Raw genomic sequence first — 121,896 nt, forward strand, 5'->3', positions numbered from 1 at the left:
CATGAGAAATAAATACAGTACCTAATATTAGACTTCATCCTGTGTGGGGGTGGGAGTGTGTGGAGATTGCTATAAAGTTCATTATTGGGTCAGTGGATAAAATTGGAATGCAGGGGATAAACTTAAGTTATATAAGAGGATTCCCCTATTCTTAGAAAAATACAGAGAGAGAAGATGGGAGGAGAGAGGGAGAGAACAAATGATAAAGCATATGGAGCAAAATGTTAGCCATAGACGTATTTGAGTAAAGGAGATAATGTGTTCTTTGTATTATTCTTGCCACTTTTCCGAATAAGTTCGTGTGCGCGTGCGTGTCCCGGGGACACAGGCTCTAAGCCCAGAGAAATTGCTCAATTGGTGCATGAGCGTGAATGAATCCCTTCCCCTCTCTAGCCCTCTTTTTCTAGTCCAGATGGTTTCTAAGATTCTTTCTGGCTCTGGCAATCAATGTCCCAAGACTCAGGACTCCTATTTCCTGACAGGGCTTTGGAAAGATGGCCCTATCTGCTTCTCTCAAGGTTTCTCAGCCCACGAGTTATCTCCTCACAACTTTCTCCAGGGTGCCCACCTATCTCCCTTCATCAGCCGTAATCTTGGCCCGGCCTATCCCTGCCACCACCAGCCAAATCCCCAGCCACTCTTTTCGGAGGCCCTACGGCCCACCTCCTGACAGGTTCCTACACCCATTCAGGACTGGCACGTGTATTTAACCCCAAGGAACTACAGCCCCCAATAGGCTTTGCGACAACCCTTCGTCAGTTCCCACCAAAGAGGAAAGGCTTTTCAGCGCGGGCCAGACACTGAACGGCTTTTTGGGAATTGTAGTTCATTTGCGAAGATCCGACTGCGAGGATAAGGCCACAAGCCGCCCTTCCCAGAATGCACAGCGCTCCTTCTCACCAATCGGAGGCCCGAATCTTGGAAGGGGGCGGGGAAGAGAAGGAGCTGCCCAGCGCATGCGTGGTTTGTGTGGCTGGGGAATTCATGTGGAGGTCAGAGTGGAAGCCGGTGAGAACTGAGGTACAGTTTGGAGCGACGTCCGACGTCTCTGCAGCTCCCTTCTGTGTTCCCATTCGCAATTGGGGCGGGCGGGGTGTGTGCGTTGGTCTGCCTCGCGTCGGAGGGGGAGAGGCGGTGAGCCTGGGACGAGCCCGGGGTTGCTTCGAGTCAGGAAGATGTGTATGGGGGCGGGGTGAGGAATAATCCAGAAGCTATTGGAAATGGAAAGGCCGAGGGGTCCGGAGTGGGTGCCCTGGCCTCGGGTAAGGAACGCTGAAGTGCACCGGGAGAAATCACGGAAGCCTCGGGTCTGGGAGGGAAGAAGGAAAGATTTCAAGTGGAGACGACGCTGGGGCGGGGCATTAAAAAGTTCAGTGCGGGAGTTGGTTCTAGGTTCTAGTTAGGTCAGTGGTGCTCCCGCCCACCCCGCCTCAGCCCCGCCCTCCCACCTCTTCCAGGGTTCTCCCTTGCAGTGCAGCTATGGAGAGAGCCTGTTTGCCCCGTTGGCTTTGCTTGTATCTTAGTCCCAGGATGTCGCCCACCTCCTGCTTCCATAATAACTGGTTATTCTTAATAGCTGATGGTGGAGAAGTTCCTGCTAGACTTGGACCTTCAGGTTCTAATCCTGGTTCCACCATGGAATGGCTGTGTGGTCTTTGGCTCCTCTTGTAACCTTGCTGTGTGCCTCAGTCTCCTCCTCTGTAAGAACCTGCTTCATAGGGGTTGGTGTGAGGATTAAGTAATTGCCCTTAGAGGACTGCCTCCTGGAATAAAAGCTAGCTGTTAGTGTTACTTTTGCTGTTGGAATCACCATGTAGCGCATTCTTTGAGTTACTTTTCCAAACCAGAATTGTCCAGAACCAACCACACAGCCTTCATCTTGGGGGCCTGCTTGTCCAGCAAATGGAAGGGTGGTTTAGTGTGGTGCGGAGTTCTCTGTGTGTATCCAGCCCATGCCTCATTCCCGTTATTGAATCAGGTGCCCCAGACTCCTTTTCCTTAGTGGTAGAAAAAGAAGAGAGAAGTGGAAATTTTTTAAAAGCTGAAGAATTGACACTACACTTTACCAAGCTGTAAAGTTACTTATTAGGGGGTCCTTCATTGCATGATTTAGAGCTCTCATAAGTGGGTAAAGAAATAGCCAGAGTGAGAAGTGACTATGTTGTCTCAGAGAGGGCTTTCTCTTTGAATTTTGGGATCATGTTTTGTTTTGTTTTTATTCCCATAGGTGTGAGTGGGTCCAGCTGAAGGAGACATGGCTGCCAAAGTGTTTGAGTCCATCGGCAAGTTCGGCCTGGCCTTAGCCGTTGCAGGAGGAGTAGTGAACTCTGCCTTGTATAATGGTGAGGCACGGGGCGGGGGGGTCACTGCCCTTTGCTGGAGGAGTCCCATTGATCTGCACAACCCATGCGACACTCGTGGGGACAGCCACTGTCTGTGAATGTATTTGTTGGTTGGTTTTTTTAAAGATTTTTTATTTATTTGACAGAGATCACAAGTAGGCAGAGAGGCAGGCAGAGAGAGAGGAGGAAGCAGACTCCCTGCCGAGCAGAGAGCCCGATGCGGGGCTCGATCCCAGGACCCCAGGATCATGACCTGAGCTGAAGGCAGAGGCTTTAACCCACTGAGCCACCCAGATGCCCCTGTGCATGTGTTTGTAACCAAAAGGGTCACCTGCTGCCATCCCATACCATGTGGTTGCCTTGTCAGTCGAGCCTCCGTCCGTCCTTGTAGCCATAGGTTCTGTCAGAGCCTTCCTTGCCAAAGAGCCTCCCAGCCTGCTTGTTAATTAAACATTCCCCGTTGCTCTTGTTGGTTTGAGGTAATGCCGCAACTGTGTCGGGATCTCACTGGCTAGCTGCAAAGGAGAGCTCATCTGTTCCCTTCTGCCTCCATATGGAGTAACTCAGCAAGGGCTTTAGCTCTGGTGCTTTTACCCAAGCAGGAGCTTTTGCTCTGCTGCACATGGGTCATTCCAGACAAAATAACTTCAAGGTGCATTGCCCAGCTTTTAACAGCATGGCAGCGGCTTAAGCCGACTTTCCTTCCAACTTTCTTGTGTGATCTTGGGCAAGCTATTTCCCCTTCCAGAGGGCTCAGCTGCTTCTCTGATCGAGTGGTAGGACCGAACTGGTTTATCTTCCAGCTCTGGTAGTCTCTGGCTCTCATGGTTGGATAGCAGCAGTAAATGGACCTACCTCATGTGTGACTGGCAAGAGAAGGATTGCATTGAGAGTGAAGATATTTGGAGCAACTCTAAAGTCCAGTAAGGCAGAGACAGAGAGCCCCTGATGAGAAAAGCTTACTTGGTTTAAACGGCATAGCTCTGTGCTCTGATCTTTGTAGCCACTCCGCACAACTAGATCGTAATCACTGGCACTGATTTCCTTCTGAATCAAAAGAACAGCTCTGTTAACCCTTACAACCTGAGAGAAACCCAAGTTCTCAGAAAGAGCAGGACCTTCCAAATTTTAGGATTTCCACAGTTAGGGCGTTGCTTCTGGGAACACTGGCTTCAGTTGGAACCAGGATGGAATGTAGTAAGAGTGAAGACCTTGGTGAGTTTTAGGAAGAAGTTTTGGGAGTTGATTTCCTGAACATGTGTTGGGGGATGGGATAGTTAATCAGAAAATCAGCATTAAGTTGTTTCAAAGAGAAAGGATGTTGAAGAACAACTCCTCTTACCAGAGTCCTTGGGAAGACACTAGGATGGGAGGGGACTGCTGAGTTCTGTGGCTATTTAGAAGCTGCTATGGCCCAGAAGTGTGGGAAGACAGAGCAGGAGAGGGGAGACTTAATAATAGAAAGCACCAAGGTACTTTCACAGATAGCCTTTTGGTTAAAAGGTGAAGGAATTTTTCTTTTCTTTTCTTTTCTTTTCTTTTCTTTTCTTTTTTAAAGATGTTATTTATTTGAGAGAGAGAGATCACAAGCAGGGGGGGAAGGGTAGAGGGAGAAGCAGACTATCTGCTGAGCAGGGAGCCCGATCGAGACTTAATCCCAGGACCCTGGGATCATGACCTGAGCCAGGCAGATGCTTAACGACGGAGCGACCCAGGTGCCCCTGAAGGGATTTTGCCGACTTGTCATTATCCTTCATTCCTAGTGGATGCTGGGCACAGAGCTGTCATCTTTGACCGGTTCCGTGGAGTCCAGGACATTGTGGTAGGAGAAGGGACTCACTTTCTCATCCCCTGGGTACAGAAGCCTATTATCTTTGATTGCCGCTCTCGGCCACGTAATGTGCCAGTGATCACCGGTAGCAAAGGTGAGTCTTGCCTGTGGGCCACATAAAAGAGGGTGTGCGGGAAGGTTACCGTAGGATTCCGAAGAAGCTGAACCTCCCCTAATAAGAATTCCTTGCATATTTTTCCTGGAGAATTTTAACGTAGATTCATAGAAATATGTACCCAAGGTGGACACACAGACAGCTATACGGATTTAGAGAAATACACAAAGGTCTATTTCAAAAGTTGTGTAGTGCTCGTTTTATTTATTTATTTAAAAAAAAAAAGATTTTATTTATTTATTTGACAGACAGAGATCACAAGTAGGCAGAGAGGCAGGCAGAGAGAGAGGGCAAGCAGGCTCCCCGCTGAGCAGAGAGTCTGATGTGGGACTCGATCCCAGGACCCCGAGACCATGACCCGAGCCAAAGGCAGAGGCTTCACCCCACTGAGCCACCCAGGTACCCCAGTGCTCCAGTTTTAAATCTAAAAGTGCCTTTGCTTCCTCGGTCATCCCTTCCCATTTCTCGTTCCCCGCAGTGACTGTGTAACCGGGCTGCAGCCATTCTGTGCGCCTTCACAGCCCACTTACCCTTTGCCTTGTGCTCCGAGGCCTCTGTTGCCAGCAGTGCTGGCCTCACACTGGTACTTACCTCTTTTTTTTTTTTTTTTTTTAAAGAGAGGGAGAGAGAGAATCTTAAGCAGGCTCCATGCCCAGCATGGATCCCAAGCCAACCCTCCTTCCCAGGACCCTGAGATCATGACCTGAGCCGAAATAAGTTGCTCAAGCAACTGCACCATGCTAGGGCCCCTTGCACTGCTATCTCGTAGGCAGTGGCCTGAGTCCCTGAGAGCAGTCCCTTGGCTGACGTGCCCCTGGATTGCCAGGGAGCCCAGAACGAACTATCTCCGTTCTCCCGCCAGCGTGCAGAGAGAAATGCACATAGCAGGCGGTGGCCCAGCTGTGACTGCGCTGCAAGAGGCAAGGGTCGTGTGGATGTTGGTTTATTATCTCGGGAACATTTGATGCCTTCAGTGCTGTTCCCCGACAGATGTGTGCTTACTGGGACCGTCCAGGTTTTGTGTTGGGTCGCAGGGTGGGGAGGGTTCAAAGATAACTGAAGTGGGGGCCTCAGGGAGCTCAGTCCCCCTAGGGCTGTAGACGTGAATGGGGAATGGGCAGTTAGAGTGAGCAGAGGGAGTCTTAGAGTCAAGGGTGTGGGGCGGATGGGAGCAGAGAAGAGAATGACCAGCCCCACGGGTAGCTGCGCAGGCACCTGGGAGAAACTGGGTTTGGGCTGGGACTGCCCTGCGACTCAGGCAGAGGCGGGGAGGGATAAGCTGGCATTGAGCAACCGGCTGGTCAGGGGTCTGGCTGGCCTCCCACAGGAGCTCAAAGGTGGGGTGGGGTTAATCGAGAAAAATAAAATTTTAACTTAGGAGCGTAGTTCTAAGCTTCCCGCCTCTTTAGCGGTGCTTTCTCTGCCATTGTATAGCCGTTATGAGGACACGTTAGTTACTCATCTTCAGAACTGTTGGTAGGCAATTCTGGATCCGGAACTAGCAGGCGTACATTTCCTGCTTCTCTGCTGCCTGATTTGGGACTAGCCCATAGGCACTTGGTCTCCGTCATGGACGACCGCAAGCACACTGACCGCGCTTCAGCTTCAAGCAGGCCTGGCTCATGGGGGGAAGTTGTAACTCCTGTCATGTGCCCTCCGCTCCTTTGCCTGGGCCAAGTCGTGAGAGGCGGGCTCCAGATGAGTCTGATGGCCCCTTCTAGCTGTTGCGTGTTTGACACGGTGCTCCTTCACTTCCCTGCGGCATTCCAGGAAGGCAGATGGAATCACCCCCATTCTGACAGGCATGGAAATAAGCCGAGATCAGTTGAGGCTCGTTGAGGTCACATCATTAGTAAACAGCAAGGTAGGATGGCAGCCCAGACCTTCGGACAGCTGGTCCAACCAGAGTGGACTGTTTCTGCTGGACCCGTGATGACCTCCAAGGCATCCTTCTGACAGGGGCCTTGGAAAGGCTTCACCAGAAAATTCTTGCCATTGGCCTGTTTTCTTAGAACATTCGCTGTTTCAAACACCGCCTGGTACCTCTCAGACACGGAAGCTGGACTGCATCTATCAGGGCATTGGGGACTTAACGAAAAGCTGTTGTCACCACAAGCCTTTAGGAATTCCTAGCTCTGCTGCTTGGCTGGGTTCTGTACCGAGGAAGCTATGCCCAGGGCTCCTGCCCTCTAGGGTCCTAACAGCAGCAACTTTACTTACAAATCACAGCAGATTGAGGGTAGGAGAGGTCCTCTAGAAGGCCACTGTGGTTGTTATTTGTAACTCCAGCGTCTGCCCCCTGCCCTCAGATTTACAGAACGTCAACATCACCCTGCGCATCCTCTTCCGGCCCGTTGCCAGCCAGCTTCCCCGCATCTTTACCAGCATCGGGGAGGACTACGATGAGCGCGTGCTGCCATCCATCACCACAGAGATCCTCAAGTCCGTTGTGGTGAGTGACAGGGCTGCGGCCTGGAGCCCGGCCCCTAAGAGATGGCAAGGGGGCAGGAAGAGAGTGGCACTGGGTGTGTTGGGATGTGGCCAGTAGTTGTCCTGGCCTCTCTGCTTCCTCGTCATCCTGACCAGCTCCTCTACCCTCCTTTGGAACCAGGCTCGCTTTGATGCTGGCGAACTGATCACTCAGAGAGAGCTGGTGTCCAGGCAGGTGAGCGATGACCTTACGGAGCGAGCAGCGACCTTCGGGCTCATCCTGGACGACGTGTCCTTGGTAATCTCTGCGGGGAGCTGTTGGAAAGGGGCTGTGGTTCTTTTTCGGGGGCTTGGCTCCATTTCTGGGTGGACGCTGTTGATCCTGCCTTTCACTTCCATAGATGTGAGACTCGAAAATGCAGAACCTTCTTGACTATGAGGCAGTCTCCTTGGCTTTGTTTTCAGATGAGGCTTCTTTTGCTCCCCTCTGCCACACCCATTTTTCTTCTGACTTCCAGTCCTACCCGACCTAGGGTCCCTAAACACTAGATTTTCCACTTTCCCAATGCTGAGTGTTCCCTGGAGCTCACTAGGAATCAGTGTCTGGCTAGTCCTGTTTGACATAGGAAGAAACCACCTGATGAGGCTAGAGAGGGCTCAGAGAGTCTTTGTCCCAGTGCAGTCCTCCAGCCTGACCCTCGGGAATTTCCTGACACTTAGGGTCTGAAGCTCCGTGAAGTGAGTTCTGGGAACCCTCGGTGAAAGGTGATAGAGTGTGAATGAGTGGTTCTGCTCCCCAAAGCCTAGTTGGGGGGGGGGCAAGGGACATCTCTGAGGTGTGAGCTAGCCTCTGGAGACTGTATAGTGTGTATATTTATAGGACATTGAATGCCGTAACTCAGACAGAACACAGTACAGGCCGGATAGCGTTTCAGATCAAGGAGGGAGGGGAAGAGGTCGTGTTTCTAGATTCTCTGGGAAAAATCACTTGGAGTGATTTGTTCGTGTAGCAAGGTGGAGTGTTTCCTGTTCACTCTCCTGTGCATCGCAGGAGAAAGGCACCATTTCCCGCCCAACATCTGTGCAGCTGTTTAAACAGCCGCGCTCCATGAGGTGCAGAACAGACACCCAACACCCACCCAGGTCCACCTTGGCAGCAGTCACGGGTGGCAGAAGGGCCTGCGGGCTCCCTCTGCTGGCAGAAGGCTAGGCTGCAGCCGCTCTGCTCCTCCCGGGAGAGCAGTTCCTCCGACTGCTCTCCCCACTCGCTGTGAACCCGAACACCTCGGCTGTGAGAAAACGCTAAGTAAAAACCTAAGGAGAAGCTTGGCATTTCGCTAGGCTTTAACCACATACTCCATTCTGGGGAACTGTGGGCTGACCGCAAGAAACCGTATCTAAGAGGTGTGAGAAGAAAATTAGATTTCATGGGGAATTTGCTGCCCTCACCTGGCCTTTTCAGAAAGAAACTTTATTCCATAATTACACATCTCATTTTTCATTTCTCGGGACTGTATTTTCCTCCCCACTTTGAACCCGAGTCCAAAAATGGAAGAGGCGAGCTAGAACAGCTGCAGTTTAAGAGCGAGGCGTGTTGAAAGTTGTGGAAGACAGTGGGACTAGGATTGACTCCTGAGAAGTTTTGGGCTGCTTATGTTGTGTGGTTTTTTTGTTTTTTTTTTTTTTTTTTTAAAGCTGAGTTTGGGAGGTGGGGGAGGAGAGGAGGCAAATAGATTTTGATAGCAAAACCAGTGCCACTCTTCCCTGCATTCTTCCATTTTAATGTAAAGTTGGATAAAGGAGTAAGTTGCTCTAGAGCAGGCGTCAGGAGTTGAGCTCTGTCCCGTTTCCGCTGTCACTGCAGACCGTCGCCTCATCTAGGTCTTAGTGATAACGTGTCAGTGGGGAAGGTGTGCGGGTAGTCAGAGTTGTAAACCCTCACCCTAAGCAATAGCTTTCCCTGCCTTCTCTCTTAAACCCTTTACCAGAAGCACTCACATCAGGAATAATACCATGATTTTCGTTCCACTGTCCTATGTCCTCTTCCTGTTTCACGGTGGGGCTGCCGTGAGAAAGGAGTGGACTGGTTAAGCCATAAGCAGAGAGCATCACGCCCTCGAATCCCTGAGAACCAGCTGCATCCTTCCCTCTCAGGGGCTCAGTTTTCCATCTGGCCTCTCCGGGGGCTCAGAACGGGCCATCAAAGGACCTTGGATGAGCCCTAGTTGGAGGTGGGGGTCCGAGAACCCACAGTCTCCTCCCCTGGGGAGGTGGTCAGTTGAGCCGGTACCTTCCGGGGCCCACGGGCCATTTTCTGCCAGAGCGCTCCACGCTGCAGGCGACAGAGTGACGTGCGGGCACTGTGGAGGCAGCCCAGGCTTCTGGGCTGTGAGCTCAGTCTGGACGCGGATGTGGAGGTGGAAGGGTGTTCTGGCCTCCAGAGGCCTCCAGCTGCTAGAGCCATTCCTGGCCTCTTCCTTCCCGTGGCCGGGCGGTCGGGGGGCCTCACGGCGGCGCTGCCGGAGCAATTACACAGCCTCATCTCGCGCGCACTCTCTCCCCTTAGACGCATCTGACCTTCGGGAAGGAGTTCACAGAAGCAGTGGAAGCCAAACAGGTGGCTCAGCAGGAAGCAGAGAGGGCCAGGTTTGTGGTGGAAAAGGTGAGCGTTCAACCAGATGGCAGGAGCCTCTCTCCCCTCTCTCCTGTGCTCAGCCTCCCCGTTTGCTGGGTGGCCTGGAAATCCATCATCTGTCATCTCTCCTTCCGGGATCATCGGAAGGGGATTGAAAGAACCATCCTCCTGCAATTGGTTCCAGAGTCTTTGGGGGCTAGTCAGGGATATGTGGAGTTATGTTCCGAAATCACTGAAGGGTCATTTTTCTTCCACTTCCCTAAGATCAAAAACACTCTCCTGCAAATAAAAATGTTTTCTCCTGGAATATTTTCAGCTTCCCTGCAAAGTCATTTTTAACCATGGTCACGCAGTGAAAGCTGACAGCAAAAAGGATCAAACGTTGTGCCAGATGCACTATCGTCACTGGGTTTTTTCAAGCCCTAAATCCATCCAGATGTGGCGGAGCGTGCTGGGACACGCTGTATTTGCACAGCAGCCTGGTCTTCTGGTCTTTGCAAAAGTGTTATTTCTTGTTGTTCCCTCTTCCCACTGCTAGTTTTTCTCGGGTTAGTCCTCATCCAAGAACCCTTGGTCCTCTGAAGCAGAGAAAAGAGCGATATATGGGCGGCCAACATTTAATTTTAGGGAAGGTGAACTCTTTGTGGGCTGGGACTTCCTTGCTTCCCTCCCCCCGAGCCTACAACATGTCGAAGATCTTACTTGGGAATACTTAGTAGATGCTCACTTAATATTTGTTGGTACCTTCCTCCCATGACTGAGTCGTGCATCACACATAGAGATCATCCTGTTGATGTGGGCAGGGAGAGCCTAGAGATCTCATTCTGTCACCTGGGTTCCTGGTCAGGAACCAGCTTAGCCCAGGGGCAGCTCAGGGGTGGGGCATCCCATGTACTTGCAACTCCTGCTTAGCTGCTGTTTCCTTAGGTATGTTAGAGGAATGTCACCTGGACTTGGGACAGGAGGGATAGTCGAGCGAGCCTGCGGTTGGCTTCTACATTTTCTTTCTCTCCTGTTTTCCTTGGTTTGGATCCTCCTGACTCAGAGTAAGGCGGCTGGGCGGAATTGCTGTTAACATTAACAAGGACTTTGAAATAAGACAGTTATGCAGCCGACAGAGATGTGTCGCCAGGAAGACGAGAAGTGGGCAGTGTGCTGCAGGAGAGAGGAGGGTTGGGTGGATAGTGTTTGTTGAGCCTGTCTGGTGGAGATGGAGGTAGATTCCCAGAGTTCCCTCGGGAGCCAGTGAGGGTGTGTAGCCTGGTCCTTCAAGGCCACTGGATGGCAGGCAGCACCCTAAGGTGTGATCTTGGTCTCCCCCCACCTCCACTGTCTTAGGCTGAGCAGCAGAAGAAGGCGGCCATTATCTCCGCCGAGGGCGACTCCAAGGCCGCTGAGCTGATTGCCAACTCGCTCGCCACCGCAGGCGACGGCCTCATCGAGCTGCGCAAGCTGGAGGCCGCTGAGGACATCGCGTACCAGCTCTCGCGCTCCCGGAACATCACCTACCTGCCAGCTGGGCAGTCCGTGCTCCTGCAGCTGCCCCAGTGAGGCCCAGCCGCCCTGAGCACTCTCCGCACCGCCGTCCGTCTGCCCCCGCCCCAGAAATCACTGTGAAATTTCATGATTGGCTTAAAGTGAAGGAAATAAAAGTGAAATCACTTCAGATCTCTAATTATCAGATGGAGCTTTTTCATTCTTCCCATTTCCATCCACTTTTTGATCCACCTCCCTCCCCCAAGTTGCCAAGTGCCTACGCAGCCCGGGGCCCGCTGGTGCTTGGGCCTAGGCACCGGCGGTCGGCAGGAGATCAGCGGGGCTGCGGTGCTTCGGGCTGGGAGCACTTGGAGCCGCCAGTCTGTCCTTTAGGCGACATGGGGGGAAGTTGGCACACGCAGCTGTACGGAGAGCACGGGTCTCCATGTGTCCCAGCGGTTTCTCCACAGACCCAGCTGAAGAGCTGCCGCGCAGGGTCAGAGAGGAAGTCATCTGTCTCTTACCAGAAGGCTGATTCTCTTTAACTGCGGGGCCAGCGGAAGCAGGTGTGAACAGCAGGGCACAGACCAGAGACTCTGCCCTCGGGAAGGTGGGTGGCCCTGACGTGCTCCCTAACCAGGGGCCGGCCACTGGGATGGACTTGGAGAGCGAGCAAGCAGGCCTGGACGGAGACGTGAGTCCTGTTGAAGACTTCCTCTCCACCCCCCACCTCGGAGTCTCAGAACACCCGATGGAATTCCAGCTTGAAGGATCGCATCCTGCTGAGTCTGAACATGCCTGCCAAAGACGTGTGCGTCCCGCATTCCTGGCTCCGTTCAGAGACTGCGCTTCCAGGAGGCTCTGTGTGCTCGCAAGGAAATGGTCATGGGAAGAAAACAAATGTGTGTAAACTGCTGTCAATAAATGACACCCAGAACCTTCCAGCTCAGTCTTATGGGTTTGCTTTTTTGTTTGTGGGAGCTGTGGGCTCAGAACAGAGCATTCTAGCAGTTTCCATGTGCACATGTTTGCATCGCCAGCTAGGACAATCTCCAGCAAGGCAGAGAATGCTTTAGTTTTAGAAAATCTAGCTTTGTGCTGTGTTCTAGATCCTCCCCAGCCTGAAATGAATTTCCACTACGTGTGGCTTTGGGGACCACGCAGAAGGGGGCGAGCGGCACGGGGTACACGTGCAGTTCAGTGCCCGCGAGTTCAATGTTCCGTAAATGGCTTCAGGTGTCTGTGGTGGGTTTATATGGCTTACTCTGTTTTGCCTTGTTTTAGAAATGACTTGGCATTTGAAGGGGCGAACTTGGTGCATTTTGGATGATGGGGAGGGAAAGCAGACCCACCACTGAGAAATGGACCAGTCTCCCACCGAAAATCCTTCCAGGAGCAAGACAGAAACCACAGTACAGGGAGCACTTGGTGGATTGCTTTAACCCCACGTTCAGTTTAATCCCTGGGCTCCCCACCTGGCCAAGGACAGCGGTCTTTAAGAGGACTCTGCAGCCGGGTCTCTGACCTGAATTCACATTCCCTCTCCCCGAGGGGGGCCAGCGGTCAGTAGTCAGTGGTCATCCCTGCACCTGCTCCCCTCCCAGGGCTTTCGAATGGGGGTCTGTTCCCTTCCCATTCCCTCGGAGCACTCCGAAAGTGCAATGGGCCTAGCTAACCCTCCCACCAAAGCCTGGTCCTGCTTGACACCCATGACCCCTCATCTGGCCCAACTCCCTCACCTGCCCTGGCACCCTTTGTCTCCGGGTGTCTCTTCCTACTTGATTCTTGCTGCAAGAGTCGTGAGGCCTGCAAATGAGGTGCCTGCCCTCCAAGCAGGTCACAGCCCCGAGCAGAGAGCAGGATTTCTCAATAGCTTCCAGAAAGGCTTCCTCCTTTCCTGCTGTTTATTGCTGTGGACGCCCCTTTTGGGGGATGGGGGAGAGGGCAGCAAGGGGCAGGGCGGCAGACCCTCCCCACCACCGCCAGGCCCTTTATAAAAAGAGCAGTTGTGTTACTTGCATTTGGTGGGAGATTGGGTTTCTTCCTCCAGGTGTCTGCAGGGGAGCCCTCCACAGCTTGTGGGTCCCCTCTGCCTCCAGGCCAGCTCTCCTAGCTGCAGACAGGTTCCTGCTCGTTTGGCTTCTGGACAGAGGAGGCCGCTGGCAGCCCGAGGGCCTCATTCTGCCTTGACTTCCGCCAAGTCATTCTTTCCACAAATGCTCAAGTGATGTTAACTGGCTCCTTAGTCCGGGAACCCCCTGATGGCCTCTGGTTTTCTCCAGAAGCTGCCACAATGGGCCTTTATCAGCTCGGGATTCTGTGGGCCTTGGATCAAAAGCCATGTCCTGTCCTGGCCAGGGAAGGGCCAGAGTTAGGGAGTGCCGTCCTCCCTCTCTCTTTGGGTCAGGCTGAATTGCCTCCTTGTTCTGGCGCTGAGAGGTCCTTGCTTACTAAGGCGGCAGTGGACCCTGGATAGGCAGGGGAGAGAAGAATTCTCAAAGCATTGTCTTTTCCTTCCCTCTGCTAGTTTGACACAAACTCTGCCAGTGTGGACCAAGGGAGGAGGAGTTGCACGGTGGGCATGCCCAGGTGCGTTGATCGGAAAGACAGGAAGAGGCAATGGAATAGTAGTAGTCAAATCCTGATTTAGCAAGTGCTATTCTAATAGGCCATTCCAGCGATGGGCAGGGGGGATGTGCCATTAGGACCTCTCCTTGACCTTTTTTTCCCTTGACCTTTGACATCCACTAATAATTGTGAGCTAAGCAGCCCACCCTGATTAAAGATAACTTGGGTGAAAAGGTCCTAAGAGGTTGTAACTGATTTCCCTGCCTTTCTTAGGCCTTCCATTCATCCTGCACATTGTTCCAAACTTCATTTTTCTTTTTTAAAATTTTCTTTATGTGACAGAGAGAGAGAGAGAGACAGCCAGAGCAGGAACACAGCAGGGGGCTTGGGAGAGGGAAAGTAGGTTTCCCGCTGAGCAGGGAGTCCGACTCTGGGATCATGACCTGAGCCAAAGGCAGATGCTTAATGACTGAGCCACCCAGGCGCCCCTAAACGTCATTCTTCTAAAGCAGACCTTCTCTCCTCCCTACTGGAAAACCTTCAGCGGCCACTCCTCGCTCACTTCGTAAAGTGCAAGGTCTTGTCCTGGCATTCGAGGCCCTCCCTGGTTCCGCTAACCCGCTAACGGGCTTCCTTTCTAGTCCAAGTTCATAGTTTCCTACTTGCCTTCACAAACCAACTTAGTGGCTCCAGTGGAGTGGGGAGTGTTGAGAACGCCAGCACCTACTGGTCTGGGGGAAGGAGGGTGGCAGGAATGCTACACGACCTACTTTGTATGGGAAAGACTCCTACTAAAGAATTGCCCCCAAAGAAATGCCAATAACCGCCCCCCCCCAGTGAAAACACATGGCAGATTGAGTTCTTGTCTACACTCGCCCATGCTTTCCCTGCACCCTCTTTGCTCAGCGTCACCTCAACCTGGAGAGGCCTCCCCCCACATTTCATGGGTCCAGATATCCCCACCGTCCAGGACTTTCTCTTCCACAGAACATCTGCGAAGTGACCTCTGCCCCCTACTATTGACCTTGACTTGCCTGGGTTCCTGTCCACATCCCCATGAGGCATTTAACACTCTCTTCGTCGGGTTGTAGTATGTGGTGTGTGTTCTCTCTCCTGCTCTACAATTAAAAAGGGCAGGACCTTTTCATGATTGAGCATTCCCCTTTCCTCTTCTTTCCCCCCACCACTGCCCGATCTTTCCCCCCAGTCGAAGGTCCCTGCTCCCCGTGGGAGCTCCTGAGTGTTTGTTGAAGGAACGGATGAAGGGCTATAGACAGCACGGGACCAAGGTTGGGACGGAGGGTCAGAAGCCGGGCCCCTGAGCACTCCCCCCGCAGCATCACATTAAGTTACTTCAAGCTCCTCTGGATCCAAGGCTCGGGGTCTAGTAGCCCAACCACTCCAATGTGCCCCCTGCCCCGACGTCACAGTGTCCTTGCTCTCTTGCTTCAGATGGCCTCCGTGTGGGACGCTGCCCTTGCCGTCGCCTGCCCGCAGCTCAGTGCCTCCTGTTTCTGTCTGGAAATTCTTTCTCTCTCCCTCCTCAAGTCCCAGTCCTTTTCCCTGATTCGGGCCCAACTTAAAATCCCTCCTCTGAAGGAATTCGTCTCTGGCCGACTTGCCCCAGCTTTCCAAGCATATAAAGTCTCGCTTTATAAGAAGGACATGGGTTCTGGATGCTGGCAACACGGGGATTGAGAATTCAACAAGGAAAGAGCCATGAGGCCTGCCCCAGCTGGTAGAAGCTGGGATGCTTGGGCAAGGCTGGGTGCCCAGAGCTGGAGGCGAGAACATGGAAATGTACTGGCTCAGGGAAACCACTTATAGGTGAAAGAGAACACCAGCCATCCAGATTAGCCACAAAGGCCAGGATCGAGCAAAGCCTCGGACCACCTGATTTTGGCTGAACCACCTCCAAACACTTGGGTCAGGGGTCTGGTCCCCTGGCCCACGGGCCCACTGGCTGAGAACAGCCCAACTGTATAGCTTACAAGCTAAAAGTAGTATTTATGCTTCCGAGTGGTTGGGGGAAATCAAAAAAGAAAGAGAATTTGGTGACTCATGAATATTTGGTGAAATTCAAACTTCAGTGTCCACAAGTCAAGTGTTGTTGGAACGTAGCTATGCCCATGACCCTTCAGCAGCGGTGCTGGAGAGTTCCAGCAGAGCCCCCCATGACCTGCAGAGCCAAAAGTGTTCACTCTTCCCCCCCTTTGCAGGACAAGTTTGCACAGTCCTGACTCAGGGGATTGGATAGTCTTGGAGAAGAAAGGGAAGAAGCCCAGGATTTGGAAGTTTAAGGCACCAAGCAGGCTGAGGGCTTTAAGTCTGATACAGTGTAATTGTCACCAGAGTTCCTGCTTGCGACAAGGCTGAGGCTTTGGCGATCTGGAAAACAGAGGGACACCAGGGCCCTGGCATACAGATTTATGATGCCCGCTGGTCTCCGTGGCTTGCACATGTTTCTAAACCAGACGGGAGGTGGGAATGAATGGCGGTAGCAAACAGATGGGAATTAGGAAGGACCTGATGGTCCCCTAGAGTTTCAAGGATCTCCAGGTCCGGAGTAAAAGCACTTCCTTTCCACCCTTTTGCCCTCCAGGTGGGTTTTGCTGCTGGACTGTCCTTCCAAAGCAAGGAGAGGCCACAGCCAAGAAAGGGAGCCCAGTGCTCAATGACTCCCAGAAACAGGAGCCTCTGGGAGTTTTAGCCACTGGGTGGAGAAGTCTCTTGGTTAAGACCACATCTATCCTGGGGACACCGGGGTGGCTCCATTGGTTAAGCATCTGCTTTTGGCTCAGGTCATGATCCCAGGGTCCTGGGATGGAGCTCTGCATGGGCGGGCCGTGGGGGGGGGGGGGTCCCTGCTCAGCGGGGAGTCTTCTTCTCCCTCTGTCTCTGCCCCTCCCCCTGCCCATGCACCCACACATTGGTCTCTCAAATAAGTAAATAAAATCTTTTTTAAAAAAGGACCACATCGATCCTGGATAACCTGGATAAAAGAGCTACAGATGCTGCTCAGTGTGGACTGTGCCAGACTGAATCTCTCCCAAGCATTCAACGGCGAGCAGGAGCTCGCTGCCTCTCGGTAGCCACTGCCTCTTGTCCTTGCTTGCCTTTGTCAACCTCACAGTGTGAGCATTTCCCTCCTCCAACCCTCCCCTCTTCAAGATCCTGTCCAAAACTCACTTCCTTCAGGGCTCCTTCCTTGTCTAACTCCGCCCCCGCTGAAATCACACCAGGAGAGAACTGAGCAGGAGACTTTCACATCCTCAGGAACAAGCCCTTCCTCGAGGTGAGGAGGGTGAGGGGACTTGCCCTACGTCCCACAGGATGCGGGTGACAAAGCCAGGGGTGGAGTTCAGGCCTCCTGACCCTCTGTCCAGGGCTGCTTCCATCCCATCTCTAGTTTGCCAGTCTTACGTCTGAGGCTCCGTGTCGTATAAATCTTTCCTTGCACTCACAGGTGAGTGAGTGTGTGTGAAGTCTTCATCACTTCCCAAGCATACTTTCTTCCCTGTTAGACTCTGGCAGGTGGGGGACAGAGACAATGTCTTCCCTTTTGGGAGGCCCTGACCCAAGGCAAGTCTGGGCTGGGCTGGACTTCCCAGATTTCTTACTCCAGAAAGCAACTCCATTTATTGGAATGACACGGGTTCTAGAATTAGAAAGATTTGGGATTGGAGTCTGATTCTGCCATTTATTAGGTTGGGAGACCTTGGGTAAATTACTTAAATACTTCAAGCATCCTTTTTTTCTCTTAGCAAAAAACTGAGGAAATGGGAGTGCCTGGCTAGCCCAGTTAGTAGAGCACGCAACTTTTTTTTTTAGGTACATGGAGCCCAATGTGGGGCTTGAACTCATAACCCTGAGATCAAGACCAGAGCTAAGAGTTGGACCCTTAATCAACTGAGTCACTCAGGTGCCTGGAGCATCCAACTCTGGATCTCAGGGTCGTGAGTTTGAGCCCCACATTGGGGGTAGAGATTACTTTAAAAATAAATAAGTAAAATATTTTTTTTAAACCTGGAAATAAATACCCACATCACAGCATTGTTGAGGAGTCAACGAGCAAATGTGAAAATGCTTAGCACAGGGCTCAGCACACAGTAGATGCTCAAAATATTCTTGTTCCCTATTTGTGTTCTGTGGGACTGGCTGCGTCTTCCAATGTCAGAGACCAGGAAACTTCTTTGGCATCCTGAGATAGCAACAGGCATCTCTGTGCCCCTGATTGCATGCTGGCTATCGAGAAGGGAACATGGGGACCATCCTGGGCCTGACGCTGATTTGATTCAAACAAGAAGATGCAGGAGGAGGTGGGTTCGGAGCTTCTCCTCCCCAGGAACCCAGATGTCTTGGAATAGATGTTTTGGCTGAGCACCCAGCACAAGCTGTGTCCAGCCCATGTTTGTACCAGCCCGGTACAAGGTGACTGGGCCAATGCCCAAATGCATTTTGTACAGGGACTCTGTGTTCTAGCCTTTTCTTTTCTTTTTTTTTTTTAATGTTTTTTTAAAAAATATTTTATTTAGTTATTTGAGAGGTAGAGAGAGACAATGAAAGAGAGACAGCATGAGAGGAGAGAAGTCATCGGGAGAAGCAGACCTCCTGCTGAGCAGGGAGCCCGATGTGGGACTCGATCCCAGGACTCCAGGATCATGACCTGAGCCGAAGGCAGTTGCTTAACCAACTGAGCCACCCAGGCGCCCCTGTTCTAGCCTTTTCTATGCCACTGTTTGCACAGGTCGCTTCATATCCCCAAGGCCCCATTTCCCCATCCTTACAATGACAGAAGTCCATTAGCCATATACCAACTGAGCTCGAGGGGGAGTGTCCTGCAGGTCCAGTAGGGCTCTGAGTCCTTCCTTCCCCTGCTGCAGCCAGAGCAGTGAATTGATCAGTCCAACATGAAGATCCTAGCCATTGCCGTCATTTGAAGGAAGGACTCCATGGCTGCAAAAGTTTGAAAGCTGTAATCCCGGTTGTTAGAGGTTCCTTCCATTACCCTTGGGTTTCAGGCCCGCCTGGGAAGGCAGTGGCCTCTTTTCTCCACTAGATGGCAGCAGCCTGCCTGCTCCTGCAGGTGCTAGGCTACCCCGGTGAGTACAAGATGTTCAGGAAAAGATCTCAGGGAAGGACTAGCAGGCTGTCAGCGCCAGCCCTGAGGACAAGTAAGTAGGTCGAGGTAACCCTTTGTAGACAACTTCTGGATATAGAACCCCTGGGGCATCTATGGCTGTAAATATACCAAGTGTCCCGCCCCAACCACCAGCCAAACGGGTGCTACCGCTCTTTGCCAGGTGGGAGATAGCCACCCAGCCCAGCTTTACCTCTTTCTTAAACCCGGGAGGCTCCCAGGGAGCCGAGTACTCAGGCTTTGGCAGCTGGAGGTCCATCTGGGGAACTCCCGCAGTTGTTAATGAACTAATGAAACTCAAAGGAGACGTCAGATTCTCCTTCTGAGGCTCCAGGAGTTTCCTTTCAATTTCTCAAAGCACTCCTAAGGAGGAGCAAACAGACCTGCAGAGAACGAGTACCGTTTCCACAAGTTGTTCCGTTCATTCACCCACTGATTGTCGGGTACCCACTGTGCGCAGTCCTGGGATCAGAAGACGAATCAGACACAGGTCCTTTATACAGAAGAAGCTCATACGAGTTGGTCCAAATAACAGGTGATAGTGTATCCACGTACCTTCTATTGTTTGTCTTCTTCCCTTCGGATTTCTCTTCCTTTTGTTTGATTTGGGTCAAAATCTAAATGATGAGGCCATGGAATGGGGAACAAAAGTGGGAGTGGAGGTGTTTGGAGGGAGGCCACGGACAGCTCAAACGTTTGCCATAAGGAATCCATGGAGTGGAATGAAGAACCGGCCACGCTGTCCCTTACTGATGTGTACAGATCTTAAAGCAAAGCGTTTTCCAGTCCTCTCCCATAAATTTTCCTGGAGAGTCTCTGACCCACCAGCTTCATCTTATAAATGCACACTGCCTGATTCTTTAAATTGCCTTAAAAATCATCCTTAATGGCTCAATACTGTTTTTTTTTAAGTTTGTGGGTGTTTTTTTTAAGATTTTATTTATTTATTTGACACAGAGAGAGATCATAAGTAGGTAGAGAGGCTGACAGAGAGGGTTGGGGGCTCCCCGATGAGCAGAGAGCCTAATGTGGGGCTCGATCCCAGGACGCTGAGACCAGGACCTGAGCCAAAGGCAGAGGCATAACCCACTGAGCCACCCAGGTACCCCTGTTTTGTTTTGTTTTGTTTTAAGTAATTGCTCTATCCAACATGGGGCTCGAACTCACAACCCAGAGATGAAGATTTTTGCATGTTCTCGTGACAGAATCAGCCAGGTGCCCCGATGCTTTTTATTTTAAAGGATACAGAGACATGTAAGGAAGAAAACAGAATGGAGCAAAATTCCATTGCCCGCCCAGGTAATATTTTTGAAATATATAAACCTTACTAAAAAAGGCAAACAGGGGGCGCCTGGGTGGCTCAGTGGGTTAAAGCCTCTGCCTTCGGCTCGGGTCGTGATCCCAGGGTCCTGGGATCGAGCCCCACGTCGGCTCTCTGCTCGGCAGGGAGCCTGCTTCCTCCTCTCTCTCTCTCTCTCTCTCTCTCTCTCTCTGCGCTCCTCTCAGCCTACTTGTGATCTCTATCAAATAAATAAATAAAATTAAAAAAAAAAAAAGGCAAACAGTCCCCAAAGATAACTAATGCAGAGTGAAACCTTCCCACCACTTTTCTCCCAGTTCCTCTCCCTCAAAATAACCACTGTCAGGTTGCTTCCATTTCTTTCCAGACGAAAAATCATGCATTCAAGCAGTACACGTGTCCGTGAGCCTATACGAACATGTCCTCTGCTGTTTCAATTACTTACACAAAAGGGATCACACTGCTTTGCACCTTGCTGTTTTCATTTACGGAAATACCTTGGACATCTCGCCACAGCAGCATTAACTAATCCGCCCCGTTCTTCTGCTATGGCATTTTCCTCCGTACGCATCTATCATGTTTTGTTGTCACCAGTTGGTTTGCGGAGGACTTGGTGGTGGTTTGCAAGTATTTTGCTGTTGCAGACAAAACCACAGTGCATGCTGCCTGATTTCTTTTAAAGGACCCAGTGATCGGTGATCTCTGCACAGGATTTCTCTAGAGAGCAAAAGAGTCGTGCCTAGGGTCCTAGGAAATCATCTTTGGGGTCAGGGAAAGGCAACGCTTGAGCCCCCTCCCCCTCCCCCCTGTAAGCCGCACAGAGGCTTCGTGTTATGAATGTGTGACTCTGGCTTTTTTAAGGAAGTCATTACTCCACCTCCTGTCCCTGCCAAGCTGGCGTGACTGCTACGGGGCCAGCCAGCTGAGCATGGCCACCCCAGGACACATCTCCCGGCTGGTTGAGGGCTGGCTGAATGGATGGATGGGCTCCCTGGCCCCCTCGGCTCGGGCCAAGGTTGCTCAGCTCAGCTGGTGTTCGTGGCTGCACGGGGCTGCTCTGAGATTCACAAACAAACAGGAAGCCAGTCCACTTCCTCCTTGCTGGGGCTGGTCCCCCATCCTTATCGCCTGTTAGCCCGGAGGGGAAGGGGCAGCTCAGGATTCCCAAGGCAGCTTCCTGGCGGAGGTGGCCCGGGAATTCTGGGTCTTCCTGCCAAGATGGGCTCCCCATCTCTGTGCACCCATGTGCCCAGCTGGGACAGCTTTATTGACGACGGTCAAAGTTAAGCTCAGCTCTCTCCCCTTCGGGAAGCCTTTTCTGATAAATCCCACCAAGTTCGGCTCCCTCCCTCCCATTAATTCTGAGATGGATAGTACGGGGCTCTCTATGTGCTTGTGGTGGGAGGGTTTTCTCCCTGGAGGCAGCACTGACCTACTTCCTTTTGCCACCTCCTCCTACCCGCCCAGCGTGGCTCTCTCTGCCCAAGGGGGACACCCAAGAAAGGTGTGTAGACTGAATGACTGGCCAGGGACAAAGGAGACGGAACAATGTTGCAGCCGCAGCTCATGGTGGGGCCAGAAGGCATCGCTCCTTGGGACCCTGGGACGGTTGGTTGCTCCAGGGTGGGGACAATCACCAGAGCGTGAAACAGAGGTGTGGCCAGGACGGAGGCCAGAGATGAGAGGAGCCGATGTTCCGTCTCATCAGCGAGTCCTCAAGGCCCTCTGGTCCACGTGGAAAATCTGTTCCCTGCTTTTTAATCCGTAGTACATTATACAGGGGGCTCGTTTTTTTAAGGAATTTTAAAACACAGTCGCCAGAAGAACAAGGCTGAAGCTCTTTGCTCCTTGGTGGTGACTCAGAGCGGCGCAGTAGGCCACAGCAGTGCCCCGGGCCGTCATTAAGACTATCGCTTACTTTCTTTGGAGAACATTAGCCCTGGGCCCAGCAGGCCACAGTGAGTCACTGTCAGTTGCTTTAAAACAAATGAAAAAAAATCTCTGATACCAACTTGTTTAGTTGCCACTGTTCTCTTTTTTGAGAAAGCCGGGCACAGAAACCGAACTTCAAAACAAGCAACAATTACAACAAAACCCTGAAAGGCCAGTTATCTCCCTCTTTTGCAGTTGCTGAGGCTTTAAACAAAATTTCTCTGTTGAGCTCCTGGGGTGCAGAGAAGCATGAGACGTGAAGACAGGGGGGGGACTGGAGACCAGCAGGTGAGGACAGAGTGGAGAGTGGCTGGGGGGCCGGGTTGGGGGCTGAGGTCAGAGAGCTAGGAGCACAAAGGGCTTCCTGGCAGCAGAGACCTTCCAGAAGTTTTGAAAAGGGCAGTGAGCGGGGAGCAGCGGTGAGGGGAGCTCTCTGAGCTGCATCTCCCAGGATGAGAGAATTCCCCAGAAGTCCCCCTAGAGCCTCCAAAGGGCATCAGGAATGTGGGTCACACAGGTAGCCTCAGAGATGGCCCTGGTGGCCCTTCTGGGGATGTGTGGGGCTCTGGAGCTCTTGAACTTCACCTGGCTCCACAGATGGTCTTCACTGCTTCCCCCGGGGCTAAGCTCAGCTCCCTCGTGTGTCCTGTACAGTTCCCAAAGCTTCAACCCATGGCCAGTGTGTGGGGTATTTACTCCCCCAGCAGAGGAGGGAGAGCTTAACAGGAGGGGAGGGTGAGAGCTAAGACTGGAGCCAGCGGTGAGGGACACAGCGGTGGCCTCCGAGGCTGGCATGCCGCTCTCAGCCCTCCAGCATGCCCGCAGCCCTGCCCAGTCCCAGCTGGACAGTGAGAGGTGAGTGAAAACCTCAGGTTAAAAATACCCACTCTTGTTGTAAAGAGAAAGAAGAACAGGAAGGAAGCGTGGGGAGGCAAGGCAGAAGAGACAAAGAGCCCCAGAGAAGGAGCTGTTATTAATGGCCGGAAGCCGATCAGGTAGAAAGGTGCGGAACGCCCTCCAGGTGCCCGAGGAGGGGCCAGTGGGCAGGGGACAGGGCTGAGGGTGTGCTTCAGGCAGCCCCTCCCAGAGGAGTGATAGGGTCCCACTGATGCCAGTTTTCAGATCTCCCCGCAAAGAGCCTTGGCCCAGGAGTGGAGTGAGCAGGCAGAGAGCTACCCCCGACTCCCACCCTGCAAGAACAACGGGGAGACAGTTGTGCCTGTCATTTGTCCGGGAGAGAGAGCCATCTGGGTCACCGGTCCCTCAGCCTTGTGCAGGGTGGAAGTCTGTTCCGCTGGCCTTGGGAAGAGCAGCCACTCTTGTGGAGGGAAGGGACGAAGGGTGAGGGCCAGTGAGGTACGGAGCACTGATGGTGCCGTAGAGGTCTCGATCAGGGTTCCGGATCCGGGAGGCAGAGTGTGACATCTGGCTGTGCTCCCGACTAGCTGCATGACCTAGGCCTGTCAGGAGGCTTCCCCAGACATCAGTTTCCCCATCTATAAAATGGACACGCCGGAAGTGCCCACATTACCCAGCGCTATGGTCAGCATGGGGTAAGCTGATATACCCAAGGCGTCTAGAGCCATACCCGGTGCCTAGTAATCGATTTTTAAGTGTTAGGTGTGGGGGTGTGGAAGAGGGGGGCAGTGCAGGTGACAGCGGGGAAGAAAGGCCTGACACCTCAGGTCTGTGGGACAGCCCTTCCCAGAGAGTCTGCCACCACACCGGGCTAGGAGGGAACAGGAAGAGGAGAGTAGAGAGAGAAATAACATCCGTGCCCAGGTGTTCAGGAACCAGCATCGAGGGGAGGATACAAGCAACTCAACCATCACACGTCGGCTAACAGGAGCGTTTCCTTCCAAGCACTACAGTGCGGAGAGACGCGGTCATTTCCTCTGCCTTCGGTGTTTGGAAGGTGCCAGGGCTGCTGGTCTTGGAGGTTAAGTGACAGAATTCACAGAACGTGAATTGCTGAGTAAGAGTGAACATGGGCCTTGGCCACTCCTGGGTGGTTGGCTAGGGGTGACCAGTCTGGAAAGGTCTGTAGGGTTAAGCCAAGAGTTCATACTTTCTCCTCTTGGCATGAGGCAAATGGAGAGGCTAGGAAGAGGGGAGACCCCAATCGGACTTGTGTGTCTGGAAGATTTCTCCGGCAGAGATGTGGAGAAAGAAAGAAGGGAAGAGCGTGGTGGGAGGCTGAAATGGCCCTAGCAGGGGTCGGGGTGCTCAGTCATGGATCGGGCTTGTGGTTTCTCGTCTGTACAACGGAGCATTTCGTGGGACCCTTAATGGACATTGGGAATAAAGCGAGAGAAGTGGGCTTTACAAAGAAGGCTTTGGAAGTGACCTTGAGGTGGGCTGAGAGAGCCAGGAGGGCGCTGGAGATGGTTGAACTGGCGCGTGTGCTGATGGGAAGGAGGCAGGATGGCTGAAGAGCCCCTCCTCAGACCGCGTCCAGGCAGCTTCACTGTGATTCCAACACTGGGCTGGACGGGAGCCGAGGGCCATGGTGTGCCACCTGGGGGCTCCTGGGGGAAGCATGGGAGCGTGCTGGAGAGGGGGACAAGGCTCTCTCCGTGTTTATAGATCACGGCTGGAGAACTGAAGAGGATCACCGTTTACGTTACCTGGTTAAGTGACATTATGGATTCTGTTACTTAACTTGAATGGAATTAACTTCCCCAAAAGTGGATGCGGGGGCAGGTGGGGGTTAAAAAGATTCCTGTGGGTGCCTGGGTGGCTCAGTCCATTGAGCTGCTCTTGATTTCGGCTCAGGTCACACACGAGTCATGATCTTGGGGTGGGGTGGGGCTGTGAGATTGAACCTCACATCGTGTAGGACTCCCCACTCCGCGGCGTATCTGCTTCTCTCCCTCCCCCTGCTCGCTCTTTCTCCCAAATAAATGGATGAATCTTTAAAAAAAGAGAGAGAGAGAGAGAGAGAGAGAAATTCCTGCAAAGACACCCCAGGGTAAAAATCTTCCTAATTCCGTGCAGGAGAAAATGACATGGCTGCAGCTTCTCAGATGAGCTCTTTTTTTTTTTTAATTTTTATTTATTTATTTGACAGACAGAGATCACATGTAGCCAGAGAGGCAGGCAGAGAGAGAGGGGAAAGCAGGTTCCCCACTGAGCAGGAAGCCCGACGCGAGCCTCAATCCCAGGACCGACCTCAATCCCAGGACCCCGGGATCATGACCTGAGCCGAAGGCAGAGGCTTTAACCCACTGAGCCACCCAGGCGCCCCTGAGCTCTTTTTTAAGCCCCATCATGAGGTGAAAATGGCAACAATCCGATCAGGTCTAACGATCAGGTCTAACGTGAAGAGAGCCACAGAGAACTCTTTTGTCATTTGTAATTATCAATTATATTGAAATGTGAAGTAACCAGGACACCGGGCCAGCTCAGTCAGTAACACACGTGACTCTTGATCTTGGGGTTGTGAGTTCCAGCCCCAGAGGGGGCGTGGAGCCTACTTAAAAACAAAACAAACAAAAAAGAATAAAAGAAATGTGAACTTACCCTCCTACCATGGTTGAAAACGAACCTCACCCCAAGTTTACACTGTCTTGAGGTGCTAAGGATATTGGCCATGTCGTGGAATGCGTGTTCGGGGTGCACTGCTCAAATACCGTCGCTGATGAAGTCTAACTTCCTGGCACAGGAATTGTCACTCGCGCAGCATTTGATGTGGGCAAGCGTTCTGAAGGCAGAGCTTTCGGGTCCCAGGGCACGCACTAGTCTCCTACTCTATCAGCTTCATACATCTGTCATACTACAGATTGCATTTACCTCTTAGAACGAGGAATGCTTCTATTCGAAGCAGGGCCGCAATGGCTCACCTCTCTTTCGTTGCCGGGGTCCCTCTCTTCCTCCTGGAGGGGAAGATTAGTCAAGCTCCCTGGAGAAAAGCATTCAGTAGCTACAAGGCGTTACTGAAGTCACGTTACTATTATTAACAACATGAACAGGCAGGGGTTGAACGCAGCTCCGAGGGTTCTACTAAGGACCCAGGTGAGAGATTTCTAAACACATCCCACACCGTTCAATCTCTTTCACCTTATGACCCCAGGCGGTCTTCTGGTGTGTAAGTCCTTTGGGGCATGGACATCGCTGGGGCTTTGAAAAACGGAAGCCCCCAGAGGGTGGGACTGCCCTTCTCCAAGGAGGGAAGGGCTCACCTCCTACTAGGCAAGGTGCAAGGTCAGACTGGACCCACAACTGCTCCGGGAAAACAAGCCTGGAAGCCTGGCTTCCAGAAGCCAAAGCCAAGGAGACAATACCTTCACGGGAGACCCAGGGGCCTGCTCCCCACTAGCGAGGATGCTGGGAGGGCGGAAGTACAAGCATAAACTTTTGTATGAAAATAATTATTTTTATTTATTTATTTTTTATATTTTATTTATTTATTTGACAGACAGAGATCACAAGTAGGCAGAGAGACAGGCGGGGGGTGGGGCGGGCAGCAGGCTCCCTGCTGAGCAGAGAGCCCAATGCAGTGCTTGATGCCAGGACCCCGAGACCATGACCTGAGCTGAAGGCAAGGGCTTAACCCACTGAACCACCCAGGCGCCCCTTATTTTTATTTTTTCAAAGTACATTTGTGTGGGGATTTGTATAAGGTGGGGATGATTCTTGGCTATAATTTATGTCCTACACTTACTTACTGAGCACATGCCTCTTGTGGAATGAGACATCAACACGGAGGCACAGTCGGTTGGGCGGCTGACTCTTGGTTTCTGCTCAGGTTGTGTGATCTTGGGGTCATGGGATCGGGCCCTGCATCCAGTTCTTTACTTAGCTTGGAGTCTGCTGGGGTTTCCTCTCTCCTCCCTCTGCCCCTCCCCTGCTCTCTCTCTCACTCACTCTCTCTTTCAAATAAACAAATAAATCTTAAAAAAAAAAAAAAAAAGATATGCAAGGGGGCGCCTGGGTGGCTCAGTGGGTTAAAGCCTCTGCTTTCGGCTCAGGTCATAATCCCAGGTTCCTGGAATCAAGCCCCGCATTGGGCTCTCTGCTCGGTGGGGAGCCTGTTTCCCCCTCTCCCCACCCTCTGCCTGCCTCTGCCTACTTGTGATCTCTGTCTATCAAATAAATAAATAAAATCTTAAAAAAAAAAAAAAAGATATGCAAGCAAGCCCCATAGGAGTGGGTCCTGGAGCTCGAGAGCTTTACCCAAAGAGGAACCAATGTTCCATGGTGGGACGAGAGTCAGTCATACGCTGGCAATGAACTCTGGCTTGGGCTTTGAAGGCTAGGATGGGCTGGCCAGGTGTAGATGAAGGACATGATATTTCCCAAGCAGGACTGGACGGTTGCATGAAAAAGTATGGGCTACATATGACCAACAGTGAGTGCTTACTTCCGGCCAGCATCTAGGGGGTAAAGAAGAAGAGTGGAGCTGGAAAATTGGATAAGAACCAGATTTTAAACAGCCACACACTAGCCTGTGAGATCCAGAGTTTATCTTCAGTGAACAATGGGGAGTCTTGGAAAGTTTGGGGGCAGGTGAGGCAGCGAACCCAAAGAAGTCAAAAACAACACCAAACTCGCCCACGGCCCTATGGCGAGTCAGTCTGTGGGCCAGCCGGGCCTTGAATTCAGAGTTGTATTGACACAGGCTATGCTCTGGGCCCCACGGTGACCAGACCCAGATGGCTCTGTGGGAAAGTGCTCCAGGCCAGGTGCGGCAAGCGGCTTCTCTGGGAAAGCCCGGAGCCCGAGTTTCCAGGGAGCTGGGCATTCTGTCCTGCCGTTGGCTTGGGTCTTGTGGAACCGAATCTTCCCATGGAACCTGGGTGGTGGATGAGCCCGTGGCTGGACTGCACTCCTTGGGAACCCAGAAGGGTTGGGCTGGGAATGGCAGACTGTGGGATCGTTGCAATAAAATCAAGGGAGAGGAGCCCTTCGACTGTCCTGGGGTGTGAGGCGCACAGGGCGTGGGGCCTTGCATTCCTGGATGGTTAAGACGCCACCGCTGATGATTATCATTATTATTCCTGCTCTGGCTTCTCTGAGCTTTCATCCTGCGGGACCCTGCCTTGCTGGCCCGGCCCCACCAACCAGCAAGGCCTTCTGGGGCAGGGCGCGGTGGGCGGCTCCTGGCTGCGAGGAAACACAGCAAGACTGTAGGTTTCTTACCCCGTGAGCTCAGGGAACTTTCTAGTGCCGAGCAGCTTCCTAACCCTAGAAGCATGGTCAGAATTTCTCAAGGGGGAAACTGAGGCACGGAGTTGAGGAATGATTCGACCTAGGTCCTAGAGTAGAGACCCTCCCTCTCCCTCCCATCCGCTACTCACTAGGCCAGGCTTATCCTTCCCCAACTGGGGCAGATCTTGTCAGCCTGGAGGGGACCCAGGGAAGGTGTGGATTCTAGAAGAGAGAACTGGACTGTGGCCAGGACAGCAGAGCTGGTGCCCTGCTTGCCAGACGCTGCGGGCATCATGAGGTCAGGTTCTTGGTTTCGCGTCTCCCTGGAAGGTCCCGCCATATGGGCGGATCTTGCCCAAGCCCCTGAGGGAGGCCAGCCCTGCAGACGTGGAGAATGCCCAGCTCTCTCGCCTCAGAGGCCACAGTCAGCACAGCATCCCGGGAGAGGAAGAGTCTTGTAAAGATGGGTCAGGCTAGAGGCAGAGGAACAGACAGTGGCTCAGAGACAAGGAAAGTGGTGTGTGTGTGTATGGGTGTGTGTGTGTGTGTGTGTGTGTGTGTGTGTGTGTGTGTGTTTGCATTTGTTAACACGAGGAGGCTCCCATGGTGACATGCTGCTGCTTGCCAAGATGCTAGGATGGGGAACTGAGCGGGACCCCACAATCTGCAAGGACCCAGTCCAGCCATGGGAGCCCCAGGAGAAGGGAGGGCGTGGTCCGCAAAGCTGCAGGTTGAGACCCAGCCTTGTAGGGGCTAGAATCGCCCTCTCTACTACTTCGGGTCCACCTAGAGTGTAACAATCTTTGGGAACATCATATTTTTGTTGTTGTTGTTCATTTGTTTGGGTTTTTTTTTTTTTAAGATTTTATTTATTTGACAGACTGAGATCACAAGTAGGCAGAGAGGCAGGCAGAGAGGAGGAAGCAGGCTCACCGCCGAGCAGAGAGCCCCATGCGGGGCTAGATCCCAGGACCCTGAGATCGTGACCCAAGCTGAAGGCAGAGGCTTTAACCCACTGAGCCGCCCAGGCGCCCCCATTGTCTGGTTTAAAACAGAGGAGGGATGGCTTAGAAGAATAGACCAAGGCACTTGGAGCAGAGAAGATTGGCAAGAGAAGTCCGACGGCCTCCAAGTGCTCTCAGGTCCTCAGTGCCTCCCAGAGTCGGCCAACCAGCCAAGCTCGCCTTTTCCAAGTGTTCATTTCGCAGCTACCGCGTGCAAGGCCCTTTTCCTGGAGCTACGGGTGTAGATACATGAGACCTCTGTCGGGGGTGCCTGGCTGGCTCAGTTGGAGGAGCGTGTAACTCTTGATCTCAAGGTTGTGAGCTGGAGCCCCAAGCTGGGTGCAGAGATGAATAAACAAACTTAAAAAAAAAAAAAAGACATGACGGCCTCTGTCCTCAGGAAGCTCTCTCTGGAGAAAGACAAATCTTTTCTTTTGGCTTCACCCCCACTCTGTGCAATATGACACCAGCATCCCGAAGCGTCTTCTTCCTCCTTGGCTGTTCTTGGCCGTGGCCATGCTGGCTTCAGCTCCTGCTCCAACAACCACCTCCCCGAGCTCACACAGGAGCAGCCCTCATCTTGACGGCCACCACGCTGAACCATTCCTCCTCTGGCCGGGAAAGTCACCTCTGGAGCTTGCCATAATGACCAAGCCGCTCCAAGAAGCACTGTTCTTTGGTGACCCTCCCGTCTTCCAGATCAAACGCAGCCTGTTAAGCCTCCACCCACTCACTGGCTCCCGGGGGTGACCCAGAGACCTTGCACTCGTTCCCCTGTTCCCCTGTTGCTTAGCAGATACAATTGGAGCTTTTTGGCTATTTTCCAAGGGCCACCTACGTGTTTCTGACTATCATCATCATCATCATCATCATCATCATCATCATCATTATTATTATTACCCAACAGCGTCCCTTCCCCAGCACACCAATGTTTGCGTGTTACTCTGCTTCTGAACAAAAGCGAGGCTCTCTTTAAGGGAATCCCTTCCAAGTTCAGGGTTGATCGTTGATTTATTGAACAAACATTTACTGAACCGTGGCTGTGTACCCGGCACTGTGACAGGTACTGAGCCGGCTCCGACGGCCACAAGGACAGACATGCCTCCTGCCCTGGGGGAGCCCATGAACTCGCAGGGAGGATAGACACCAGTGATGAAAGTAGAGTGTGGTGTGTGGGCAGACTGGACGCGGCCACCCGGGGCCCAGGAGTCTGGGCTGTCCTTCCACTGTGGCTTCTTAGATCTCTTCTTTCGACTTCCTGCTTGGATTCCCCACAGAGCGGATTGTATCTTGCTGAGGAGGCGGGGACAAGGTTCCCACAGGATGTCCACATGGTAAGACCCTAAAGGCGCCAGCCCCCATTCTGTGTCTGTCCCCACCCCGTTCCCCCCCCCCCAAGAGGTGAGGTCCCTCCCTTCCCGAATTCCGAATTCCATCTCCTAGGGAAGTGAGGCGGCAGGAAGCAGGGTCGGAACAAGAGCCTAAGAATTCCACATACAAACAAACCCATTTTGCTGAGGAGCCCCTTCACAATGTCGCCTCCCTGCTAGGAACGGTCAGATCCCTCCAGAAAGCTGCCACCTTGCTGCCTGTGAAATCCACTCTCCCTCCTCTGGTCTCTGACGGCACTACCCCTGACAGGTGGTGCTGTCGTGTCTCATTTTGAAACTTGTCGGTGAATGAAAGCTCGGACGCCTCCTGAGGCTGTGGGCTGTTGAGTCAGTGTTTAACCACTATAATTGGGAGAAACGTCTTCCAACTGTCTAACCCAGACGAGACAGACGCTGCAGATTCCACCCCCTTGCTCGTGGGCTGCCCTCTGCAGAATGCAGAAAAAAAGGACAAGTCATAAAGAGCTCCCTACTCCCCAGGCTCCCGAAAATCCTTTATAAAACTGACATAAGTAAAAGGCCTTTGGATCCGATGACTCTCCTTTCCAAGTGTCAGCATCCCGGGCAGAGTTGATTTTGAGGGTAGGGAGGGCTGGGAAGGGGTGCTTGCCTGGGGCGCTGGGGTGGGTGCTCTTCTCTCCCCACTTGATGCCTCTGTCACTTGGGGGTGGGGTGACGTGCATGATCAAGGAACTCTGAAATGAGTCCCAGGAATGTTGGGGGGCGGGGGTGGGTGGGGGATGGGGCTGTGCATAAGAATTGTGGTGCTAGAGGGTTCCTTCTTGGGCGTGCCTGGTAAAAGTGAAAGTGGCTGGAGCAATAAAATTAGAAATGTATTAGAGAAAGAAAAAAATTTTTTAAGTTTTTATTTATGTATTTGACAGAGAGAGAGATAACAAGTAGGCAGAGGCAGGCAGAGAGGGGGAAGCAGGCTTCCTGCTGAGCAGGGAGCCCAATGTGGGGCTCCATCCCAGGACCCTTAGATTATGACCTGGGGAGAGACCATGAGGCAGATGCTTAACCATCTGAGCCACCCAGGCGCCCCAAGAAAGAAAATTTTCAAAGGCTGCTGCCCTAAGTCTGTGGGAGTTTCTGCAATGGAGGGGCAACTCACTATACTGGGAAGAGTTTCCTTCCTTTCCTTTCTTTTTTCTTTTCCTTTCCTCTCTTCCCCTCCTCTCCTCTCCCCTCTCCTCCCCCTCCTTTCCTTTCCTTTCCTTTCTTCTCTTTTCCTTTTTTCTCCCCTCCTCCTTCTCCCTCCCTCCCTCTCTGTCCCTCTCTCTTCCAAAATCTAAACCAGTGAGTTCCTACAGAAGGATATCTTCATCCCTCTAGAGCCACATCCCAAATACCTTCCTCTTCTGTCCTGCAGCCTCAGCCCTGCCATGCTTTCAGGTTGAGCTAAAGCCTAGCATCTTTTAGCATCTTCAATTACACCTTTCCCTAATCTCTGGTGGAATGCTCCTTTCTCTGACATCTTGTTTATTCCATTAAACTATGCAGCTTGGTGTGATTACACAGCAGCCCAGTCCCCTACTTCCCCACTGTTCCGTGCACAAGAATCTTGTCTTCTCAACCAGGTTGCAAACTTCTAGAGGGCAGAGGCCATTCCGTATGTTTTGGACTCCTTCCGCACACTGAGCACAGGGCCGGGTACGTAATAGACCTTTACTGAGACCTCCATTTGCCTTTTACTTCTCATTAAACATCAGAGAATTCATACAGGGGGAAAAAATTCGTAAGTGTTATAAACATGAGTAAGTCTTTCTTTGGGTGGAGTAACCATCTTATACAACATCAGAGAATTCCTACTGGAAAGAAACTCTGTGTCTGATGTGTCCATGGGAGAGCCCTCAGGTGAGTTTGGAGGCTCGGAAGACACATCTGACTCAGTATTCTGGAACTCAGTCCCATGAATGCAGTGACTGTGGGGAAACTTTTGCTCAAGATGATACCTAACATCGGCGTGCCTATTAGAAACCACAAACCCTAAGAATGTGGGAAAGTCTCCCCCAAGATCTTCAGCACCCAACACCCAAGAACTCACTTGAGAGTAAAGAGCAGTGCTAAGGCGGGAGGGGGGATACAATGGGGTTCAAAGCCAGCACAGCTCCTGTTTCTGTGTATCTTATCTCTAGACCCATTTCCTAGCTGAAGAAACCGAGACCCAGAGAAGAAGCATGGCACGCTGTGGATGCCATGGGACTATGGCAAAACTTTGATTTGTGCCTTCTTCTTTTTTTGAACATGAAACAATGCCATGCCTGATTTCCTTTGTCTTCATCTCTCACTAGGAAGGGGGATGGGAGAAAAGGGGAGGGGATTAGAGGGGAGGGGGGGAGGGGTTCTCCCAATGTTTGTTATCCAAGGAGAGATGGGGCTGGCCAGGGCACAAGTCCGGGTAAGAGCTCTAGTCTCCGGGGACCTTTATTTCACGTGCCAAGGACGGTGCTGGGTGCAAAGGGAAATCAAAGGCGAGAAGAGAGGTCCCGTGCCCTCAAATAGCTTATAGTCCAGGGCGGGAGCAGACAGGTCCTTTACTGGGAGTGCATATGAAATGCAGGAAAGGAGCCTCAGGAAAGGCTTCACAGAGGAGGTATTGTTTGAGCTGAGAAAGAAAGGATGAGAATTTTGCCAGACAAACAAGTGAGGAGCCCGTGATCCAGGTGGAAGAAATAGCACGTGCGAATGCACGGGAGTGAGAGAGGCCTTGGCCCCTTGAAGATCCTGGAGAAGTTCAGCATGTAGAGCCTGGTAGGTGGTGGGGGTGGGAACCGGGGCTGATAACCCAAGGCCCTTTTGAACGCTTTGCAGGGCTGTTGGATTTCCCTGTAAGTAATGGGGAGCTGTATTCGTTTTCTACTCTACGGCTGCTATAATGCTTTACCAGACATGCAATGGCTTCAACAACACAGATTTATTATGCTACAGATTCTGGTGGCCAAAATCAAGGTGTCCGCAGCTTGTGTTCCTTCTGGAGGCTCTAGGGGAGATCAGTTCTTTGCCTACTCATTGCTCGAGGCTGTCCACACTCCTTGGCTCACGTTCCTCTCCATCTTCAGAGCGAGCGCTCACAGCTTCCTGGCCCTTGCTTCCACAGCACATCTCCCTCTCTGCCTCCTGTGCTCCCGTCTCTCTCTTCTAAGAACCTTCATGATTACACTGGACCCACCAGATAATCGAGGATAAGGTCTGCATCTCAGGATCCTTACCTTGATCCCAACTGCAAAGTCACAGGTGCTAGGAATTAGGATGTGGACATCTTTAGAATATGGACACCTTTCGGAGGCCATTGTTTGCTTACTGCAGAAACCATTGAAGAACTCTGAGCAGAAGCCTGGTGTGACTGTATTGGGGTGTTAGGCAGTGTAGCGTCATGGTTACAACAGCAGGCTTAGGGGTCTAAACCTGGGTTCAATGCTGAGCCCACCATGAAAGAGTTCTGTAATCTTGGATCATTTCCTACTTCATTTCTCTCTGCCTTGGTTTTCTCATCTGTAAAATGGAACTGCCTACCCCAAATGGCGGTTGGAAGGATTATACGGAACAATAGAAGTGAAACAGGACAGCGGAAAGCACTCAATGAATTGGGAACATCTTGGTGCTCCATAAGTACTAAGCATAGAGACCTGATCAAGAAAACACCACTCACAGTCCACGTCATGAAGAGCAAAACCTAGCCCCCTAGGGGGCCCATTTCCCCCAGGACCATCAGTGTGATAGGGAAGGGGGTACCTGAGCACCAGAGGATTCTCTGGTCCAGAGGAAACAGGCAGCTCCTCCAAATGGCACATTTCTCTGTGGGGCATTTGTCTTCCTCCTCCCTTTTGGCATAAAGAAATGAGGGCTGGAGGCTGCCCTGATCTGTTCTGGTTATAAGGTGGGATTCTGTCTGGATGTTGGATAAAACTAAGGAGCAGGCAATGGTTTGTCTTAAGCTTTCTTCTGTGAGGTGTCTGAAATAACCATGTAGTTTGATGTGGGAGTCAGTGAAAGACTTGGTGACATTTTAATCCATGTACCCTGTATGTTGATGAGTGTGCTTATCAGAGTTGGTAGGCACCAGGTTCTGGGTCCCTTGATTCCTCAATACATTTTTGGCCATCTTCTCTGTTCCATTTACTAGAATCAATAAACCTGAAGCTCTCAAAGTATGCCTCTCCTCCCTGTCACTTTTTTCTCTAAGAAATTCCAAAAGAGTAAATATGAATCTCCTAGAAGTTAACTTACAAGTAGGGTTGCCAGATAGAATACAAGACAACCAGTGCATCTGAATTTCAAATAAACAATGAATAATTTTAGTATTTAGCACTAAATGTTTCGTACTACTTTGTTAACCAGATTCTTTTTATTTATTTATTTTTTTAAAGATTTATGTATTTATTTATTTCACAGACAGAAATCACAAGTAGGCAGAGAGGCAGGCAGAGAGAGAGAGGAGGAAGCAGGCTCCCTGCTGAGCAGAGAGCCCGATGTGGGCCTTGATTCCAGGACCCTGAGATCATGACCTGAGCTGAAGGCAGGGGCTTAACCCACTGAGCCACCCAGGCGTCCCCAGATTCTTTTATTAACCAGAACATTCTGTTCCTAGCTTCCGCGTGTGGCGCTTTACTGCATATTCTTTGATGCAGTCTACAAAGTTCTGAAAGTTCTAGTACCTTCTCACGGGTGACTTTTTCTGCAGTGACACAGAGAAGGCCAGGAAGGCCATGATTCTGGAAGGATAGCACGGGCCAGGAGAGTGAGGGCTGGTCACTGTCCTAAACCATGACAGACCCTTCTGCTGCTGCTCAACTCTGAGATTCAGACAAGCTTAGCTCCTGCTCTGGATCTCACGTGCCTCCTTTATTCATGGCGAGAATCATCCCACCACTGTGACCTAAGGACTACCAGGATAACTTTTTTAAATATATTGAGATTTTGTTGTTGTTGTTGTTTAAAAACGTGCTACACAAGGCACGCTCTAATTGTCTTTGATCTTGACCAGGATAAGGATGATGACTCTCACAGTCTACGGGATGCAAATGAAAGCACATCTTTGGACTGGGTGCATACACTTTGTAGTACTCACTGTTATGTGAAATACAGAAAAGAAACAACTGTTGAAATCGACAAGGCTGGTCATTGGTGGCACTCAAGTTTTCTCAAGGCTTTGGCTCCCAGGCTCCAGCCCACGTGATTTCCCTAATGTAGAATAAGCCCCCTCTTTTAACTGGCCTTGAGTTTTCGCTCTAAATTTCCCTCCTTGGTCTGCTGCGGTAGCCACTGAGGTCCTCCGATTTACCTTGTTTGCAACTGAGGCTCAGCCTAGCCACTAGTTAGGGCTTCAGAGGTGGTCCCTGGTCACTTCCAAGTCCCTCTCCACTGTGACACACTGACCTGGTGCTCTTGGGTGGGACTTACGTTTTCACATCAAAGTTGTTTAGGCATTTGTGGTGACTGAGTTCGACATTTTTGTACTCATTCAATTTACATATCATTTCTAAATAAATGCAAAAGCTTGTAACAGTTTATGAAACCTAAAGAACCCTGGATTTTTAAACAAACTAACCCATCCAGCCAATAGCAACGGGCAGAAAGGCACAAGGATGGTCTGTGTCCTCTTGCACTTCCATTACTTCCAGAAAAAGGTGGCCCGAGGGGCCAGGGGAATTAATGACTTAATGCCTACAAAGCTCTAAGAATAACTTGCTGCAGATAAGGTCTCATTATCGTTAATTGTTATTATTATTATTATTGTTATTAACTCAACCTGTATGAAAAGCTGCCACAGCTTTGTTAACCACCCCTCAGGTCAGGGGTTTTAATTAACGCCTCCTCTGAATGCCAGAGGCCCAGGGTGCCATGTTCCCGCCCCCACATGCGGGCTCCACCTCCTCTGAGCTCCGCCCACAGGGTCCTCTCCGCCCCGTCTTCGTGGTCCTCACCTGAGCAGGTTCATCTTGCTTCGCTGTGGACAACAGCTCCTCCTCCCATCCCACCTCAGCCGCGAACACCCTCTTGCCCCTTGACGGCCCCTCCCCATAGTCTTGCATACCTCCTTTGACCTTGCCTTCCCTTTCCTGCAGTTGCCTACCCCCCCCAACACACTTATTTTGGCACCCAAACAGTTCTCAAGAGCCAAGATTCTGGGGGATTCTGAAAGTTAGGAGAGTGCCCCCTGACTCCGCCACACACACATGCACAACCCCCCCCCCCAAAATCCCCCTTGGAGCCCTTGCTTCCTGCACTGCCTCCTGGGTGTCCTGTCCCACTTCCCTGAGAACCTCAGGATTGCTCCTCGAGTGGTGAGGCCGGTTGGGTGGGTTGGCTGGTTTAGGGTTACGGAGTTTGGCACTAACTCACAGCCCATGTAGAGCTGCCTTCTTTAATTAATTAATTCCAATTTTTGAAAAACCATCCCTTCAATCGGACCTCCGTGCATGCCTGTGGGGTATATGTCACATCAATTACAGACAACAATCAAGCGTGCTGCCTAGATGAATCCGTGAGCTTCTTTAAAGACTCAAACACAATTCGGACTTAACAGCCTTAGATCACTCTGCTGGCGAAAGACCCTGAGGCAGAAGCCCCAGAGGAGGTATTGGGCTGCCCTAATTGGGATAGAAGGATGTTCTGCTGGGTGAAGCTGCCCTCCGCTGCCCACATCCCTAACCCCAAGGTTCTCTCTGCCTTTGCCTAGATACTCGGAAGCTAAGCTGTTGCAGGTGGGGCGGTGGTCTGGCTTTTCTGGAATAGTACTAATGTCCCTCAAATTCCAAATCCACCTCTGCGCTGTCCTAACCTGGTGTCTCGCATGGATAAGGATGAATCTCGGGCTCTCTACCGACAGGATAGGCACTGAATCCATCTGTCCTTTCCCATCAGCAAAGGTGGTAGAGGCAGGATGAATGCAAGCTTTTGCAGCGGTTTGCTTTTAGGAAAAGGGTTAAATATGTCACTTATGGGCAGAGATGATTTCACAATGATGGTTCTCGATTCCCTCTTGGGTGACACTTGGGAGATGTTTCCAGGAACACTGACACAACTTTGAAGACAAGGAGCCAAAAGAGTGAAAGAGTGTGCAGCACAGCTACAGTGTTTTTCCGTGTGCAAAGCAAGTAGGCAGAGGTGGGACTGGTTGAAGACCTTAGCCTCATTAACAGTGCCCTCTCCCTGCGGCACCTGGGTGGTTCAGCTGGTTAAGCATCTGCCGTCAGGCTCAGGTCATGATCCCAGGGTCCTGGGATCAAGTCCTATGTCCCACTCCCCCTGCTTGTGCTCTCTTTCTCTCCCAAATAAGTAAATAAAATCTTTTTAAAAATATATTGCCTTAAAAAAATTAGTAGACCCAGTAAACTTGACTTCCCTTACCTATTCAACTCATTTATTTATTGGGAACTGATTGTGAATCACTTTGTCCTGTTACGTTTGCCAGAACTGTGGCTGTCCATTTAAGTCCAAACTTCCAGAGAGCAGAGACCACATCTGTTTAATTTGCTTTGTATGGCATCCAGCAAAGGACGGCAGCACGGTGTCACAAAGTCCGGAACTTGGATCCTGGAGACCCAAGTTCCGGCCATGTGACCCTTAAAATCCAGATCTTGTTCTTATTTGCTGTTAAAAAAAAAAAAAAGTGAGCTGGGGGAGGGGGCGCCTGGGTGGCTCAGTCTGTTGGGTATCTGCCTTTGGCTCAGGTCATGATCCCAGGGTCCTGGGATCAAGGCCCAAACTGAGGTCCTTGTTCAGTGGGGAGCCTGCTTCTCCCCCTGCTTATGCATTCTCTCTGACAAATGAATAAATAAATAAAATCTTATAAATATCTATATATTTTAAAAATAATTATAAAATGCATTTTGGCATATAGAGACCATCGCTGGGGGACTATTATTCATACGATGGCCCCAGGTCATGTTGCAGCTGAACTAAGCTTTGCCTGAAGGGACACTGGCTTTCCCCATAGCCTCCCTCACCTCTATCCACTGCGTAAAACAACTGCATTCATGGGTCTGGCTTTTAGGGTGTCCTCTCTTTTTCTTCCAAGACATCCTGGCATTTATTTCACCTCTTCACTAGAACTCACACAGGTGTGATGGGAGGTGAGGGGGCACGGAGTGAAAGTGCCCTTGACCCATATCCCTTTAATACTGGACATAAACATAAACATATGCATGCAAACCCTAAGGCAGATAAGCCAAAAGTCCAGCTTTCTGAGCTGTCTCTAAATACCATCACTCAGAGAAGTAAATAAAACAGGAGAGAGCCCAGGTCAGCTCTATCCATTCTGTGAAGGGGGCAGTTTCTTGCAGGAAGGGCTCGGAGATAGGAACTGGATAGTGATTCTTAGCGAAGGAATGGCATTGTAAGACATTAGTGAACAAAGTCAACTTTATAGAATAGAATCCTAGGTATTGGATCTGGAAGGCTGTAAGAGCCAGATAATCCTGTCTTCTTACAGAGTCTAAAATGTGGAGGGAATGAGTAAAGGTTGCAGCACGGCGACTGTGAGAACCTAGGAGCCCATGACGAGGGCCCTGGCCCCAAGTCTGGTGTGCTAGGACTGGGTTATATTAACGAGGGGACAGGGAGCCCCAGCCACCGCCCCTATGTAAGTAGTGATGGTAAGAACTAGCGGTGACTGCGGGTACATTCTTGGAAGCTTGGGGAGTGTGGAAATGCAGTGAACTGGGAGCTTGTAGGAGGCCGTTTAGGAACCAGATATGTCTGTTTGCTGTTTCAATGAAATCTCTGAAGGTTTTCAGAACTGTCAAAGTGTGCAGAACTGTACTAAAATTATGTCTTTGTTTATTTGAGTATAATTGGCAGTGTTTCATTAGTTCCAGGTGTACAACATAGAGGTTCAGCTGCCCTCTACCTTATCCTGTACTCACCACGAGTATAGCTATCACCTGTCACCATACAATCCTATTATGATAACATTCTTTTAAAAGATTTCATTTATTTGACAGAGATCACAAGTAGGCAGAAAGGCAGGCAGAGAGAGAGAAGTGGAAGCAGGCTCCCCCTGAGCAGAGAGCTTGATGCGGGGCTTGATCCCAGGACCCTGAGACCATGACCAGAGCTGAAGGCAGAGGCTCAACTCACTGAGCCACCCAGGTGCCCCCATTACAATATCATTGACAATATTCCCTCCACTGTGCCTTTTATTCCTGTGATTTATTCATTCTATGACTGGGAGCCTGTACCTCCCACTCCCCCCACCCCCATTTTGTCCAACCCCACCTTTCTTCCCCTCCGGCAACCATCACTTTGTTCTCTGCATTTGTAGGTCTGAATCTGCTTTTCGTTTGTTCATTTGTTTTTTTAGATTCCACTTCTAACAGATACCATATGGTATTTGTTTTTCTCTTAGTTCACTTAGCATAATACTCTAGGTCCCTCCTTGTTGTAAATGGCAAGATCTCATCCTTTTTTATGGCTGAGTAATATTCGTGTGTGTGTGTGTGTGTGTGTGTGTGTGTGTGTGTGTGTGTCTACTAAACATTTTTTTTTTTTTAATTGGCTTCTATGGGGTGCCTGGGTGGCTCAGTCAGTTATGCAGCTGCCTTCAGCTCAGGTCACAATCACAGGGTTCCTGGATCAAGCCCCGTGTTGGGTTTCTTGCTCAATGAGGAGTCTGCTTCTCCTTCTCTGTCTGCCACTTCCCCTGGCTCATGCTCTCTCTCTCTGTTAAATAAATAAATAAAATCTTTTTTTTTTTAAATGGCTTTTTCTGGGTTTTTTTGTCAACTGCCTTAATGAAGAAGTCAGTGAAGAACTATCCAAGGCCAGGAAACCGGGATGATAGAAGCTCGATCTTCCAGGGAGGCCAGATGTGGGTACCAAATGGTGCTTGCATTGACTGTCCATTGTAGTGTCAGCCGCTGAAGAAGGGGGGCATGGGCTTAGCAGTCGGGCTGAGAGCAGATGCCTTCTTCTTGTGACACGTTGACAGAGGACACTGGTTGGCAGCTACCTGCCGTGGGTAGATATATGAAAGGGAAGAATTAAGAGAGAGCAGAGCAACTGGGATCTCCTTGCCAGCCCTGTGGCCCCAAAACCTTCCAAAGTACTGGTCACCAAGGCTTCAGAAACACAGGAGCCAATCCTAGGGTCCTGAAGAGAAGAAAAGGGGAAATACATGTGAAAGAGAGGAGACACAGGTATAGAATTGCCCATTAAAATTATTCTCTATCACATGCCAAGGCTACCTATTTTTATCCACAGGAATATGTAGCAGTCTTTCAGAGTCAAACCCTCCATTGTTTTCTGGGTTGAGTGATTGACTGGGCCATTAAACATTCCTTGGCCCAAATTTCCTTCACTGGGAATAATACCTGTCTTGCCTGCCTCACAGGCAGGATCTCATGAGATATGGAGGATTTCATGAGATAATGGACATAATCTCCCTGCAGAAACCATAAAGCACTCCTCGAGTGGAAGGTAATAATATTACTATTCTAATTACTAGGAGCCCTTCGGGGGGCTGGCCTGTGGGTGGAGAGTCACAGACGCTTGGAAGGTTACATTGCTTCTTTAGCCATTGCTCTGCACTCCGGTCTTCCAAGCTGGATTGCCCTGACAGGCAGAGTAGGGAATGGATTAAATGTCCTAGAAGGGCAACACTAGACATCTCAGTTGGATGTTCTGAGCTCATCAGCCCCTGTGGAGGCCAAGTTCTTTCTTGCATTAAATCTAAGTCTTTTTTTTTAAGATTTTATTTTACTTATTTATTTAATATTCTCTACACCCAAAGTGGGCTCAAACTTACAACCCTGAGATCAAGAGTCACATGCCCCACCAACTGGGCCACCCAGGTGCCTCTAAGTGTTCCCTTTTATTATTTATGCATGCGTATTTCCTCCTGCTCTGCCTGAAGATTTTCTCTCTACCTGCTGTATTATGATGTCATTTTTAGTGTTTATCCACTGAAGGCGCTCACTACTGAGGAACACAACCCAAAGGTGCCAAATTACACTCCCTGGAGTGTGGAGTCCAAGGATAATAAAGACCAAGCATCTGTTTTCAGAAAAGGGGCCAAGGACAGAGCTAGCCCTGGAACACTTTTGTGTATCAAGTTTCAATCTCTCCCCTAACCCTATTCCAGATTCAGGTCATTTTACTTGCTATAGGGATTTTTTTTTCCCGGGGGGATTAGGGGGCAAAGTAAGGAATGGTTATTTGGGAGAGAAGTAGTTGCATCCCTATTGAAAATGTGTCAAGAGGTAGGTCTTAATGCAAAGATATTTATTGTGTTTTTCATAATGGAAGGAGGATGAGGAGTTCCAATGGAGATAAGATTTGGGAAACATCGGGGAAGTTTGGTTTCTGGTGGGAAAGGGTCATCCTGACCCTCCAAGTTGCTGTCTTGGTTCCTTTCCTCCCCAGGCCTTTTTACCTTGCCTGCCTCACTTCCTCTCTCCGAGTGCCAAGCACTTACAATTATGGGCACCCTCTCTTGGCTCGGAACTCACATAAATGCTACCTTGTTAGCTAATAGTACCATTAATTATATTAATGATTAATAGCTAATTAGTCATATTGCTGTAATACTTTCAATGGAGGCTTCCTTTCTTACAGCAATTCGGTGTCTCAAGCACACACACATCCCCTTCCCTATTCCTGGCCACAGAACAAACGCACCTCTAAATTTGTTTTTCTGACCGTCCCGGCAATCTCTAAATTTCCCCAGGTTTTATTAGCTGTCCCATTTATTTGGTGAATGACCGCTACTGCTTATATTTTGTCTCCTTTATTTCTGTCCTCTGTCACTCAACGTACCCTGCAGTAACAGAGGCTACAGTCAAGATTTCTTAAAACATTTTATTTCATAAACCAAAGGCTCCTTTACTTCTAAATCTCCCTTGGTCCTACTTTCCTATTTCGGTCCCCTTTCTCCACTTTTACCTTTCCTTAATCCTAACCCGCCCCTACTTCGGGGAGGCTCACACCCTCCGCCCCCAGCTCCCTCCCACTCTGTGTTCTGGCTTCCTTTCAGCAACCACGCCCCCAGACCCAGGGAGAGCGGTGCGCACGCGCAGTCCACGCCTTTACCTGGGCGCTCAGCAGTGGGCGGAGTGGGGGAGGGTGGGGGTGGAGCGGGAGTCGGCGGTTATCTGGGCGGCGGGGCGCTCACATTGTGGCAGCAGGGAGAAAAGGTGCGCCAGGGCCGGCCCCAGGGGCTGCGCATGCGCGCCGCCGCGCCCAGCGGCCGGGATGCCAGGGGGGCGGGCGGAGGGAGGTGTCGGCTCCCCGTTGGGCGGGGGGGGGGGGGGCGGGCGAGGGACGGGGCGCGGGTGCGCGCGCGCTCTCGCCGCCGCTCGCCTTCCCTCCCTGCCCCCGGCTCCGCACACACAACCACACACGCACACCCCCTCCCCTGCCTCCCTCCCCGCGCGCCGCCCGCCCCGCCGGCCCTGCTCGCCCTCGCGCGCTCGGAAGGGAGTCGCGAGACGTCGGAGCGGCGGCCACGTAGCGCTGCGGCGGCGGCGGCGGCGGCGGCAGCGGCGGCGGCGGCGGCGGAGGCCGGGTCTGTGGAGCGGCCCTGAGGACAGACGTTGGGCGGGGGGGAGGGGCCGGCCCGGCCGGCGGTTGTTACTCGAGCGCCGCGGCTACAGGCCCCCCGCCGCAGGGATGGACCGCCGAGGCGGCGGTCGGGGCGGCGGAGGCGGAGGCGGCCGGCCAGGGTGAGTAGGGGCCCCTGCCCCCCACGCACACGCCACAGTCGCGGCTGCGCCCCTTGCAGCAGCCCTTCCTCTCCGCCGCCCGCCGGGCCGGCCGGGGTTGGGGCGCCGGGTTAACCCTTCGCCGAGGCAGCTGCGTGCACTAGGCCGGAGCAGCCCCCATCCGGCGGGGAGGCCCGGGGCGCTGCGCTCCCCTGGTCGCGAGCTCGGGCCGGGGGCACCCGCTTCTGTTCCTTCGTCCCCTCGCTCCCGGACCCGGGCCGGGCTCCAGTTTTGCAGAGAGCCCGCTCGCCCAGAGGCCCGAGGGGAAGCTGGGGTTGCCTGGGTTAGCGGGCCGAGGGAGATTTGCACCGGTCCTCCTGCGAGCATTCCCCTGCCCTGCAGCTGGCAGCTTGCACCCGTTGCCTCCCCGGCCCTGCGGTTGCGCCCTAACCTCCAACCCCTGGGAGTATTGTGCCGCCCGAGATAAAATGCATCGGTGTATATGCGCCCGACACTCACCCCAGAGGGTAGTGCAGACCTTTCTCCACCCCATCACCTCCTCCCCTCCAATCAGCCTCTACTTAAGATTCTTAGATGGGAGACATTAAAGGTAGTGACACCCCCGTTACATCTGCACATAACATGCTCATTGTCAAGGGATGTCTTCTGTAGAAATGATAAATGCCCCTGCCTCACCCTCGAAGTCTGTCTTGACGATTTGAGATCCCATATGTTCTTCTTTGAAGAGGGCCAGTCTTTGATCACATTTAGTAATCCCTCCCCCACAACACACACACACACACACTTCCTGATTGCCAGAGCAGCCCCTGTCATTGCGGATCCATTGTCAGGAAGGGCTTGTGCCAATCAAAGGAATGTGCTTTTGCTTTTGGAGAAGGGTTCTTTACACAACCATGGTCTCAGGATGTTCCTGCGTGAGTGTGTCTTTGATTGTCCCCATGTTCAAGCATCGTTATCCTGTTTTCCTGATCTGCATCGCCTGTGTACCCGCAGCAACACCTGAGTGATGCTTTTTTCCTCTCAGTTGATTAGAAACATGTGTGTGAGCATTTCATTTATTTTGTCTCAGTATTTAAGATCGATCGTCAAGGCATGGTAAATAAATAGGGTCATGTTTTGGGAAGAATGTGTATTTTTTTTTCCAGAGATGGCCAGGCCTGTATTGTTCTGGGAATGACAACTAGCACATGCTTTGTTGACAACATGTGTATGTTTAAGGAATGAAGAGCTGCTGGGGCTGGCATGTGTGTGCGGGCTGAATGCGGGGGGATGTTCCCGCCTAGGGCTCATTTGAGAGGGGTCAGCTGCACAGAGATGGTCAGGACTGGCAGGCAGCTTGGTTGCCTATGTGAGTTCTGTGCCCATGCATTCAGATAGATAAGTCCTTTAGTATAATTTTGTTTAAAATGTTCACTTCTGAGTTTTAGTGATTCTGGAAATGTCTTCTTCAGTGGTTCTTAACCTTTCTTTGGGATCATGGTGAAAGAGACACTCCTAATTTTTGTGTGCATTACAGTTCTCTTGAAGCTAGTCCTGGGACGGTCAGGTTGAGATCTGTATAATGCAAAAGTGAAAGGAACTTGAGTTTTGTGTTTTGTTTTGTTTTGTTTCTTAAGGATTGACATTACAGTTCTTTGGTCCTGAGCAGTCAGCAACAAAGTAGATGTGTGTGTATCCTTGTGTTTTGTTCTTTGATTACAGCGGGTTGGGGGTCTGTAAGGTATCATTCCCTGTTTTCCTGTAAAAAGGAGATGTGTGAGAGAATTTCAGAAAAAGTTCAGACTGGAGTCAAGATAATTTGTCTGAATTTGACCAGTTGATGATGTACTTTCCTTGCACTGTTTTCTAAATGTAGCAGATTTCAACAGCAAAGTCAGTGGTCTGTTTCATGATACCTTTCCGCAATGTGCTTATAGAGGTTGATTTGATATCTTAAAAGAAGGCTTTACCCTTCCCATAGTAGAACACCTGCTCCGTGCAGATTTTTTTGGCTTTATGAGATATGATTTCATGTCATATTCAGGATGACATTGCCACCAGAATCATCGATTTTAAAGTTTTGTTTTAATGGAAGGATCTTGGTTGCAGTTAGGGAATTCAGTCTCCGTGTTTAGAATTTAGAACAAGGGATGAACGTTGCACTTTTCTATCAACAAGCAGGGGAAAAATATCAGCTATTCTTTCTAAATCACTCTGCATCCAGCTTTGCCTTTTGATTATATTTCAACCAAGGGGGATTTATTCCACTTGTGATAGTGTTGTGATGGGCAGTGACATTAAAAAAACATAGTCCCCAGGTCTCCAGGAGCTTAGAGTTCTGACATTTTTTACTTAAGGGAGGAATCCTTTGAGACTCTTTCTTTCTTTCTTTCCTTCTCCTTTTTTTTTTTACATTTTTGGGTTTCTGAGAGGCTAAGCAATTCATGGGTTTAACATTTCTTTGGAAGGCAGGGGGGCCTTGGAATCTTGCACAGAACCTGTTCCACACGCCTGAAGAACAGCATTTATTCTAATAATTATGCAGTGTACCCTATGAAGTTTGAAAGCATGCTGAGATGGCAAATATTGCATTTTTTATTATCTAATAAACATGCTTGAAGTGGCTTGGATTACAGGTTATGTTTTTTGTTCGTGTCACGCCCGGAGCATTACTGTTGGACATTATTTGCCTATCCTAACCCCAAACCATTTCAAAGTTGCAAATAATGTTACTTTGTCAGCGTCGTCCTATGGTGACAGACCACTAAAATCTCAGGGGACGGTGTGCTTCCTTGATTTAAAATTGCAGAACCTCTTCTTACCAGTCACTTACCTAGTTAAACACCCACACACCACGGAGCAGCTGATCGCAGCACACGTATGCTGTGAGAACAGCATTCTGTCTGCCAGATTCAGAGCTTGGAAGCCGGGAAACAATTGCGCGGCAGAGAAACACTTAAGAAGCAGTAGTGCCAGCAGCTCCCTCATTAATACAAACAGCTTGCTTTAGTTTCTTCAACACTCTTCCTCAGACACTCTTCCCTTAGGAGGTTTCAGATCAGCGGCTCCTACTCAGGGGAAACAGCACCTACCTCCTTTCTGCAACTGTGGCCTCCAGATCTGATTCGTGACGCCCAGAGCTGTTTCCATTTCTGCTCAAAGTATGGGAAGTAATCTTGTAGCGGTAAGAAAATACTTTTTCAGGTCTGTAGAAGAAAGTTGATTAGTAATGCTGCTGATGCGATCTTGCTCTTGAAAGTGTCCAGAGCCTAGCAAAAAGTAAACTGTAAAAGTGAACTGTTAAAAAAAAAAAAAAAAAATCACCCTTTACTCAAGGGTTTTGGATAATTTCACCAAAAATGTGAATAGACTCTTGAGTTTCATTTCCCTTGTTGTAAAAAGTCAGTGGAGAGACCACGAACAGTAACAACAACAAAAACCCCTGTGGAGTCTCTCATATTTTGAGCCATAGCCTCTGGAGCTAGGTATGCTACAGGCGGTGACTGCGTTTCTTTATGGGGAACTCTTGGATCTTGTGCTCCAGCTGTAGGTATGGTCGTCTTCTCAGCTACTGTCACCATTTTTTTTCTATTCTTTTCTTTCTTTCTTTCTTTTTTTTTTTTAATTCTATTTATTTGACAGGCAGAGATCAGGAGTAGGCAGAGAGGCAGGCAGAGCGGTGGGGGTGGGAACGGGGAGGGGGGAGAAGCAGGCACCCCTCTGAGCAGAGAGCCCGATGCAGGGCTTGATGCAGGGCTTGATGCAGGGCTTGATCCTGGGACCCTGAGATCATGACCTGAGCCGAAGGCAGAGGCTTTAACACACTGAGCCACCCAGACACCCCTACTATCACCATGTCTGACAGCGCTTGAATTTACTTTGATAGAGGGAAACAATGCTGTAGGTAGTGAATTTAGCTGAAGGAAGATCGGGGAGATGGTCCTTTGGGGCCCGGCAGAACAGGATTTGAATCCGCTCCACCAGTTACCAGCTTTGCGGCATGGGGCGAATCACCTTGACCTCTCTGGCCTCAGTTTCCTCAGCAGTAGAATGGGATTTGTTTTAAGGGTTAGAGCTAAGATATGCAAGCTGCTAGCACAGTTGCTGCCGCATGTCCATGTCTGTAGTAAGGACTCAGTAAATAGTAGGACACAGCGGATGCGGGAAAGAGAGATCATTTTGGCTGGCGAGAGGATGGGTGTGACCATCTGCATACTTTCATTTGTGCAGATTTGGGATGGAAAAAATGGCAAATATTTGACTTGGAGCATACCTAAGCCTTGCAGGTGCAACGTGCTTATTGGAACTTTGATTTGTTGCCCTATGACTGGCTGAACGTGGTGAAGACGACAAAACTTGGCCCCAAATTCTGCAGTGTTACCCATAGGCTGTGCTTGTTTTAAGCCTATTCAGAGCTTGTGTGGTGAAAGGGGTGTCTTAGGACATTAACGTGTCTCAATGAGTTCTGTGTCCAGAGTTGAATCACTTGCAAAGCCTTGTGTAAATTTTCATGGTTAATGCAAGCCTTGAAGTGCTTGACGGAATCGTGAAGACATCAGAGGCTTATTTTAGTTAATCTGTTTGTTTATATAGCAGTTATGTTTGATTTAAAAAAAAAAAACACTTATGAACATTTTCTCCTAAAGAATTCCCATCGCTCTTCTGAGGTTTTTTTTTTTTTTTTCTTCTTCTGAGGTTTTGATCATAAACTGTTATTTGGGTTATAAGTTTGAGTGCCTTAGGCATTTTTGCTTTGGTGGGTGAAGGAAAGAAAAGTCAAGTCTCCTTACCTGTCAAATTTTATCGACTCTCCACTTTAGGTCTATACCTACAGATTGTGGCTGTGTATCCCTAGCCTTGTTTTTAGGCTGAAAGGTAACGTTACGGTAAAATATGACTTTTTTTTTTTTTTTCTCTTTTAAACCTAGTTTAAGAGATGGAGCCCTTTGGAAAGTAGATTCAGGGGCATGTATACAGTTTTATTCAGTGCATAGAGCTTTTAAAATAGAATTGCTTGGCTTATGTAGAATTAAATTATTCTGTCATTTTTGCAGGATACCATTGTGATAAGTTTGTGAACCCCACAAGAGTTACCTCGAGGCTTTTCTGAGAAGGTAGACACATCGGTAATGCATTAGGCTTTACCTCAAGGGACCCTGCTAATCCTTATTTTCTTTATTACTGAGCCACATAGGGCTTTCCCATCAATGAAATCAGTCACTAGTATTGGATTGCTGATAAAGAGGAATTGGCAAATAATGGTCTTAGACTTGCCTTAGATTTTGCAGAACACTTGAAAAAATTTAATCTCAGCCAGATATATAATAATAATAGTAAGAGCCCTTATGCTATGTGAGCCCAGACTGACTAAACAAATGAAATTGAGATGATCGAGTTACATTTTTTTTTCTCAACTCTAAGATATATTGCTAAGTAAACTTTTTCTGGGGAGGAGGGTGCTATTTTTTTTTTTTTTTTTTAACTATTACTTTTTCTGGTTGAGTAGAGTCAAGGCCTAGCCGAGCTGTAGTTGCTTCTGTCAGTTTCTTGATAAACCAATCAGTGTGTGACGAGAAGGGATTGTTGGAAGGGAGCAGAAAGAGGAAGAGACATGGTGGGAGTATGGCCCCAGAGCCTGATTTCTTGATCTTGCTATGCATGTGGTATCAGAGGGTTCTTACTCTTAGCTGGATTTCACAAAGACAGACAGTGTTGGGTGATTCCTTTTGTTTTTAATGCTAGTGAAGAATAGCGTCTTTAACCGCTTTGGAATTTAGACTTTCCAGCTTTGGAGTTTTGATTCAGTTTTGGAGATTCGATGGAGTATGATTTTTTTTTTTAAGATTTTATTTATTTATTTGACAGACAGAAATCACAAGCAGGCAGAGAGAGGGGGAGAACCAGGCTCCCTGCTGAGCAGAGAGCCCGATGTGGGGCTCGATCCCAGGACCCCAGGACCCCAGGATCATGACGTGAGCTGAAGGCAGAGGCTTTAACCCACTGAGCCACCCAGGCGCCCTTGGGGTATGATTTCTTAATTACCCTGCGTAGCCTACAAAATGAGATTTATAACTAGGCCGTTATGAATTGTTTTCATCCTTTCACATGTACCATTTTAATGTCTCTAAAGTATTCTCTGTGGCCTGTGAACATTGAAACACATGGTGAGGTGTTGGGTTTTTTGAGGTTTTTTTGGTTTGTTTGTTTTTTTGTTATGAGGAGAGAGTTTGTGATCTTAGTTGTATAGGTAAGTCTTATGTTTTTTTCCCCAGTTTCTCTTAAGACTGTGACGCAGCTGCCCAGAGACTTTTCCTGTATTAATATACTCTTAGAGCTGGGATTTGAAGTTACCTTGCCTAAAAGATCCTCCTTATAGAGAGCCCTGCGGTTTTCCTTCTAGCATACAAATTCATCTAAATAAACTCAACAAAGTTTGGGAAAAAACCTAAATGTCTGTCAGTGGAGACTTGGTAAATAAATTAGGGTATATTCATGCAGTAGAATAAATTTTTCAGCCGCAAAGAAGAATGAGGAAACTCTTTATGTATTGCTGTGGAAAATCTCTTAAGCTATACATAGAAGAATACAGTGTGTACTCATGTGTGTATAGTGTCCTTAGCTCAAAATTATGTTTATAAAATTCACTCATGTTTTCATGTGTCACAACAATTAGTTTTTCCTCATGTAATATTTAGTTATACACCTATATTATAATTTATTTGTCCATTCTACCTTTGATGGACATTGGATTATTTCTGGTTTTGGTTCTTATGAATAGTGGTGCTCTGTTCACTATATTTTCTTCTGTACTTTAAATTTCTTTTTAAAGATTTTATTTGTTTGACAGAGATCACAAGTAGGCAGAGAGAGAGGGGGAAGCAGGCTCCCTGCTGAGCAGAGAGACCAATGTGGTTGTGGGGCTCAATCCTAGAACCCTGAGATCATGACCTGAGCTGAAGGCAGAGGCTTAACCCACTGAGCCACCCAGGCCTGTACTTAAAATTTTTGATCCTTTGTGAATATATACCCACTAAATAATTTTTTCATTTAAAAAGCATCCTTCAGCTATCCATAGGAAAATTATAATGTCCTATTTTAAATTAAATATTGAAATATTTAGTGGGGCAAAATAATTTCAAACCTTTTTTTTTTTTAAAGTACATTCTCAAAGACCTAGCTTGGATTTTTACAATATTCTTAATATTGTAATTCTCTTAGAATCCCCAAATCCACCTGAGAGCAAACCCTATATACTTTTATCCTTTTTTTTTTAAGATTTTATTTATTTATTTGACAGATCACAAATAGGCAGGCAGAGAGAGAGAGAGAGAGGGAAGCAGGCTCCCTGCTGAGCAGAGAGTCCAATGTGGGACTCGATCCCAGGATCCCGAGATCATGACCTGAGCCGAAGGCAGTGGCTTAACCCACTGAGCCACCCAGGCGCCCCTATACTTTTATCCTTAAAGAAGGGTAAAATATGACAGAATAGGTCTGAAAAATAGTTATATCTCTTGAAAGATTTGTCTTTGTAACTGCTTAAATATTTCTTTCATTGCCTCATTTCATAATAATGATTTAATAATTTCTCACATTGCTAATTATTTAAAATGTTTATTTAATATTTTTATAACTGTGATATATTTAAACCTTTTGGAAACCCGAGGTTTTAAACAAATAGCAACAGGAGAAACGTACTTCAGTATAGTTAACCTGGTTTGGAATGTTGTGAAGTGCAGTGGGCCTGCCCCCAAGCCCGGCGGAGGTGTGTGTGGGTGGGGTGGGTAGGTGCTTCTGTGGCCGCCTGGGCCTGGCCCATAATCCCTGCAGGGGCGCCATCGTTTCTATTGAAAAGTGCATTTGGTTACATTTTTTTTGCTGTAATTGCACAATTGTCATTTTCTCCCTCTTCTTGTCCAAACATGGAAATAATGATTAAAATACAAACCTGTAAAGCAGTGGTTCTCAGCCAAGAGCAATTTTGCCTCCCGGAGACATTGGGCGATGTCTGGAGAGATCTCTGCCACAAGTGGGGCCTGGGGGGTGCTATTGGCATCCATGGGGCAGAGGCCAGGGAGGCTGTGGAACATCCTACAGGGCACAGCACAGCCCGTCACAACAAAGAGTGGTCTGGTCCCAGATGTCAGCTGTGCTGAGGTTGAGAACCCCTGCTCTACCACAACTCACTCGCTAAGCTGATGCTACGAGGCAGGGAGCAATTTTAGCATTGACTTTGTTGGATTTAGCACATGAAAGTTCTATTTAGTTTATCTAGGATAGAGAAGAGATACGCTAGGAAATTGCCCAAATTGTAATAAGGTTTTAAATATGAAAACTGATTTAAGTGTAAGTTTTAGTGGATAAGTCATCTTAAAAATTTTTTACTATTCTTAAGTAAGTTCTACCCCCAACGTGGGCCTCGAACTCATGACCCCAAGTCTAAGAATCATGTGCCCTATTGACTGAGCCAGCCAGGCGTTCCCAGTCATCTTTTAAGAAAATAGGTTAGGGGCGCCTGGGTGGCTCAGTGGGTTAAAGCCTCTGCCTTCAGCTCAGGTCATGATCCCGGGGTCCTGGGATCGAGCCCCACATCGGGCTCTCTGCTCTGCGGGGAGCCTGCTTCCTCCTCTCTCTGCCTGCCTCTCTGCCTAGTTGTGATTTCTCTCTGTCAAATATTAAAAAAAAAAAAAAAAAAAAAAGAAAGAAAATAGGTTATTTATAGTCTTCTAGTGGGTAAAACCAGATTGTTTTGGAAGGTGGTTCTTATCTATAAGATTATTCACAAAGAGAAAAAGTCTTTGTATATATTACACAGTGTGAAGACTTCTTTTTTTGAAAGATTGTATTTATTTATGATAGAGAGAGAGGGAACACAAGCACGGGGAGTGGGAGAGGGAGAAGCAGTCTCCGTGCTGAGCAGGGAGGGGGATATGGGGCTTGATCCCAGGAGCCTGCCATCATGACCTGAGCTGAAGGCAGACCCTTAACGACTGAGCCACCCAGGTGCCCCAACTTCTTTTTCAAAAGCAGATACATTTTAACTTTTATGGTCCTAAGGTATACCTTGTTCTGCTCTAGAAGAAAATATTTGATTGTTCGACATAAAGTATATTTAAATCTTGTATAATGTGGTAAGTTAAACTTAATATTGGTAAGGGACCCACTGTTTAAATTAAATTTGAAAAATACATGCATAGTAAAAAATTTTCTGCTTTCAAATGGCTAGTTTCTTCCTGTCAGGTTATGGTAAAGAATGTGTACACTTCTGGGGCACCTGGGTGACTCAGTCGGTTAAGTCTCTCCGGCTCTTGGTTTTGACTTAGGTGCTGAGCGGAGATTCTTTCTCCCCTTCTTCCTCTGCTCCTCCCGCCACCGTGTGCTTGTGTGTGCTCTCTCTCAAATAAATAAAATCTTAAAAAAAAAACCAAACGTATACACTTAGGCATCTATTCTACCTTGTAGATATTACAACAATATCCAAAAGACAGTTTGTTCTGCCTCCCAGTCTCCAACCTTTTTGTCAATTCAAATGGAAAGTTAGATTTTCTTTTTCTTTGAAGATGACTTCTGTCTCTAAGGTCAGGTGCTGCAGTGAGCACTGAAAGACTTGTCCACAGAAGCCAGAGATTGCAGAATTGGACCCTTCTCACTCCAGAACTGTTTACTGAATTCCCTCTAGCACTCTTTCTTAAGCCTTTTGACCATGACCCCCAGTAAGAAGCAGTGCATGGGTGGTCCCATATGTTCTCTCATATTCATACCCCGCCCACAACTGAAACGAAACCTTCAGGAAACAGTACTTACCCTTACTGGTTGTGAGGCAGCGTGTTGTTTTTTTATTCATTTTTCAAAACTGGGGTGGATCAGGCAGTTTGAAAATCACCCTATGTAAAAATCACCCTTTTGTGCTTAACAGAAATTACTTTCTTGAAGTAGATCCTAAGCAGAGACTTACTGGATTAAATGGGGGTGGGGAGAGTGCTAAAATTAAAAGCTATGCTTAGAGGTATAAGTTTGAAGTAGAAATCCAAGTAATGTGACATGGAGAAAACCATTGTATTTATGACCTTATTTCATATAGAAAGGTAATTTTTTTTTAAGATATTTATTTACTTGACAGACAGAGATCACAGGTAGGCAAAGAGGCAGGCAGAGAGAGAGGAGGAAGCAGGCTCCCTGGGGAGCAGAGAGCCCGATGTGGGGCTCGATCCCAGGACACAGATCATGACCCGATCCGAAGGCAGAGGTGTTAACCCACTGAGCCACCCAGGCACCCCTAGAAAGGTAATTCTTAAAGACCAAAACCTCTAAAAGGGTTGTGGTTGGATCCTCATTTTGCCTAGTGTTTTAAGCTATAGTATTCCAAGAGGTAGTCACCTGCTGTTGCTTAATAGACACACACACACACACATACACTGTCTACCTGTTTGTTTATTAAGTTACATGGAACCGAGGGGATTAACGAGCATGTAGAAAGATTATTTTTAACTCCATAACATGACTTTCTTTAACACAGAGCTGGTTTAGACAATGATTTGCTTATGTAGAATGGTTACAGAATAAAAATCTCCCAAGGACTCAGTAGTGAGTGTTCACTTCTCTGTAAAAATCCAATTCCAGGGGCTCCTGGGTGGCTCAGTGGGTTAAAGCCTCTGCCTTCGGCTCAGGTCATGATCCCAGGTTCCTGGGATCAAACCCCGCATCCGGCTCTCTGCTCAGCAGGGAGCCTGCTTCCTCCTCTCTCTCTGCCTGCCTCTCTGCCTACTTGTGATCTTTGTCTGTCAAATAAATAAATAAAATCTTTAACAAAAAAAAAAAAAATCCAATTCCAGGGTTGGACTGTATTCAGAGACAGCTCTGTCAGAAAAGCCCTCATCGGAACCTAGCTCTCCAGAAGGATAACACTTGAAAGTCACTTGGTTGACACTGTCTTTGATTTCTGTCCCCAGAGTTATATATACTGTCTGTATTTTTGTTATTCATCAAAATGCTTTATGAAGCATTTGCCATTTAATCCTCATATAACCCTTTGAGGTAGTATATTATTATTACTCCATTTTAGCATCAGGGAAATTGAGACAAAGTGAGGTTATGTAACTTGCCAAGTTAAATATGTTCTGTTCTTGGCAGTGAGATTTTATGAGAAAGGACCTGTTAAATCATTTTATTTTGCTGATTAAAAACTGAAGTTTAGAGGTGCCTGGGCAGCTCAGTCTCATTTAAATGTCTGACTCTTGATTTCACTTCGTCATGATCTCAGGGTTGTGGGATCGAGCCCCACGTCAGGCTCTGACACAGTGGGGTGTCTGCTTGAAGATTTTCTCTCCCTCTCCTTCTGCCCCTTCCTCCCACTCACTTGCACAAGTACACGCTCTTTCTCTCAAATAAATAAATCTTTAAAAAAAAAACACCTGAAGTTTAAAAACTAGAATTTAAAAACCCATAAATATTTCTGGCATTAATTTTTTTTAAGATTTTATTTATTTATTTGACAGAGACACAGTGAGAGAGGGAACACAAGCAGGAGGAGTGGAAGAGGGAGAGGCAGACTCCCCGCCGAGTGGGGAGCCTGATGTGGGGCTCGATCCCAGGACCCCAGGATCATGACCTGAGCCAAAGGCAGCTGCTTAATGACTGAGCCACCCAGGTGCCCAGTATTTCTGGCTTTTAGAAACCAGAGACTGAATAAGTCCCTTGTTTTAACTTTCAAAGTAAGGTACAGTAAAACTGACATTGTGGTGTGTACCATTATGTGAATACCCATACATGTTAGAGATTCATGTAACCTCCACCACAGTCAGGATACAGAACAATTCTGTCACCTGAAAACACTTCCTGCTACAGCACCTTGGCTGTCATACACCGCCGTGCCCCACCCCCCACCCCCCACCATGACCTCTTGCTCATCCCTATCCTTTTCTCTTCTGGAGAATGTTCTATTAATGGGATCATACCATATGTAACCTTTGAGACTGACTTCTTTTGGCATAATGCCTTTGAGATACATCCCAGTTTTTGTGTGTCTCAGCTATTCCTTTTTTATTGCCAAGTAATATTCCATTGATGTGAATGGATTACAGATTGTTTTTCCATTCACCTGTTGAAGGACATTTGGATTATTTCCATTTGGGGCTGATTATGAACAGAGCCTCCATAAATATTCATGGACAGGTTTCGGGATGAATGGTGAGTTTTCACTTCTCTAGAGTGACTCCCGGGGAACGGCCCCTCTGGGTCATACTGTGCTATGTGGGTCGATCTGGTTTCCAGAGCCAATGTGTTCTTTTGCATTGACACTGGAAACATATGAAAGTTCCAGTTGTTCTGGATCTTTGTCAGCACCTGATATTCTTGGTATTTTTTTTTTTTTAATTTTAGCCGTTCTAACAGGTGTATAGAAATAATTCATTTTGGGCCTTATGACCAGAATCCGAGGGGTAGGCCCAACTCTGTTGGCAACTAGCTATTGACTTTGAAGGAGCCCTTTAACTTTTCTGAGCTTCTTGTTTCCTCATCTCTCATATAATGGGGAGTACTGAATTCTGCTCTGAGTTCTCCTGCAATTCCTAAATTCATTGATGTGAAAAGAGAAATCCTTGGCAAGAGGACAGATTTATGTTTGCTTATGCACCAAAAGTCTCTTGACTAATCTTCTGAGCTAAAGTAAAAACACTAGAAGCAGTATACATATTTATAAATGGAATCCGTATGAAATTACTTGATATTTATAACTATAGTTTGTCTTTTGGAGCTAAACATAATATTGTGATAGTGTGTGTCACATCTAGAAGCAAAAATTACATAGCTAATGTTAACTGTTAACACTGACAACCTATAATCTTTTGGCTAATGTCTGATGTTTTTATAATATAACTTTCTCAGCTTTCTGAGGTTACAGTTTATAAGGTGTAATCACAAATATTTTGCCATTTCCTGTCATGAATGGGGGATCACTTTTTAAAAAGATTACATATTTAGGAACTTGCCCTTAATGACTTCTTTGAGTATGAGACAAATTGCTTCTATATAGCATAAAAAAGAATAGCTTTATTATTTTTCTAAAAAAATTATACATGCTTATTTACAATTATTTAAGGATTACAGAAAAGTGTAAAGAAAGAAAGAATCTCCTTCCCCCACCCTCACCCCATCCTAGGATGTCTCTAGGTATGACTGTTCATATGTACACTGTAAGGTCATAGCTTCTACATTAATGAGATGGCATGGTCCTGCCCTTTAGTCTTTTTTTTTTCTGATGTAGACTTCTTTTTGTGTTAATTAATATAAATCTATATCATAATTTGGATGGCTCCGTAATATGCCAATGTCTGTGCATACCATTACTTGGGCTTCAAGTTTTTTGTTATAATAAATAATGCTACAGCAATTGCTCTTATATACACATCTTTTTAGGCTTGTGGCATTATCTTCTAATGGTGAATTCTTGGATGGCTGGGTCCAAAACTATGCACACTTCACACTTAGGAAAATAGCACTGACCCCCTCTAAGGAAGGTTACACCATACTTTGGTAATTGGCTGTGCCTGGTAATGTCACACATCAGTCGGGCTCCCCTGGCATTAGCCGGTTTGGGATTCAAGCCACAAAACGCGTGCATGCATGTTTGTACATGGATCTTGTTGAAAAACCCTGCCCATTTGCTAATGAATAGTCTTTACCAAGTAAACCTGGAATGTTTAAAAATAACAAAGCTTAAAAAGGCAAAGTCAGTTTTAAAAAACCTCACTTTGGAGAAAATAAACAGATAAAGCAACATGCTTTTTTTAATTCAAAGATAATCTTTTTTTTTTTTTTTAAGATTTTATTTATTTATTTGACAGAGACACAGAGAGAGAAGGAACACAAGCAGTGGGAGCAGGAGAGGGAGAAGCAGGCTTCCCACGGAGCAGGGAGCCCAATGTGGGCCTCGATCCCAGGACTCTGGGATCATGACCTGAGCTGAAGGCAGCCGCTTAATGACTGAGCCACCCAGGCACCCCAAAGACAATCTTAATTAAAGTGATTATAACTCAATTTTTGTTATCCCAATAAGTCTCTTTTTAAATTTTTTAGATTTTATTTTTAAATAATCTCTACACCCAGCGTGGGACTTGAACTCACAACCCGGAGGTCAAGCGATGCACACTCCGTGCACTGAGCCAGTCAGGTGCCCCTCTTTTTAAATTTTTTAAAATAAGTTTTTAATTTTGGAATAGCTTGAGGTTGACAGAAAAGTTGCAGAAAGAGTACTTGTATACCCCTCATCCAGTTCCCCTGATTGTTAAATTCTTACCTAACCGTGTTAAAATATTACATAAACTGAGGAACCACCACTGGTATATTACTGTCAACTCCAGAGTTAATTCAGATTTCACTAGGTTTTCCACTAATATCCCTGTTCTATTTGGAGACATCCTAAATCAGGCTTTTAAACCCTATGCTGAGGCGCCTCGTTAGCGCAGTAGGTAGCACATCAGTGTCATAAACTCTGTGCCTAAATGAGCTCAAATATCTGTTCATAGATGAATTTTAGTTATACATGGTATGCGTCATATATAGTGTGTCTGATCTCCACTCAGATAAATTCCAGTTCTCTTTAACATTGATACCTTGAAAGTCATCTTCTGGCATTTTCAGACAGTTCTGCCCAAGACCATTTTAGGGTATGCTTGAAGGTTTTTTCCCCCACCTTTCTGTGTTCCATATAAAAACACAATCTGTAATGTGGAGGAGTGTAGCTCATTCACAGTGGAACTATACATTCCGGTATACTTACAAGCTGCTGTCTCCCAGAGCACAGGGGACGCAGCCATCTTTTGTCTACAAGGAAATTAATTTGTCTGTTAATCGCAAGTGGTAGTCACCAGTTTACTATGCCGGATGGCTTCACACACTCTGCGGTGACTGGCTCTGAGAGAATTTAAGTATTAGGTGGCTCTTGAGGAAGAGGTGCTGGCCTTGAGGCAGAGCACTATTATAGATAGGGAAATAACGTGGGTATCTTTCACTCCACACTTGCTAATGCGAAGAATCCCTCCTAAGGCAAACCATGGCATCTCGGCTCATGATACTAATTTGAATCATTCCTTGAAGCTATGGAAGAGAAAGAAGGAATTGGCAACATCAAACAGATGTGGGTTTTTAACAATCACTTTCCCCCCAGAATAAGTGGAACTCTTTAAGTGTTCCCCCCATTAACGTGCCACATTTTTTTCCCCTAAACAACCAAAAATCTCTTAAGCATTCTAGGAAACAAAAACATGGTCAAGGGGTGCCTGGGTGGCTCAGTGGGTTAAGCCTCTGCCTTCAGCTCAGGTCATGATCTCAGGGTCCTGGGATGGAGCCCTGCATCGGGCTCTCTGCTCAGCAGGAGCCTGCTTCCCCCTGCCTCTCTGCCTACTTGTGATCTCTCTGTCAAAATAAATAAATAAAATCTTTAAAAAAAAAAAAGTGGTCAAGAAAGACTTCAAGAAGAAGGTGCATTTGAGCCAGGTCTTGAAAGATGGCTAGGATTTTATCATCAAATGGCGGGAGAGCAGTGATTTAGGCAGAAGGAAAGGATGACATAGTCAAAGGTTTAGAGGTGTGTTTGAAAAATAGCATGAGGAGGCTAGGTAGGAGAGGAGGCCTTTGGGAGCCAAGACTAAAAGAGTGGGGCTCAGATGGTGGAGGGCTTTTGGAACGTTCTGCTGCGGAGTTGTATTTTCTTCCAAGGCTTTAGAAACCAATAAAGGTTTTGTAGCTAGGAAATTACGTGATCCACATTCTTTAGGGAAATGCAGTTTAGAAGATCTCTGTGTAAAGTGATTTAAAAGAGGGAATCAGAGACTGTTCTAAACTGTATGAGGCGATTAGGGCTGAACTGGGAGGTTGTGTTAGCAAGTCGAACAGGGAAGACAGGGCAGTTTGTAAACCTAGGACTTTTTTTTCCTTTTTTAAGATTTTATTTATTTATTTGACAGAGAGAGATCCCAAGTAGGCAGAGAGGCAGGCTCCCTGCCAAGCAGGGAGCCCGATGCAGGACTCGATCCCAGGACCCTGAGATCATGACCTGACTGAGCCACCCAGGCGCCTGTAAACCTAGGACTTACTGGTTCATTACATCATGGGGCAAGGTAGAGGGAACAGCCAAAAATGAGCTGAAGTTTAGAGCCTCAGTCAGAGCCTAGAGCGGATTTGTCTGGATCTTCTCAGACTTGACCATAAAATAAAAACTTAATAGCATCTTAGAACTGAGTGAAAATGTATAACAGTCTTGTTTTAGAAACAATAGAATGTGTGGCTTAGAATGGAGGATACATGAAAGTTGCTGACTTAGGATGGAGGGAGCAAACCAGGAAGGGAAGAAGGTGGGTTTCTATTTAACGGTGAGAGCTGTGGTTATCACCTGTGCTGACGTTCAGTTTTTCTGCAGTGAAATGCCTCAAACCATCGTGCTCATGGTAAAGCCGCAGCACAGACTAAATAAAAAGGGAATCGTGGTTATCTCACAGTGTGGCAGATATAGAAAACTATCTAAAATGATCGTCTGCTCGCGCCTGTGTGTCTGTAAACGTGTGTGTACTGTGTTTGCATGTCTCTTAGGTGGACCTGCTCATACAGAGGTGGCAGAACCCGCTGTCGAGGGTACCAGCTCGAGAGCACACACAGAGCAGCCTGAATGCCAGTTCCTGCCGGAACACTGGCTGTGCCCTTGAGCCATATAGATCTACAGCCTCACCTGTAGCCAGATCTGCTTAGTTCCACATAAAGACCAAGGTTTTGGCTTGGTTTTATTGTTCTGTCCTTGACAAATTAAAAGCAAGATGCAGTGGTTTCTACTGTCTAGAAGGTTGGATTCTAACCTTGACTGAGCAGTGACCTTCCTAGGTGAAATGTCTTACTTCTAACATGTTTCATTTTTCCTTTATTTTTGATCATTATGTGTGAGAATATTTGGGATTAAGGTTTTATTAAATCAGAAATATACCATATTACCTGCATTACAGTTTTGAGAGGGAGGAATTTAAGTTGTATAAAATAGGCAGTAGTCCTAATATGAAGGGATTTTCGCACTATATTTTATGTGCTCCCCAATTCCTTCGTCATACCAGAAATTAATTTAGATTTAATTCTGGTTGTTACAATATTTTTTTCTCCATTGTCAGGTTAGGGTCCTGTTATGTTTCTAAATTTGGTACTGTTTTTGGTCTTTCAAAGGAGATAATGCTGCTTTTGAAAAAGAAAACCTTTTTATATTATAGAAATTCTCAAATATAAAGAATAAAGTGTGACAAACCTAATATGCCCATTTCCCATGGCCAGTCTATTTCATACATAGCCACCCACACTGTACTCGCCTTCCCAGTTACTTTGAAGCAATTCTAGGAGCACATAGCTGGCTGGCTCAGTTGGTAGAGCATCTGACTCATGATTTCTGGGTTGTGAGTTCAAGCCCCATGTTTGGTATAGAAATTACTTAAAAAACATTCTAGACATCATAACATATTATTTATAAATATAAGAATTCTTCCTTTATAAGACAACTGCCATACCATTATTACACTAAAAAACTTCCTGAACATCATTAAGTATTCAGTCAGTGTTTATGTTTCCCAGTAAACTCAAAATTGTTTTTTCAATCTTTTTTTTTTTTTTGACAGACACTGGCTAGGATGTTGAATTGGGGTCCAAAGAAGAGTGATTAGTTAATATGTCTGTTAAGTCTCTTTAATCTGTAGGTGCTCCTTCCTTTCTTCTCTTTTTTTCTTACAGTTTTATTTGAAGAATCTGGATCATTTGTTGTATAATTTCTCAGTCAGGATTTTGCCGATTGCATCCATGTGGGGTCATTTAACATGTTCCTCAGTCCCTTTTATTTTTTATAAATTAGTTTTTAGAGCTTCAAGCTTTTTGTTTTGTTTTTTTAATGTTCAGTGTCACAGAGTTGCATTTTATTTTATTTTTTATTATTTTTTAAGTTGTCTCCATGCCCAGTATGGAGCCCAACATGGGACTTGAACTCAACCTCCCTGAGATCAAGACCTGAGCTGAGATCAAGAGTTAGATGCTCAGCCACTCAACCAACTGAACCACCCGGGCACCCCCTGAGTCTTTTGAAACAGCTCCTGTCTTTGATAGCTTCCTTGCTTTCTATTATGACAAGATGTTCCAGACTCATCTCATACATTTTGTCCTCTTTCCTTTTAATAGGAAATATCTGAAAACCACAGTAAGTTCTCAGTATTGAGCTAATCATAGGTTAGAATGTTGAAGTAATATTTTGAAAAGAACTGCCTGCCCTCAGGGGTTCATAGTCTTTAAAGTTTTGGGGATTTTTATTCATTTGATTTATTTGTATACATTTTTGATGTGATAAAATCAGCAAAGCTTTGATTTCATTGTATAACAGGTACATATAGCAAAGTGAGATGTATGTTTAAAATAAATAACTTTTTATACTTTTAAAATTTTATTTATTTATTTGACAGAGAGACACAGCAAACAGCGAGAGAGGAAACACAAGCAGGAGGAGTGGAGAGGGGGAAGCAGGCTTCCCACTGAGCAAGCAGCCCAATGCAGGGCTTGATCCCAGGACCCTGGGATGATGACCTGAGCCAAAGGCAGATGCTTAATGGCTGAGCCACCCAGGCACCCCATAACTTTTTATAATTTAAGAAAATTTAATGGGGGTGCCTGGGTGGCTCAGCCATTAAGCATCTGCCTTCGGCTCAGGTCATCATTCCAGGGTCCTGGGATCGAGCCGGGCTCTCTGCTCAGCAGGGAGCCTGCTTCCCCCTCTATCTCTGCCTGCTGCTCTGCCTACTTGTGATCTCTCTCTCTGTCAAATAAATAAATAAAATCTTTTTTTTTTTAAAGAAAATTTAATGTGTCATAAAAAGAAATAAAATGAATTTATTTTTAAAAGATTTTATTTCCTTGTTAGAATGATAGAGACAATGCAAGCAGGGGGAGTGGCTGGCCGGAGCAGGGAGCCCAACGTGGGTCTCAGTTCCAGGACCCTGGGATCATGACCTGAGCCCAGAGCCACCCAGGCATCCCAGGAATAAAATAAATTTAGAAAGAAAGATAAAACCTTGAAATGATATACATTTTACAAACATGTTACCCTGTAGGAAAAGTAATTTGTTTTTGCATAAGTAGGTAATCATATAATTTATTGTCCAGACTGGGAGATACATGAGAGGGGCATTATTAGTAATTACTTTGGAAGAAACAGGTATAAATCAGGACTTTGCCCAGCAAAGTAGAACATATGCTCACCCTACTTATAAACTAATTGACGATATCCGTAAGTTTCCTGAGACCAGGGATCATATCTGTTACATCCACAGTAATGTCTGTGGTACCTCATGTATTGTCGGTGCTCAGTAAGTAATGGTTGACTGTTACTAAAAGCCTGCTGATACTTGGAGGCTTGGTGTAGATTTTAGGTGTTTTTTGTGCTTAGTTAAATTAATCCTGTGTATTGACTCTGAAGGGATATGATGAAATCATTTATTTTTTTAGTTTAGAATTAGATGTTTTGTTTATTATAGAAATAATACATGTTCATTATAAAAATATGAGAAAATCTAGGTAATCTCCTTACCACCACCTCTCCACTCCACTTAAAAAAAAAAAAAAAGGTTGGGACGCCTGGGTGGCTCACTTGGTTAAGCCGCTGCCTTCGACTCTGGTCATGATCCCAGGGTCTCCCACATCAGGCTCCTTGCTCAGCGGGGAGCCTGCTTCTCTCTCTGCCTCTGCCTGCCACTCTGCCTGCTTGTGTTCTCCCTCTCTCTCTCTGACAAATAAATAAGTAAATAAAACCTTAAAAAAAAAAAAAGTCATCTGTCTTCTGGTTGGATTTTAAGGGAGAAAAGAGCAGAGAAGTTACACATTGAACTAGTTCTCGCTCTTTCAGAATCCCTCTGACTCACCTTTTAGCCAGTGGGCCTTAGTTTCCTCCATTTATAAAAGAGACTAGTACTTATCTGACAGGAACTTTGTGACTCTTAGATAAATGTGGTTTCTTGGGGGGAGGAGCTGAGGAAGGAGGGAGTGATTGCTTGAACAATGTTTCTGTAATCAGTACTAGCTTTGGTCGCTCTAGCCACATTTCTTAAAGAAATTGCCAAAAGTAGGGATAGAATATTTGCATTGATGTGAACTACTGTGAAAATTAGATTGTAAAAAAAAAAAATTATTTGATTGTGGTAAGGGAAGTATTTGTGGAGTCAGAGTCCACCTTAGTGACTGAAATGTTTTCTCCAACATAAATAGATGAAGGGGAATTAAATTTAGTCATATGTCCTCAGGCCTCTGACTGGGCAACCTGCTTGGTCATGTTGGCTTGGTGATCTTGACCACTCTTTGGATTTGAGTAATGACAGAAGTTATTTAGAAAACAAAACAAGTGAGCAAATAAATATTTTTTCAGGTGTTTTATTACATCTATTTATAGCACATATATTGTGAAGAGCTGTGGTTTTCCTTAGATTAAGAAACATATAAAAATCATCCTCCCCACTTAAATGTTTCCTCCACCTACTCATTTGTCTACAAGCCAAGAGTCTGTTCACTTCCTCTTGAGCTGGGTGCCTTTGCTGTTCATAGGCTCATTTTTTTAGACATTCCAGTGCAGTTAAAATATAAATCTCCAAAGTGTGTATTGTTACTAATTAATTTCTTTTATACCTTAAAAGTAACTTCTCTGAAGTTTGTGAGCAGATAGTGTCTTAAAACAGGTTGTTCATCCAGAAACCTGGATGTTTGGGATTTTTGTCTTACTGAAACATGCACAGTCATTGACAATTCACTATAGAGAACCATTACTTTGGGAAAAGGTAATTAAGAATTCTGTGTAGGGAAAAATAACTTGGATTTGAACATCTTCCATCAGCTTTTCCTGCTCAGGTTACTACTGACTAGCTCTTGGGCCAGGAAGCATAATAGCCGAGAATAATTTTGTGTGATGCTGATCATGTTTTTGTTTTTGGGGGGTTTTTTCCCCCTCCTAAAATGCAAATTGTTAAATTGCTACATGTTCTGTAGGTTAGCCTGGCGTTAAAATTTTAGTGTTATGTCACCAGTAACTAACAGAAGTTTGTCAGTATGGTGTGTGTGTGTGTGTGTGTGTGTGTGTGTGTGTTCATAATGACTGGGCCTTTCTTTCCTTAACCTGAAGAGTTAAGATGAGTTGTCGCGTGAAGATGTATTGAAATTTTCCCCCCTATACTTTACCTGTTATCTGGCATTTAATGAAAAAAACTTGCTCGAAAGTTGCCAGTCCCTTGAGGGCAACAAACACTACACTCAAAATGAAACTAGGTTACTGTTTCTGTAACATGCAGTGGTTTGTATCAAAAGCTGTTTTGGTCTTAACTTTGAGATTATCCCGTATTCTTTGAAGTGGTCATATTTTAACTTGGAGTGGTTTTAAATTTAAGAATTTCCTGAAGTGAACATAAAGATGTTTTAATATTTTCTTATGTGGTTGTTGTACACAAGTGTATAGAAAGCTTATCTCCAGACAACACATTTTTTCAGTAAGACCAAAAGAAAAAAATTCTTAAGATTTGAGAAAGTATTGAAGACAGACAGTGTTTTAGGATGGTATGCCAAATGGTTTTAGGTAGCTATATAAGATATTTCCTTCGCTTTTTTTTTTTTTAAAGATTTTTTATTTATTCATTTGACAGAGATCACAAGCAGGCAGAGGTAGGCAGAGAGAGAGGAAGGAAAGCAGGCTCCCTGCTGAGCAGAGAGCCCGACGCGGGGCTGGATCCCAGGACCCCCCGAGATCATGACCTGAGCCGAAAGCAGAGGCTTTAACCCACTGAGCCACCCAGGTGCCCCTCCTTCGCTTTTGATACCTTTGTGGTTTAATACTTAGAGTGTATTTTAATGTTAGGACCATCTTTATAGTATAACCAAGAGAAGATTAGGCGCTTTTCATGTACTATTTGCTATTACTACTCTTTGTAACATACCATCTTTTTTCTTTGGGTTGATAGGTTCTGAAATGAGGCGGAGCTTAAGATTGTGGCGTTATCATACATTTCCTCAGATAAACAATTTTTTAAAAGCCTGACGAACTAACCTCCCACTATAATGAACTGCAGAATGTTTTCTTGTGATGGATTCTTTGTGCCAAGAGGTGTTGCTTCCCATCAGCATTCAAACACACTCAAGGTCTCTCCCATCTTTCAAAAACCAAACTCAGACGTTTTCCTTCTTTTGACTCCGATTCAGACTTCTTTTCCTCAGCTTCCATTCCCTCCTGGTCACACCCTCGCCCGCTGGTTCAGGGGGCCCCACTCCCCGCTAGGGAGTGAGAACTCCAGAACCCAGCCCAAACCTGAGCCCTGAGCCAGTACTGTAATTAACGCAAGACTGCTGGTTTTTCAGGGAACACGAGGCTTCCCGAAGGACAAGGGGGCCTGCAGGTGAGGGAACGACTAAGCCACTAAGTTCAGTGGTCAGTTTTCTCTGTCTTATTCAGCATTGTGAAGCATTTGCTACAGCTGACCAGTTCTTCTTTCTTGAGAAAATGTGTTTATATCCTGCCTTCTGTGCCCTGCAGTTTAGTGTTTCCTTTTTCCTCTGTGTTCATTTCTCTTCTCTTTGTTGGCTCGTTCTCCTCTGCCCTGAGGGTGCCCCAGAGCTTTCTCTTCTTTACTTACCCTGTTGTCCCAGCCCCCAAATTTAAATTCTTTCCGTATGCCGCTGTCTCCCAAATATTCACCTCCAGGCCTGACTTCCCCTTGGTCTCCACACTCTTCTAGCCAACTGATTACTTGACAGCTGTGCTTAGATGTCTAGTTTGCATCTTAAATGTGACTGTATCAAGTAGGAGGCTTTCATTTTCAACTGATAGAAAATCCAATTCAAAATAATCTCAAAATAGAGAAAATGTATCATTACAAGTAGCAAGAAGCCTCCGTCTAGGATTGGTTAAAGTCTGGTTTAGTGACATCATCAAGGACCCACGTTCTTTCCACCTTTCTGCTCTGCCGTCTTGGAGATGTCTACTTCGTCCTTTGGCCATCTCCCATCCTGTGTGCAAGATGGCGCCTCCATTCTAGGCATCATATCCAGACAAGAGGGCGTCCAGCAGGGGGTGGTTATTGCTTTCTTTTGCCTTTTAAGAGTTTGGAAGTCGGGGCGCCTGGGTGACTCAGTGGATTAAGCCGCTGCCTTCGGCTCGGGTCATGATCTCGGGGTCCTGGGATGGAGCCCTGCGTCGGGCTCTCTGCTCTGCAGGGAGCCTGCTTCCTCCTCTCTCTCTGCCTGCCTCTCTGCCTACTTGTGATCTCTCTCTCTCTCAAATAAATAATAAATAAAATCTTTAAAAAAAAAAAAAAAGAGTTTGGAAGTCTTTCTCAGAAGCCTCCCAGCTGACTTCCATGTAAATCTCACTAACCAAAACTTGGTCATGGGCCTGCCTCTACCCCAATCACTGGCAATGGGAATATGGACATGTAAACAATTGTTATACAAAATAGAATGAATAATGATACTAGAGGTCGTAGTTACAAATACAGGAGAAGTAATAGGGCTGGGAGTTTCAGGTAGTAGTGTTTGAACTGAATATTGAAAAATTAGGTTCACTTGTTGGGGAGGGAGATAAGGGCATTCTTGGCGGTTGGGGCAGGATACACTAATGGCCAGCATAGAGAAATTCTAGGGTGCTCAGGGAACTCTGAGTAGACCCTAAAGCTGGTACATAGGGTTTGTGGGGGGATGTGGAAGGACATGAGAGTAGAGATGTAAGGTGAGGGGTTTAACCTTGAAGGAGGTTTCACCTTAATTTTTCGGCAGTGGTTGTCACTGTAAAGGAATTTTAGCAGTATTTAGCAAAAGGCTTCTCTAGCCACTGTGTGAAAGAGATGTTCTCTTTGATTTGAGGCTGATTGTCTTATTTATATTTTTCGTTTCACCTCTCCCACCTGTGTTTTCCTCTTAGCTGTAGGAATGGAAATTCAAATTGTGTACATCATCTTTGTTCTAGTTTTTTCTTTATCCATCACATCTAATAAGCAAATTCTGTTGACTTCTCCTTTTTGCCCATCTGCATTTGGTGTTGTATGTTTTTCTCAGCCCTGCAATCAGAGCCCTCTATTTTTTTTTTAAGATTATTTATTTATTTATTTGACAGAGAAAGATCACAGGTAGGGAGAGAGGCAGGCAGAGAGAGAGAAGCAGGCTCCCCGCTGAGCAGAGAGCCCAATGTGGGGCTCGATCTCAGGACCCCAATGTCATGACCTGAGCCAAAGGCAGCGGCTTAACCCACTGAGCTACCCAGCACCCCATAAGAGCCCTCCATTTTCTGTCCCTACTCTGTATTTACAACGCTATCACCTCCTAATCCCTGGCTAGACTCCTTTGGCTAGGGCTTCGTCTTCATCACCCCCCCGGAATATGTTCTTATTCCTGATGACAGCTTCACTCACGCAGTCCTCTCCTCTACCTGCCTTTTAATTTCCTCTCTGCCTTTTCAGATCCCTCCCATTTGTCAGGACCTGGTTTAGCTCTCATGCCTTGCACAGGGCCTTCCATAGCCTATGCATCCGACATCTTTCTTGCCCTTTTAAATAATCGTATGGCAACTTTAACAGAAATAGCATTTGTTTTATTTGGCAATTGTGACTTATTTTTTTCTGTATTGTTGCTTGCTCTCCAAACACATTTTAAGCTTGTGAAGATTAAGGCCAACACAGTAATTATTTGAAGGAATGAGTAGTTAATATCTTCTTATATTAGATTCTTGGTGCTTTGTATGTAGGTGATAGTCAAAGCTTATGGATAAAAAGTAGTGAGAATCGGACAGAAAATGCTTCATGGGGTCCCCTGGGTGACACATTCAGTTAAGCATCGACTCTTAGTTTTGGCTCAGGTCACGATCTCAGGGTCATGAGATCAAGCTCTGCAGGGAGCTCCAATGTCAGCGCTGAGTCTGCGTGAGACTCTCTCCCTCTGCCCCTCCCCTGACTCTCTTTCTCTTTCTCTGAAATAAATAAATCTCTAAAAATGCTTAATGTATAAACCCCTTTTAACTGTAAATGTCACCTTTATAATCAGAAAAAAATCAAAGGCTATTTCTCTGTTTGGGGGAAAAAAAGAAGATCTGGGCTTTCATAAATAAACCTTGTGTTTGAATAACAGGGTTAGTGAACAGAGTCCAGTCACTTCCAAGACTGTGAGATGCTGGATGTACGGTCGTGTGAGATTCATAACCGTAACTCAGTGCGGTGAGCGTGACAGCCCCAGCCCTAGTCACCCACTTCTCTGTGCTCAGCTCTGTTTCCAAAAGGGAGAAAGGATCCATTGGGTCCGCTTGCCAGCATCCAGCGTGGAGCACCTCTACTGAGTAAAGTTGTGCTCAGTGCCGTCGCTTTTGACTTTCATTTTGACATGGTTGTGGCATGGTCACCTGGTCTTATTGCTTTCAGCTTGCAAGGCATGTTTAAAAAAAAAAAAAAAAGGACCATTAAAAAAAGGAAAAGGCAGTAATGGATATTGGCCAGTATCTGAGGCTTCATGGGTTTCTTCCACATCCTGTTGGGCATCTTGCCTTAAATGCTTTCTTACTAAGGCAAAGGACTGAATAGAATCATCCAAGGAATGGTGTTCAGTGTGGTCATGTCTCTCTCCCCGGAGAAAGTGTGGTGGACCCAGTTCTGGAAAAACCTAACCTATACCATGGGTAAGGTTGTGGGCTTGATCTCATTTGTATCATATTTATTTCAAGACCATACATAATATATTCCCTTAATATAGGCATCCCCAACCTGAGATTCATAAGCTGATTTTAAAGATTTTATTTAGTTATTTGAGAGAGAGAGCAAGCACGAGCAGGGGGAGGGGCAAAGGGAGAGGGAGAAACAGACTCCCCACTGAGCGGGGAGCCCGACACAGGGCTCAGTCCAAGGACTCTGAGATCATGACCTAAGCCAGAGGCAGACACTTAACTGACTGAGCTGCCCAGGCACCCCAATAAACTCATTTTAATGTTCAAAAGTCAAATCGAAATTACAGTAAAGCTGGACAGTCTAATCAAAAAGTTAGATGGCTGGGTTTTTTTTTTTAATATTTGGTTAGTAAGAAATAAAAAAGTATGATCTAAATGCAAATTCTGAGACAATATTTTAAAAGCAGTGCTCCCTGGGAACGTGGCAGGGGAGCCGGGGGTGGAGAGGGGAGTGTATGACAGCCCTTCTCGTTGAAAAGGTTGGGAAGAAAAAAAAAAAAAGAAAAGGTTGGGAAGGACGGTGTGGCAGTAGGTGAGCGGATGAATTTGGCAAAAGAATGAAAACAAGGAACACAAACAGTAAATGTCAGTGCTGAAAGGGAGTCCCTGACCTGTATGGGTGCAGAAACCCAGGGCTGGCAAGGCGACGGAGCCTGGCCAGTGGTGCAGAGGAGCCCGGCTCCGGCTCGCCGTGTGGAGCGCGGTCACTGTTCGGTCAGTGTCCCTGGATCCCTGCTGTTAGAGCCCAGCTCTGAGTTTCTGGCTCACCATCCAGTAACGTCATTTTTATGTAAACTATCATAATTTTCAGATAATCTTATTTTTTTCAGACCACCTTGAGACTGTTAGTGTCCGGATGGGCCTATTTTGTTTTCTGTGTTTTTATCGAGATAGAATTCATCTACCACATAACTCGCATTTTAAAAATGTACAGTTCTGTACTTTTTAGTATATTCACAGGGTTGTGCAACCATCACCAGTGTCTAATTCCAAAACATGTTTATTCCCCCGAAAAGAAACCTGGAATCCATTAGCCGTCCTCTCCTGCCTACCCCTGTCTCCATGCATTTGCTTATTCTGACCATTTCATAGAAACGGAAGCATACAACATGTAGCCTTTTGGTCTGGCTTTTCTCATTTAGCGTAATGTTTTCAGGATTCACCCATGTTGTACTCTGTACCAGTACTTCATTCCTTTTTTTGATAATATTCTGTTGTATGGATACACATTTTACTTATGCATTCTGTTTGGGGCCATTATGAGTAATGCGACGAACAGTTATATGCAAGTTTTTGTATGAACATTTATTTTCAGTTCTCTTGAGCATGTACCTAAGAGTGAAATCGTTGGGTCATATGGTAACTCTATGTTTAACTTTTTGAGGAACTGTCACACTGTTTTCCACAGCGGCTGCACCAGTTCATATTCCCATCAGCAGTGCACAAGGGTTCCTTTCTCTCTACATCGCCGCCAACACTAGTTGTTTCCTGTGTTTTTGATTTTAGTGCTTTTGACAGGTGTGAGGTGATCTCTCATTGTGGTTTTGATTTGCATTTCCCTGATGATGAGTGATGTTGAGTATCTTTTCGTGTGTCTGTTTAGCCCATTTCATTCTATGTATTTATTTATAGGGCAGGAAAGAGAAAGAGTGAATGGGGGGGGGGAGAGGGAGAGAGAGAGAATATTAATCAGGCTCCATGCTCAGTGCAGAGCCCGATGCCAGGCTCGATCTCACAACCCTGAGATCATGCATGACCTGAGCTGAAATCAAGAGTTGGACATTTAAGGGACTGAGCCAACTGGGCGACCCTGCCCATTTCATTTTTCAAACTTACTTTCCCTTCCCTATCTTTTGCCTTTTTTCATCTTCATTACGTCATGTTCACTATGGAAAAATGGGTGCAACAAACCCCAAAATTACATAAATCTCTGCTCTGCCAACCATAATTTGTAACTTCTTTAAGAAAGAGTTTCTCAAATAAGAAGGAGAAAGGAGCCAGCAGTGAACCCCTCCCCCAACTACTGGGTTTTGCCTGTTATCAGATTATATCAGTGTGGGTACTGTTATTCTAGTTTTATAGGGGGGAACTAGGTGAAATCAATTGCCTTGTCCAGTGTCTTAGACCTGATTAATGAGTATATTGGGGTTCATACAAGATCTTTTATTTTACATTTAATGTTATTCATCACTGTTTTCTCATTCAACTGTTAATTCACTTGTGATCATGGGCATGCTGTAGAGATTGAGAGGACGGAGGATAGGAAGAGGAGAAAAACTTAATTTATAAACTTCATCTAAATATACATTACAAAAAAGGAAGAGCAAAACCTGCTCTCTGATATGAGGTCTTAGCTTGGGGTTTGGGGATCCCTAAAGGTTCCAGGGATGGGTTTCTGGAAATAGGCAAACTCCTTGAAAGTGCATGTAAAATTTTGTGTGTTCATTTTTCTGGGGGAGAAGGTTTTTAATTTTCCAAAGCTTCTCAAAAGTTTAAGAATTGCTGCTAAGAAGAGTAACATGTAGACTTATGGGAAGGAAAAGGCGGGCGGTATGTTAGCATTTGTCCGATCCCATTGACCATGTTTTGGGTGGGTTAAACCTTCTCATCTGCTGTCACATATTTTTGCTGGTTGGAGACTCTCTTAAACTTTTTTCCCAAGTGTTAATTTTTTTTTTAAAGATTTTATTTATTTATTTGAGAGAGCACGAGGGCATGAGCAGGAGGAGAGACAGAGGAAGAAGGAGAAACAGACTCCCTTCTTAGCAGGCAACCAGACTCGGGGCTCAGTTCCAGGACCCTGGGATCATGACCTGAGCAAAAGTCAGAAGCTTAACTGACTGAACCACCCAGGCACCCTCCAAGTTAAATTTTGAAGGGTAAAAAATTTTCTGTTAATTAGAAAACAGTAACAGTCTTTTGGTAGGTCTAATATGTAAATTATAGCATCCTGATGTTGTTTACATGTCTGTAATATTTGTGATTTTTATTTCTGTAAAATATAAGAATGTAATGAGGGCCTATCAGTTATTGTCATTTTCTGAATGAATTTTTTATTCATATCCATGATGATCTTGTCAGTTGACATATAGATAGGCGTCTCCTAATGGCTTACATTACAGGTAGCCACAGTGTGAAGAAAGATTCACAAGGCCTTTTAAGTCTCCGGTTTTTCTTAATAAAGCTAATGAGCAAAGTATCAGTAAATAATGATCAGTGTACTCATGTAGATAGCCAGTCTGAAAACAGACTAGTGCATTAACTAGTTGCATTCCATAAGGCAACTTTGGTCAAGGCCAGACTGAGACTTTCCATGATTATGTATCTCGTAAGTATGTTCTGTTTTTAAGGGCACAGAATTTCATGTGAGCATTCCTGCAGCCAGGACTTTGTCAGATTTTAATGGAAAAGATAGCAGTAATACAAAATTCTTACTCTTTTAAAAAGAACTCCTTTGTTTAAATTATATTCTCCTATCTGTAGATGACGTTTGTGAATTGAATAATGGAAAGGTGTTCTGAATATACTCCGTGATCATCGAGGCCCAGCCGTGTAGCCTACTTAAGTATTTGATTTCCTCTTTGGCCCTAGGGGATTAGGGGTGAAAGTTTAGGTTGCTTAAGCCACTGTGATGAGTAATGCGTGTTCGTTTTCATTGTCTTCTATGGAAATGTGGGGACTGTTGATGCTTGAAGGTAATTAGGTAGTACCTTAGGAGGAGTACCTCTTTGTCCGCTTTTTCCTAGCTTCTCCTATGTATTAGTGAGGAAACACAATGGCAGTCTCATTTAAATGCATGTGTAAAAAAACTACAGTGGAATTCTATTTTTATCATAGCTTTGTCTAAAACTGAAGGTGACAGACAATTCTCAGTTCCATTTCTTATAGATAATGGATTAGACGGACTGCTTAAAAAAGTAATTGTTGTATGAAATTGGATTAGGTGAGATTGCATTAAAATTAGTTGTATTTTTCAGCTATATAAAGTATAGGCATCTGAGAACATTTTATAATATTTATCTAAAATGTGGCTCAGTGATGTGTGTCATCTGAGGTTTTGCTTGTTGTAGAGTTGACTCCCACGTGTTGTGTTGGTAGCTTTTCTAGTGCAACCCAGGTTGATTTTGTGCTCACCTTTGGGAATGAAGGACGTTTTATGCTACTGATCTTGTGGCACAACTTTTCTCACGGTAAATTTTGTATCTGTGCTTGCACTTTACACCTCAGGTTTAAAGTCCACAGATTTTATTTAGGTTTCATCCGTGGAAAACCTAACAATTTTGTTGCAAGCAAATGAACAGAAACATAATTTAAATCTTTACTTGGTCAGACTGGTTACTGTGAAACACAAAGTGCCAATGAGTCACTGTGGAAACTGAAATGTATCCATGTGAATTTCATTTAAGATTTATTTATTTATGAGAGAGAGAGAGAGAGAGAGCGAGCTTAAGAACGAACACAACAGGGGCCAAGACAGAGGGACAAACTGGGTCCCTGCTGATGGCGGAGCCCGAGGGAGGGCTCCCATCCAGGACCCCAAGATTATGAGCTGAGCTGAAGTCAGATGCTTAACCAACTGGGCCACCCAGGGGCGCCCCCCCCCCCATGTGAATTAATCCAACATTCCAGGCGTTGTGGAGGGAGGTGGGCATTCACTAGCTACGGTTAAAACTTAGACCCTTGGGGGCGCCTGGGTGGCTCAGTGGGTTAAGCCTCTGCCTTCAGCTCAGGTCATGATCTCAGGGTCCTGGGATCGAGCCCCGTATCCGGCTCTCTGCTTGGCAGGGAGCCTGCTTCCTCCCCTCTCTGGCTGCTGCTCTGCCTACTTGTAATCTCTCTCTCTCTCTCTCTCTCTCTCTCTCTCTGTAAAAAAGAAAAAAAAAAAAAAAACTTAGACCCTTGAACCCTAGTCTAGAATTTTTTTACTTTGTGTCATTAGAGATATTTTTCTGTTCAAGCCTCAGTAGATCGTTTGAAGTAATTGTTATTTACTATGTTAGCTCAATAGAAGATGGTTGGTAAACTAGGACAAGGAGTTAAAAAACCAGAATTCCAGCCCTTACTCCAACACTTAACCAGCAATGACAGGGGCAAAGTTAACAAACTGAGCCTCAGCTTTGAAACAGGAACAACAGTCCCAAGTCTTTGTAGGGTGGTGATGCTTAAGCGAGATAAACAAAACCCCATGTGGTTTCATTCCTGTCTTTTTCATGTTGAGTTTCTTGCATGCAACTTGCCTACTTCCCTTCTCCATGTCTCTGACTTCTGCTTGTCCTTCAAAACCAGCTCTATCTAGCTTTATTTCATGTGAAACTTCCTCTGATAGCTCCGCCACATTTTACACCAGTCTCCCTTTCTCCGTTTTCCGTCCCGCCTGTCTGTACCTGGTATGTAGAGGTGAGTGTGTTTAATGAAAAAACCTAACAGTGCTCTTGTGAGCATTTACACTTATCAGTCATTTAATCCCAGTAACACACCAGGAGGCAGACTCAATTGTTATCCCCATTTTACAGATGCAGAAAATGAGGCGTAGGAGAGCTTAAATAATTCGCCCAAGGCCACCTAGGTCTGGATAGGAGAGCTTAAATAATTTGCCCAAGGCCACCTAGGTCTGGTTCGGGTCTGAGCCAGATTTCCAGGGTGGGTGTTGGGCTCCACTGTGTGCCCTTCACCCCTGGGCTGTGCTCTTCAGTAGTGGTCCTGACTACACTGTGCTGTGATTGCTGGTTTTCGTGTCTGCCTCCCTCGTTGGAGCTGTGCACACCTTGATGGCTCCAGCTCCTACAATGCCGAACACACAGTAGGCACTTAATAAATGTTTAACAGATGTGTGGTAGATGTGCTCTGTGCAGACTGCGTGGCATCATGTAAATGCAAATTATTAGCACCACTGCCGTATACACTTGGTGCATTGGAGAGTATGGTTTACTGAGCTTCCGGTTTGGCAGTTGGTTTTCTTGGCTCCCACTGTTCAACTTGGCAGACTGAGGTACAGATGGGTAAAATTTAAGGGTTGACATTACCAGAACTTGGGCTGAGAAATGAACTATAGTTATTGGTCCCATCGTTAAGCCTGTTTGGTCGCACATTCTTTGCCAGAATCATGTAGTTCGTTTTCTCTATAAGAACGAGATCAGAGAGGTCTGAGTGATTCTTACTGTACTTGTTAAAATTACGGAGCAGTTTAGGACCTTAAGTAGTCAGATTTCCAGTGTCGGTATCTTGAAAGTTGGCTTACTCTTAGAGGCTCTTTTTAAGAAAAAGACAAGGACTCAGTGAGATTTCATTCATTTCAGACAAGGAGAACCTGCTGTATTAAGAAAAAACTTAGGGGCGCCTGGGTGGCTCAGTGGGTTAAGTATCTGCCTCTGGCTCAGGTTATGATCCCGGGGTCCTGGAACTGAGTTCTGCATCCACTTCCTGCTCAGTGGGGAGGCTGCTTCTCCCTCTCCTTCCACCTCTCAAATAAATAAATAAAATCTTAAATTTAAAAAAAAAAAAAGTTAGGGGCACCCGGGTGGCTCAGTTGGTTAAGTGGTTGACTCTTGAGTTCAGCTCAGGTCATGATCTCAGAATCCTGGGATGCAGCCCCAGGTCAGGCTCCCACTCTACAGGGAATCTGCTTGAAGATTTTCTCTCACCTTTTCCCTCTGCCCCTCACGCCCCACTCACTCACTCTCTCTCTCTCAAATAAATCTTTTAAAAAATTAAGCTTTTAGGGGCGCCTGGGTGGCTCAGTGGATTAAGCCGCTGCCTTCGGCTCAGGTCATGATCTCAGGGTCCTGGGATCGAGCCCCGCATCGGGCTCTCTGCTCCACGGGGAGCCTGCTTCCCCCTCTCTCTCTGCCTGCCTCTCTGCCTGCTTGTGATCTCTCTCTCCGTCAAATAAATAAATAAAATCTTTAAAAAAAAAAAAATTAAGCTTTTAGTGTGGATATGAGTTTTAAACTCCTTAATTACCAGGTAGAGAAGTGAAATAATTACTTCATAAGGAACACATTCTTTTTTTTTTAAGATTTTATTTATTTATTTGACAGACAAGTTGGCAGAGAGGCAGGCAGAGAGAGAAGAAGGGAAGCAGGCTCCCCACTGAGCAGAGAACCCAATGCGGGGCTTGATCCCAGGACCCTGAGATCATGACCTGAGCTGAAAGCAGAGGCTTAACCCACTGAGTCACCCAGGCTCCCCGAGGAACACATTCTTTTAAAAAAAATTTTAAATTAGGGTGCTGGCATGGCTCAGTCATTAAGCATTTGCCTTCAGCTCAGGTCATGATCCCAGGGTCCTGGGATTGAGCCCTGCATCGGGCTCCCTGCTTGGTGGGAAGCCTGATATCTCTCTGTCAAATAAATAATATTTTTTTTAATTTTATTATAATTCAGATATTTAAATTTTTGTTTTTGTCAGTACTGATAGATTATTTAGTATAAAATGGTTTGTGCTGATTTTTTAAAAAAGATTTTATTTATTTATTTGGCAGAAAGAGAGATCACAAGTAGGCAGAGAGGCAGGCAGAGAGAGAGGGGGAAGCAGGCTCCCTGCTGAGCAGAAAGCCCAATGCAGGGCTCCATCCCAGGACCCTGAGATCATGACCTGAGCCGAAGGCAGAGGCTTTTAACCCACTGAGCCACCCAGGCGCCCCAGGTTTGTGCTGATTTTATCTTAATTCCCAGTATTATCTTCCCTACTTCAATTTTTTTACTTACTTTTATTTTGTCTTGTTTGTGTGTTTACTTTTTTACATGTAATATAATATACATATATATATATTTGTCCTTCACGCTTTTCTGAAATACACTGTCCTTCACAGACTTTTCCCAATTTCTCCAACTAGATGTGATTTTTCACTTCTCAACTTTCAGATTTCTACTTTTTTTTTTACTTGAGTGTATAGTAGTTGTTAAATATAGTAGTTGTTATGTGACTGTCCAAAGACTTTGAGATTAGTTGTTACTTGCAAATGTGTCACTAACATACTTTCCTAATAAGAAAGAAGTGAGTAGGGGCACCTTGGTGGCTTAGTGGGTTAGGCCCCTGCCTTGGGCTCAGGTCATGATCTCAGAGTGCTGGGATTGAGTCCCACATCGGGTTCTCTGCTCGGTGGGGGGCCTGCTTCTTCCTCTCTCTGCCTCTCTGCCTACTTGCGATCTCTATCTCTCTGTCAAATAAATAAATAAAATCTTTTTTTAAAAAAGTTGCTAAAAAAAAAAATTGAGTAGCCTTCCACAAAAGCTGTAAAGCTTTGAGTAAAGTATCAGGCCATTATTATCACAGACCCAGTTGTCATCCTGCCCCTTCTTCCTAGTGGATCTTTTTGGGGGGATTTTTGCCGATATGCACTTCTCTTTCCCTCCTTGTTCCTTTCCTTCTCTTGGTAGTTGTATTTCTGGCCTGATCCTCATGGACAGTTGTGCACTTTGGAAGCCTCTGCCCTTAGCAGGACTGAGGTCTGGCCGTATTTCAAGCTTGGGAAACAGCCTGGTGGAGGTGGGATGAGCATAGGCAGCAGAGTGATACGCTTTACAGAGCTGTCCTTTCAACGGGAGGAGACTCGCCCCAAATACAATCTTCTTAACATACGAGGAGGATGTATAGGTATATTTTAATAGAAAGTAAACTGCTGGACTTGTCAAAAATTAACTGTTAAAATGTTCCAGGGAACAAAGTTGTTTTTCTTTTAAGACTAAATGTAGGGCGCCTGGGTGGCTCAGTGGGTTAAAGCCTCTGCCTTCAGCTCAGGTCATGATCCCAGGGTCCTGGGATCAAGTCAGCAGGAAGCCTGCTTCCTCCTCTCTCTCTGCCTGCTTCTCTGCCTACTTGTGATCTCTGTCTGTCAAATAAATAAATAAAATCTTTAAAAAAAAAAAAAGACTAAATAAATACACATTCTGGAAGACTGTGTAAACTTATTTGTCCACGTGGGGAAAAAAATGGCATGAGAAAGAAGGGCTTTCTGAAAGTTGTACTTTACTACTATCTATAATATGCTATTATATTTTCTAGTTTTTTTTTTCTTTTTTAAGATTTATTTATTTTAAAGATTTTTATCTATTAATTTGAGAGAGAGCATGAGCAGAGGGAAGGGCAGAAGGAGAAGCAGATTCCTTGCTCAGCAAGGAGCCCAATGTGGGGCTTGATCCCTGGACCCTGGGATCATGACCTGAGCTGAAGTCAGCAGCTTAACCAACTGAGCCACCCAGGCTCCCCTAATTTTTTTCTTAAGATTATATTTTCTTCCCAGTAGCTGGTCAGGCATGTAGAGTGCCAGGCCTGGTCGCCTCTCAATTTGTATAGCCCTTAACAAACATGCCAATTTTCTCCCAAGTTGTGTAACATTAATTATAGCAAGCCACTAAGGAATGACCTGCTTTGGTTTGGAATTTATTTTAAGAAGCTGGAGAAAATGATCTCTAAGAACTTGATACCAAAGAGAAATGAATTTGAACAACTTCAAATATCAGTGAGAGTTATTTCTTATTTGCTGCTTCTGTCTACTTTCAGGTTCTCTGAGCTCTGTGTATTCACCTAGAGAGTTCTCTGAAAAATGAAATTAAGATGAGCAGTAATAAGTAAGTTAGAACTGAGGGTACACATTAAGAGTTGGATAATGAAACATGAAACGTTCTGATTTCCCTAATGTGCTTTTGGTTTTGTACAGGTTACTCGATTGTGCTCTTAGGAGATAGTTTAAATCTTCTGGAAGGAGATTAAAGGAAGATTATCATCAAAACTGAGATAAGGGAAAAGGTGCCAAGATGGAATGAAGAAAGTAGCATGTGGGCAGAAAACCTATGCGTGTTTCAAAGCCAACAGTTAGACTACATGTCCTATCGTGAGCGTGTGCTTTGCCGATGTCTCCATGAGTTTCCCCGATTGTGACAGTGGGGAGACACCAGTCTCAGGTCTATATGGGAAGGCATATATGTGTGCATCATTTAAAATAGAACAAAGCGCTCTAACTGCAGTGTTTTAGAAGAAAGAATAGTCTTATTTTCCAACTTATTAACTAGAGAATTCACCTGTGAATTGAGCCCTTTTTACTTAATAATTTTTTACCTTTTTTTTTTAACTTTTTCTTACTTTTTTTTCTTTTTAACTTTTCACTTAGTAATGCTGTGTGTGCTGTCTAGCTGAGGACTAAGATAGCCGGCACATGTACTGTGTACGCATGTTCATATGCGTGAGGAGCCCTGTTAGCTGGATGGTGCTGGGGTGCCAAATCACTCCCCAGTCCCGGGGCTGGCATCACTGGTTCATGAAGCCGGTGAGCCAGCCAACTGCTTGTGTTAACGGAAGGTACAGAAATAGGATGTTCAGCTTTTTTCTCCCAGTCTTCATGGATTGCTAAGGCTGTCTTGTTCATGGTGAGAAAGCTTTCTCTTGATCCCTCTAAACATTAACTTGTAGGGGGAAATCTCATATTCACCGACGGGACTTTGCTATTACACTGACATCATTTCCCCATTTCCTAATAGCGTTTGAACTAATTCACATTAGAGAAATGGGCTTTGTAGCCAAATACACTAAGAAACTGCTTTGGTGAGAGAACCTCCTCATGTCTCTTTGAGAAAAGCTACTTTACTAGGCACCGCCTTAATCCACTGGGCGGTTTTTACCTGTGGCTGCGGAAGCATGTCTTCAGCTGGGTCCTGCCTCCGGACCAAATTCTAGTCAGCATTTGTGGTTCCAGACCTTCTCTATTTTTATTAAGCATCTGCTTCTAAGCTCTATAAATCGCTAACTTTCTGAACTCCTTTAATCCTGATTATTGACCGATCAGTTCTTTTCTGAATTCGTCCTTCTCGTGCAATGATTTGTCAGATACAGCCCATAGTAACCAACATGCTGCCTTCACAGTGCATTTTCCTGTTAGGGCCACGAGCTCTCTAGCTTCTGAGAGAAATAGGGGATAGTCTCCCCAAGAATTTCAGCGCTGCTGTCCTGTTAGCCTCCTGTACCTGTTTCCTGGCCCCTTTCCACCAGCTCCTAAGCCTTTGCCGTGTTTGAGTTTTCTGGATGAGGCAACACCCACTCCTGGGTTCTGTCTGTCAGCTAGGAGAGGCCAGTACTAACCAACATAAGATCTCAGAGGTTTTAAAAAACACACTCTGCGTAAAATTAAATGAAAAAGAAAAGTCCACTGTACCACACATAGCCCATAGGTCATTTTTGTCACTCTGGGACCTGGGTGGAGAGCGGTGACAGCAACTGTCATCTTGAAGATGGGTGGTCCCTGTCGCAGAGGGAAGAGAGCTAGAGTGTCTCTTTGGTGAGAAAATGCCCTGTCCTGCACGCCCCTCCTGCTCAGGAGGTATTCTGGTCCAGAAGTCGTCACACGGCCCCACCCAGCTGCAGGGAGGGGACAGGGTCAGAACACGCAGTCCTGCCACGTGCCCTGAAGGCTAAGAGCCCAGAGGTCTTTGGGAAGAACACATTCATTATGACCACAGAGGATTTCCCCTCAATTATTTTTCTTTGTCTTCCTGCTTTTTGTTTAATTCCTAGCTTTTGCTGCTTAATTGAATTTTACTGTCTCTCCTCCGTTGCTTAATTTGAGATAATTAATGTGAGTAAGTTTAATGGTATTTGTAGTAGTTTAAATTAGTTCCATGGGTCAAAAGTTTTGGCACAGGCAAAAACAAGGCTAAGTAGAATTGAAAGCCACTGAGATCTTCCTACTGAAAGTGTGAGGCGGGAAATTTTGATATGTGCAGAAAGATACGTGGTTATAGGGACAACCAAGTTTAAGTTATTTTGGAGTGTCATTTGCCAGAGTAGAAATAGACCATGAGCTGTGGAGTCAGGCAGGCCTGGGTTGGGCACTGCTTCTGTCATTTAATAGATATGTAATATCAAATTATTTAGCCTCTTAGAGGCATGAGTTTCTTATTTATAAATACAAATAAGTACAAATATATCTGCAGATGTCAAGTAAAGCATGGCGGCATTTATTACCAGGACTTAGTGAACTTTCACCGAAATGAAAGTATAAAATCACTTCTTAATTTTTCTATTTTTTTTTTTTTAAATTTTATTTGTCAGAGAGCGAGTGTGCAGGCAGGGGGAGCAGCAGGCAGAGGGAGAAGCAGACTCCCCGTGGAGCAAGGAGCCTGATGCAGGACTTGATCCCACAACCCTGAGATCATGACCTGAACTTAAGGCAGACGTTTAATCCACTGAGGCACCCAGGCACCTCTATTTTAAATTTTTTTTTTAAATTTTTAATTTATTTTTTGTAAGGAGGAGGTAGAAGTAGGGGGAAGGGTGGGGAGAGAGAGAGAGGGAGTGAGAATCCCAAGCAGGCTCCACACACAGCATGGAGCCTGACACTTGGTCTCTTGACCCTGAGATCATGGCCCGACCCAAAACCAAGAGTTGGACGCTCAACCAACTGAGCTACCCAGGTGCCCCAAATCACTTTTTTAAAAGGGCAAATCCATAAGGATGAAGAAAACAGAAGATAGTAACAAGGAATGACAAAGTATTTGTAGACCCATATTAGAGTCGTCATAATGTAAGAATAAGTATTGACTTAACGAAAAGCTATGATAGAACTATTGCAGGAGGATGGAGGGAGGACTGGAGGCAGTCAGGTGAGAAAAACTAGTGGGAGATAAGCACTAACATCTTAAAATGAAAAAACTCAAGAAATAGAAATATAATCATGTTTAGGAATATGGAAGGAGGGGGCGCCTGGGTGGCTCAGTCAGCTAAGCCTCTGCCTTTGGCTCAGGTCATGATCCCAAGATCCTGGGATTGAGTACCCATTGGGGGGAAAAAAAAAAAAAAATCCCTGCTCAGCAGGGGGTCTGTTTCTCTCTCTCCTCTGTTTCTCCCTCTCCTTCTCCCTCTGCCTCTCCCCCGCCTCTCCCCACTGTTTGTGCACTTTTTCTCACGATCTCTCTCTGTGTCAAATAAATTAAAATCTTTAAAAAAAAAAAAAAAAGAACCGTGGAAGGCAATACTGGGGAGGAGGAACTAAAGTAGCTGAACATTTTCATCTCTGGGCTACGGGATCAGATAGGACGGAGTCGGCAGAGGGCTGCTCTTCTTGCTACAAACCTTCCCGGGTACGTGACTTGGACAACGATGTGCGCTTTTGCTTTTTTTTTAGTGATTACTTTGGCAAAAAATAAATAAAAATAAAAAAGGAGTTTAAAAACCTGTTAAAGAGGACTAAGGAGAGGCCCCTTTGCCTGCTGGTGCATGTGGCAGGCCCTCAGTGAGTGCTGGTTGCCTTCCTTCTGTCGGCTGGACGGGGGAGGTGCTTGTAGCGCTAGTCATGACTCAGGGGTGAGGTCTTTGGCCAAACAGCATTGTGAGCTGCGGCACAAAACAAGTTAGGCACCTCTCTCTCTCTCTCTTTTTTTTTTTATTTAATGGATGGTTTCATTTTTCCTGGAACCATATCAACCTGATGGTTACTGTTTCTTAGAATTTATTAGACTTCTGTGCAATTGACCCATGAAGAATTCCCCGGCTATTGAGTGGATTTAGCGAGCCACGCATGGGACAAACTTAAAAATACTTAGCAGCTTTGAAATTACTCTGATGAACCTGAACCCAGTAATATCTATGATGGTACCTCCCCCGAGATTAGACATTACTTCAGGCCACGGACAGTCTGTCTCTTCTGTAGTTACGTCAACTAGCTGTTGTGTCTCCCGGGTCCACAGTGCCTAGCTCGTGGCCAGCTTGGTTCTTTGAGCCCTAACTGGTGGACAGTGGTGACTGATGTCGAAAACAAAGCCAGCCAGTGGAAAGCTCTTGCGTGTATCACCTAGGACACCCGTTTAGATGATGAGACTATAGGCTTCCTGTGGACAGAGACCACATATTCTGCCATATCAGCGCGTCCCATAGCCTCTAGCATAATGAATGCCACACGACAGTACCTGTCCGTTTTGTCATCAGATTCGTACCGAACACCTACAAAGTGCTTGGCACTGTGCTAAGCTCTAAGGGTGGCTCAGTGTGCGGGACAGACAGACTCCTGCTATCTTGCGGCCTGCACTCTGACGAAATGGTGTGGAATACAGTAAACCAGCAGCCCGGTAAAACAATGGTCCGCGCTGAACCATTTAAGCAAGGATCAGGAATTGCCTCTGTGAAGAGTTGCGTCCTTTTCAGCCGTGTCGTATGATGTACGTGCATGCTGTGGGAAGGAAATCGTGGTATCTGACCTTTTTTCCTCTTTGCTTTGCTTTGTAGATAAGATGGTCCAAGTCATCTGCAGCTCTCCTCAAAGGAAAAGTCACTAGTGCTCTGCTGTTGCCGTCATACCAAACCTTCTGACTTACGCTTTGGTGCTGCCTCACTGGAAGAATTGCATACAGCCTCCAGGAACACCTTTTTTCTTTTCTTTTCTTTTTTTTTTTTTTTTTTATCATTTGAGTGATTCTTTGTTGATGGAAAAAGATTGGAGTGTTAACAGTTACCCTGTTTTGAAGCGATTTCTCTACAGTCTGAACTGCATCCTCCCTCGGGCCCCTGACCCATGAGCCACACCAGCTCTCGGCAGGGGCTGGGGGACAGCTGCGCCGTGCCTGCAGCAGGAATGGCTCAGGAAGACAGCCGCCGTGCTTCAGTGCCGCCTTCCTTTTATCATGGTGCCAACCAAGAACTGGACCTGTCCACCAAAGTGTACAAAAGGGAGTCAGGAAGTCCTTACTCGGTGTTAGTGGACACCAAGATGAGCACGCCCCATCTCCACGAAGCGGAGGAACAGCCGTATTTCAGGGAGCCAAGGGCAGTGTCTGACGTGCGCGCTGTCAAAGAAGACCGGGAGAATTCTGATGCCACGGAAGAGGAGGAGGAGGAGGAGGAGGAGGAAGTCTCTTACAAAAGGGAGCAGATCATAGTGGAGGTAAACCTTAATAATCAAACATTAAATGTATCTAAAGGGGAAAAGGGTGTCTCTTCTCAGTCCAAAGAGACTCCTGTTCTTAAGACAAGCAGTGAGGAGGAGGAGGAGGAGAGTGAGGAAGAGGCCACCGATGACAGCAATGACTACGGGGAGAACGGAAGGCAGAAGAAGAAGGAGAAGACGGCGGAGAAGGCCAGCGTCACCCAAAGGAGAACCAGGAGAGCCGGCTCTGTGGCTGCGGCGACCACGTCCCCGACTCCCAGGACTACGAGAGGGAGGAGGAAGAGCGCAGAGCCGCCCAAGCGTAAGAAGCGGGCCGCCAAGGAGCCCAGAGCGCCCGTCCAGAAAGCTAAGTGCGAAGAGAAAGAGACTCTGACCTGTGAGAAGTGCCCCAGGGTGTTTAATACGCGCTGGTACCTGGAGAAGCACATGAACGTTACTCACAGGCGCATGCAGATTTGTGATAAGTGTGGCAAGAAGTTTGTCCTGGAAAGTGAGCTGTCCCTTCACCAGCAAACAGACTGTGAAAAAAATATTCAGGTAGGTTTCACCACGGAGAGGGCAAACTTCCCAGGATAGCACCTGGCTGTTCAGACGCACCAGGCGTCGGCCCAAGAGAATAAATACCGTAGAGGCTGAAGGGACAGTGGTCACCGATTTATCTTTTTTCAAAGCTCCTACTTTGGGTCTTTTGAAAACCCAGGCTTAACGTTTTCTTTCAAAAGCATTGCATTTACCTGACGCTGGACTAGTGGGAACACAGGTACATTGGAAGGGGGAGTCTGTCATAGGTGATTGATGGCCCGGGAGGTAAAGTCAACACCGGCTTTGCACAGAGATTCACTGTCGTGAGACGTGTAATATAGAATTCATTCTGGCATCTTCTGTGTCAAGGTGGGAGATACTGAGTGAAGGTCAGGAATAGAGAGAGGTCCCCTTCTAGGTCTGAAAGGATGCCAGATTCTAGTGCAGCGGCTGGGGACAAAAACCATAATGACTCAGACCGGTGAAAATGGAAGATCTCCGGGAGTGAGTTGCTCTGACCAGTGGAGAGATGACAACATTAAATTTATCAAGAGGCTGAGCCCATGGGAGTATGCAAACTTTAAACCAAGGCTGAGCTGGTTGGAAATGTTGCCCACCTGGCGCTAGGGTTACGTAATGTTTCTGTGCAGTATTAAGGTAACAGAAGGTGGTTTTCAAACCAGGCTGATGTCTTGAAAGGACTATATTGCGGTAGGGTAAGAGGTGCGCTAATTATATGATGTCGAGTGAATTATATTATGGTGAGCTGCGTTGGTTTATACCTGTGAATGCATGTTAATGAATATTCATAAAAGGTAAGTCTATTACTGTCTCCGTAAGATGTGTAAAATATACATGTGTTGTGCTGTATTTAAGCCAAACTTCTTTTGAAAAGTGCAATTGTTTTATTTTGGTTTGTTTCTTGGAGTGCGCCTGACCTGGAGTGCTCTCCTTCCTTCTCACTTTACCTCGCGCTTTTCATCAACAGCTGAGATCGTTGCTTTACTTTAAAGAGATTTCAGTATAAATTATGTTTGCTAAAAATTCACCGCTTTTTGATTCGTCAGTTGCGACGTGGTCTCTTACATGCTGGGTAATTAAAAAAAAAGGCTGAGTCGCGGCGCCCAAACCCTTCAGAAACTCCGGCTCCCTTGCTTGGTTAGGACTTGGTTGTGACAGTTCAGGCCGAGGGGAGTGTGGTGCAGTGCTGCACCCTAGGGGTGAGATTGGGGCCCTGATGATGAGCGGGATATCTCCATGGCCATATTGTGGGGTTCTGGGGGTTTTTTGTTTTTTAAAATATTTATTTGACAGAGAGAGACACAGCGAGAGAGGGAACACAAGCAGGGGGAGTGGGAGAGAGAGAAGCAGGCTTCCCGCCGGGCAAGGAGCTGGACACAGGGCCTGATCCCCTGGACCCTGGGATCATGACCTGAGCCAAAGGCAGCTGCTTAACGGCTGAGCCACCCAGGCACCCCGGTTTTTGTTTTTGTTTTTTAAACTTAAATTTGCTTCATTAAGTTACAGAAATAAAACATTTAATACATCCTCATTCTGTGACTTTCCTCACTGTTGCTCACCATAAGGCACTTTAGCTCACATTCAGGTTTTGTGGATTCTGCTGAAAGAGCTCCCTTTACATTCCTGAAGAATACTGCTTTGTTCATACATATATGGCTCCTTATGATCCTGGTGATCCAGTAACAAGGAAAAACTGAAACCCTGCCTACTGGTAGGGGTAGGTCTGTCCTCGCGAGCAGTTCCAACCAGAGGCTGACTTTATTTTTTTTCACTCAGAGTTCTTGTTTCCTGAAGTGACTGATGTTCAGAGATTTTTATTTCCCATGAATAACTTGTTCCCCTAAATATCTCCAAGTCGGTGGTTACCCAGAACTTTCTAGTATCATTTTGCTTTAACCAGAAGCACTTTATTTTGATACACTTTATGCCTGATATCCCAGACCATTACTGATTGATAATACAAGGAACTCCAGGCACTGTTGCGTGTGTTTCCTGTAGCTGCACGGACAGAAGACCTGGGGCTGGCTCCCAGGGAAGGGGTCGATGACACTGACGGCTGAGAAATCACAGGAAATTCTGCCAGAGGGATGTGTTCCATAGAGTAAATTAGATATGGGGAAATATAATAAAATCTCAATAATGCATGTTAAGGAAGGCTTCAAATGCGTTCTTTAAGGAACAGAAACATTGTTCTACTTCCACAGATCCATAACCATTAATATGTGTTTTATCTCGCTTTTATTTGTGCTCATTTAAAATTAGTTTGTATTCCCTGGTGAACACCTGGTAACTGCATAGTGACCTGTGTAGAGGAGGCAGCTGCTCTGGGTAATCCATTTATTTCTAAAAACTTGGTTCTTCTCCACGGGTACTATATTAATTTGATGAAAGCAATCAAGTCTTTTACGTTAGCAGAACTTTCCGTTTCTTTTTTGTCTTACTTTTGGCCGTTGTTTTCGTACTCCCAGAGCGTCTCTAAAAGATGCGTCTTGGAAAATAGAACGTACAGATGTTGGTGTTGGCATCTGGACTCCGTGGAGGACTGGCATCTGCTTGGATTCGGGCCTCGCGCCGCGAATCGCAAGCACGCCCATTTCGTCCGCCAGTAGGCAGCGATGGCTTTCTGCAAGCCCCTGTAAATAAAGATTATTTCTATTTATCCTGCTCAGTGTGTTTCCTGTAACAAATCATTCAAGAAACTCTGGTCCCTTCATGAACACATCAAGATCGTCCATGGATATGCAGAAAAGAAGTTTTCCTGTGAAATTTGTGAGAAGAAATTCTATACCATGGCTCATGTGCGGAAACACATGGTTGGTAAGTTTCTTCTGCTGCTTTTCTCTCATGCCTACAATTTGTCCTTGTTCTTTGGTGTGTTTTATGCTTCGGATAGGGCAGGATCTGAGAAAGGGCCTGCCTTTAACCCGTTCCAACTTGTCAAAACTAACTGCAGCTTGTCCTCCGTGCGCACCACCGGCTGGCCTGGGACAGGTTCCTTTCCAACCTTGTTATTTCTGTTTCTCTTCAGAACGTTGCTATTAAGGCCTCACAGGTTAACGTGTAGAAAGTCCAGGTGGCATGAGCCCCCTGCAGTGGGACATGAGTCTTTTCCGGCTTGGGCTTTTCGGGGCCTTCTCCTGAGTATGGTGCGTTCTGTGTTGCAGCACACACGAAAGACATGCCATTTACATGCGAAACCTGTGGAAAATCGTTCAAACGCAGCATGTCTCTCAAGGTGCACTCCTTGCAGCATTCTGGAGAGAAGCCCTTCAGATGTGAGGTAAGGAGCACTGCCCCCCCAGGCCCGGGGCAAGCTCATGTATTTGTGGTGAGCAGTGCGGGAGAGGCGTGCGTAGGACAGGAGTGAGGCCCTCCAGACACGCGCTCCGAGCGCCCCGTGTCCCCTCACTGCCAGGTAGAGGAGGGTCATCGTTACCACACCGTCAACCCTCTCAGACGAGCTCGAGCCCAGGAGAGACACACGAGGAGTTACTCCCCTTCCCCCAGGAATCCGGAGAAGTTGGGTGTGACTGCAGGGCTGATTATTGGGGGAGATTCCCCTCTCACGAATAACCGAGCGGCAGAAAGAGAGCAGAGCCAGAGCTGCCGCAGCAGGTTCTGTTTGAAGGATCAAAGAGAAGCCTGATCTCGGCGGCTTTGTAGGGGGGGTTCCAGGGAAGCTGCCGTGCTTGGCCCTCAGGAGCCCCCCCCCATGTCCCGTGCAGAACTGTGACGAGAGGTTCCAGTACAAGTACCAGCTGCGCTCCCACATGAGCATCCACATCGGCCACAAGCAGTTCATGTGCCAGTGGTGCGGCAAGGACTTCAACATGAAGCAGTACTTCGACGAGCACATGAAGACACACACTGGTAAGAATCTGGGGGCGGCGCCGCCGGGTCTCTAGCACTTGTCGACCATCGCCTGTGAGTCTGCTCGCGTGAAAACCGAAAGCACAAACGTGCGTTCTAAGGGCAAATTCGATTTGAAGTAAACCTGATGTATAAAAATCCAGATTGATTAGCCTGAAAAATTGGGCTTTCATCCCTCTGTTCATTTAAAAAACAAAAAGATTATTTGTGAGTGCCTTTTAACTGGGGGGTCCCTTCAAGACGCCACTACGACTTGGTAATCCTTCAAGAAAAGGATTTTGGGGCGCCTGGGTGGCTCAGTGGGTTAAAGCCTCTGCCTTCGGCCCGGGTCGTGATCTCGGGGTCCTGAGATCGAGTCCCACATTGGGCTCTCTGCTTGGCAGGGAGCCTGCTTCCTCCTCTCTCTCTGCCTGCCTCTCTGCCTACTTGTAATTTCTCTCTGTCAAATAAATAAATTAATTAATCTTTAAAAAAAATAAAAAAAATAAAAAAAAAAAGGATTTCGTAGGGCCCAGGATCTCCTAAAATTGTGCCCCTTGTCTTGTGTGTGCGCTGTGCACGGTGCATGTGGCATTTTTTAAAGGAAAGGCCTCTGGACCGCTCAGAGCCGAAGGACACTGACGGCTTTAAACAGAATACTTTCTCAGTGTGCTTAAAGTTTGATCGGATTGGATTTCCCCCCAAATTACCACTTTTTCAGAACAACTCCTGTCAGATGAAGTTAAATCACCTTTTAACCATTTTGTGTTTCTGGGGGGCTCTGCTTGCTAGCATGGATGGGGCCCTTGTAAGCATTTGGCTGCCCAGCTTGCAGGGACCCGGCTGAAGTAGCAGCGCCCCCCCCCCCCCCCCCCCCCGGCAAACACTGCATCGTTGCATCTCAGCCTTGACTTGGTGTTCTGGGCTTAGCTGTCTTGGTACAAATGGAACAGTACGACCCGTTTTCAGGTTTCTGAGTAAAATCTAATCACAGGGTTCTACACTGTGTCAGTCTGCAGAGTGGCAGAGCCAGAAAGAACCACCAGGTGAGCGTGCTTAGCCCTTGCTCGTCTTTGCTCAGCCAGAAGTGAGAAGACTCTGCCTTGGCTGGATCGCTCTGATTCCCATTTTTCTGTTGAAGTCTAGAGAAGAGTGCCTGCCTGGTGGGCTTCTTTCCCATTCAGAGCAGAGCACCCTCCGACTTTAAGGATTCCTGTAGATGAAGAGCCATGAGAGGAGCTCAGTGAAATCCACTACACCCTAAAGGGTAATGAGAACTTGGAAGCCTAAGTGGATGGACAGCAGGATATAGCAGAATAATTAACAAATTCTCCTCTTGGACAGGCTCTTAGGTCTGAGTCGCTTTGAGGATTCAGTTTTTTGTTGTAAAGCAGGAAGCTGTGGAACTAGGTGAAAAATAAGCTTTTCTGAAGGCAAGTTGTGTCGCTTTCACACATGATGCTTGGGACGCAGGGGGCGCCCCCGAGGTGTTGGCCGCATCAGGAAATTGGAAGGAATCGGGAGCCCTGACACCCCCGTCCCGCCGTCCTCTTCTCTGCGCCTCTCCTGGGTGGCTTTCTCCTGGTTCCCTCTTCTCTCCTTCTGCCTTTCTTTCTCTTCCTTCCTTCCCCTTCATCCTTCTCTCTATAGACCCTTAAATGACCATAATGTGAAACCAGAGTATCTTGTGACTAACGTGTTTGTTGAATAAAATTTTTTTTTTTTTTAAAGATTTTATTTATTTATTTGACAGAGAGAGATCATAAGTAGGCAGAGAGGCAGGCAGAGAGAGTGAGAGGGAAGCAGGCTCCCTGCCGAGCAGAGAGCCCGATGCGGGACTCGATCCCAGGACCCTGAGATCATGACCTGAGCCGAAGGCAGCGGCTTAAACCACTGAGCCACCCAGGCGCCCTGTTGAATAAAATTTTATGTTAAATATTCTTCTTTGACCAAATAGGCAAGCTCAGTATTTCCTATTTCTTCCAAAGAAATATAGCCTCCTAACACCCTTCTCATTAAGAGAGTAGTACGCACTTACTAAAAAATATATTAGAAAATGTGAAAGTCAATAACAAAAATGATCATCACTGAAAGATCATTACTGTTAACAGCATACATATTAAGAAAATTCTGTAGTTCTTAACACATATAAATAGATACTATACATAAATGTTTATTAATGTATATAGACATAAAACAAAAATTGGGTCTTTATTGTAACTGGCTTTTCCTTTTGACTGTATTTTGTCATTAATGGCAATATCATTTTTAATGGTTGTATAATATTCCTTCTGGTAAATTTGCTGTAATAATAGCCATCGTTTATTACACACATATATGCGAGGCCCCACCTTAAGTGCTTTACATACCTTACCTCCTACAGTCAACGTCACCTTTACAATAGTCCTGTACAGTAAAGGACGTTGTTTCCACTTTATAAAGCCAGTTCCCTACTGGACATTCAGAAGATTCCTGTTTCCAGTTTTTCTGCTATTACAAATAACACTGGATAAACAGCTTTGTGGTTAACACATCCATGATGATTCACTTAGGATGAATTCCTGAAAATGGGATTATTAGGGCAAGGAGAGGCACACATTTTTACGACTTGGTGGTATATATTGCAAAATAGCCATCCACATACACTCTTACCGGCTGTGCATGAAAGCGTCCATCTCCCCAACCCTTTCCAGTGCTAAATAATACTCTTGTTGGCTTGCTAGGTGGGAAATGGTTTCTTACTGTGTTCGTTGGCATTTAATTCATGCTGAGTGAGACCGGACGTTCTCTTCTGTGTTTACTGAGTGTCCGTGTATTTTCCTTCCGGAATCACCTGTGCCTTTTTCATGTTCACCTTGCCATTGCAGTGCTTAGCTTTTTGTTTTGTTTTGTTTCTGATACCTCTTTTTTTTTTTAATTATTTTTTAAAGATTTTATTTATTTATTTGACAGAGAGAGATCACAAGTAGGCAGAGAGGCAGGCAGAGAAAGGAAAGGAAGCAAGCTCCCTGCTGAGCAGAGAGCCCGATGCGGGGCTCGATCCCAGGACCCTGAGATCATGACCTGAGCCGAAGGCAGAGGCTTTAACCCACTGAGCCACCCAGGCGCCCCCCCCCTTTTAAATTATTTTTTAAAGATTTGTTTCCGATACCTCTTTACATATATTTACATATGCTGGACCTCGTTCCACACCAGTATTAAGGTACTTTCCCTGGTTTGTCATCTGCCTTTTCATATTGCTCATAATACATTGGGAAAGTGGCCGGCCAGTGGGATTGGACACACTTGGCTCTCCCATTCACTGCGGCCTCTTTGGATCTCTGGTCCCTTAGTGTTACAGAAGGATGACAGGAGTACATGGGAAAATACAAAAAGAAGGGTTAGCCCTGAAAAAGAAAAGAGATAGTTCTTTTGAGGCTGGAAGTAACCACCTTTGGGTATTTTTGTTGGGGATGAAGGCCATTGCAGGAACTGCCCTTGATGGGGCTGTTTCTTTGCAGTCAAGGAGAAGTGAGGCAGACCCTATCTAGGGAGGCTGCCCAGCACTCAGCCAGGGTTTCCCAGGACAGTGTGGATGTGGGGTGAGTTCTGCATAGAGTAATTGCTAATTTTCCCATACCGGGTACAGCGCTAAGTGCCTGGATGAATTCAGACCTGGTTTTTGCGCTCGAGGAGCTTCTGCTCCAGGGACAGGGACGGTGGTGGTAATAACCCTAATCATGATCACAGAAGCACTACAATGCATCAAGTGTCTGCTGTGTGCCAGACACTGCGCTGAGCACTTTCCTTGTATTTTCAACTTCTCACAATCGCCTGCTACTGTGAGCTTTGTTTAACAGATGAGGAAACTAAGGCTCAGAGATTAAATAACTTGTCCAAGGCAGCCTGACTCCAGAACCACATATTTTAATGATTCTGACATAATTTAACGTAGCAAGCATAAAATGGAGGGCTATGCAGGACATCAGGAGGGCAGAACGCACCATTCCAGAGTCTGGGTCTCAGCTTCCAGGACGAGGCAGTGCACTCAAGTGATCAGGTTCAGAGGGATTGATCTGTGTTACATCGTCTCAATGACTATATAGATGAAATTGCTGATTGAGTAATTTACAGTGAAAAGGCTGAGTGGCAGATGGTTCAGAACTTTTATTTCTTTGGTCAGCATGTTCTTTGCCTGAATAAAAATCTATGTTAGAAGCTAAATTATCATCAGAAATTTGGAGGGCCCAGGGCATTACAGCAGAGGAAAGTACTTGAGTGATCTTAGTGGCGAGTACCATCCATCCTCAAATCCAAGAAGCCATCCCTTGTGAGACAAACTTAATTTGTACACTGCCGAGGAAATGCTGCCAATAAACACGTCATGCCGTCGAGTGTGAGGCAGATGTCCGTATGCCCGGGAACGCATGTCTCAGAATCAACAAATACTGATTTATAAACATTAAGAACTTACTAAATTTGGCTCTTGTAGTGAATGGGACCGAAACATCCCCAGGTTCACAGGGCTCACAATCAGGCTGGGTAGACACGCAAGGTTCCCTGAAAAGCCCAGAGCAAGTACATGAAACTAAATGAAGTTGGTAGAGTTTGGTGGATGGGGGCAGCTGGGCGGATGTCTGATGAGACCTGATACTGGAGAGCAGTAAGCAGGAGCCAGGTCACCAAAATAACCCATAAGCCTCGTAAAAAGTCTGGACTTTATTCTAAGGACAGTGGGAGGTTCTTGAATGGTTTTGAGCAGGTTACAACCCAAGTCTGAAAGTTCACCCTGGCTACAGGGAGGAGAGCAGGCCGGAAGGTGGGGAGCAAGAAAACGGCAACACCAGTCAGGTGGGCGTGGCAGTAATCTGGGGAATGGGGGTGATGGTGTGGACTGTGGTGACGGCAGCGGGTACAGTGAAAGCGATACACAGGATAGGGTGAGTGTGAGGACTATTGGATAAAGGTGGTGCGGAAGGGAAGAATCAAGGGATAGTCCCAGATTTGGGTCTTAAATGCCATTTGTCGAGACAGAGAACGGTAGAGGGAGGAGCCGGTTTGCCAAGTAGGATAATGAATTTAATATTGCACTTGCTGGTTTTGAGAACTCTACGGGACATTCATGTGGAAATGCCCAGTAGGCAGTTTGCAAAATGGGTTTAAAGCTAAATTTAGAGAGATTTCGGCTGCATGTATAGATACACAGATTTCTGATCCCTGCTCAAGGATATTCCTACTAAGTAGACTGAAGCCAGATTGCTTGTTCCTTTGAACAGTGCAAAAGACAGCTAGGTAGCCAGCCAGATTCTTGTTCTTTCCTCTCTTCCTATAGAGTTTCTGCCTTCATGTGTAATGTTCATTCTTCAGACTCATTACACTCCTGCTTCTTACAGTCAGCTTGGCTTTATATGTGGCAACTAGGTCATGTCCTCAGGTGTATTGGTGGTGATCGAGGTCCTTTTCTAGTTACCCTGATGGACTTAGCTTTAGTGTATCCTCCAGCCACCCCGTTACAAGCGCTTCCTTAAAGTGGGATATCATGCAGGTGGTGGATTGCAAGTGTTACGTTTTTATTTTTCCTTATTTCAGCCTCGTTATAAGCTTACCTGGAGGTCTCGAGGAGACCTTAACATCACTCATTAGTACAATCAGGATGGGGCCGAATGAGTAGTGAGAGTTAGAGGTAAGTGGGATTGTAGGCTTACGTCTGGAACAACAAATGTGAGAAATTTGGTAGGACTTCAGGAAATGAATAAAAGATGACTAAGCGATAAAAAAAAAAAATCAATTTTTAATTTGAACCCATGGGTTTGTGGTAGGTGGGTTCTAATAATTTTTGGCCTTTCTGTGGCAAATCATTATTAGCCTAGAAGACTACAAACAGACCGATGGTTAGAGAGATCCTGGATTTGATCCAGGCTGGAACATGCAACAGAAAGTTAATGTCCACATATTTCAGCACGCTTAGTGAATCCTGTTTGTGGATGCAGGGTGGTGTGCGGAGAGGTGGTTAGAGAGTCAGGTGAGAGTGTTTGCTCCAATTAGGCTAATTCAGAGAGTGAGTCCTTTGACTCGGTTTTCATATAGCTGTTGGGAGTAAAGAGTACTAACCCTGGAGAGCCCTGGGTAGGGGAGGAGAGTTGAGAGGTTGTCCAACAGGTATGATTTTAAAACATCGTGTTATCCAAGTAAAGTGTGTTTATTTGAAAAAAAAAAAAAAAAAAAAAGAAAGTGCACGTAAGCCTAAAGTTTTTTAAAACATCAGTCATCATCCCATTACCTAGAGAGAATCACTGACATTTGTTGTTCTTCCCATGTTTTTTCTATACCTATTTTTAACTTAAAGTGGATAATACCATGTGTGCATTTTCATAACTTGCTCATTTTATTTAATAGACTATAAGCTTAATAGATTATGGATTTTCATGTTAGTAGTTAGATTTCTGTACCTTCGTAATACTGTTTTCAATGGTGCTTTCCATCAGATGGGTATGCCGAATTGACTTAATTAATTCTATTTAACCAGAGATTTGAAGTTTGGGGTTTTTTTTTTTTTTTAAGATTTTATTTATTTGACAGAAGACAGAGATCACCAGTAGACAGAGAGGCAGGCAGAGAGAGGAGGAAGCAGGCCTCCTGCTGAGCAGAGAGCCCGATGTGGGGCTCAGTCCCAGGACCCTGGGATCATGACCTGAGCTGAAGGCAGAAGCTTTAACCTACTGAGCCACCCAGGCCCCCCAAGATTTGAAGTTTTTAGGTAATTGGAGGAAACAGATTACAAAGGTGGAAAACCAGGTGGGCTCTGAAGTTATCTAGGAAGTTGCGTATGAATCACAGTGAAGAGCCTAGCAGTGGTAGTGACCGAATAAAGAAAAGCCGAAAGAGAATGGAAATATGTCAGGACCTAGTATTGGTGATTACAGACGAGACTGATCCCTCCTGACTGCACAGTCCAGTCTCTTGAGGAAGCGAGGAAAATTCTGTCTTTCAGAGAAGGAGGGCAGCGGGAGCTGTCAGTTTCCAAAGGCAGAGAGAACAGGGACTACGACATGGGTGAAGAAGTGTTCTCTGCTCGTGTACAGCATGTACGGAGGGGTCCCTGAGTGAAGAACAGTAGGGATCTCATTTTCCCTCGTGCATGCGGGGCGCCCAAAGCATCAAGGTGTGAAGCGCCGTGTCTGATGTTCCAGAAGCACACTCCGGATGGAACCAGACGGCAGCTTGAAATCCTAGCTCTCCTCCAGCTATAGAACTCGGGCACGTTCTTCAGTTTCCTATCAGTAAATAGAGGTGGGAACAGCGGCCTCATATGGGCTGTCGCTGTGAGAATCATCAGAATTCACAGCTGGAAAGCGGGCAGAAGGGTACCAGGCACACAGGAAGCCTCCCCACACGGCAGCTGTTACTGTGCGGAGTAGAGTGAGGGTACTGTCGAAAGGACAGGGAGCCTCCACCAGGACGAGAACAGCCTCTTGCAGCCGGAGCTACGGTAAAGGCACAAGCGCCGTGCACTGAGAAATGACAAAGGAATTAGTCAGTACAGGCGTGTGGTCCCTGACACACATGTACACAGGTGCTCACCGCAGCATTCCGTATGAAGTTCATGTTCAAAAACCATCTTGTGGGGCGCCTGGGGGCCTCAGTGGGTTAAAGCCTCTGCCTTCGGCTCAGGTCATGATCTCAGGGTCCTGGGATTGAGCCCCGCATCGGGCTCTCTGCTCTGTGGGGAGCCTGCTTCCTCCTCTCTCTCTGCCTACTTGTGAACTCTGTCAAATAAATAAATACATCTTTAAAAAAAATTTTGGTTAATAAAAAAAATTAAACAAAAAAAATCTCTTCCCGCTGTGGCCCGGGTAGAAAAGCAGGCCAGCCGTGGAACCATGTCACCATCCAAAGAAAAGTTAGGAGCCCTAAAAGTGAAGCCCTTATTTCCTCCCTCAGTGCCTTTAGAATTCTGGAATTGCGTTTCCTTTGTGGCTTCTCCGTCCCCTGCTTCTGAGCCAGGGCCAACAGCCCCCCTCCCTGCCCTCCCCACACCCGTGGACATTTGGGCATGATGTGGGGACAGGTCACGTTGCCAGAATCTCTTGGGGGCAGTGAGTAGGCTGGCACCTGGAGCACCGGGTGCTCTTCACATGGGCCAGCTAGTCCCACAGAATGAAGGACTTATCTGCAGAAACCCCGCAGGCTCTCCCATGGGGAGCCACCGCAGCATGGGAGACCTGGTGGCAGGTGAGGTGTCCAGCACGTCCAAGTCCAACACAAAAAAGTATGCCACACGCTAAGCGTTACGTGCAAGTAGACCGGAAGAGACTTGTTTGCCCCACAGGACATTTCTAGCAGTCCTTCTTTTGTTTGGAATTCAGAAACGGCTAACAGATGGACTTTGCCTAAGTTTCAGAGGCAGAGACAGGTCCGAGGTCTTAGCCACCTTGAGCGCAGGAAGGTGATTGGAAGGGTTCTTGGTGTAGGATGTGAAGGATCACTAGGTAGATGCCTCTTTGTTTTTTGCTGTTGTTGTTGTTAAACTGTGCCCTGATAGTAGGGTGTATGTGAGTTTTACTCCTATCTGCTCTTACCTGTTAATTCCCAACTTCGGGAAACTCTTTGCTGATGTGTAGACTATAACATGGCGTAAGGGAGAGGAGCGCTTATCTCCCCCGCAAGAATGAGGAATAGCACAAGGGCCTAATTACCGCCCACTGTGTTAATCCTTTTTGTGTGTCTGTGTTCATCTCAGGAGAGAAACCCTTTATCTGTGAAATCTGTGGCAAAAGCTTCACCAGCCGCCCCAACATGAAGAGGCACCGCCGAACTCACACAGGCGAGAAGCCCTATCCGTGCGACGTGTGTGGCCAGCGGTTCCGCTTCTCCAACATGCTTAAGGCCCACAAGGAGAAGTGCTTTCGGGTGACGAGCCCCGTGAACGTGCCGCCTGCTGTCCAGATCCCACTTACGACGTCCCCGGCCACCCCAGTTCCGTCTGTGGTGAACACCCCCGCCACCCCCCACCGCTCCGATCAGTATGACTCCCGTGAGCACTCTCCCCCCGCGGCCCATCCCCCACCCCTTCTCGCACCTCCACATCCACCCACACCCCCACCACCCACACCACCTCCCCATCCCCCCGGTCCCCCACCTGCCCCCGCCTCCAGCTCTCTTTAAGAGCGAGCCCTTAAATCACAGAGGCCAGGGTGAGGACAACTTCCTGCGGCACCTGGCCGAGAAGAACAGCTCAGCGCAGCATCACTAACGCCCTTCTCCCCGCGTGCGTTGTCCGCGAGCCGAGCGCCCGCGTGCGGGTCCGCGGAGACGGGGCTGGCGAGCTCTTCGGGAGCGGTCAGACCCCGGCCTCCGCCGAGAGCTGCCCGCGGTCGGGGCGAGCCGCCGCGCCCGAGGGGGTGAATGCCAAGACTACCTTGAGCTCGCGGAGGGAACAGTCATCCAAACCAGGGGAACCACCGAACTGAAGGCCACTTTGCTGGCATTTTCTGGTGACTTTTATAAATTTCAAATACTCAGACTTGTGGAATTTTATAATTTCCTATCAGCTGATGAGGTATGCCTGCTTTTATATCCCGGACTTCTCCTCAAAGAGGGGACAGGCCTGGTTTCCTTTGTACTAATCGGGAAGGCTGTGAGATTAACCCAGAGCATTAATTGTATCACTGTGTATCCGAACAAATTCTTTTCAGCTTTCGGTGCTGGCTTCGCCACGGAGCCGGCCGTGTTTCCCAGTCTATCCAGCATTAGAGAGAAAGACGGGAAGTTTCTTCTTTGTGTAGCTCTCCTAACGCACTCTTTATTTTACTACAGAAATTATTTTAGAGTTTTTGTATAGACTTCTTTAGTGGTCTGTTTCTAAAATGAAATGTATTTCAATAAGCGGTGTAATTTTTTCAGTGTAGCTGGGCCTATGTTGTAAAATAGAAAAAAAAATTTTTATAATCAGCAAAATGTGATTCTTAAAGATGCATATAACTTCTATAGTTCAAAGTTATTCTTACATCCGTACAACTCAAAGGTGCTTCAGAGACTAGCTGTATCCGAGAGGGTCTCCAGACACCAGGTTTCTGCCCGAGGAAGTTCTGCTTTCAGAACGTGGCGTCTGCCCTTGCTGGCTCTTCAGATCTCCGCCCCACACTCAAGTGTCGGTGCGGTAGGCTCGCTGGCATGCCCCTGCCGTCCTCCGCGTTTCACTTGGGGTCACCACGTTAAAGGGAACGATTTGCAGGGAGTCGCCTCTTTCCCCGGGGAAGTCACCCAAAGCTTCTGCGGGTTTTAAAAACCCGAGTCAAGCTGTTCCCGGTCAGGAGTAGGAGGCAGTGGGGGTTGTGTGTCCTGAGTCCTGTCTGTTTCTCACTGTCCCCGGGGCTCGCCCGTGTTCCACCTGTGGCGACGACGAATGGAAGTCTCACGATACACTGCTCGTTTTGAGGTTGCTGTGTTTTTCTAGAATTCTTGTGACAAGATAAAAATAGTACACTAAAATCACAAACGTGATGTTGCTGACGGAAGCTGAGAAGTTGGGATGAGAACAAATTGACTATGAGTTTTCAAATATGTCTCTTCCCCGGCTGTATCCACAACTTCGAGCTGTTCTCTCACGGTTTAAATTGTAGCGAGGGAAAGAAAACTCCTGCATTTTGCTGCCCTGTTCTCTGCAGATAATTATGTGACAGCAGTGTCCACAGGTGGTGAGAGCAGCGTCTCTAATGCCTGTAAGACAGGTTACTTTAACAGGTTTGGGAAGCTCCGTGAGAGCACGATCAATCAGGAGCTTATGTAGGAAAGGCTGAAGAGAAGGGCTAACCTATTGCTCGTCTTTAACTGATCCGATTTCTCTAGACTCAGTCAGTATAGCTGAAAATTGTGTTTTTTGGTTTTGGGTTTTGTTTTGTTTTGTTTTTTTAAAATCTCAGAGAACTGAGTTCCAAAGCTAGGTCTGCTTTCTTACTCTCTTTCTCTCTCTCTCCCTCCGTGTTTTTAATCTGGACATTTCTTCATTTTTCTTTCCTCAGGTGCTTAGATCATTGCCTAAATCAGAACCCTGGCTTTTATTTATTTTTAATATTAAATGTGCAGATATGCCTCAAGCACTTTTCTGGCTGATTAGCTCTGTGGTAGGAAAAAATGGAACTCTCAAGTGAGGTCAAGACCCTATTTTGTAAATACCACATTCTCTACTAGGTTTTTGGTTTTAAATTTCCTCACTTTTTCCTTCCGATTATTGTCTTTCGTTCTATGATGAGCATAGGAAAATTTTGGAATGAGGCAGAAAAGTATCTGAAGACCTACTTTTCTTCCTGTTTGTGGATGTAATTTCTAAAGAATGTTATTTTAAATCTTTGTATATGGTTTTTGGACACCCAGGTACCCAAACCAGTAAGGAAAGTTAATTTCTTGTTTGTGACCGTTTTAAAGTGGTTGCCTCCCTTTACTCCACACTCTCCTTCCCACTCCACTGACAGGTTTGTGGATGGATCTACACCTTCATGTAGACATGTCATTACTTAATGGCCAAACCTATGATATGAAGATGTTTTTTTTTTAAAGGTGTTAATTGGTTACAGTACCTTATTTTGTACTATATACATTTACCATTTGGGGCAGCAATTCTGAATTCTAGACTTGAGACCATTGAATCAACCATTTTATGAAGTGTACTATCATTATACACTGGAAAATTCAGGTAGTCATATTTGATTTTTTCATCCAAGTGAATATAGCCATAAGAAAATGCCTACTACATAAGAAAACCAGTATTAAGCAAATAATCACCACCACCCTTAACAGAAGCAAAAAAAAAAAAAAAAAAAAAAAAAGTCAAAAATTTTTTTTAATCAGCATTGTCACATAAGACATCTCACAGTGAAATGTATTGTGGAACAATGTGGAAGCTTCTAATTTTTTTTTTTTTTTAAACCCTAGATAAGTATACCTTCCCCAACCTGGGGTTTGTGGTCTTCAGGAACACTGCTCAGAACACAATGACTCGTCTCCAGTGTCATATCACATATAAATAATGAAATGCATTAAGTATATTTGCAACATTCATGCTTCTGAACCCAAGAACTGCAGGATTAAGCCTTAAACACATATGTGCGTCAGGTTGAACGTGCTTAAGACTCAACTCAGGGTTGGAAATCTGATTGGGGTCCTTCACTAAGATGAGAGCTGCATTCTGGTGTGTTCCCTCCGACAGAGAGCACAGCTCCCTGTGACTTGAGAACTTCATGCCTGCTTGCTATCTGTTCATGAAAAAAAGAACCATGGAGGGGTTTGAGTTCCCAGCCCTTACCTGTCCTTCGTCTTTTAAAGACAAACCAAGGCCACGTTTCAGCGTTTAATATAGATACCCAGTTGAGGCTGTTTTCTCATTATTTAATTTTACTGTCTTCAAAGGCTTCTATGTTGGTAGGTTTAAGGCTTACTGGAGGAAAATTCCCCAAGGACTTTCTTGAGTTGACATTGCTTTTTTTTTTTTTCTTTCCCTTGTTCTATTCTTTTCTCGTAGATTTAGCATTCAGATATAAATTCCTTAGCCTTAACGAAAGGCTGTTTGCTGCTTTCTCAAATCAAGTCGGGTAGGCTCATCCTGTTAGATTTTTTTTAATTTGAAAGAAAAGAGTAAGACGAGCAGTTTAAAGGCACATGGCTTCATTTCCGTGTATATTTATGATATGATTCTTACTTTTTAGCAAGCAGAGAGTCTCCACATAAGACTTTATGGGAGTTCCGAGAAATCTTTGCAAATCAATTATTTTACTTCCACAGTCTACCGTCTACGTGAATTGGTCTAAATTAATGACTGAGCATGCCATGACCGTGGTTGTACGATCTTTTTAAAAACTACCTTTGTTGGAAGTACCTTTTCATTGTGGTTCGAAGGCTCCCTGTAATTTGATTGTCCCTAGGAAACTAACTGAAGGCAAAAGCACGCCGAAGAGATGCTTGTCTACTTTGAATTTTCTAGTTCTTAAAATGGTTTTCAGTTCTGTTTGTCAAATGGATATGTGTGTTTCTCTTTTATGTCACTGGAGGTTTTACATTTTGAGAAGATCAGGCAGAAATAGAAAACCATTGCCGATGGTTATTTATTTTCCCCATCTTGCAGATCTCAGTCAGTGTAACAGAGTGGTAGGTGGGATGTTATTGTAAAAAGAAGAGGAAGAAGAAGGGAGAAAAAAAAAAGTTAGGGGAAACCCTTCCGTTTGAGCTACTGTGTAGAAGAGACAACTTGTATGACGTTGCTGAGCCACATAGTGAACATTTCCGTGCTGTTCCAGACGGTACGGGAAGTGGCTACTGAAAAGGGGGATAAGTTTCATTTAAGTATTTTAGCAACTATTCTACCGTGACAAAAACCCGCTCTCTTGGAATCCTTCAGACGATAAAATTGAGCAAATAGATACCGGGTTTTAATTTCTCTTTGCCTAAACCAAGATAGGAAATTTCCCAAAAGACCATTTCTTTTCAGGAATGAAAGGTCACTTAGCCACTGGAGACGGTGGCATTTTAATGCAATAAGAACAACCAAACTCCCCTGCTCCTGTCATCTGTAGCACATGTACTCAATGACAATGGCCTTCCAGCCCTGGACACTACCTCGACAAAGCAAACCAGAGATCCTCCCTACACTTTCTATGGAAGCCATAAAAGTTGCCATCAATATGTCCACTTTCATAGTTCTCTACTTTTATACTCTAGACTTTTTATAGACCCTATGATCAGATCTTTTTGTCTTAGAGGATAGGTTTTGCAAGATTCAAAGGAAAAGCAAACTCCCTGGATGTCCCAACTTTGAAGCCTTAGCTTCAGTAACTTTGTCTAAAGAACATTTATCCAATTCTTGATCTGAAGTCACAGCTGTTTTGCAGAGTGGCATATCCGAAAGACAGACTTCTCTTTCTTATTCCCTAAGCAGAAGCTATATTTGTTGTAAGAAACTACTTATAAAGTGGATTTCTACTACCTTGTTACTCTATGTGTTCCTCGATAATATATGTATTGTCACAACGTTCCCGGAGTTGTGTTTATTTCCTTGTGACAGATAAGTGAGTCCACACTTCCTCCCACCCCACCGACCCCCCCCCCCCCGCCTCCCCGATTCCCCTGTTAGCTCACTGCAGCTCAGTCTTTCACTCTGTTCTTGAGTGCCTTCAAAAAGCCAGCATCCCGGAACATTCTTTCCCTGGTCTGAATCCTACCTCTGATGATTTCATTCTTTCTCCCGAGTACTGGAAGTCTCCCTATTGTTCCCGTTGGTTTGGCTCTACAAAGTAGCTAGACCCTTGGATGTGAATTCTGGACCTATTCCCGTTCTGTTTCCCCATGTCACTGTTAAATGACATTTTATGCTTTTGCTCCGATCTTATTTCTGGACCTATTCCATCGCTAATGACGAAAGATTTTATCCTTACTTCTCGTTCTCTTTCCTTTCACCAGAAACGAGATGCTCCTTTAAAAATGAAAGGTCACTGAGCACCTCTTTTGAACACCTTCTTCTCATGGTGGGTCTCCCTGAATGCCTCCCCTTCCTGATGAAGGGACCCCGAATGCTGCTGTTGCCGTGTGCTGCTCCTGCATGCCCTCTCTCTTCCAGAAACATTCCGGAAGATTGTACCCATAATTCTAGTGGAGGCAGATGAATCTGAAATTGCTCTCTGGGTTGATCAGAAGTCCTTTACTGGTTGTCGACCTGCCCCTCTCATCCGCCTGTCCCTCAGAAACTTCCAGTTACCTTCTTTTCGACTTGTTCTCATCTCATTAATTTTTTAAGTGTGATTGATACATAATATATGAAGGATGTAATAAGGGCGTTGCAGTGCGTGTTCTCCGTGTGATAGGAACACCCTCTCGATAAACCGTTGTAGCACTCGGCTCATCTTTCACAGTCAGAACTGACGTGTGTGTGGTTGTGCGGGTTCCTTGCTCCTGTTCGGTTCTCCTCCAAAACTGAAAACAAATAGAACTCTTTCAAATGAGGAAATTGGGTTGCATTTTCTTTTCTTCACATAAATGAAAGCTATTAAGTTGAGTATTTGGGTCTTAGTCAATAATTGTTCCTTCCTCACCCAAAATGCCATGTCCCTTCTTCTTAACATTAATAATACTAATACTCAGGTTTTCAAGACTAATAACCACACAAAGTGGGAGTCCATGAAGGCAGCTGTTAATAAATTCCTAACCCTTTTTGCCTGGTGACAGTATGTTAATCGGTGAGATAGTGCAAAATTGTGAGAATTGGTTATGCTTGATGATGAATAAATTCAAGACGTCCAAAGGCCCCCCTGCCCTTTTGAAATTGAAAGGCCAGTCTACAGAATGCAAAAAAAGCAGACTACAGAAATAAGTAACAAGAGTTTCGTGGCTTACATCCTTTCCACTTTCCTTTGCCTTGATGGTCCCTGTTATTGACCTAGAAGTTTGCCTCTTTTCTTGGAAATGGCTCCGTAGTGTAACCACTTTGAAACATGTGACTTCTCCCTGAAGTCACAGGCAGTTCAGCAGGTTGGGGAGAGGCATGGTGGCCTCACACTCGGGGGAGCCACATCCCTGAGACAAACTGTTGGCTTGTTCCATGTCTTCTAGGATCGGGTGTGCTTGGTGCAAGTATCAAAGGGCCCTGAGAAGTGTTCCCTCCACTTTCTAGTTCCACATTCCTTTCACGCTATTCGAGCTTCTCCGGTGAGATATCAGGGATGTTACAGACTACTTAACAATTTTGGGGACACGTAGGAAATGGGAACGGGACAAGAAGGGGCGGAAGCCGCATTTTGCTTTACTTCAGAAGGAAATTTAATCCTCGCATTTGCTGGTTTGGGTCAGCCGGAGAGCCTCTCTCTGACTCGGATGTGCCAAAGAGCCCAGTTGTTTCTGAATCTCCTGACCGCCCTGAGCAAACCCGGCATCCTCCCTGCCTGTCTTTCACAGGGGAGCAGGGACCGTGTGACCGGAAGGGCAGAAACGTCATTTCACATCACATCCTGCAGAGGACTCAAGGCTGCGCTTAGCTGCATTTGAAAGTTGGGAAATATTTTACTCTTTTAGAATCTCTTAACACTCCCTTTCTGTGCGTGATGACCCAACTTGTTAGTTTTTTTTCTAAAGGGAAAAAGAAAGCAACTGTGGCATGATTTAGGTGTTTACTCCTAAAGATGTATCCCAAAGGATAGATCCGCAGCCTCTGAAAATCGGATGAATGCCTCTCCATCTTCCGACGGTCTCAGTCCACGTTTTATTGGTGTCTGGACACGGGCGGTGGGATTCTCTTCCATCTGCAGTACTGGCTCTGTCCACAAGAGAGCAACAGAGTCCTTTAGATTCTTAAACTTAGGAAGCGCCCGCTTTTAAGTCGAATGTCCTTTCTGGGCTCTGGGCTTCATTTTTAAGACATTTTCCCCTATTGCTAAGTCTAGGAGTTGCTCAGCCTTCACGGTGCAAATAAAGACAGGCGAGTGGGTCACAGGTCCTTGTGGGTCAGGCATCTTAATGAGCTGCTTTAAACAAGAGTGCCCCGAGATGGAAAGCTTAGGACCCTCCTTTGGGGGCTCGGTTGCACAGGACAGCAGCCCTGCTTGCTTCTCTCTCACACACCCCACCAGCAGCGCGGGATGACCACATCTCAGAGAGGGACAAGCAGCGGGGCTGACTCCAGAGTAGGAAAGAGGAAATGCTTCTCCCCTCGGCTCCAGGGCAGGTCTGGTAGGCCAGGGAGCAAGTCCTCCGGGATCTGGCCCTGCATCCTGACACATGGGAGGTCCCCAGCTCCAGCTGCTTCTCCAGGCTGGAATTCAGTGTGTGGTTCCCTCTCTGTCCGGGACTTTGTCCTGCAGCTCCTGACCCTCATGGGCACTCTGACCACGAGGTTTGCTGTACTCCGGGCAACATCTTCCTCAGAGTGAGCCTGCTGGTCCTAACTGAGGGCAGACCCCCGATCGTCGCTGTTTACCCCGTACAGGCAGGGGGCATCGGCACCCGGAATGGGCTGCTTTACCGGATCCCTGCCTGGCTCCTTCCCCACCACCCCAGCCCCAGCCAAGTCCGACCCACTCCCACACGTGACAAAAAGCAAAACCGAAGCTGTGATTGGTTGAGGGAACAGGCGGCCAGGTGTGTAACTTGTTCATTTTTCTTTTCGTTCTCCCCAACAGTACTGAAATCACTTGCACTTTTCCTCATTTCTTAAAGGAAAGAAAATCCCGTTTGCTTGCCAGGAATTGTGTAGCGTTAGGTTTACAAAGCTCGTTGTTGAATGTTGAACGTTTGTCCAAAGGAGTTTGACAAAAACAGAAGCTGCTTGGTCCCTGTTCCGCCTGCTAGGTCCCAAGGATTCAGGCCACGCGGCTGGGGTGCTTGTGTCAAGTCCAGAAGGGGGCAGCGTCCCTCTCCTACCTCTGTGAAGACGCAATTGAAGGTCAAGTTGGACGCTCGCATAGGGCAGGTACCTCTCTTGCTGCAAAGTGTAGAGGAGTCCTTCACTTGGGGAGGTGACAGGTAGGTAAGACAGGATCTCTTCAGATGGGGAAGATAGTGGGGAGAGGAGAGCTCTTGGCCCCAGGGAGCTGCAGCGAGGCAGAACCAAGCTCCCCACCCCCCGCATCTCCCAGCTAGCCTAGCTTCCCTGAGTCATCTCTTCCAGCATCCTGTCAGGTCCCTCAACGTACTGACTTACCCCCCTCCCCCCGTGTTAACTATACCAATATTATTTTTTTAGCAATTGAAATGCACTTTTTTTTATTTCAACTCAATCATGATTTTAAGTATAAAAAATTTATAGACTGTTAAAACTACTTTTTTGTGTATTTTTAACCACTCGATGTAGCATCGTCTGTTTTATTCTCGTGAGACTCGGTACAAGGTGTGCCACTTCATGATTATTTCCGACATGCTGGGCCTTTGGATGTGTACGGTAACAAAACTTAATGCTAATGTTCAAAGTAAAAAAAAAAAAAAAAAAAAAGGAGCCATATCAGTTGTGTGTCTTTCTTCTTTTCTTCCTCACCCTCTGTCAGCAGCATTTTGAGGTCTCCTTGCTCAGTGAATTGTCCTTTTTTTTTTTTTGGCAAGGTGAACATTCCTGATCTGTTGTTGTCTATGGCGTTTGGGCCTGCGCAGCTCACAAAGCCGACGGCCTCCGTCTGAAGGCAGACCCGTTTGCAGGGCGGCTGGCCAGAGTCAGCAGGGAGGGTTCTCGTCGGTTGGGGCCGCGGGGCTCCGTGGTGGGTTTCAGCAACGCCACTCTGGCAGCTGAGCCGCGATCTGAACATATCCAAGAAAACAGTGTTTGAGAAAAAGATCACGACTGGAGAACAGGAAGCCTGGATGGAAGCAGCTTAGCGGAGAACCTTCGGTGAAAAGCAAGGACCTGGGATGCCTGCGTGGCTCTGTCAGTTAAGCAGCTGTCTTCAGCTCCGGTCATGATTCCAGAGTCTCAGGATCAAGTCCCACGTCGGGCTCCTTGCACAGCAGGGAGTTTGCTTCTCCCTCTGCCTCTGCCTGCTTGTGCTCTCTCTTTCTCTCTGACAAATAAAAAAAAAATAAAATAAAATAAAAATCTTTAAAAAAAAAAAAAGAAGCCAGGAAAGCAAGGATCCTAAGATACGGCCCTGGGGCCCCTGGGACCGAGGCTTCTCTTCCTACACCCACCCCTGTTCACTCCCTCATTCGTTTAGCCCATGAATGTTCGAATGTTTGTTGAGTGCCTAGTATGCACCAGGCACTGATTTGGCCAGTGGGGATTCACGCAGTGAACGAGACCATGGAGCTTCTGTCTAAGTGGAGGAAACTCAACAAGAAACAAATAATGCACTGATACACGGTCAGGTGGTGAGTTGCTGGGCGAGGCTGGCCTCGACCCCGCCGTAGCCCGCAGCCCTTCCAGCTCGGGATCCACCCTGTTTTGTTCCGGCTAAGGATTCCAGCCCAGGAGGGAAGGATGTGGGAAAGCACTCCAACTGCTCAAGTTCCCTTTGTTTAAACCTTCTTAGAATGGAACAGAAAGGGGTACCTGGATGGCTCAGTGGGTTAAGCCTCTGCCTTCAACTCAGGTCATGGTCCCAGGGTCCTGCGATCGAGTCCCGTGTCGGGCTTTCAGCTCAGCGGGAAGCCTGCTTCCTCTTCTCTCTCTCTCTCTCTCTCTCTCTCTCTGCCTGCCTCTCCAACCTACTTGAGATCTCTGTCTGTCAAATAAAAAAAAAAAATGGAACAGAAAGTTCCACAACACTGAATACCACTCTCACTTTTTATCATCTTATTACTTGGAGTAGTGAGGTTAACACACTTTTCCCCCCTGGATATAGACTAGATACGCACACACTCCGGGTAGATGCTAAATCTGTGACTTTCAAACTTTGTGACCGACGGTAAGAAACGTATCTCCTCATTACTCAGCTAATCCATATGCAGATCTATTAGCGTATTTATATAAATGAATTAAAAATTCAAGACAAATATCCTTCCTAAGTCCTACCTGTGGTTTGAAGAATCCTGTTCTAAGGCAGTGTGTATGTGTATTATTTTACTCCAATGGGCAGCCTGCATTCACTTCATATAAAATCTGTTGTAACTGGAACATCCAACATCTTAAGTCTGATGGGTTTCTATTTCTAAGTCCCAGCTCTGAAGTTTCCTACAGCTTGGCCCACCGCTCATTCCAGCACCCTGCAGTGGACACGGTTCAAATCGCAGGCACAGTGCAGTCCTTTCTCATGGGGCTTGTGACTCGCTACCGGAATCAGGGTAACTAAGACCACGGTTGACCCTTGAACAGCATGGGGGTTGTGGGTGCTGACCCCCTGTGCAGTCACAAACCTGTGTATAACTTTGGACTCCACCCCCCACCCCCACTGGCACCAGACTTAACTATTAACAGCCTTCTGTGGACAGGAAGGCGGACCGATACCAAACAGTCAATTCACACATATTTTATATACTCATTTTTACTGTATTCTTTTTTTAAAATATTTATTCGACAGAGAGAAATCACAACTAGGCAGAGAGGCAGGCAGAGAGAGAGGAGGAAGCAGGCTCCCCGCGGAGCAGAGAGCCCGATGTGGGGCTCGATTCCAGGACCCTGGGATCATGACCTGAGCTGAAGGCAGAGGCTTTAATCCACTGAGCCACCCAGGCACCCCCATTTTTACTGTATTCTTACAATAAAATAAGCTAGAGAAAAAATGTTATTAAGAAAATCATAAGGAACAGAAAATACAGGGTGCCTGGGTGGCTCAGTGGGTTAAAGCCTCTGCCTTTGGCTCAGGTCATGATCCCAGGGTGCTGGGATCAAGCCCCGCATCGGGCTCTCTGCTCCATGGGGAGCCTGCTTCCTCCCCTCTCTCTGCCTGCCTTTCTGCCTACTTGTGATCTCTGTCTGTCAAATAAAATCTTAAAAAAAAAAAAAAAAGAAGAGAAAATACCTTTACAGTACTGTGCTCTTTCCCCCAAATCCACATTATGTGTGGACACTCACAGTTCAAGTCCATGTGGGTCAAGGGTCAACTGTACTTCAACGTGATTCAAACATGAACTCCCTTTCAAGGCCTCCGTTGAAAATGGAATTAATAATGACCCTGAATGGGTCTCACGCCCTAGTGTTCCCACCCTGTCTTGGTGTGTCCCCCACCTTCCTCCCAGTAAGCTCCCAGTTAGTAGTGTGGCCATTTTCCATCCTCCCAAATCTGGGCTTGTCTTGTGGTTGCTTTGACCGGTAGAATGGCAAAAATGGGGTGCCAGGCCTGGAACCTATGCTTCAAGCTGTCTTGTAGCTTCTGCCTTTATTTGCCTGGAACATGTCTGCCCAGTGAGACCAGAAGCTCAGGCTAGACCACTCAATGACACCTGTGTGGAGACAGAGGTTCCAGCCATCCCTGCCAAGGCACTAGACACGTGGGTGAGGACATCACAGAGCCTTCAACTCAGCTGACCCTCCAGTCAAATGCATGCTTAGGAGCCCAGGTGAGACCAGCAGAATAACTGCCCCGCCAATCCAAAGAATCACCAGACGTAAATTATTATTGCAGTAAGCCACTAACATTTAGGGTGGTTTGTTACACAGCAGTGGATAACTTGGAACAGCCTTTGGATTTAAGTCAAGCAGTTATTAAGAGCTTATAAGTTTGCATAGTTCTTATGCAAGAAGCTTTACTTTTTCTGGCCGTATCTGAATAAGGGTTATAGCTCATTTGTTTTTAGGTTCCTGCTCCCTCTGTTTCCAGTCCATACTTAGAGTCGCTGCCAACTGGAAGGAAAAGAGGGTCTCCTCACATCCACAACTGATTTTCAGAGATCCCCTCCAGCCAGGCCTCTGGCCTGCTCCTCTGTGTTCCCAGACTCATTGCTGAACTTCCCGAGTTAGGCAATGCCTGGCTGGAGAGCCCTGACTGGTACCTCTCAGCCTCAGTCCCAGCATTGACAGCATGGTGACACCTTATTTAGCTTCAACTTCCTGCATCCTTCCGGAGATCCTTACGGAGATGTTACTGAGGGAGACCTTGTAGTACAAGAGAATCACAGGCTTGTTCACAGACAAACCTGGACTCAATCTTTGCTGTCCCACACAATAATCTGTGTGGCTGTGAACAAGCCGTTTAACCATTCTGAGCCTGTTTCCACATGTGCTAAAAGGGGATATTAGTAGCAGCTCCCTCAAGGTCATAGTGAGGATTAAATGAAGCAATGCAGCTCAGCTCAGTGATTGGCAGGACGTGCCTGTGACAGGCAGCTCCAAGATGGCCCCAGTGATCCTCACCTCCTGATGTCCATGCCCTGGTGCGGTCCTCTCCCCTTTGGTTGGGCTGGATTTGGTGACTCACTTCTACAGAATAGAATATGACCAATGGGACAGATGTCACTTTCAAGATTAGTTATGGAAGGACTGGGTGTGGCCTCTGTCGTTCCAATCACCAGCATCTCTGTCATGAAAACACAGGCCGCCTAAGGAGGACATGGCTGGGAACAGAAGCTTGCTAGCAACCACGTGAGTGAACTTGGAAGTGGTCTTCTGAGGCCTGCCAACAGCCACATGAGTGAGCTTGGAAGTGGGCTCGCTAGCCACAGCAGTTTTGAGAGGTGACTGTAGCCCAAGCCAGCAGCTTGATGATCTAACGAGAGACCGGAGCCAGAGTTGCTCTTCTAAGCTGAGCTCAGAGTCATGACCAACAGAAACCATGGGATGATGAGTTGCTACTCTTCGTTCCTAAGTTTAGGAGTAATTTATGAAGCAGCGATAGACAATACGAAGCACAAACATTAGCTATTAGGAGGTACAGAAGATAATAATCATAGATGCTGTGGGGCGCCATCCAGATTCTCCCCGTTTCAGAAACAGTTCACCTCTGGGTCCAACTTGACCCCTGCCCAAGCCTACTTCATGGACGACTCACCAGGTTTTGATTCTCAACGTTCAAGTCCATTCCTAAGGAGTCTGATTGGACAGAGTGGGTGCCAGGATGGACTGGGAGAAGCAGAGCCTAAACTGGGACTTGAGACCCTCGCTGGGCAGCCGGTGCTGAAGACCCCTCACCAGGGGTAGGTGGAAGGGACACGCTTTCCCGCGTGAGCGGTGCAATTGTTCCAACAGTCACTAGTGGCGAGCTGGGAGAAGGGGTGCACTTGATGTGGGGAGAGGGCGATGCCGCAGGCTTTCGGGAGGTTGGGGGGGGGTGCTCGTTCTAAGGACAGTAGAAGCTGAAGGTGATTGGTGAGTGTGCTCATGGAGCAGGGAAACATAATGGATGGCTGAGGTATTTAATCATAAGTGAAAGGCAAACAGGAAAGTCAAGGTTGGCTTGTTTAAATCCATTGTGATATTTGTTACACAGCAGTAAAAAGCAAAACAGATATGAGTACTTGGAAGCAGAGTGCCATGACAGATATCTAAAAATACGGGACTGGCCCTGGAATCAGGTTTCTAGAAAAAGCCTAGACCGCTCTGGACAGACCGTTAGTAAAAATACGTATGTTAAAGACACTACCGGTCAGAAGAACAGGAGGAAAAGTCTGACCCTGAGCTGCCTTAGAGAGAGAAAGTCTCAATCTCCATGAAACCCGGGCTCTTTTTTTTTTTTTTAAATCTCTGATAAAAGTGTGTAATAAAAAGCTTCGTGGCAGGGGCACCTGGGTGGCTCAGCGGGTTGAACCTCTGCCTTTGGCTCAGGTCATGATCTCGGGGTTCTAGGATCAAGCCCTGCATCAGGCTCTCTGCTCAGCTGGGACCCTGCTTCCCCTCTCTCTCTGCCTGCCTCTCTGCCTACTTGTGATCTCTGTCTGTCATATAAACAAATAAAATCTTAAAAAAAAAAAAAAAGCTTCATGGCAAATGCGATTGCAGATCGCATTACGAATTACAAAGAATTCTTATTTTGTCCAAACAACAGCAGATCTGTTCAGTGGCTCCCCTGTCCCTGCCATGACTTGCCCTGATGACCGTGCATGAACTTATCTCTTCCACCCCGTGTGCTGAAGGATAACTTCACACCCAGCGTGAGGCAGCAGCTTCTGCCACGGCCGGTGTTCTGTTGTGTTTTTAACTGAATTGTAGCTGACACACGGATTACATTGGTCTCGGGTGTGCAACACAGTGATTCCGCAAGTCTCCCCGCTGTGCTGTGCTCACCACGAATGTAGGTACACTGACGCCCCCAACCCTGACGCTACTACAGTCCTGCGGACCGTGTTCCCTGGGCAGCACCCTGAAACCTGGCCGTTAGGACATTGATGGCCAGGGCTCAGGAAGAGATGAGGAGTATGTCATCAGAACTGAAGGAAGGGCAATTCTTGTCCTGTAGTGGCAGAAAGCTTAGCAGGGCTGCGTCTTGCAGCTATACAGAAAGCAGAACTTACAAGCAATAAACCTGAGTGTTTTCAGTGACCAAGTCCTATCTCGTTTTGCTGCTTGTATTAAAGTGCAAGAGGAGAGAAAGAAACTAAGGGGAAAACTTAAAGAGGAGCCAGAATGTGACCATCTGGGAAATGCTCAGCCTATCCAGAACGCAGACAATAGGAACATTCAGAAGTGGCCGCCCAACACTGGCGTGGAGGGAAGTTCGGGTACGTGACTCCACAGCCTTTTGCTGAAACTTGAGAAGGACCCAAAGACCAGTGACAGGAGAGGAAGGATGGCATCAGCGTACCAGGCTGCGGCGATGAAGGACTACAAACTGGGCGGCTTAGGTAATAAAAATGCGTTGTCTGCCACAAAACCAAGATCGAAGTGTCCTCGGGGCTGGTTCCTTCCGAAGCTGAGCATCCGTCCTGTGCCGCTCTTCCAGTTCTGGCTGGCTGCTGGCCATCTTTGGCCTTCCTTGGCTTGTAGAAGCGTCACCCATGTCTGGTCCATCTCTACGTGGAGCTCCCCTGTGTGTGTGTCCAACTTTCCCACTTTTATAAGGACACCAGGCATATTGGATCTAAAGTCCACCCTATTCCAGGTGGACTTATCTTCAAGAATCGCCTCTAAAACAGCCCTATTTCCAAATAAAGTCACCTTCTCAAGGGCTAGGATTTCAACATATGAATTTTAGGGGGACACAATTCAGTCTCTATCAAGGGTATGCTTCATAGTCTCAACCAAACTGGGGTCGGGGGAGCTCTAGGAAGCTTAGGGAGTGTCGCCCCTTAGCCTATCCAGCAGAAGTCAAACAGAGAGGATCATCCCAGAAAGATCGGTGGGGAGAGCCTTTGGTCTAACGGAGCGGAGCAGATCCCTGGGCATTCCGGGCAAAGCCCACAGGTTCTTGAAAACTTTATACCTGGAGAAACAGCATGAGGATGGACTGGAAGAGACAGAAAACGAAAGAAACTTTTGGCTTCCCCCAATTTTACTGACGGAAAGCAGTTCAGTAAAACATGCCGCAAACGCGTGCTCTCTTTCACGAGGAAGGAAGAATGACTCAGAGGGCGGATCCCAGAGCCCAGAGAGCAGGGTCCTGGGCTGTGAGGGATTATTCCCAAGGCCTGAAACCTAACAGAGTTTGCTTGACTCCATTCTAAAACTTCTTTGGACTGGTGACATTTCCCCTTTTTGGCACCGGACGATAACTGTTGTTGGATGCCTGTCTGGCCGTGTAAGCTGGGAGCGTTGGGGGCACGAAGCTTCATTCTTCGGTTGCATGGAGCCATTAGTGGAAAGGAACTGTGCCCAGGAGCTGCTCTGAATGGGTTCTACTCAGGGACCTCATCTGCGTCTGATGTAGACGATGCAAGTTTGGACTTCGTCGCTGATGATACTTAGATGAGGTTTTGGACTTGGAATTGATGCTGTAATAGGATGAGACCCTTGGAAACCTGGAGGAGGGGTGAATGTATTTTGTATTTGGGAGGGCTGTGACTCTGCAGGAACATGATCAGCAGAAGTCTACAAGTGCTCCCCACCCCCCGGGATTCCACGTCCTAATCCCCAAAACCTGTCATGTTACTATGATGAAATTCTACTCCCACAATCGTGCGGTGTTTCGTGGCATAGCTGATCTCATACCCAGACTCCTACAGAATTGCGTGATAATCAATGGATGGGGTTTTAAGCAGCTGCTAGTGGTAATTTTTTAGAAAAGATTTTGTTTATTTATTTGAGAAAGAGGGAGAGCAGGGGGAGGAGCAGAAGGAGACGGGGAGAGAGAGAGAGAGAATCTCCAGAAGACTCCGCACTGAGCACAGAGCCCCACACGGGGCTTGATCCCACCACCCTGAGATTTTGACCTGAGCCAAAACCAAGAGTCAGACACTTAACTGACTACACCACCCAGCACCCCTGCTTCTGGTAATTTTTAATGCAGCAATAGAAAACTAACTGCCTTGGGGTCATAAGGAGCAACTCTCATCTCTTGTGGCCAGCAAGCAGAAAAGCTAACGATCAGGCCCAAGAGTTACTTATAAAAGCGGCAGAGCTCCAGACAAAGTTGAATTCCTATCCACGGAGGTCAAGGTCTACTATGACAAGGTCTGGACCCTGGTTGGGAAGGGGTGGGACTCTGACATTTGTGTTGGGGACATCTGGGTCCAGTAAGTTCCAGGTTTCCTTTCACCCTCGGGGAGCGCAGAAGTGGCCCACCCCTCCCGGCAAGAGGATAACGTCCCCCTCTTGGTGAAAGCCAATGTGGATCTCTCCCCCCGCTGGATCGGTCCCCCCCTTCCCCTGGCCACCAGCGCAGTAATGGGGGTCAAGTCACAACCCAGCTAGGGAAGCACTGGCCTTGCTAAAGGGAGAAAAGGACTGGGCCAGTTGTCGATTTTTGACCCATTGCAGGAGAAGGGGGTTCTCTTCCTGGTTCTAGGGTGAGTCTCTTGGCAGGCTCCCACAGTCTCTCCAGCCTCTGGCTTCCATGGCCCCAGGTAGCTTCCCCACTGTCTGGTTCTAAGACCCGGCCGTCAACACACCCAGTGGCCAGCAGCTTCCCCAGCAACCCCCTCAGACACTAGAGCATGGACTGCCTCCAGTGACTGACCCCCTTACGCCTGGGAAACCAGGCATCCCAGAGGGCAGATCTTGGTGAGCTCTGGAGGGCAAATTTCCCGCAAGACCCATCTGCTCAGCACAAAGACTTTCCTGCCATTCAATGAGCCATGACTGTGTCCTCTTGATGAGATAAAGGTCTCAGCCCTGGGGAGCCCACTTAAGGGCTCTATCTCAGCATTAGGGGAAGTGGCTGGTCCTTTTATCTGCTATTCTTAGATACTTTTGATTTCTCTTTGTGTTTTTGTGTTTTGGGGGTTTGGTTTTTTTTTTTGGTTTTTTTTTTGGTTTTTTACTAGTCAGTGCTTCATTACTCCGGTCCCTGTTAGACTTTATTACTTACCTTTGAAACGTCCCCCTTCAGATGACCGCGTGGACTGGACTCTCATGACCCAAGCTCCGTGTCGTGAAGTTGCAGGACCCAGCTGCCATGTATGGATAGGAGCTGTGCCAGGTTTCTGGGCTGGGGTCAAGGGCTGCAGCGTGCTATAAGGTTGGACTAGACTCCCCGACAGCAATGGGGATGATGGGATCCTTAGGTTACAGAGGCCAGATGGCAGCAAACATCAGGAGGTGAGTTCAATGATCGTCATGAAGGGCTGGGTTGGATCTGGGGGTGGGGGGAGGGGCAGTGATCTGCAGAGAAGGAATTAACAGAACATGTCAGGAGTGGCCGTCTTGATGATCGCCTCATTAAATTCACCAATCTGTCCCTGCAAAAAACAGACAGAGCCTAGGGGGCTCAAATGGACCAGGGAGTAGGCCTGCTAGAAAATGGGGGTGCCAAAAAAAAAAAGAAAATGGGGGTGCCAGATACGGTGTCTTGGCTACAGCTGATTGACATGGCCTTGGGCACCTGCTTTATAGCCCCTGATCTACTGAATGCTTTCTTCTCCCTCCCTGCCAAAGGGAATCAGGAAAAATTTACATTCATTTAGAGGGATAAACGTGTACATTATGGTCTAATTCCCCCTCCCCCCTACCTGTGTTACCTCCCCTTCCCTCTGATATAATACGGTCCAAAGGGACCTACCTGACATCCTGGAGAGCATCACAGTGATCTACTCTTGGTGACATCATGTTAACCAGACCAATGGGCTAGAAGCGGCAAGTACATTGAGGCTTTGCTAAGACATGTATACTCCAGAGGGTGAGAAAGAAGCCTTAAGATTTATGCACCTGGGGGTGTCTGGGTGGCTCAGTGAGTTAAAGCCTCTGCCTTCCGCTCAGGTCATGATCTCAGGGTCCTGGGATCTCTGCTCAGCAGGGAGTCTGCTTCCTTCTCTCTCTCTGCCTGCCTCTCTGCTACGTGTGATCTCTGTCAAATAAATGAATAAAGTATTAAAACAAAACAAAACAAAAAAGATTTATGTACCTGCAGGACCAGTGGCATGTCTAGAGGCCCAGTGATCCAGGGTGTCTGAAATAAAGGACACATTACTTCCTCCTGCACTTCTCACCCCCCAAAAACAAGTGTAATGCCTACTAGGCCCTTCTGGATTCTGGAGGCATCTTTCCATACTTTAGTCATCCTGCTTCAGCTCATGACATTAATGGCAGAGTGATGCCAACTTTGAGTGGGGTCCAGAATAGGAAAGGGTTCTTCAGCAGGTCCAGGCCATGGCGCGAGCGGGCCTACCCCTTGCCAGGTAAGGGCCTTACAGCTGCGACATTAGAGACATCTATGAAGAAATGATGCGGAGCTTATGGCAAGCCCCGTTAGGAGGGCCCGTGCCGTCTGTGTAAGATTATTAGAAACCTTTTGCAGAACAGCTTCTGGAAGGCTGCTGGATCCTGGTAGAAACAGAACACCTGACCATGCCCATCAATGTTCATGCAGCCAGAACCTTTCCTCATGAGCCCAGTGCTGTCAGACCCTCCAATGCATAAAGTCACACGGGCCTAGCAGCACTCTAAGATGCAAAGAATACATATCCAGGAGTGCACTTGCGCAAAAACAGGAGACATGGGTAAGATGTGGAAGCAAGTTACACAGGCATGTGGCCCAGCCCCCCGTGCAAGCCACCACTATTGACACTGGTACCTCACCTTCAGCTCACATGTGTGGTGGCTATTTGGGAGAGGGCGTGGGGCTGGAGGGTCCTTTATGATCATCAGAAGGTAGAAGGGGAAGCACAGAGCTTGGTTCACAGATCAGCAGGCTTGCGGGATGTAAGCTGGGAGTAGACATTGCCTGCACTATGGACGGTCCTACTCTGGGTGATCCCAAAAAACAGCAGTGAGGGAAACTCCCAGTAGGCAGAGCTTTGGCAACGGACCTGGGTATTCACTCTGTGTGGAAAGAAAAATAGCCCAAGGTGAGAATATACCAGAGACACGGATAGCCGCAAATGGCTTGACTGGTTGGCCATGGGCTTGAGAGAGGAAGTTTGAAAGATCAGGGACAAAGAGGCATGGTAATGAGATGGGGGGGCAGGCCTGTGGAAAAGGGCACGAGATGTGAAGACCTTCACGTTACACATTAACGCCCACCATTGGGCTTCCTCCATGGTTGATGCATTTACACGACTAAGTAGACCTAATAGCCGGCCAGTGAACATAAACCAGACCCTGACATTGGTCAGCCCAGTCCTCACTCAACAGGTGCATGAATGGAGACCCACGGGAGTACCTAATGAAAGCTATAAGTGGGCCAGCTAGCAATGGCTCCCACTCCCAAGATTCATCCTGCTACTATCAACAAATCTCTCAGAGACCAATGCCATGCCCCTAACATGGCATCACCATCCCTCAAAAGGATTAACCAGCCACTTGATGACAGGTTGATTAGATTGGATGCCTTCCAATTGATGAAGCAACAATTAATCATGACTGGAATCAACACATATTCCGAGAATGGGTTTGCCCTTCCTGCTACAGGGCCTGTGATGGCTAGTTCTGTGTGCCAACTTGGCTAGGCTAGGGTGCCCTTATACAGCCAAATGCTAATCTAGGTGTTGCTGTGATGCAATTTAACATCCACAGTCAGTTAATTTTAAGTAAAGGAGATCATCCTGGCTAATGTGGTGGGCCCCATCTCATCAGTTGAAAGGCCTTAAGATCAACACCGAGGTTTCCCTGAAGAAGAAGAAATTCCGTGCTTGCTCCTGCCTTGGAGTTTCAGCCTGTGGGCCTGCCTGCTGAACTTTGGATTCGTCTGGCTGGTCCCTGCAATTGTGCAAGCCAATTTGTGGCAGTAAATCTCCAGATAGATGATACAGATGGATATGAAGACAAAGACGCAGCTAGAGAGGGAGATACCTCCTCCTGTCCTCCTGTCTCCTCCAGTAGAACCCTGACTAAGACGGGGCCTGTGCCAACATCACTATCTGAAGGCTTATTTAAAAAAAAAAGAAAAAAAAAAAGAGGGGTGCCTGGGTGGCTCAGTCAGTTAAGCATCTGCTGTCAGCTCGGGTCATGATCTTGGGGTCCTGGGATCAAGCCCCGCATTGGGCTCCCTGCTCCACAGGGAGTCTGCTTCTCCCTCCGCCTCTCCCCCTGGCTTGTGCTCTCTCTCTCTCTCGTTCACCCCTCTGTCTCTCAAATAAATAAATAAAATCTTTAAAAATTAAAAAAAAAAAGAGCAATGGAGTGACCAGTAAGCCTCCAGCTCCCAAATCAGTTTTCAGGGAACCCAATTTAAGGCCACCGCTAACCTGTCCCAGGCCCCTGTTGTGTGGTAGGCACTAATATGGACTTGATGGGAAATGGGAGACCAGGCAAGAGAAAACCATTTAGGACCACAACCCAGCAGACTAGGATTCCATGCCGCCCACTGGTGCGTGGGGTTAATGGATGTAAGTCATGTTCCATAACATTGTGCGTGGATGGCAGGAATGGTAACCACAGAGCGTGGCCAGCCTGGGTGGGTGGGCACAGATCAAGCCAAAGAAGACTTTCACTGGGAAGTACCCCCCCACACACACACACATACCACCTTGGGGAAATGGACAGGTGTTGATGTTTGGGGCAGGGGGGCAGGGGGGCGGGGTCCCCACAGGGTGAATGCAGAAACACAGTCCCCAGCAGCCCCTCAGGGGTGAAGTGACCGCAATCAGGGAGCCAGAAGCAGACAAATGCAAGATTTGCCCGTTGGAGGACTGAGGGATACTCCCCTGGAGTGAGGCATATTGACCTGAAAAATGAGAACCACAGGTACTCTGTGTGTGGAAAGGACTTTCCTTGCTTTCGGGTTGTGACTTTATGACAATTAGTTTAGGACGGCACCGAGCTGCTCTCTGACTGGGGCTCCGACTTCACAGCTGGGTTTTGCGAGTCTCCCTCAGGGCCCACGTGACAGGACACCCATTCCTGGCAGCCATCTTGGTGGTGGATTAAAATCCAGGGAACTCATTGGGAAAATGGCAGCCCAGTGCAGCCCTGGAGCCACAGAACCTTTAAAGAACAGGAATGTACGCTGGCTGAGGTGAATGACGGCGGCTTGGGTTAGCAAATAAGATGCCAGCCAATCTTAGACCACAAAATAATGCTCACCCTGGCAAGCTACAAAATTAGAACCTCAAACAGGAGCTGGTTACAAATTAAGACTTCTTTATTTACCTTCCTCGTCGTGGGGGAGCCCCTGTCTTTCTGCCCAGATCCCCACCACAAGGAAAATGAGTGGAATTATGTATTTGGGGATGATGTGACATGTTTGGGTTGGGTCTATTAGGACTCACACCCACTGTCTTAAGTGAAAGTACAGAACCCTTTTCAAGAGTTTTGGGTTTTTCCACTTCTTTAGGATCCAAGTTTTTAGATCCTGGGGACAGGTCCCGGAGAGAGCTGGGAACGTCAGCTCAGGACACCAATGATGGAGAATCTGAACCCTCCCCCGAAGTGGGGGACCCACTTTGGTGGACCCCAAGAGCTGCCCCATGAGTTGAACATGAGTTGAACCACAGTTTGTGGGAATGACAGGAAAGAAGGTTCCATCAAGGCCTCCTGACCAGCCACGGGCAGACCTGTCCACAGCCCTTCTTCTGCCTCCCTCTGGCCACCCCCCACCCACTGCCAACAGCCCCTCTGCCTGTCCCTGAGACTGTCCTCCCTGTTCCCCTCTCTTCTGCACGCACTCACTCAGGTCTGGGTTCTGGGCACACACTTCTCCTTCTCTACCCTGGCCATATTCCTTCAGTCTGGCATTCTAGACTAATGTGTGAGACAGTCATCAGGATACACTGTTTTCTACCTGGCAGAGATGGAATCAGGCAGGTCAGAGGAAGGTTCAAGAGTCAGAATTCTGTAGGGGCGCCTGGGTAGCCCCATCGGTTAAGCATCTGCCTTCGGCTCAGGTCATGATCTCAGGGTCCTGGGTCCTCAGCTCTCGTGTTCTAGGTAAGGAAACTGACTCCGCCCAGAGCGAAGTGGCCATGAAACCAGCCTGCAAGTTCACGGCCTTGCTGTGGCTCTGCCCCTCAGGAAGTCAGTCCCAAGACCTCCCTGTAACACTCCTCTCTCATCCTTTCGCTTGCGTATTTCTCTTACTCCAGGCTTTTTTTTTTTTTAATTTAAAACTGATTAATTAACAGAGGGTGTAGTTTCAGAAGTAGAGTTTAGTGATTCATCAGCTATGTATAACACCCAGTGCTCATATTCTGGTCTTTTAAAATAATGTAAAAATTCCAATTCATTCATATTTTAAAGGAAGGGAAGCAATATAGAGACTAATCCAAAAAGAGAAGTCGGTTCCAACTTCGTTTTTATTGGATTTTTGTTCTATAATTGCACATTTAACCCAGTCAGTTGCCGTTCTGAGCTGGGTTTGTCCTGAACCAAGACACTTGCCTCCTCTGAGCACCCCATGCCAGATGGCAAGGACCAGGAAGTCTGGGAAACAGTTTCCCTTCTGGTGGAAAAGCCACACACAGACAACCAAGAATCCACTGTTCGATTCACCAGGCTACACTTCTGGTGCCTACGAGTAGAGAAAGAAATGGAACCTCCCTTTCCTTCCTCTCCTTGCCCAGGCAAAACAGAACGAGACCCTGGGTTCCCTCCAGGCTATGCCATGAGTTTGAAAGATTCAGATCTTCACTTCTGCCTGGCATGGACTGTCTGATGAATGTGTTGGCTCTTATTTCCTCCCTCTGTTGCCCAGGCTGGTCTGGTCTTGCCGATGGATGCAGGGTCAAGGCTGAATAGCATCATGACCTTTCCCAGACTACAGCATGGGTGCCCCAATCAGGCAGCTGGGAATTCAGGTCTTCAGATTCCCTAAGGAGTCGTCTCAGGGTGATAGAAAGAGTGGCCATTCGAGGAAACAGCACCAGAGCCTAGGAAACAGGGTGGGAGTCCCAACTCAGCTTCTATCCCAACCCACCTTTCTGGGCCAACCATTTGTCCTTCAAAATCCAGCTCAGCTATCACCTTCTCTGTGTATTGGATTCTTCCCCTTGCAGAGCTGGTCCCTCCTTGGTGCCTACTATGCCCTGCACATGACTGTCACACCTTCTTCTCACACTGTTTATAACTAGTGTCTGTCTTGTCTCCTAGTCCCGCTGTGAGCCTGAGTGAAGAGAACAGTCTTCAGCTGTAACACATGGCAGGTACTCAATATTCATATTAATAACTATGGAATGGCTTCAAAATGAGAGAGTGAGTGGGAGCGCCTGGGTGGCTCCGCCGGTTAAGCGCCTGCCTTCAGCTCAGGTCATGATCTCAGGGTCCTAGGATCGAGTCCTGCGTCGGGCTCCCCGCTCGGTGGGGAGTGTACTTCTCCCTCTGCCTCTGCATCTCCCCCCCACCGCTTGTGCACGCTCACGATCTCTCTCTCGTTCTCTTGCTCATTCTCAAATAAATAAATGAAACCTTTGTGGGTTTTTTTTTTTAAAGATTTTATTTATTTATTTGACAGAGAGAGATCATAAGTAGGCAGAGAGGCAGGCAGAGAGAGTGAGAGGGAAGCAGGCTCCCTGCCGAGCAGAGAACCCGATGTGGGACTCGATCCCAGGACCCTGAGATCATGACCTGAGCCGAAGGCAGCGGCTTAAACCACTGAGCCACCCAGGTGCCCCTGTGGGTTTTTTTTTTTTTTAAGATGTTATTTATTTGACAGAGAGAGAGTGAGACAGAGAACACAAGCAGAGGGAGTGGGAGAGGAAGAAACAGGCTTCCTGATGAGCAGAGAGCCAGATGCGGGGCTCGATCCCAGGACTGGGGGATCATGACCTGAGCCGAAGGCATCCGCTTAAGGACTGAGCCACCCAGGCGCCCAGTAAATGAAATCTTAAAAAAAGAGAGAGAGAGAGAGGGTCAGGATGCATGATCTTGAAGGTGTCTTCCCTATTTAAAAGTCTGTGATGACATCAGTCTCTCTTCCAGGACTGGGCCCCAGTGGCTGAGAAACAGAGAGGCAGAATACCCAGGATTCCTAAATCCTCAACAGAACTGGTATCAGGGACACAGAATTCCTTACATACATTATATACACAGGTATGACACGGACTGGGAGGTTAGAAGTGCCTCTCTTCCTTCTGTGAGTGTAGATCAATCACCCAAAAGTGTCTTGAGGT

The 121,896-nt window shown here is 47.1% G+C and overlaps 2 protein-coding genes across 2 annotated transcripts; both read left to right on the forward strand.

Annotated features, from left to right (window-relative positions):
• Positions 1–938: 938 nt before the first annotated feature.
• Positions 939–11,773, forward strand: PHB1 (prohibitin 1). Its single transcript, XM_045986383.1, has 7 exons — positions 939–1,020; positions 2,228–2,342; positions 4,106–4,267; positions 6,598–6,740; positions 6,900–7,016; positions 9,285–9,380; positions 10,692–11,773. Exons 2-7 carry the CDS (start codon positions 2,255–2,257, stop codon positions 10,902–10,904), a joined length of 819 nt encoding a protein of 272 aa, XP_045842339.1. The 5' UTR covers positions 939–1,020; positions 2,228–2,254; the 3' UTR covers positions 10,905–11,773.
• A 30,848-nt stretch (positions 11,774–42,621) lies between these two features.
• On the forward strand, positions 42,622–105,648 carry ZNF652 (zinc finger protein 652). The gene is given in 7 exon segments (XM_045985108.1): positions 42,622–42,979; positions 82,902–84,096; positions 86,772–86,919; positions 87,267–87,382; positions 87,828–87,972; positions 96,671–96,936; positions 96,938–105,648. Coding segments are annotated over 6 exon segments (1,830 nt in total). The 5' UTR covers positions 42,622–42,979; positions 82,902–83,187; the 3' UTR covers positions 97,184–105,648.
• Positions 105,649–121,896: the final 16,248 nt, after the last annotated feature.

Source organism: Meles meles, chromosome 18, assembly GCF_922984935.1.
Source record: "Meles meles chromosome 18, mMelMel3.1 paternal haplotype, whole genome shotgun sequence".
NCBI classification, from domain to species: Eukaryota; Metazoa; Chordata; class Mammalia; order Carnivora; family Mustelidae; genus Meles; species Meles meles.

What these genes read in the sequence shown, in the direction of transcription:
- PHB1 (XM_045986383.1), top strand. Translation starts at nt 2,255, where the DNA reads ATGGCTGCCAAAGTGTTTGAGTCCATCGGCAAGTTCGGCCTGGCCTTA. An exon ending in AGATCCTCAAGTCCGTTGTG is followed by an intron (nt 6,741 to 6,899) that starts GTGAGTGACAGG and finishes CTTTGGAACCAG; the next exon opens with GCTCGCTTTGATGCTGGCGA. An exon ending in CCAGGTTTGTGGTGGAAAAG is followed by an intron (nt 9,381 to 10,691) that starts GTGAGCGTTCAA and finishes CCACTGTCTTAG; the next exon opens with GCTGAGCAGCAGAAGAAGGC.